The sequence below is a fragment of the Sciurus vulgaris genome, assembly GCF_902686455.1.
Source record: "Sciurus vulgaris genome assembly, chromosome: 13".
In the NCBI taxonomy this organism is placed as follows: Eukaryota; Metazoa; Chordata; class Mammalia; order Rodentia; family Sciuridae; genus Sciurus; species Sciurus vulgaris.
The window spans coordinates 61,493,335-61,624,724 of NC_136474.1; the positions used below are offsets into that span (position 1 = coordinate 61,493,335).

A 131,390-nucleotide genomic window follows, 5' to 3' on the forward strand; every position below is an offset into this window, starting at 1 on the left:
TATGATTTAAAAAGAAAGCTGGAGAGCATGCAAATGCTCTAACACACAGGGTTAGAAATAAAAGGTAAAAGTACATTTGTTTTGTATTTACATCTGTAAATATACAAATATAAAATTTACCAGATCTACCCTGTAGTGTAGCACTCTTAATTTCCAAATATACAGTCATTCAAAAACTTGAAGGGAACATTAAAAATGTTCCAGACTACTTTACTGAACATTAATGAATATTGTATTCTTGCACTATTAGAGCTAAAAATACTACTGTTTTTTAAGTTATACAGCTGAGGGAATAATAAAAGTATCATTTCATGTTTCTTTTAATCCCATAGATAGCTTTTTTATTAAAGGGATTGATTATGTTAAAAGGAGACTGATTTGACAAATAGAAATCAGTTCTAGAACCAAAACTGTTCTCTTGGTAGAGTCTCAAAATTTATAGCATTTTCATATTGATCTATTCAAAAAATTCTAAACAATGTAATCAAGGGAGTCCCTATTTCACAATCTTTTTACTGTACGATGGCAGTTGGAATGGAACTCCTACAGTGCTATCTGAAAAGTTCTCTAGGCTTTGATCTGACCCTACAAGTGGCATCCATGTTTAGTGTTAAATTACTGACCTCTAGGGAATAAGGAATCAAAAGCAGGGAGAGGCACAGAACCGATATTTGGGTTGGGGAGAAGGATGAAGATTAAGTTGGAACATTTAGTTCCTTCTATAATCAAGTCCTAACTATACCATAATAAAGTCTCAACCAACTCCTGATTAGTTCTTCCCCTTTAGGAATTAGATAGTATACAATGATTAGATACTGAAAAAAAAGAAAATAAAGAAGAACAATTAAAAATACATGAAGAAATAGAAACATGGACTTTCTCACAAGGCCCTGGATCAAAAAAATTTACAAAAAGATCGTTTGAAAATAATCACTATGTGAGCTTATTAATACACAGAGATCATTACTTTGTTTAAACTAAGTCATGTTAACTTACTAATAAAATAGTAAACAAACCAACATTTTAAACAATTTTATAAATTACTTGTCACTTCTTTTGTTAGTATCACTCTCTCAACAATATACAAAAATAACGCTACAGGACTATCCACCTAACCCGTCTCCATCTCTTACAAAGTCCTGGGCCCTGGAAAGAGACTGGTCATCAATCTTCACTGTAGATGTCCCCCGCAAAGGGCAGGTGCATGTGGCTGCCAGTGACATTGGGCAATCGAGATAAGTCTGGCAGGCTCTGGATCCGGGACCTGAGTTCTTTGCGCACCAGGGAAACTCTGGCTAACTTGCGCTTGTATTCCTGTAACATCAAACCATTTTTGTTAGTATCCAGGGATTCAAAGAGTTATCTAGCATATGCTCTGCATAAATCTGGTACTTTATTCAGTGCCAAATTTTTAAAAAATTACTCAAACACGCGTTTTAATATCCAAAGAGAGGCTTTGGAAGTACTGAATTAGGCACTCTATTGCTCTTATGAAAACCTATAATCTTTAATTGCTGTTTCACACCTGTACAAAGAAAACTAACATTGATATGCTTAACCCCTGCATATAAGATCCTCAGGTATTCTTAAGTTTGAACAAGAAAAATTACTTTTCATATATATTGTCACATATATTATATATGACATCAAATATAATAGCATCCAGGTAGGTTATGCTGCAAAGTTTTATCTTAAAAAGTCAAGCCGGACTGATGGTGCATGCCTATAATCCCAGAGGCTTGGGAGGCTGAGGCAGGAGGAGCAAGAGTTCAAATCGAGTATCAGCAATTTAGTGAAGCCTTAAGCAACTCAGTCAGACCCTGTCTCTGAATAAAATACAAAAAGGGCTGGGGATGTGGCTCAATGATTAAATGCCTGTGGGTTCAATCCCTGGTCCCAAAAAAAAAAAAAAGAAAAAGAAAAAGAAAAATCACATGTTCATTTTCACAAATGTAAGCTGAAATTTAGCACTGTTTTCAATTTTGAATGCTGGCAACAAACCACAGTAGTTATTATCATACCATGACTTTGCCTCTAATAGAAACCAGCTGCTTCATATTACATTACAGTTACTTACAGCTATCTTGAATTATTATTTACAACCACCACTGATATTATTTATTAATAAAGAAGCATATATTATTGGATAAATTTTGTAAATGTGATAGCTTTACTTCAATTTAACTTGTTTCCTTTGTAATGCTATGTATTTTATTTTACACATTTAAACACATTAACTTGAGAGGGTATCCTGGTGAGACTGGCACAAAAATAGGTAAGGACAGGAAAAGCCTACAAACAGCCCAAAGAAGCAGAAGTCTCTGGGTCCTGTTGTCCACATGTCCCTGCATTTCCAATTTTCCTGAAGGTCAAGGTGTAGTAAAAGTTAATTTAACATGGATCTACCATCTTAAGGTATCATTTATTTTCCTCTTGCTTTCCCCCCCTTCACCAGTGATACATCCTGGAACGTCGGATAGGTTTCAATATGGTAACTCAGTGTCATACAAAAAGATAAGCACCAGGCTATTTCAGTTCTGGCTGCATACTTCTCAACAGAACTTCCTGTTACACACCTATACGTCTGGTACTTTTCTTGCCGAAAACAGGCTGCTATAGTGCAGACATCTTTCTGAATCACATAAGCAAGCCTATATATATATATATATATATATATTATATGACATCAAATATAATAGCATCCAGGTAGGTTATGCTGCAAAGTTTTATCTTAAAAAGTCAAGTAGAGCGGCATATGCCAGTAGTTCCAGTGGTTTGGGAAGCTGAAGTAAGAGGATCCCTTGAGACCAGGGTCCAAGGCCAACCTGGGCAACACAGCAAGGCCCTGTCTCAAGAGAAAACTTAAATATCTTAATTATTTGATTCAAATGATATGTGGCAACTAAAAGTCACTTACTGTAAGTCCATTATACACCACACACTAAAACATGAATACATATCATCTTCAATAATCCCATGAGAAATTATCCTTCATAAGCATATGAAATAATTAACAAACTATGAACAAAAGTGGTAGTCAAATGCTTTGTTATTGTTAAACCAAGAGCAAGATTTAAATAGCTGCAGCAAACTGCTGAATGTTAAAGAACAAAGCCAAATCAAACTCTTAAAAAAGTTTTTTTTAATATATATTTTATAGTTGTAGGTGGACATAATACCTTTTTATTTATTTTTATGTGGTGCTGAGGATCAATCCCAGTGCCTCATACGTGCTAAGGCAAGCACTCTACCACTGAGTTACAGCCTCAGTCCCCCAAATGAAACTTGGTAATTATCTGACTGCGTTAACCAGGCAATAGTCCTGAAAGTTTTAAACTGCTTCAGTGGTGGTCTAAAAAAAGGCTCAAAGAATGCAGCCTGGTTTCTCGGGCAACAATTCTTACAATAATATGTACATACTACTTTGGTTCTGATGTACACTAATAATATTCCTCTTAGATCAGAACCATCACAACACCACACATGCACTCTCCTCTTTCAAAACACTTTTAGAACTGTGTTGTCATGGCAGTCTGACATGTGGCAGGTGCATGTTTAAGCATTGGAAATACACTGTTGAACAAAATGGGTGAAGTCTACTGTCTTTGCAAAACTAACATTTTAAGGGGAAGGGGCATAAAAATATATAAATATTATTTCAGATATAAATACAATGACAAAAAAATAAAATGGATCAGGTGCGGTGGCACACGCCTGTAATTCCAGCAACTAAGGAAGATGAGGTAGGAGAATCCCAAGTTCGAGGCCAGCCTCAGCAACTTAATGAGACCCTAAGCAATTCAATGAGACCCTGTTTCAAAATAAAAAATAAAAAGGGCTGGGATGTGGCTCAGTGGTTAAGCATCCCTACTTCGATTCCTAGTACCATTAGGTATTATGAAGTATATACTTCAGTGAATGTGTGTCCCAGGGTAGCTGACATCTAGATCAAGACACAGACTTTTTTAGAACCCCAGATTTCTTCATACTACATTTCCCTCCCCGACACCCCCAGTACTGGGGACTGAACCAAGTGCTCTACCACTGAGCTTTTTATTTTGAGACAGGGTCTAAGTTGCTAAGGCTGGCCTTAAACTTGCAATCCTCCTGTCTTAGCCTCTCAGTTTGCTAAGATTATAAGCATGTGTCACTGTGCCAAGTTTAGCTTTCCCAACTTTTAATCACTATGTTCCAAAGTTCAATTAGGTTAAGGGTCATCCTTTGTAATGTCTTTACAGGTCCCCTACACCATTATTTAAGATCTTTGTATCTAAGTCAGTCACTTTTCAACAAATTTGTGTTCTAATAACACCTATACAATAATAGGTTTGTCTGGGTTTTGACTCACACATTAAATATCAGCGTCAAATGTTCTCAGGCAGTACTACAGCCCTCACCTCACCTCACTCTTCTCAACTCTGACTGCTGACAAGTCACTCCACTTTTCCCTGCAGTCTTTCTCATTCAACAAGGCCCACGTCTATCCTTCACTTACTTACGGACCCTTTATGTGCCCATGTCATCACTACTATCCTAAGGCTTGTTGTCTCTCTCAGCCCTCAAGCCAGTGTTTTCAGTTCCTGCTTCACACCAAGGCTCACTTCCACTGGTGAAATCCAAGCCCCTTCACTCTTCAAATTTTAACCCACATTATTTTAATTCTGGCAAATTTTCACTTTGTCTAAAAATCCTTCCCTTGTCCCTGCCACCTTCACTTTAGGCTCCCAGCTGAAACTACCTCTGTACTGCTTAATGTTTGTCTTCTGTCCTTTTTTTCCCAAAGGCAGAAGCCTTATTTATATTGACATGATACTTCAACACTAGTGAATTAGGAGCTATGATCTGCCGTGGCTGGCACTGCAAGTGAGTCAGAGATAGCTTGTAGTCCGAATCATTAAAAAACTTCTTTATGGCTAATACTTAGTATATACCAAGTATCCAAAGCTTACATATTTTCTAAGACCTACATGAAGACTGAACAAACACTGCCACAGAAACCTTTTCTACTCTAGCTTCAAACGATGATGTGCTACTACTTGATATTTTTATTTCTAGTTTTTTTAGCTCCAGTTAATTTCTGAACTTAACTGCTACTGTTTTCAAGTTTCATATCCATAATTAGAGGGAAACATACTTTACACAAATCTGTGTTTCCTGCAGTATCCAGGAAAGAAGTGAGGCATAACAGCCCTTCTACCCACATCAATACTCCACAGTGAGTCTGAAGTCATGCCTCCTCGATACCTATGACTTGAGCGGGGACTACCTACAATCAACTTAGATACTTCCTTTATAAAACTAGGGGTGTGTATTTTAGAGTTGAGACTTAAATAATAAGGAAGCTTTAAAATTATGAAGTGCTATATAACTGTGGTTACCATTCTGGGATGGTATCAACAGGTGTACACCACCATGCCCAGTTATGGCTGCACTTTTCTTAAAGAAGCTAATAATTCTGCTCTTCTCTTTGATTTATAATAGTGAATCTTAAAAATACATGGGGAATTTTAGTGTCCAATTGAAGACTGTGGCTAATTCCAAGCAACACGCTTACTGTATTTTAGCCCCACTGGTCTACGATCCACTTCTGGAGATCACTTATTGTGGCAGAAAGAGAACTACTGTACCCAATCAGAAAGCTGAATCCTGATTCTAATGATTTAACTATGTATCTTTTATAGGAACCAAGTTTAAACAAACCCAGATTTCAAAATACTGTGGAAACCAAGTTAGATTGGTTCTAACTCACTTTCTCACTTTTCGATTGTAAAATCCATCTCTCCTGTCCAAGTGTAACAGTAAGATTAGGCTGGGCAACACCCAGTGTAAAAAAAAATATCCTAGAACTTTTTTTCGGCAGAGCAAAGTGACATCCTACCATGGAAATATTTTCCATCCCAGTGGTGGCACATGCCTATAATCACAGGTACTTGGGAAACAGGAGGATCCCAAGTTTGAGACCAGATTCAGCAAACTGGCAAAACAGTCTCAAGTGGGAAAAGGGGAAAGGCGAGGGAGGTAGTTCAGTATTAGATAGCTCTAGGGTTAAGTTCCCAGTACAGGCGTTGGGGGGGAGGGGGGCTTTTTGCCTAACAGTATTTCTTAAAAATGGAGACAATTATATATTTACCTCCACATAACACTTATTTTCATAGAATTCTATAAGTTGCATCTATATAAACATCCAAGCAATGGAATTTTTCATGCAAATCTCAACAGATGTATCCTTACTTTGAAACTGAATCATCAGTTCTGGCTACTTCAAATTTATCTATTTCATCATTCTTCTGTTTTCGACTTAACTAAATATTTGGAGAATTAAAATAACTGGGTTCTTGGGTTGAAAAAGAACAAATTAACGTTAAAGGTAAAACTAATTGTCTTCTACTCAAAGGTGCTAAGAAAACATCATCTTCAGAATGCATTATACAAGTCCTTAGGCAAATGGTAATCTTCACAATCTGGATTCCTCATTATCAGTTCTGTTGACCCCTTCATGGTTTTGTTCTTTGACATATATTTCATCATGTCCTTTGCCTCTCTTAAAGAAGTTAACATACAAGTCTTCCTTAAGCTAATGTCTTTGATTTAACTATTATTTTGACACTCATTTTTCCATCAAAATTTATTTTTGCTTCATTTTGCTTGCCTTGGGATTGATTTTCCTTGCTGGGTTAGATAAGAAAAGTTAATTGGGGTATTAGTCAAGACAAGCTCACACACACATATACACACTTTTTTAAACAAGGCTAAGGAATTACATGACATCAGGAAGTTTCCGAGACTGAAGATTAGTCAAGTCTGTTACCATCCCTAAGGGACAGAGTGCAAAGTACATAAAGATCTCAATGGTTTGCTCTGACCTTCTACACAACATGCTTAAATTTAGTTTGGTATCTAATGTTGGAATTGATGAGTTTTTTAAACAAAATACAATATATCAAATACATTCTCATTTCTTTTCAAGTTACCCAATATTTTCTGGATGGAATTGTCATTTTCTTCCTTAACTGTGGGAAAATATTACCTTTTAGTGAAAATTACTTGGTGCAAATGAAATGTCATCTACCAAACTATATTGCTTCCTTTAGTTTATTTCTGTATTATCATCATCCTCTTAACAATTCAACTACTGCAAGATTTCATTAACCTTCTAGATTGTTAACAAAAATGTTGAAAAAACAATGTTGTATCAGGTTTTCTGCAAGGAACCTGATGCTTAAGTGGCTATTGACTGAGTTTTGAAAACCAATCCACTACATTATAATGAAGGTAGATATTACAAATAAGCTTTGTATATTCCAAGATCTCATCTAGCACTGTGACTCAAACTAAATAGCTACTACATTTTCATATGCTTTCTAAATGCCAACCATTGTTTCACACTCCATTTAATCCTCACTGGTAGAGATTATTACTAACCACGTGTTACAGATGGCAAAGTTGAATCACAATAAACCACTGATAATCTTCATCCAAAGTCAATATATTTGGGAAAAAAGGGCTCAAAACAAGACAGACTGGCTTCAGGGTCCTCATACATAACCATTATGCTATCCTGCTTCTTATATTCTGGAATTATTTGGGGGTTGGGTAAATCTGTCATTAAAATATCCCTGGCATTACCATTACCAATAATGAAGGAGAGTTATAATTTTCTAATGAATAACAGCATATGGGTCTTGAGATGAATAGTTTTAAAAACAAGAGTATACTACCATCAATAAAAAAATAAGGGAAAGGGTGGGGGCCTCAGGCTAGCCCAGCCATCGATAGAAAGCATTCCAGGAAAGATGATCCCTTGACCAAATGGGCGGGGCGGGGGGGGAGGGGATTGGGCCCAGAGGCACTTCACCACTGCCCTGCTCAGATCATCAATATGCTGATATCCAGAGTGAAGCTCCAAGAGTGGAATCTGGTTTGCAACATTATTCAAAATCACTGAAACCTTTCTGCTGAACATTTATCACCATCTTCCAGAGCTCATGGTTATAATAGAATGCTGCTAGCCAAACACTGGACCTCATTTTTTTTCTCCTTGTCACTCATTCTCTTCTTCATCACCAATAGCAACAGCAAACTCACTACTTTATTCCTCCCTTTCAAACAATGACTTTTGGGGCTGGGGATATAGCTCAGTTGGTAGAGTGCTTGCCTCATAAGCACAAGGCCCTGGGTTCAAGTCCCCAGCACTGCCAAAAAAAAAAAAAAAAAAAAAAAAAAATCAAAGAATAACAATTAGATACAAAACTCAGGTTGGTGGTTTCTTTAAACACCTTTCACCACTCTTCTTGCTTGTATGGCTTGCTGAGAAGGCCACTGTAATGATCATCTTTGTTCCTCTTGGAAAAACTGTTTACCCCTTGCTTCTTTCAGAGTTGTTTTTAGTTTTCTGTACTTTGAATGTGATTTGCCTAAGTGTAATCTTAATAGGTTCTGAGTTTCCTGGATCAGTGGTTTGGTATCTGTCATTAATTTTGGAAATTCTTAAGTCACTGATAATTCAAGTATTTCTTCTCCACTCTCTCTCCTTCTGGTATTTCAAAAGCACATGTATATTATATCTTTCCAAACTGTCCCTCAATTCTTGGATGTTCTTGTGGGTTTTGTTTTGTTTTTCATGTTCTTTTTCCACTTTGCATTTCAGCTTGGCAAGTTTCCACTGACCTACCCTCAGTTTACCAATTTTCTTCCTTGACAGAGTCCAGTCCACTGAGTCATAGGCCCTCATTTGTTAGTGGTTTGTTCCCAGTATTTGCTTTTTGTTTTCTGAGCATTTCTACCTCTACACGTACATACCCATCTGTTCTCATATGGTGTCTGCTTTTTTCCATTAGAACCTTTAACTTTAAATCAATTATTTAAAATTCATGACCTGAGAATTCCAAAATTTTGCCACGTAAGTCTGGTTCTTGTGCTCATTTTGTCCCTTCAGAATGTTTTGTTTTCCCTTTTAGTGTGTTTTGTTAGTTTTTACTGAAACACAAACATGTACTAAGGTGGACAAGTTTCTTATCAGGCTTTGTTATTCTGACGAGGAGTGGAGCTGTGTTGAAGGTTTGCTGGAAATGTACACATTAGAGCTTGAAACTCACTACTTTAATAGTCCTTTCACATTAGTATTAACTGGCAGAATAGTCTTGTCACTTGTAACATCCACTGGTACCAGTTCTGTCCTCAGAAGTAAACTCAATTCCTCTTTCTGATAGCTTTTGAAGCATCTGAAGACAGATATTCATATAAATTTAAACTGTCTCCAACTTCGATCTTCCTAGATCTCTCAGCTGTTCTCCAAGGTGTTTTGTTTACACATTTCCTTGGCCACCCAGGCCCTGTGTCTGTATAAATTGTAACAAGTTAACTTATTTTGTTAATGTAGAATCTAGGGTTGAATGATGACATCTAGTTGTGATTTACCTGCTTCCAAAGCAAAAGAACTTTCCACATTCTAAACATTTAGTTCATTAGTGTAAGTTAATACTACACTAGCTACACCACAGTGCTACACCTACATATCACCAGGGTTTTCTCCCATGTAAAGATGATATGCGAGGTCCTCACTGTACTGACAAAGTTAACTTGGGGGAATCTAAACACAGGAATTTATAATGGAAATATTCAGGAAGAGAACAGAGATGACGAGAAAATGCAGTGTTTGGCAGTGATTCTCATTCAATTTGCAATGATCATGGCTCAATGGTTGGATCTCCACAAACATTAACCAATAAATGCTTCTTAGTGCTTGTTGTGACACATACTAGCAACCCCAGAAACCAGGAGGTTGAGGCAGAAGAATCCCAGTCTCAGCAACTTCGCAAGACTCTAACTTAAATAAAAAGGACTGAGGATGTGGTTCAGTGGTAGAGAGACTGAGACCCAGGGTTTAATCCCTAGTATTGCTAAAATAATAAAATAATTACAACAACAATAATAATGCACCTTAGTTGTAGGTTAAGTAAGTCAGTCATGGATGAGTTTCAGAGGCAGCCCTAATCAACTCAAGTTGATTGTTATTCTGACTAGGAGTAGAGCAGTGTTTAAGGTTTTGCTGGAAATGTTGATACTAGAAGCAAATTTGTGTGCACTCACGTCCACATTCTCTTATTCTATAATCCACCTTTCTGATGTTTCCCCAGTATTTAAAAGAATTTTAAAAACCAGGCAGTTAAGCCTGACAAGAATTCTAAGAGATATTAGTGTGGATGACTCAAGGCTCTCCTTAAATTTTTGATTGATATAACTGCTTAAGATGTTCACATCTTAGTTAACAAATCTGGTGTAAGCAATAATATCAAAATTACCAACAGTTTGGGCTTGGGATGTGGCTCAGTGGCAGACAGCTTGCCTGGCATATATAAGGCCTCTGGGTTCAACATCCAGCACCATGGAAAAATGTGTGTGTGTGTGTGAAAATACTTATACTTTAGCTCTAACGCCAAATTTATTTCAAAAGCTAGGAGGGGTTAAAAACACTAGATGGTACAGCTATCAATAATACCACTCCACCAATAAGTACACTGGTGCACTGAGGGAATTAGGCTTTAAGAAGCAATGAGGGCTTCTATTAAGCAAATATCTTCCAATATATCCTCCCTCCCATTTCTCGTATAGACCTAGTCCTTTCAATAGGTCACAAAAGTATAACTTATTTGTCCAATGCAGATAAACAGATCTTTTAAAAAGTTTCATCCTCTATGAAATTTTAAAAGTACAATAAATGCTGGTTAACTAGCATTTTAAGTTTAAAATGTATTTGTGAAAGTTGCCTTAACTTTCACAAATACATTTTGAAAGGTAAAAATACACATATGCAAACCATATAAAACTAACCAGAAAATGTGGTGGAATAAAATACATCAAAATGTTAATTAAGTTATTTTCAGAGGTTTGAGTGAACTTGTATCTTTCAAATTTTCTAAATAAGCATGTATTATGATGGGGAAATGCTTAGCAAAAAGGGGGGGCAAGGAAAGAAAATCCTTATCATTTTATAAGCTTAATTAAAACTAAAGTACTCTGCAACAAAACAGTGAAATTCAAAAGCACTGAATTTATAGGTAGAAAAAAATCTTATAAATTAGGCTTGAAATTCATATTTGAAGATGAGGAAGGAGAATGATCTTGACAGTGCACAATTTGTTCAAGTTCACATAGTAAGTCTAGAACCTGTAGCTTTTAATTCTCAGTTTACTAATTCACTCTGTATTACATATTCAAAGAAGACCAGCCAAGAAAGATATCCAAGTAGGATGCGAATTTGTGCAGAGGATGGTACAACTGATGTTTATTTCTTAAAATATATTTATAATGACTAGTTTGTTTGCTTATTTTAGTGCTTAGGATCAAACCTAGGGTCATGTGCATGCTAGGAAAGCACTCTACTGTGCAGCCACATCCCCAACATGGTTTTTGTAAAGACTAGAGAAAACACATGAAAATCTTTTCAGGAGCTTAATAGTATTTTTTCAAATGTCTCTTGAATATACTAACACTTTTGTGCCTCAGTGTTGTCATCCATAAAGTAGATATTATAGTTCCTACCTCTTTTCCTATTTTATTGCAGTATCAATAAAAATAGGAAAAGTACTTAGATTATTAAGATTAAACTGTAAAGGATTCTCTCTCCTACAATGGAATTTAAGTGAAATAGCAGAGTTTCAGACTAGATATATAGTAATTTCACCCATGTAGTGTACAGAATGGTCTCGTTGATGCAACATTGGAACATTTCATTAAAGAGGCCTAAGAATTCTGTGACTCTCAAATCTAATAAGCTACTGGAGGCTTCAAGTGCAACAGCAATTCCTGATTAAAAGCAGTGGTTTTGCTTGCTTGTTTTTATTATAAGTACAGATGCTCAACTGAAGGGGAAAGGCAATGATTTAATCAGAAAAAGGCAACAGTGTTGGAATACAGACCAAAGGAAATGTAGCAGGCCACAACAGAGCTTTTATCCTGAAACAGTCCAGTTCACTAGTACTAGACACCTGATGATGCTCTCCTTCCTGGAGATGATAAATTCTAAGACAGGCCTACATAATGAGTTGAGGGAAAATGGTCATCTGGCATATGTGAGACCAGCTGCTGGACAGGAAACACAATACTAAACTCTGGAAGATGTGAAGAAAGCACAATGATCACTTCCATATTCTTTCCTCTTTCCAGTTTTCCTTTTGTCTTTGCTTCTTTGGTTTTTGTTCCCTTGCTTTACCCAGTGTTTTACTACCAAAGGAAACTCTCTTTTAACACCTTCATCATTTACAAAAGTACTGAGTTTTTTTTTCAGCAGTTCTGCATCACCTACAAGGCATCTCTAACTGTCAAAGTTCACTTTACTACTGCATATGACATTTTTGATGTCAAATTCAGGCTTTTTACTAGCAAACATGTCAAAACTAACACAAGATGAACCCACAGGTACATTTCAGTTTTATATCGTAGAGTCTACAGACTAATGTGGGTGCTGATACTTGTGTCAAGAAACAAGAACAGAAATCAAATATGCTGGCAAATATTTAGATCCATCAGATGATCACTGGATTTAAGTTAATTGATTCTGACATCTTAAAGGAAAATGAGAATTTTATGCTTCAGAATTGGAACTCAGGATCAAAAAATTCCAGTTACAAAGGGAATTTCATGGGTTCAAAGACACTACTTCTCTTTAATATCTCATGAAAAAGTGAGAGATGATAATTGTCACAATTTTTTTTTTTTTGGTGCTGGGGATTGAACCCAGGGCCTTGTGCTTGCGAGGCAAGTACTCTACCAACTGAGCTATATCCCCAGCCCTGTCAAGTCTTTTGTCTGACAGATTTAAAGTTTACAACAAGATTGCCATGATAATCAGCATTAAAATCTCCAGTTCGATCCACTAAAAAATAAACTTTTTAAACTTGATGTTCAGTTTTTCCTAACTACTACATATTATTACTATTTAGTTGAAAGAGGACACATTATTTTAAAAATGCACTGTTTGTATTTTACGACTTACCTATGATCTTCCTAATTCTATGCCTTCAGTACTCAGTGTCCTTAAACCAATAAGTATAGCAAAGAATTCTGTAATTAAAAGAACTCTCTGGGGGCTGGTGTTGTGGCTCAGTGGTACTGTGCTCACCTAGCATGTGTGAGGCACTGGGTTCCGACCCATATTGTACTCATCTACAACTAAAAAAATTTTTTTTAAAAAACTCTCTGGGGAGGGAAAAAAATAACTAACCATCAGAGTATTTCATTGATTTTGATATACTGAAATTTGAAGAATTTATGTATATTTTTGAGACAACAGTATATACCCAGGTAGAGCACCACCTGACTATATTAAGTTCAAACTTCATCAGCATAATTCTCAGTAGTTTTTTCTCCCTAAGTTTGTTGTCTTATGAATTATCTTTCCAAAAATGCTTGGTAGTTTGTGTTGTCATCTTTAACTACAGACCACGTGGTCTTCCCCAAAACCAATTTTCCATATACAAATGACTCCCACTACTCCTGGCCCTTACCAACCTGTAGGCGAGACTACCCTTTCCATCTACTCCAAGCTCCAATATGGTTCCTCATCATTCCTAGTTGACACCAGAAAGGGTCTGTACAGGGTTAACTCTTCTGACTGTTCACAGTACAGTGTCCTCAGTGACTCTGCTTCCAGTCTCCTGCTTTCAGGTGTCTCACTTGTGACATGGAGGATCACTGTAAATGCTCCTCTTGTCTTTACGATAGTACATGCAAGGATATGGGTTCTTTCTTCAATTCAATCCATCAGTATTCCACCATCAAGGAATACTGCCTTCTCTGGGATGCCCAAAATATTCCTTCTCTTATTATAGCAGAAACATTATACATTTCATACACTGTAAATTTAATTTCATAATTTCCTATATATCAATTCTTTATTTTATCTAAACTAATCTTTATGACAATCTTCATCAATGATGTGAATAGAATTTGTTATGACAACAAAAATGTTCTTCTGGGGCTGGGGATATAGCTCTGTTGGTAGAGTGCTTGCCTTACAAGCACAAGTCACTGGGGTTCAAATCCCCAGCACCGCCAAAAAAAAAAAAAAAAAAAAAAAAAAAAAAAAAGTTCTTCTGTATCTGCACTACCCAAACTAGTCAATAGTCCATAGTCATAAGTAGCTATTTACCATCACCTGAAATGTGGCTACTTCTGTTGAGAAACTGAATTATACATCGTATTTAATATTAATTAATTAAATAAAATGTGGCTACCCATTGAACAGCACAGCCCTTTAACTCTATTAACTCTTCACATTTCACCACTCCTCATCCATTCCATCTTTCTCTCTTCCATTTCGTTTCATTATACCTATCCTTACATTTTGTATTTATATAAAAGATATGTAACATGAGACACAAGATACATTTACATACATCTTTACTATGTGGTTATTTATATAATAAATAATATACTAGGTCTTACATGTTATTATATTCTTAAATCCTATTTTCTAATAGTTATAGGAGAAAAAAACTGCTTCTCAGTCTAACATCTTAAAAAGTCAAGAATATCTGCTTTTGTTTACAAAAGACAATGAACATCTGAATCAGGCAATAAAGTAAGGCAAACACCACACTTTAATTGAATCGGGCCTCCTAACCTAATCAATCACATTCTAGAACACTGGGGAGAGGAATAGAAAACACTTTACCGACTGGACATATTTAAATGATTACTTCCAAGAAATCAGAAGAACTACCAAAATGATGAACAACAAACACTATACCTAATTTTGAAAAGAGGCAGATTCCATAAACAACGGACAAGCAGGCTTGATTCAAATAAGCCAGAATCTCAGAAAATGACTGAACATGTTTAAAGGTACTCAGAAATCCAGTTGCAATCATTGAGATACTAAAGACTATAAAGAGAAAAATAAATACTTTCTCTTTGAGGCAAAAGAAAAATATCAGACATCTGACACTAAAAAGAGAATTTCAGCTGGGTGCAGGTAGTCCCACCTACTCAGGAGGCAGAGGCAGGAAGAGGACTTGAGCCCAGAAGTTTGAGCCATCATGAACACCACAGCAAGATTCCCTCCTCTTCCTCAACTCAAAAAAAAAAAAAAAAAAGTAACCCTATCAAACAGAACATAAATTTACTGATGACAGATAAATATATATTAGCTAGAAAAAAACCTCCAAGGGCTTTTGTTTATTTGTAGCTGTAACTTCTGAGATACTATATGCTGGGAACAAATTTATGCACCCAACTTGTTCAAATCATATAAAGTAGATATATTTTATGATTTTTTCCCCTACTTTACAGACAAGGTAACTGATGTACAAAAAGATCAAAACCCACCTACTCCAGACAGAGCAAAAGCAGATATACACCAGATGGGGAGACTTTTAATTTGCTTTAGAATATAACTGGATAATTTTCCTTTTGATTCATGATTTTTTAAAAAGTTTTGCAATATTTTAAAATAACATCTGTAATCCCAGGGGCTCAGGAAGCTGAGGCAGGAGGATTGCAAGTTCAAAGCCAGCTCAGCAACTTAGCCAGACCCTAAGCAACTTAGCAAGACCCTGTCTCAAAATACAAAATAAAAAAGGCCTGGGGATGCAGCTCCATGGTTAAGTGTCTCTGTGTTCAATCCCTGGTACCAAAAAGTAAAAGAAAATAAATTGTAGAGTGCTGGAGCACTTGCCTAACTTGCAAGGCCCTGAGGGCCATACTCAGTCCCCCTTGCTCTTTCAAAGGCCTCCTAGGTGGAATTCTTTGAAAAGAGAAGTCATTGATAGGCTGTCTCTTCCTTCCTCTGAAGACAGCCTGCATTCTCCCTTGAATGTTTGTTATTTGAGATCACCCTTATTCTTTCTTGAATATGTGTTTACTTTCCTAAATAAATCTCTGTCTATGCCAGGGGGGTGGGGTGGGGGAGAGAAAGAGAAAGAGAGAAAGAAAGGAAGGAAGGCAGGCAGACAAGCCATTAAGAGCTGGGCCCCGTGGCCACACTCCTGTAATCCTACCTACTACTCAGGAGGCTGAGGCAGAAGGATGATAAGTTCTAGCCCAGTTTTGGCAACTTAGGGAGACTGTCTCAAAATAAGAAACAAAAAATGAGGGACTGGGGTTGTAGCTCAGTGGTAGAGTGCTTGCCTAGCACATGTGAGGAACTGGCTTCAATCCTTAGCACCACATAAAAATTAACAAATAAAATAAAGGTATTGTGTTCATCTACAACTAAATCAAAATATTTTTTAAAAAAAGAAATAAAAAGGGATGCAGCTCAGTGGTAGAGTGCCCCTGAGTTCAATCCCCAATCCCCAGTACCCAATAATAATAATAATGACATAAAAGAGGGAAAAATTTAAAGTGACATTCACAGAAGATAGATGAGAAAACAATATCCTGAAAGGAATGCTAGTAAAAAATAAGTTTTTTAATGTAGTGACATCAGTAGAAATAAACCTTTCAGTAGGAAAGAATTCTCCATTTTATGAAGGACATCTGTGGGGAAACTGTCATTTGGTTGATAACTCACTTTTCAGGAACACTGATCCCACGAAGGGGTCCCACAGTTGCCCGTGTAAGTCTAAACAAATCAGTACACAATGGCGCCCACTGAGAGGGCACATAAGACATGTTTTACTTGATCTTCACAACAACCTTCTGAAATGCTCACCACAGCCCCACTTTACAGATGGGACAAAGTGCAGCAAAGCCTGCTTCAGGTCACACGGGCAGGAAGGAGTATAGCCAGGACTTGATCCAGTCCTGGAGTACAAGGGCCATGCACCATGTCCTGTGGGCTCCTCCCCTGCCTCATTGCTGCTCACAACACTGGAAGAGAAGACACTGATTGCTACATGCACCCTACTGTCCCAGGGAGCCTGTCCCTCCACAGCCTTTGTTGTTGGCAAGACCCTCACAAAGCTGCCTCCCTCTCTGAAGCTGACTGGATATCACTGTGCCAGGATTCTGTTCACACAGTGGCTCATCAGTGTAGTCCAAGGTTCTTTACCCAGCGGCTCGATCACAAGAGGATGAAAACAGAAGCACAGGCCTTACTAGGCATTCTGTTGGGTCAAAGCAAGTCATAGGGCCAGACCTGACTCAGGGAAAGAGAAACAGATTCCATTTCCTTGATAGGAAAAGTGATGTGGATCTATAGGAGTCATTTGCAGACAATCTACCACTAATTTTAAATGGAAGTAACTTGTTAAATCTTACTCAGCTACAAGGTATCTTTCTGCCCCTTTCCCTTTTTCCTTGTTACTGCCTAGAATGTGGGTGTGATGACTGGAACTTCAGCAGTCATCTTCCACCCATGAAGCAACCTGGAAGATAAGAGCTGTACCCTGAGAATAGCAGAAAAACTAAGCCTAGGTTTCTGATGAAATAGAGGAGCTGTCATACCAGCTAAAGACTGCCTTCTAATGTGTTCACCCATTAGAAAAAATATAGACTTCTATCTTACTTATGCAAAGGTTATTTGGTTTTTTCATTATAAAACACAGTGGGGGGCTGGGGAGATAGCTCATTTGGTAGAGTGTTTGCCTCGCAAGCACAAGGCCCTGAGTTCAATCCCCAGCACCGCAAAATAAATAAATAAATAAAATAAAACACAGTGGGCACAAGCTCAAATGTGAACAACGAACAGAAAGAATTATACACAGAGACTACAATGTAATAGTTCCTGTTTTAAAAACTATATATAACTAACAGCACATATCCTGATTGTTAACTTCTATTAGAGCCAGGTAAAATATATTAAAGCACAAGTGACAAGTGCCTTGTCTCTGGTACTAGGAGTTAGTTCTGGGGTCTTGTGAGAAAATGTTAAAGGCTGGGGATGAAGCTTGCCTGGTATGCACGAGGCCCTGGGTTTAATCTCAAGTTACACACACACACACACACACACACACACACACATACAAAGAAAAGAAAAAAATTTAGTGCCCAGCTTTACTGACTGTATGAATTAATAGTGTTTACATTCCCTTCCTCCCTGTTTCAGCATTAACACAGTCTCCAAGTTTCTTGCCAGGTGCCATGGTGCATGCCTGTAATCCCAGTTACCAAGGAGGTTGAGGCAGCAGAATCACAAGTTCAAGACCAGCCTGGGCAACTTTGCAAGATCCTGTCTCAGAATGAAAATTTTTTAAAAATCTAGAAATGCAGCTCAGTGGTAGAGCCCCCTTGAGTCAATCACCATAACACACACACAAAAAAGAAAGGAGGGAGGGAGGAAGGAAGGGAGGGAGGGAGGGAGGAAGGAAGGAAGAGACACTTAAGAGTATCCATAATACTCTCAAATTAACAGTATTTGAGAAAAACCCTTTAATGTCTTGCAAGCAAAAGCAAGCTTGAATTTCCTGTTCCAAACGCCTTCCCTTTAGGAAGAAATAACATACAAAGTTCAAACTAGGTCATCCCATCCACCTTCTACTCTGTCTTTTGTTCAGTCAACAATCCCCCTCAAGTCACTGAGGCTCTGTTGACATGACGAATCCACCGAAAGGTAAGCTGTCTTTTCCTCCTCCTTCCACATTTTTAAAAACACTAAGTGGAATAGATAACTTTTTAAGACAAGAACAAGATGTTTGTCCACAGGTGTGCATAGGAGGACCCTAGAACTGGCAAACTGAGAATGGGAAGCACAGTGGAGAATTGTAGGGCTGACTGGGGCACACAGATGGGGGTCTGCAGTGACAAACAGCCTTCAATCTGTCAAGTACAAGACAGGGCAAAGGACAGCAGCCTTGCATAATAATTGCTTTTGAAAGTAGCTTTGTAACTTGGCTGTGTAATCGTTTCACTCATTTTTATGTAGATTTGGCAAAACTTTTGCATATATTTCAAATTATTGAGGATATTTTATAGACCCATCTATTTTAAAAACTAGCAGTTTAACTGTCTAAAAAAATAGGCACCTCTTGAATGTATTTAATATAATGACAGTACTACTATTGCTGCACTCAATTTATTGAGAGAATAATAAATCATTTATTGTGCGGTTTTCCAAACTCTTTAGTCTTAACATCTAATGATTTACACCTAATGCGTTTGTAGAGCTTCCTCTTTGAATGCTCTACAGGGTACAGAAAAACACAATACCGTGCAACTGATCTCCTATATCCATTAATTTTTGCATCTTACTATTTTATCATTTGTCCAAAGAAAACTGTTGCCTGCACGCTGCACTCGTTTCCATTCCTACCAGAAGACCCTTGAAGCACCAATGAGTAACTAGTGGGTGCTTAACCCGCGACCTCCCGACTCCAGTGATCCGCCCGAGTTCCCGCCCCTCGGGCGGACGTCCATCAAGACAGCGCTCTAGCTGCTCGCCCCCACCGAACGCTGGGATTACCTCCGGCGGTTTCATGCGGTTTCCTTTTTTACTTCCCATGCCTAGCTTCTTTCTTTTCTATTCTTTGATTTCCGTTTTCAGTCAAATTCCTCCTTCAGCATCCACTGACTTAACAGCATCCTAAAAGCGCCGGCTGTTTTCTCCCCCTCGTGCAGCTTATGGACCCACGCAGTTACTCAAAACTCTGGGGCACGGAGCCAGGCTCTGGCCGCTGCCTACCAAATAGTTCAGCCAAAGGGTCCTTAAGGGAATTATTAATGCTCAGCTCTAATTAAAAACAAAAAACACACACAAATACCCACTCTCCACCCCGTCCTCCCCCCGCCCCCCACACACCGACTCTTACCATCACTTGTTTTTACTGCTTATACTGGGAAGAGTCCTTTCAGCAGTCACCTGGCCGCAGCCCTTGACGACACAGCTTTACCCGGGCGCGTAGCCTGGATTAGGAGCGCGGCAGCTCTTCGCTTCAAACTCATTTGCCCACAGACTGCTCGCGTCCTAAGCCCAGCATGACCGAGACCCCAGTGGTGGCTGCACGGGCTGCCCTGGCTCCGTGCGCGCACCTGGGCGCGGGCTTGCTGTCCACCGCGGACCACCGCTACGCTCACCTGGATCGCCCTGGCCCGGGTGCGTGCTCACCTGGTGCTCTCCCGCGGCCACACCTGGGTCCCCTGCTCCTCCGCACCACTCTGGAGGAGCTTAGCGCTGCTGCAGCAGAGGTCCCAGACTGGGCAATCATCAGGGAGTCCCCAGCCAAGTTACCACCGTGTGCCTCGAAAGAGAGGGCTGCTGCCAGTATGTGTACCCATTTCGCGGGGCCTCTGCGTTCCGAGTGATTCTTCCCAGGCCAGTTTTCCCCTAGCAATGACCGAGGTCTCCGGGCGCTCTTCCCTTTCTTTCCCTCTGGTTGGGGAATTAGCCGCGCGGCGCGGGCGTCGGTGCGAAACACAAAACTATTTTCCCCCTGCTGGTGGTCTTTCGGGAACTGCACGTAACGGAAATAAACCCAGGAAGTTTCCTTCCCCTAGACGCTCAGGTTGGGGTCTCCCCTCCCAACATCAAAGAACTTGAAAATTTTTTCTTAATGCATTTATTTTAAGTGCCATACTAAGACTGGGAAACTCGTCTTTAGGCTTTAAACTCGTTAGAGTGAAACGTTAAGACCTCCCAGGTCACCGTTTTTTCTTTTTCTTCTTTTTTTTTATTCTTATAGAAAATTGCAAACGTTAAAGTAGGCAACAGAGTACAAAAGGGATTCAGCATTTGGTAATGGTGGACTCATCCTTCTGCAAATAACAAGTCTAAAATTTGTTTAAAAAAACCCATTTAAAAATGAAGGCATTAGGAAATTAACCAAAAGAGGCAGAAACTAGAGGAAAGACTACCCTTGAAAAGTGGACCAAAATTGTTGAGATTTGTGTGCTTTCACCCAAAAAACACCCCAATCCATAAGCAGCTCCAACTTCAGGGAGCCACAGCCTGAATGACTTGAAGGGAACAAAACTGTGTTTGTGGCTGGTAGAATAATTGGAAAGCTGGGGGTGGATAATTCTGGGAGGGAGGAATCTGTGGATATTATCAAAATATGTTATTAGTTTTCTATTATAGTATAACAAGTTAACACAAACTTAGTGCCTTACAAAATACAAATATATTTTTAACAGTTCTGGAGGTCAGGAGTCCTGCATAGACCTCATTGGCCAAAATCAAGTTGTTAACGGGCAGCATGGGCTTTCCCCACCCCTGCTCCCAGGAGACATCATTCAGTCAAATCCCACAGATTCCAAAATTCCATTGAAAAACAGGCAAATCTGTTCATTTGTGTATTATCTATAATCATCTGCTTTTGCAGAATTGAGTAGATGCAACAGAGATTATATGGCCTGAAAAGCCTAAAATTATTTACTGTCTGGCCCCTCACAGGGAAAAAATGTGCTAATTCCTACTTTAGATCATTTCAACCTAATAGATATTTATAGAACACAGCATTCACAATCTCAGAATACACACTAACTTCAACTAATATGGGACATTCACCATAATAGATCTCATGATTGGCCATAAAATCTCTCACGATACATAGATACTCCCTGACTTAGGATGGGTTTACATCCTGATAAATTCATTATAAGTTGAAAATACAATATTGTTAAAAATGCATTACTGCACTTAACCTACCAATATCATAGCCTAGCAACACAGTTTACGGTAGAGTGTTAATTGTTTAAGCTGGCATTCAACTGGTTAACTGGGAGTTACAGCTCACTGCTGGGCCTGCATCACGAGGGAGTAAGTATCACTTATTACTAGCCCAGCAAAGGATTAAAATTCAAATTTTAGGTAAGTTTGGAAGCATCTGTACTTCAAAAGATTGAATATTTACAGTACAGTGTATGTTAGCTGACCATAATGGAATTACATTATAAATCAATAAATATATCTAGAAAAGTCCAAAAATACTTGGAAATTAAATGACATGTTCTAAATGATATATGTGCCTGAGAAGAAATCACATGGGAAATTAGAAAAGATTTCAAATTGAATGATAATGAAAAGTAACATATTATGATTGTGTGTTGCAGCAATTTCAGTGTTTAGAGGGAAATTCACAGCCTTTAAAAGGTACTTTAGAAAGGAAGAGAGGTTTAAACCAATGCCTTAAGTTTCACCTTAACAGCCTAGAAAAGTAGAACAAATCAAACACAAACTAGGCAAAAGTAAGTAATAAAAAAGATCAGTGTGAACATAAATGAGATTGAAAATAGAAAATCAATAGAGGAAATTAGCAAAGCCAAATTTGGGTCTTTAAAAAGATAAAATTGATAAACCTATATAAGACTCATCAAGAAAAAAGAGAAAACAAAATTTACTGATATCAGGAATTAAGTCTATTTGTTGCCTTCTTTTTTTTTTGGTCCCTCTGCCTTCCATTTTTTACCAATCTTTTTAGATTATGTGAATCTTTTAGTATTTTTACATTAATTTTCTGTTGCAATTTTGACTATATCTCTTTATATAGGTTTTTCATGGCTTTTCTTGGGATAACATTATATATAACAGTTTCACAATTAATTAACATTTCTCCACTGCAAGTGGAAGGTGGAAATCTTAGCACCATAGAATCCCCTTTACCCTCTCCATTTATGATGTGTCTACATTTAGTTGAAAGCCCCATAAGATGATGCCGTAACTTTTTACCATTTGTTGCTTTTTCTTCATTCCTGACATTCCAGTCTTTTCTTTCCCTATCATTTCCCTTCCAACTGAAAAACTTTGCTTAACAATTCTGTTTGAACAGATTTTTTGGTGACTTATATCTCTTACTTTTCCTTCCTTCATCTGAGAATGGCTTCATTTCATCTTTATTCATGAAATATATTTTCACTGGATATGAAATTCTACTGACATCTGTTTTAGCACCTAAAAAAATGTCATGCCACTTCATTTTGACCTTTGTGGTTCCAGATGAGAATGGTGCAACCATTTAAATCATCTCTCCTCTATAGGTAATACATAGGTTCTCTCCAGTTACCTTCAGAATTTGTTCTTCATCACTAGTTTCCAGCAATATGATTGTGAAGCCTCTGGGCACAGATTTCCTTAGTTTATCCTTTGGGGGTTCACTGAGATTCTTGACTCTGTAGGTTTATGTCTTTCACCAAATTTTGGAAATTTTCTATCATTATTTCTTCAAATATTTTTTCAGCACATCAGTCTTTTTCCTCTTTCTGTTACTCTAATGACATGTGTATTAGACCTTCGGGTATTTTACTACAGGTCCTTGAGGATGTATTCATTGCTTATCACTTCTTTCTCTCTGTTATTCAGATTAGATGATTTCTATTGAGCCTATCTCCAAGTATACAGACTCTTTCCTCAGTCATGTCTATTCTGCCCCTAAGCATATTTGATGTGTTTTTTTATGTGTTGTGTTATTTTTCTGTTCTAAAATCTCCATTTGCTTCTCCTTTATATCTTCTTTTTCTTTGCTGACACTATATTTCAGTCATTTCAAGAATGTCCATGGCCACTTGTTGGAACATTTGTATAATACCTGCATAAATCTTTGCTGGATAATTCCAACATCTGTGTCAATCTCAGTGTTGGTGACTTTTGATCATCTTTTCTCATGTGAGTTGAGATTTTCCTGGTTTTTCATCTGCCTTGTAACTTTGGAGCAAGTCCTTGATATTTTTTTTTCATTTTGATATTTGAATATTTTGAAATGATGTACTAGGTCTTATTTAAATCCTAAGAGAATGTACATATTTTTATTGTAGGCAATAGACTTGTTTAGGTTCAGGTCACAAGTTCAACCTATCTTCTGATGTTTGTGATTCAAATGTCAATTCAGTTTTTAAAGATAAGATAGCCAGTTTGCAGAGTCCAAAAGGGTAACAGAGGAAAAGAGAAAGGAGTCAAAATATATAGGAAGAGATATAAAGACATAGAGATATGCAAATGATGACTTAGAGACCAGAGAGATTTGTTCAGAGATTAGGAGAAACCTAGAGACAGAGGGGCACAGAGAGATGCAGAGACTGATGGAAGGAAGGATGATATTGGCCAGGGCCAAGAACAGATGGTCCTTGACTCTCAACATTTCAATTTTATGATGATGCAGAAGTGATATGCACTCAGTAGAAACCATATTTTGATCTATGACATTTTCCTGGACAAGTATAAATGCCCTAGAGCTCTTGTGATGCTGGGCAGTGGCAGTGAGTTACAGCTCCCAGTTAGTCTCACAGTTAGGAGAGTCAACAATCTATACTCTGAAGTGTGCTGTGTGGCGAAGCTATGATGTTTTGTAGGTGAGATATAGTCAATTGCACTTTTGACTTATGATATTTTCAGGATGTAACCCCATCATAAATTGAGAAGCATCAGGATACAGAGGAGGGGAAGTTCAAAATCATCTGGTGACACAAGAACAGGACAGTGACAGGGACCAAAACAAAATTTCAGTATGTGGAGGAGTGGACAGGAAGGGAAAGAGGAGACACTGGGTATGGACAGGTGGTTTGAGAAGCTGGGTCGTGAAGTAAGTGGGGCAGAACACTGAGAGGCAACTAGATGGCTACTCTGTGTGTGCATTATAATGTGAGTCAGGGCGAACATTCTTATAAGCTGAGGAGAAAGGGATGGTCGAGAGAGAGAGAGAATGGAGACACAGAGAGCAACTAAAGAATGAGGTTCCTGGGGAAGCCAGGGAGGAGACTGGAGTCTGCAAGCACAAGTCAGGAGCAGCTTTTGCAGAGAGAACCCCCCAAACACAGAGAGAGGAAAAAAGGATGATGATGGAGGGAGGGGTAAACACCAAAGGAACCCCTTCATTGTATATTCTTTGTTAACTGGTCACCCCAAGTTCATTACAGAGGCTAACAAAGCAAAATTACCTTCTTTCATGGAGCCCCTTGCACTTATGTGGAGTCGTGTAACTCAGATTCAGTTAAGGAATCAGGGATTTCATTTGCTATAATAAAAAAGGGGAGGGGCAAAGGTTTTTGGACTTCCTTTTTTTATTTGTCGTTTTTAGATATACATGATAGTAGAGTGAATTTTGACATTTTATACATACATGGAGTACAACCCATTTCAATTAGGATCCCATTCTTCTTGTTGTACATAATGTGGAGTTACACTGGTCATATTTTCCTATTTGTGGAAAGTTATGTCTGATTCATTCCTATTCTGACCCCCTCCCTTCCCTTCATTCCTCTTTGTCTAATCCAATGAATTTCTATTCTTCCCTTCCCTTCCCTTCCCTCCCTTGTTGTGTGTTAGCATCCACATATCAGAGAGAATATTTGGCCTTTGGTGTTTTGGATTTCCTTCTTTCTGCCTGGAAAAAAGCCACCATGCTGAGGTGCAGCAGCCATCTTGGAAACATGAGGATAAAGCCACGTGCTAAGGATGTTGTAGCAGGAAGACAGAACAAGTCAATGTCCCTGGTGCGCTCCCTTGGCCTACATCTCTATTGTCTCCCCACAGATTTCTCACTGATCCCTTCTGGTAGTTTGCTGATTCTTCCTAAATGATATATACATGATGGACTCTAGTTGTCTGTGAAGCAAGAGGTGAAGCAGAAGATGGTAAGGGCATAGGGAAGGACTGAAATGACTTCAGGGGAACAGGCGGATATTTAAAATTGACAACATTTATGTGGCTGGTTTTTTTGTTTGTTTGTTTGTTTTTTTCCAGCTGTATTCTGGTTTGTCTCTACAAATCATTCAATTCCCCTCATCCTGAAAACCCTACAGACATTTGCTTCAAAATAATTCAGACATGAGGTGGGAAAGCAAAGGGGTGGAGGAGTAAAGGGAAGTACAGACAAAATAAGATGGACCATTTATCGATATTTATTGAAGCTGGGTGATGGACTCATTTCACGTTCCCACTACTTTTGCACTTAAAAATTTCCAAGATAAAAATGTGTTTTTAAGGGGGAAAATAAATGAAGTCAAAAACAAAACTACCAACTACTATGGGTAGAACATGATTCATAAGTGTATTCTCACAAAGAAAAACCTTCCAGAAGCTGAAACAGGCAGTGAGCATGTGAGTCTACACAGCTGGGTTGCGTATGCAGGCATGGACCCCCGCTCCTGAGTGTGCCCTGGGAGAGGGGTGGCCCTCTGCATCCCTGGCTCTGCTCGGGACCCTGAGCGCTTGCCGCTTCACCTCCCTCTGAGTCTACTGGACTACTGGACAAGGCCTGCACTTGGACCTGACAGAGCTGCTCTCCTCTGATGGCTTTCACAAATTGAAGTTGGTAAATGTTATGTGACAGTGAAAGTCTCAGCTAACACGTACACCAGACAAAGGCAGACTTAAATCACTGTGATCACAAAATAATTCAACCATGTACATCAAGAGCTCTGATTTCCCTGGGATGTTGGAATGGACCCTCAAAAAGTACTGGCATTTTTCCAAACCATAAAATTATTGATGAGTAATTTTTTCTACTTCTCTCCAGGCCTTTCTTTTTTTTTCCCATCAACATCAATATTTGCTACAGTAATTCCTAATTAAATACACAAGTTCATGCTTATGCATTTGTGCCTGTAATTATCTAAAGACAGCCTCAATTTTTTTAAGTCAAAATTAGTAAAAAAAAAAATCAATTTGTGGCAATGGTTCTGAGACATTTATCTTACCTCTTGAGAGAAATGGGGTGGGGGATAGCGGCTGGTGATGAGCATGGGGGACTGGGTGGGTATGTGGGTGACGGCACTGGTCCTAGGTCACCAGCCCTTCCCTGGATTTTGGGGGGCCTAAGGTTGAAAGGCAATCTCCCATCCCTTTTGTAGTCTAACCTTCATGTTCCAGGTACGTGGTGAGTTAGTGCACAAATGATAAATTATCTCGAACCACATTTAGTTATAGTTTTAGCCCCTTCTTTTTCAGATAGCTAAACTGAGGTAAAGTCCAGCTGAGGAAAATTTGTTCACTGTTACAAAGCCAGACCAGAGTCCAAGTGTGCCAGGCTGATCTTTACACTCATTCTGCCTTCTTGTTGAAATGGAAAAATAATTTCTGATTGAGAGATATTTAAAGTACAAGCTCCCTAGAGAAAGGAGACATGGTGCTGGTGAGATATAAACAGAACACTTGATGTTTAGACAGTGAGTTTAGTTAGACTCAGGTTTGGGACGCAAGGAAATGATGCAGAGAAAATTAATATTGTTGAAGCAACCTGGACTCAGAAAACACACCCTTCTGTTAAAGGCTTGTGATGTATTAGGAGATCAATGATAGGTGAATCAGGGAAGAAGAGGACCAATATGAAGATCAGGGACCTCAGACCAAAGGGAGCTGGCTTAAAAGTTAGATCAGTTGTGTGATTGAGTAACTTCTCTCTGAGTCTCAGTCCTACCAGTGGAGTAAGAATAACAACAGTATCTGCCTGCCGTTGTGAGAACTTATGCATTTAGCAAATCTTTATTGAGCCCCTTCTCTGTGCCAAGTCCTGGGCAACAGACCACATACAGAACAGCAAACAGGACACACCAAGTCCTACTGCCATTAATTCATTCTGGAAAGGTACATGTAAACAATGAATGGATAAGGTAATTTCAGATACCAAGGTTACTATGTGTTAAAAGAAAAACTTTAGACAATTTACATTTAACAGGGTTTAAGTGAGCAAAGAATGACTCACAAACCAGGCAGCCCTCAAAAGCAGAATAGGTTCAGAGAGCTTTGATTTGCAACGTGGGCTGGCAGCATTTATGGGCCAAAAATGGAAGTGATGTACAGAGACATCTTGACTAGTTACAGCTCTGGGTTTGCCTTATCTGAACTTGGGTGATCCAGTGGCCACCTGTGATTATCTGAAGTTCAACTATCATGATTGGCTGAGATTCAGCTGTTTATTAGAAAAGTATATCCATTTGTTAGACACTCAGTTAGTTTACATACTTAGTTAGGTTGTAGTTCATTACATAAGAATTCAAATACAAAAGCATCCTCAGGCCAGATTTAGTTTCATTTAACATAAGACACAAATAAAAACCAGTAGTGGAAGAGAATGACTTGGTGGGGGGGGGGAAACAACTCCTTTATTCAGATAGTCAAGGAAGGCCTCTGATAAGGACAAACAGTCATGGGAAGGATTCTCATTCAAAGCAGAGAACAGCAAAGGCCCTGGAGTAGGTTTCAACAGGATGTGTTTGAGAGACAAAAGAAAAGGTTATTGTGGCAAGAGCAGTGGGCAGGTGAGACAAGATGAAGTGTGAGGTAGAGGCTGTCACCTGTGCAGTCAGGGCCCTGGAGAGCATGACCAGGTGCTGATGTTCCAAGTGCATTAAGGAGCCTTGAGAAGTCTCTGAGCAGGAACATTCTATATCCACAAAAATCATTTACTATAGTTTTAAAGAAAGCTGTTATTCTGTTTTGTTGATAAGAAACTTGGAGAATAGGAGAGGAATCAGGAAAAGAATGTAAGAGGCACAGGCAAGAGAACAGGATGGACATGGTTGTACAGAGAAGTGGACAGTTAGTGGTTTGCTGTTGGTGGACAGCCAACAGGACTTGTGGGCAGACCAACTGCAAATCAGGAAAGAGGAAACAGCAGAGATGCTGGGGTGCTAAGAAGGAAGAAGATTGGACAGCCAGGCAGGTTGGTGAGAGAGAACAAGAGTATTCTTTGATCACATTTCGATTGAGAAAACAAGTTGTGATTTAAGTAGAGATGCTGATGGGGCGTCTGTATGTAGGAGTGTGATGCTCAGAGGAGAGAAGACTGAATGAAGGAAAGTGTGCTGGGCAACTGGCAGAGTGTGTGCATGTCCCCTCTTTTCTGCTTTATTGGTTAGTGAAACAGAACAAAGAATCTAGAAATAGATTCGACTATGTTTAAAAGGCTTTTCTACATTATGTAGTGAAATTTCACCTGTCCTGTAGGTTGTCCTGAGGATTACATGAATTAATACTTATTTAGATGCTTTTAAGAAGTACCTGGCACACATTCAGTGCTCACTGCATATTCTTTATTTCAATGCAAATGGAAAACTAGTAAGAGGTCTTTGCATAACCTGCTATCCACCTTGAAAAAAAGTCAGCTGCTCTACCGTACACTTAGGTGAAAATACACTTGATATTAATTAAAAGTGTGCATGAATAAAATCGAACCAGAAAAGTGTGAGGGGGAAAAAAATGGGAATAGCTAGTTGACTAACCCATCATAAACCATGCCTTTTTCCGCTACCCAGAAAAACTTGAGCCTGCCCCGAGCTGTCAGAGAGCAAGTAAGCGGAGGAGGAAGACAGAGCTCAGATCGAACTCTGAGCTGCAGACCTTGCCACCCTTGCCTGGTCAAGAACCTCGCAGAGGGTTCAAGAGGACCGGGTGGAGCCGAGGGAGCTGGTGCCGGGCAGGGTGGAGGCGGGCTCCGGGCTGGGCACGCCTGCGCGCCAGGCGGGACGCGAAGGAAACAGGAACCTTTAGCTGCGTGTGCTCGTTTCCGGCGGGAACTTGGACCTTGAGGCCCATGTTGATGACGCTAGAAAGCCGACGTCCAGCGTTTCCTTTTTTCGCTTGGTCTGGATGGCGAGGAAGCGGCGTTGAAGATGAGGCAGAAGCACTATCTGGAGGCTGCGGCGCGAGGCTTACTCGAGAGCTGCCCAGGCCAGGCCCGCTATCTCCTGTAGGAGAGGGACGGAGGGACGCGGGAGCGGGCGGCGAGGTGTTCCTTTGTTCCTAACGTGTGTCTCTATCTTTTACAGCTGGGCCTACAGTTCGTCACACGGTAGGGAGAACCCCGGTCTGTTGGGGGTTAGGCTCCTGTTGCCCTGCTCTCCTCGCTCTGCACAGCGCTCCGAATGATCTAAGGCTGATCGACTCACCCATCTCATTTTAAAAGCAGAACAAACCAGAAGCTTCCAAGTTTTGTGAGAAATCCACATTCCCGAGTGTGTCGTACCTTGCTTGACCTATTTATGGCATTTGACACATTTTTCAGTTTTTTCGAAATAGTTTCCGTTTTGGCTCCAGGTCATCACATTCGTCTTGTACCTTTTCCAGCACTTGGTCGATCTGCTTTGCTGATTCCTCCCAGTTCCGCAACTTCTAAATAGTGTAGTGTCCCCTGACTCAGTCCTTGGACCTTTTTTCTATCTACACTCAGATTCTTTGCTGATAGTTTTTCATCCAGTCTCATAGCTTTTAAATACCAGACCTACCAAATTCCAGCCCCAACCCCCTCCAAATTGTAGACTCACGTCAGATGCCTTCTTGACAACTTCTTTTGAATGTCTAATGTGCCTTTCAACCTTAACTGTCTAAAACCTGAGCATGACCCCCAACAAACACCTTGGTTCTTCCCATTCAGTAAGTGCTAACCTTTGAGTTATTCAGCCCCAAATCTTGGAGCCATTCTTGGACCCATTCCCTAAAAACTCTCCTTTCCCCCATCAATGGACCAGCAAATCCTGTTTGCTCTAAAAGATTCCCTAAGTCTAGCAGTGCAGTGGTGCACACCTATAATCCTAGTGGCTGGGGCAGCTGAGACAGAAGGATCACAAGTTCAAAGCCAGCCTCATCAACTTAGTGAGGTCCTAAGCAACTTAGTGAGACTCTGTCTCAAAATAAAAATTAAAAGGACTGGGGATGTGACTCAGTGGTAATGGTGCCTCTGGGTTCAATCCCCGATACCCCCCCCCCCCCCCCCCCCCCCCCCCGGGGGAAAAAAAAATCCAAGTCAAGCCAATTTGCTTCTACAAAGCATCCACTGCTTCTACACCACTCTGATCTATCACTACCTCTCCCGGATTACTGCCTGCAGCTCCCATGCATTTATACAGACTGTTCTCAAGTCAGCAGCCAGAATGGGATAAAAACGAAAGCTAGATCATGTCCCTTCCCTGCCATAAATGACTTCCCATCTCAGAATAAAACTGAATGTCCTTTAGAGAGATTATTCAGCCCTGCAGAATAGGCCCATAACCTTTTTGACCTGTTTTCTCATTTGTTCATTTGACTCCAGGATTACTAAGTCGGCCTCTGCTGGTTTGGTTTTGTTTTCTTCAAAGCCTTAGGAGCTGCCCTGTCCTCTACCTGGAACTCTTGCCTTACATACCTGCTTTGATTTCTACCTATAAATGTCACTTAATGAAGCCTTCCCTAGACTCCCTATTTAAAGTTACAACACACTGTTCTTTCCTGTCGTACCTTTTTTCCTGGCAGCACTTAACAGCTGCCTCCTTGAATTGTGGTCTTTTGTTTACTGCTGTCTCTCTCACACCCAGAACAACATCTGGCACTAAATAATCACTCAGTAAATATGAATGAATTTTACATTTGGCAGAGCAAAGTTACAGACATGTCCTTTGATCTTTTGTAATCTCTAGAACAGTGCTCAACAGTAGGTACTCAATAAGTATTGGTTGTGCCAATTTTTTTATTATTTTTTTTAGTTGTACATAGACACAATACCTTTGTTTTATTTATTTTTATGTGGTGCTGAGGATCGAACCCAGTGCCTCACACATGGTAGGCAAGCGCTCTTGCACTGAGCCACAACTCCAGTCCCCCTAATTGTTTTTAAAAAGAAAATCATACTGATTTGTTATTTTGTAAATACATTGGTGAAACATAGTCACCTTTTTTAAAAGTAGCAACAAATAATGAGGCAGGTAGAAAAAATTAGAGACCTGCCTGTCTGTTGAAAGGAGCAAATGGATAGAATTATAGGATTTTGCAAAATAGATTGTTGCCAGTTTGTGCTTTTGAAATTTTTGTATTCTGAGTTTGCTTAAAGAAAACATATTGTCTGCTCATACCAATACCTTTTCTTTTTAATATTTATAGTGTCAGCTGTCTGAGGTAACAGAATAGTCTGATTTATTGAATTGTTTCATTTGCATAATTTTAGATGACAAGAGCAATTTTGAAGAAACATGTCCATACTGTTTCCAGCTATTGGTTCTGGATAACTCTCGAGTGCGCCTCAAACCCAAGGCCAAATTGACACCCAAAATACGGAAACTTCTTAATCGAGAAGCAAGAAGTAGTACGCTCAGTTTTAAAGAAGCAAAAATAATCAAAAAGTATAAAGACTCCAAAAGTGTATTGGTAAGATTTCAGTTCCAGGATATATGAATAAACTATAATTCTTTTCTTTCACTTAAAATAATGTTAAGAATTGCCCTGACTATAACTCAGAGATTTATGGTAAGTAGTATATCTAAAATATATACATAAATTTTTTTTCAGTGATTAGTGTTTCAAGAGTACATTTGTTTATTTTCATAATTACCTCAAAACTAAACACTGTATGCTCTTAATTGTTCTCAGATCTCATTGTTGAGCAGTTATTTTCACAAATATCAGGATTTCTTGGGCAGACCAGAATGACTCCATTTGAACTGTAATTACCACTACACTATTTTTTTCAGTTAATGGTTCTTTTCTTCACACTGCTGTATTTTATGTATATACATATCAGTGTCCTTTGTTCAGTCATTTCCCCCATGTATGCCCAACAAAAGTGAGTGAATCTCGTGTTCATTAAGAGTCTGTTATATGCTTAGTACTGAGGCTATAAAATAGAATAAAACAAAATCAAATTACTTAGTTTAATAAGTGGAAGCCAGAGTCAGATATATTTTATATCCTTCATATCTCAACTATCCAGATTCATGTGGCAGGCACTGCCAGGTGTTGGACATTATGACAGCCTAGGTTTGGCTCAAGACTATAATTAGTAATAACTTGGATTGAAAATTGCCATATTTAGGAGTTTACCAGTAGTGTATTTTGTTTTGTCATAAAACTGAATATTCAAAGGGCAAGAGAGAAGAGAGAATACTGGAATAAGTAGAATTAACTATTACTCTTTGGAGAATTATATTTTTCAAAAAGCATCACTGCCACATATTTGTTAAGTGTCCCTAAATGAAAAAATAATAAATGCTTCCTTACTGTCTTCCAGTGTTTACCTTCATGAAGCTTACATTCTAATGTGGTTTAATCAGAGGTCAGCTAAAGGGTGCTAGGGGAGTTTGTTTTGCTGATTTATTTTAACCTGTATACAGGCTCTTTTGGAAAAGTATAAAGCCAAACAAACCTTTGATATGCAGAACATCTGAGATTTTCTCACCTAAACCAGTTTATATTAATTATGTTGAGGTATGGGCTGAATTCTGTGCATTTTGAGTGAGATATTTAGAAGAAAGGCATTTACCTAGAAAATGAACCATTTCTTTAAAAGTTAATCTTGAAGAGAAAGTCAGCCTCTAGAGCTAATGACAGGAATGAAGAGGTGTGAGAATATTGATAACCCGTTTGGTTTTATAAATTACTATGTATCTTTGTACAGAATTTCTGCGGATTTAAAGGGGGCACTTAAATTTTCAGTGATATTCTGCTGTGTGTTTTATTGGGGAAAGACTTTAAGTTCAACTGCAAAAAATATTAATGCCTATTGATTTACAAAGAACATTCAAGTGTTAGAATGTCATCCCTAGTCTCCTTCCTAATTCCTTCCAAACATGGTTTGTGGTGAGAAACTAGAGAGCTCATTATCTTCAAGAAAAAACAAAAAACTTTTGAAACCAGTTATGTTCAACCATTAATTTTTTGTAGAAAATTTTATAATATTAAATTTGTCTTGTCTGAGTCCTATTGCTAGATTTCAGTCTCCCAAAGGACAGCCCATGTGTTATTTATTTCTGTAGCAACCAGACGTAAGAATTCAGGGAACATGTGGTTTAGTTGGATTAAATATAAGAGAATTCATAGGATTGATGTTTCTTCTTTTTATGGTAGTTGATTACTTGTAAAACATGCAACAGAACGGTTAAACATCAGGGTAAAAGCAGAAGCTTTCTGTCAGCATTGAAGAGCAGTCATATTACTCCTACAAGCAAACTCAGCCCCAAGAGACCAAAGAGACAGACTCCAGGTTCTGCAAACTTCAGTCCTAATATGCCTGGCTCCAAAGGCAAGAGCCCAGCATTGATTGACAGGTATCTTAATTCATCAATTTGAATTGCCAGTGTTAACCCAAGTATTTCTTCTAATTTCCTCTGTTTATGCTTCTAAATATTCTGTGCAGTTCAGGCCTTGCTCCTTTTCTCCTCCGTGTGCTTTTCTTCTCTGATGTCACACATTTCTATATCTTCAACTTTCATTTCAGTGCGTATGAATTCCAAGTATCTTTCAATCTCTCCCTGGGTGTATTCTCAACTGCCTATTAAATATATCCACTCCTGCATCCTACATGTCCAAAGCAGTTAATGTCCCCACAGCTAACCATTCAGAACTGCCCATTGTTATAAGTTCCTTATTCTGTGAGTGAACATGTCCTTCTAGATATTCTTACCTAAAAAAGCAGAATAATAGACAACTTCTGTTCCCCTGGTCCTTGTAATCAGTTTGTCTATTGTAATTCCATGCTGTTTGCATCCACTCTCCTTTTCCCCCAACTGCAGCTATTCCTGATTGAGGTCCCTATTCACCTTTTGTTTATGACTACTGCCATGATTTCCTAATGGGTCTTCAGCTTCTAGTCTCAAGTCCTTCTAGTCTGATCATCTTCCTGAAGCACAGTTTTTGATTAGCAGCCTATAATACCTAACCGAAGCATATACAATGGCTTTCCTGCCCTTACTATCTGGCACCAACCTGACTGCCCATCTTATTTTGCTTATTTTGTTTAAGCTATGTGCCGGCAAAACTGAATCATTCACAGTGTACTTCCCTGCGTAAGCCTTTGCTTTTGTTCTTTCCTCTATCAGAAATCCTATGAATCCTATGAAATCTGACTCAATAGAGATTTGTTAAATAAGTCTTCGTACATGTTTTTATTTTAGTAATTCTTGACTCTTTAGTCACTAAGTTTAAATTTAATTCCATAGAAACTATGAAAAGAATTTTGGGACATTTAATTACGAAAGAGAAAAATGATGAGTCTGGGTCTTGGACATTAATGACAAAATTCAGCAAGGACTGAATTCTCTCTGCTTTAGAATTGATTTTTTTTTTTTTGGTGGGGTGGGGTACCAGGGATTGAACTCAGGGGTACTCAACCACTGAGCCACATCCCCAGTCCTATTTTGTATTTTATTTAGAGACAGGGTCTCACCAAGTTGTTTAGTACCTGGCTGTTGCTGAGGGTGTTTTTGATCCTCCTGCCTTCTCCTCGAGCCACTGGGATTACAGGTGTGCGCCACCACACCCAACCTGATTGAATTTTTTATATTGGGCTTGAAGTTTATAAAATTGGGTTAAAAATCAAATTTCAAGTCAGTTTTCACTACATTCTTGATTTAATTATTTTGATATTTGATATAGTAAGAATTCAGCAGTTTTTGCTATTGAATAAGTGTGAATGAAAGAAGTTTGATTTATTTAAAAGAACTAAGTTTGCATTTTACCTAGTACTGTAGCTGATCTTCTATATCCACTGTTCTGCATCTGCAGATTCAACCAGTAGTGGACCAAATATCAGATTTTATTCAGAAAAATTAAATTATGTCTGTACTGAAGTGTATAGACTTTTTTCCTTGTCATTGTTCCCTAAATAACACAGTGTAAATATTCTAACATAGCACTTGCCTTAGTTGGGTTAGATATTGTAAGTACTCTAGAGATGACTTAAAACTCTTTGGGAAGATATGCATAGGTTATATGCAAACACTATGCCAATAAGGACTTGAGTATCTGTGGATTGGGAATCCCATGGTGTGGTCCTGCAATCAAGCACCCTGTGGATACCAAGGAACCACTGTACTTCTTAGGTGAATATGCAGGAATGGCAAAGATACTGCACATTTACTATATAGATGGGGTATCAAAGAGGAGTCAGACTGACAAACCCCAGGTAAGGATTTAAGGGAATAGAACACAATTGGATGAAATGAAATACACTCATCCTAGATGAGGAACTGTTTATTCAATGGACATTTCTAGATGCTTTCTATGTGCCTGGCACTGTCATAAAGTAGTAGATTGCAAAATTAGTAGTATAATATCTGCCCTATGGAGCTGACAGTCTAGTGAGGAAGATACAGTGGAAAGGTACCTTCATGTTGTAGGTTGAGCTCCTTCACTTTGGAGAAATAAAGTAGTCTTGAGCTGTGACAAAGGAACAGGTTTTAAAATCCTTGCTTAGAATTTCATGAATGTTAAACTTCAGGCTCAAAGAGAACTCAGATCTGATAATGCTATACTTCTAGGCTTATCTTTCAGGTATGATAGATATTTCCACAACTGCCCTCTATACCTCCTAAATGTTGCCCGTAGCCTGATACTTCATGAGGATATGCTTTAAAAAATAGGAATGACAGCCACTGCCCTTATATAGCCATAATACAAAAGAATAGGAAATTATTCTAGTAGCAATTGTCTGTATAGGAAGTCTGTTTTGTCACTTCTCAGTATAACTTAGTTGGGTCTTGGGGTTTTTTTCTCTTTTCAGAACACCTACATCTGGACGATCAACACCCATTTGCTCTTCAAAGAGTGTGACAAAAAGAAAGAAACACTTCTCTCAACTAAAAATGTTGCTTAGTCAGAATGAATCCCAAAAGAATCCAAAGGTAGACTTCAGAAATTTCTTATCCTCTCTATGAAGTCTCTTGAACTTTGAGAAAAAGAAATTTTTCTGATACAATTTCTGAAACTAAGTTAACAATTAAAAAAAAGAAACTTTTATTTATTCTTTGAATACATGAAAATTAGGTCCAAGGGCAGACTTTCCTTGGCATCCTTCAGTGTATTAGGGAAAACATCTCATTAGAATGAATAACTAAAACATCACAGGTGGTCATTGAGAATCAAAAAATATATGAAAGGTTCTTATAAATAGTAAGGATATATGTGAACCTTGAGTGATAGTATTTTTTCCTCCTTTAGTCTTAACAGTTTTCATTATGTCATTTTCTTTCAAAATAAATTTGAGAAATTAAGGAGAGGGTCTGTCACTCATGAGGGTTTCTTCTGTATATGTGTAGCCCTATCAGAAAAGGAATCCAGTGTGTATTCTTATTTTCTCACTCATATACATAACTATGAGTAAATTCTTAACATTATTCCTATCTTGAATGCAAAAATAAGTATCTAGCACATTCTTTTTTGTAGTATTGGATTGAACCTAGAGCCTCATGCATGCTAGGCATGCTTTCTAGCACTGAGCCATACTACCAGCCCAACACTCTTGATTTAGGTGATCTACAGGGTACTGAAATTTCCATTTTACAACTTCTTTTGTTACTGTAGTAATATTTTGCCTTGAAGCGGCATTTTAATTTGCTCTAGAGATGACTCATTTCTAGGTCTGAAAACTATCAGAACATAAAGAGTAACAGTTTTGCTACCTTAAATCTTTCTGGAATGAATATATATACATACATACATATACATGTATGTATATATATACATACATAAATACATATACATCTGGAATATATACACACAGACACATATATATAATTTCATTTTTTAATGATAAAGTAGGACTGTATTCAACCTGTCTTAAGCTCTTTAGAAAAGGGAACCTTTAGCTGGGCATGGCAGCACACACCTATAATTTCAGCTACTTGGGAGGCTGAGGCAGGAGGATTCCAAGTTCAAGTCCAGCCTCAGCAACTTAGCAAGACCCTATCTCCAAGTAAAATAAATAGGACTGGGAATATAGCTCAGTGGTAAAGCACCCCTGGGTTCAGTCCCAAGTACCACAAAAATAAAAGAGAAAAGGAACTGTTACACAGTACTGTAAGTTGATATAGCCATTTGGAAAACAATATGGAAGTCCCTATAAAAACTAAAAGTAGAACTGGCTTAATGGTAGAGTGCCCACCTCTCTAAGATGTGAGAAACCTGGAGCTCAGTAGCCAGCATGCAATCCCACTTCTGGATATATATCCAAAGGAACTGAAATCTATATGTTGCAGAGATGTCTGCACTCCCATGTTTGTTACAGGTGTTATTCACAATAGTCAAAATAAGGAAATGACCCAATAGCCATCAATGAACAAATGACTTTTAAAAAACATACCTTTATTTTATTATCTATGTAGTGCTGAGTACTGAACCCAGGGCCTCACACATGTTATGCAAGTACTTTACCACTGAGCTACACCCCAGTCCAATAAATAGACTTTTTAAATGCAAAATACATAATGGAATACTATTTAGCCTTTTCGAAGCAGGATATTCTGTCATTTGCTACAACATGGATGAACCTGAAGGATTATGCTATATGAAATAAGCCAGGCATAGGGAAAAAAATCTCTTGTCATATGGATCTAAAACAGTTGAACACATAGAAAAGTAAAGAATAGAATGGTGGTTACCAGAGGCTGGGAGATAGATTGGTCAAAGAATACAAGGTTCCCGTTAGAATTAAGTTCTGGTAATACATTGCAAAGCATTGTTAATGTATGCTTCAAAATAACTGAAAGATTTTAAATATTATCACCACAAAGAAATGATAAATATGTGATATGATGCATATGTCCGTCAGCTTGATTTAATCCACAATGTACACATGTAATGAAACTCACATTGTACCTGTAGTTATATACAATTACTTGTAAGAATAAAATAATAAAATGGATGCACAAGAATGCCCTTGGTGAATCTTATAAGTTGTACTGAAAGAGAAAAATAAGTAAAAAACAAAATCTTTTGAATAAATCATTTCAATACTTTGAATAATAATGTTTCCTCTCTGCTGCTTGAAAGTTTAAAACTTCAATTTCATTTATTAGGGCCTGGCAAACTGAAAGACTAAGATTAACCAGTGGGAAATTATGCTAACAAGTACAAGCACCAAAAGAATGGTAAACTGAGACAGGTTTTCCCTTTGTATCCAGAAGCAACTGCCCCTATTACTCTTAATTGGGTTTCTGACAACTTAGGTTCTTAAAACACTGAAAAGCTGGGGAAGGATTCTGCAATGGCTATTCTTAGGAAACGTGCCTCTAACTGGTCACTATTGACCAGTTGGCACTATTTTCAAAGTTGTGAACAATCCATCAAACTCTTCATTAGACAGATAGCAAAGAAATGTTTTTCAGTTCATCTTCCAGCTGGTCAGATGGTGATGACTTCCTGGAGTTCTGATTTTATTCATAAACAAGAGACAGAAAAACCTGGTGAGAAGGCATGTACGGGGATACAGCATGAGTTGAGACAATGAATACTTAAGAGTTCTTCCCCCCACCGCAGACAGGGTCTCACTAAGTTGCCCAGGCTGGCCTCAGCATCCAAGTCACTGGCATTACAGGTGTGTAAGCAACTTAGCAAGACCCCTGTCTCAAAAAATAAAAAGGGTTAGAGCTGTGGCTCAGTGATTAAGCACCCCTTGGTTCCCAGCACTGGAAAAAAAAAAAAAAAAAAAAAAAAAAATCTTTAAAAAGATGATGAAATTAACCAAACAATATCTATACAACTATTTCTAGATATATCTGAACAAGCTAGTGGCTCTGAGTCACACAGTATCATTCAAATTAATTCAAAATTTCAGTTCTGTACATTTCCCATGAAGCATTAGAATGTATACAATTCTAAAGTTCATTGCATATTCCACTTCAATGATCTATTTATCAAAAAGACATTACAATATTTTCCATGTTTTATATTATCCCAAAAGGTGAAATAAAATCATATACACTTTGGCAATTAGAATGGCTAAACCTATGACAATATAATAATACCAAAGGCTAATGAGTCTTAGATAAAGCAGATGATGGTCCAATCCCAAACTGTATTTGTTTCTTCTTCACTTTACCACCCTCAGAAGAATAACAAAAGTTACACTAGCCAAAGAAATGAAATGAGAAAATGTGGAGGAATTTATCTGAGTGGAGAATGGGGTTTCGAAGACTTGAGACAAGGCAGATGAAAAGTATTAACTTGGCCTATCAGGAAAGGACACCATTATTACTGCTTTTATTGGACTGAGTCCTTTAGCTCCCTCTGAAGATTCCCCTTATATGTGAGAAAAAATCTACTTAAGGTAAAGTGTTGGATGCTTAGAACAGAGTGTTCATCATAATTTCCCAGAGAGATTCCCCAATCTCAGATTTTCTGATTTAGTAACCTAGGGCCCAAGAATTTGCACTTCAAAGAAATTCCCTGCTGAGGCTAACACTGCTGGTCTAACATTCTGGCTTAGATGAAATAGCTTAAAACTAAAATAGGCTTTAGTGAGTTCTAAAAATTACTTCCATTTCCACTGATTGTAAACCTTTTGAGAGCAGACATGCAGCTGAGCAGTCTTGTACACCTCAAAAGACTTAACACAAGAAGACAAAAAACAACTGGAAATGAAAGCAGGAACTTGAACAGATGTTTGTACATCCATATTCACTTCAGTATTACTCACCAAACCCAGAAGGTGGAAGCGACCCAAATATCCATTGACAGAAATAAACAAAATATGGTACACATAGACAATGAAATATTATTTGGAATTAACAAGGAAAAGTTCCGACACATGCTACAACATAGTTGAACCTTGAAGACATGTAAGGAAGTCAGTCGGTCATTTACTTACAAAAGGATGAGCCGTATTTTATGACTCCATTTGTATGCGGAACTTAGAAAAGTTAAATTTACACAGATGGAAAGTGGTTGTTGCTGGGAACTAGGGTGGTGATGTAGGGATAGGCAGTTATTTAATACAAAGTTTCAATTGAGGAAAAGGGAAAAAAGTTCTAGAGATGGATGGTGGCAATGTATGCACAACAATGTCAATGTATTTAATTGCCAGAGTACACTTGGCTAAGACAGAAAGATTGCAAATTCAAGGCCAGCCTCAGCAACTTAGCAAAGCCCTAAGCAACTTAGATTCTGTCTCAAAATAAAAAATAAAAAGGGATGTGACTCAGTGGTTAAGCATCCCTGGGTTCAATCCCCAGTACCAAAACAAACAATCAAGCAAAACAAAAGAAAAAAAAAAAAAAAACTTTGTATAACATCCTTCCACAAGCACCCATCTTTCAATGGTGCTTTGAGCTGTTCCTTTTTAATTTGAATACTTGCATAATGTTAATTTCTCTAACCGAACATGTTATGCAAAATATAGACTTGTGATAGTGGGGCTGCTGCTACCTGATATATCAATATAAGAAGCAGCATATGCTTAGGGAGAACAGGCTTGGAACTACACTCAGTTGGGTTTGAATCTCAATTCAACATTTGACTTGGTTCAGAGTCATGCAGAACTTACCCTAAGTTACCCATATGTAAAACTGGCATAATCATTCTATCACAAAACATACTGCAGTACTTAGAAGAGTTTCTGGTGCATTCTTATTTGTGTGAGCTGCTGTTTTAGTCCATTTTTTGTTTGTTTGTTTGTTTGCTGCTATGATTACAAGACCTGAGAAGAACAACTTTAGAGGAGGAAGTTTATGTTGGGGTTCACAGTTTCAGAGGTCTCAGTCCATATAACACTGGCTCCATGCCTTTGGTTTTGAGGTGAGGCAAAATATGGCAGAGTGTGGTGGAGGGAAGCAGCTGGGAACATGGCATGCAGGAAGCAAAGACAGACTACTTAAGCAGATAAAAAATGGCATGCCCCCAATTACCCACCTCTTCCAGCCACACTCAGCCTGCCTTCAATTACCACTCAATTAATCCCTCTCAGGGGATTAATTCACTGATTGGGGTAAAGTTCTCAAAACCCAATCATTTCACCTCTAAGTCTTCTTACATTTTTTGGCCCCCACCTCACATCCAAACCATAACAGCTGCCATTATTATATATTAAGTATGCTTTGTAGGGCATTGTTTCTCAAAAGACAGTCCATTAATTACAAGCATCAGAATATATGCACAGTTTGTTTTAAAATGTACATTTCTGGATCTACATTAAATCTTCTGAGAACAGAATCTCTGAATAAAAACCCACTATCACAGACAAGGAAAACTGGATAGGAATGATAAGCACCTGAATTCAGGTGAAGTGATCAGATGTCATCTAGGAAAGGAGTACCAGGGATATTATCCAGAGGACTACATCTCACGAACTTTCTAAATTAGAAGAATCAGAAAGTTTTGACTCTATAGATATATCTCCTTTTTGCAAATGCCCCAATGTCTAATAAAAGAAGTTTGGCAAACATTGTCCTAGAGAGTCCCATATATTTTTAGTAGTCTCCAACTTTGCTTTAAATTCAAGGTGTGGGAAGAAGAACTGTGCTCCAGTACCAAGTCAATCTGTTCACTTGAAAGCGTATAGTAAGCACTACTAAGCACCAGGTCACAAAAGAAGGTCTGGTTCTCTGCCCATAAGGAACCTCCTACATAGTGAACTATAAACCCATTCTTTATTACCTGGAGTTGTTTAAATATTTTAAATCATGAAGCAAGTCACAGATTTCAAAGTTGGTCCAGAGCAGCAGTTATTAGTATATGGTCCCCAAACCCAGCAGCATCAGCATCAAGTTGTTAGAAAAGTAAACTATCAGGCTTTACCTGGCTTACTGAATCGAAAGCTCTGTATGTGGCTCCCAGTCATCAATAGTCTAATAAATGCTCCAGGTGATTCTGATGCTTGCTTAAGTTTAGGAACAACTGTTCAAGTCCAACAATCTGCTTTAGCAGTTCTTTGCCATTACATCACTGAATACTTCCGGGACTTTGCTTCCCTCCTAGTCTATTAATCCCTTCCCACCACGTCCAATAAATCAGATTCACAAAAATGACCTACAAAATAAACCTTTGAAAAGAACATAAAACTTTATTAAGAACATCTTATACTGTCATCAGATACAGCCAAAGAAAAGGGGTAAACAAACAGGGAGAGTTCATCTTCCCATGTGCTACTGCCACCTCAGAACAGACTTGTGTGGATGGCTGGAATTATAGTTGGCAACAAATGCTCTGTATAAATAAACTCATCAAGTAACACAATGTTCCCTTTCTATACAGAGAAGAACTGGGTTTACACTTTAAAAAGCTTTGATATAGTGCAACAGCTATGAAACAAGACTACACCTTTAGGAGCTATTTCTTAATAGAATACAAAGCAGTTTAGTAGCTTTATGTTATTTCATATTATGTAAATTTTTAGAATTGAAAATTCCAAAAGGACCTTCTATCTTTCCCTAAAATAAGTTGATTTGTACTTTTGAGGGTTTTTTCTCTCTAAAGAGTTCTCAGAACCAGTTCAGTAACTATACTGCAAAAGATGGGTTGCTCATCTACGGTGACAACTGACAACCTAAGTTTGTTCTTTTAATTTTGCAAATCAAGATGACTGGGTCACCCCAGCTTTTGCTGATTCTGAAGGATTTCTTATAGAAAAACCCTGATTCAGAGTGCATGTGAAAGAGGTACCAAAAAAGTTGCATTTGGAATGGTTTTCCTTAAGGGAGGGCGGCTATTGAGCACAACTGATTTTCTCAGACTCCAGGTTCCCCCTACTATGAACTTTTACTTACTGCAATGATGGAAGGAGCAGAGGGAGTGCCAGGGAATCTGTTCAGACTGCCATTCCAGACAACTCTCTGCACTGTTTGTGGAGAAAAAGAGTGATGGTATCCATTCAAAGCACAGTACCCCTACTGCAAGTATGGTGACATGCTTTTCTCTTGAGGGGCCAGGCCAAACTGCACTCAGATGCATGATTTGCCTCAGGTACACAGTGGAGAAAATGCTCATGATTTAGAATTTGGTATTACAGTATCCCACCTAACCCCATTTCTTGAAAAAAATTAGCCTTCTTTTTAGGAAGGCAGACTATTCACTGCTAAGGCTTACCATGTTAACTATCATAAGGCGGAAAACATGACTAAAGCAGACTATTGTATGTGTTCAGTTAGTGAACTAACCAACAACTGAGGTTTGTGGAGGACTGGTCAAGGGGTGGGACTCAGGTTCTCGAGTACTATCACTTATCACAAATCTCATCAAGCTCTTTAAAAAAATAATGCATTTTTATCATAAATATTTAGAGCAGATACTGGCATCAAAATCAGTATCTAAGTCAGAAGTCTGTCTTAAATGGTGAAAATATTCCAACAAACTTCTAAAAGATCTCAAATCTTTCCAGGAGTACACAGTTTATAAATTAGTTTTAAATGGAAAAAATATATATTCTGAATGGATAAATCACCACTTTAGCAGATCATAAATAAGGTCAAGATATTGAAAATAAATTAACATACAAGTTCTTGCTTTCACATTAACAACAAAAAAACCTAACTTACTTGGTATACTTTCACAGCAGGTACAACCAGGTTTTGTAATGTGCATTTGTTACCTCCCCCTTTGCTCTTTCCTTCGATTCCCTATACCTAGGGACAGAGGTACACAGCACAAGCAGATACCCCAATGTGTGAGTCTGGCTGCGGCACACAATTTCCTTGCTTAAAGTGATGTTATTACAAATGCTGGTCAAGATCTATGATTAGCAATTTATCAACCATATTACATGTTAAGTACATTCATGGTTAAATGGATTAGGTTCCCAGGTGACCTTTCAATAGTAGTGTGCATAGGGAACCTAACTACTACTGTTTTTGTGAGAAAATGTGTCCTAACTACCAAAGTTGTCTAAAACACTTTGGAATGTAAGACATTTATGGATGGGACTACTTATGTGCATCTGTTTTGGAAATAGGTCAAACTGTTAAAAATCACTGTTTCCAGAACTACTGGCTATCAAAACTAAATTTTGCCTTCTCCTTCACATGTAAACTAATTTTAACTATAATCTCTAATACTGAGAAAGAAAGAGTGAAGCCATTTAGAATAGTGAGACATAATTGGCTTGTGGGATTTAAAAGATGTTTTATTGACTATCTAATTTGAATTTGCCTACAATGAGAAATGTCTAATGTAAAGCAATGGATGAGAAAAATGTTTATCCTAAGTCATTATTGAATACAAATCCACAGCTTATCAATATGATTTAAAAAGAAAGCTGGAGAGCATGCAAATGCTCTAACACACAGGGTTAGAAATAAAAGGTAAAAGTACATTTGTTTTGTATTTACATCTGTAAATATACAAATATAAAATTTACCAGATCTACCCTGTAGTGTAGCACTCTTAATTTCCAAATATACAGTCATTCAAAAACTTGAAGGGAACATTAAAAATGTTCCAGACTACTTTACTGAACATTAATGAATATTGTATTCTTGCACTATTAGAGCTAAAAATACTACTGTTTTTTAAGTTATACAGCTGAGGGAATAATAAAAGTATCATTTCATGTTTCTTTTAATCCCATAGATAGCTTTTTTATTAAAGGGATTGATTATGTTAAAAGGAGACTGATTTGACAAATAGAAATCAGTTCTAGAACCAAAACTGTTCTCTTGGTAGAGTCTCAAAATTTATAGCATTTTCATATTGATCTATTCAAAAAATTCTAAACAATGTAATCAAGGGAGTCCCTATTTCACAATCTTTTTACTGTACGATGGCAGTTGGAATGGAACTCCTACAGTGCTATCTGAAAAGTTCTCTAGGCTTTGATCTGACCCTACAAGTGGCATCCATGTTTAGTGTTAAATTACTGACCTCTAGGGAATAAGGAATCAAAAGCAGGGAGAGGCACAGAACCGATATTTGGGTTGGGGAGAAGGATGAAGATTAAGTTGGAACATTTAGTTCCTTCTATAATCAAGTCCTAACTATACCATAATAAAGTCTCAACCAACTCCTGATTAGTTCTTCCCCTTTAGGAATTAGATAGTATACAATGATTAGATACTGAAAAAAAAGAAAATAAAGAAGAACAATTAAAAATACATGAAGAAATAGAAACATGGACTTTCTCACAAGGCCCTGGATCAAAAAAATTTACAAAAAGATCGTTTGAAAATAATCACTATGTGAGCTTATTAATACACAGAGATCATTACTTTGTTTAAACTAAGTCATGTTAACTTACTAATAAAATAGTAAACAAACCAACATTTTAAACAATTTTATAAATTACTTGTCACTTCTTTTGTTAGTATCACTCTCTCAACAATATACAAAAATAACGCTACAGGACTATCCACCTAACCCGTCTCCATCTCTTACAAAGTCCTGGGCCCTGGAAAGAGACTGGTCATCAATCTTCACTGTAGATGTCCCCCGCAAAGGGCAGGTGCATGTGGCTGCCAGTGACATTGGGCAATCGAGATAAGTCTGGCAGGCTCTGGATCCGGGACCTGAGTTCTTTGCGCACCAGGGAAACTCTGGCTAACTTGCGCTTGTATTCCTGTAACATCAAACCATTTTTGTTAGTATCCAGGGATTCAAAGAGTTATCTAGCATATGCTCTGCATAAATCTGGTACTTTATTCAGTGCCAAATTTTTAAAAAATTACTCAAACACGCGTTTTAATATCCAAAGAGAGGCTTTGGAAGTACTGAATTAGGCACTCTATTGCTCTTATGAAAACCTATAATCTTTAATTGCTGTTTCACACCTGTACAAAGAAAACTAACATTGATATGCTTAACCCCTGCATATAAGATCCTCAGGTATTCTTAAGTTTGAACAAGAAAAATTACTTTTCATATATATTGTCACATATATTATATATGACATCAAATATAATAGCATCCAGGTAGGTTATGCTGCAAAGTTTTATCTTAAAAAGTCAAGCCGGACTGATGGTGCATGCCTATAATCCCAGAGGCTTGGGAGGCTGAGGCAGGAGGAGCAAGAGTTCAAATCGAGTATCAGCAATTTAGTGAAGCCTTAAGCAACTCAGTCAGACCCTGTCTCTGAATAAAATACAAAAAGGGCTGGGGATGTGGCTCAATGATTAAATGCCTGTGGGTTCAATCCCTGGTCCCAAAAAAAAAAAAAGAAAAAGAAAAAGAAAAATCACATGTTCATTTTCACAAATGTAAGCTGAAATTTAGCACTGTTTTCAATTTTGAATGCTGGCAACAAACCACAGTAGTTATTATCATACCATGACTTTGCCTCTAATAGAAACCAGCTGCTTCATATTACATTACAGTTACTTACAGCTATCTTGAATTATTATTTACAACCACCACTGATATTATTTATTAATAAAGAAGCATATATTATTGGATAAATTTTGTAAATGTGATAGCTTTACTTCAATTTAACTTGTTTCCTTTGTAATGCTATGTATTTTATTTTACACATTTAAACACATTAACTTGAGAGGGTATCCTGGTGAGACTGGCACAAAAATAGGTAAGGACAGGAAAAGCCTACAAACAGCCCAAAGAAGCAGAAGTCTCTGGGTCCTGTTGTCCACATGTCCCTGCATTTCCAATTTTCCTGAAGGTCAAGGTGTAGTAAAAGTTAATTTAACATGGATCTACCATCTTAAGGTATCATTTATTTTCCTCTTGCTTTCCCCCCCTTCACCAGTGATACATCCTGGAACGTCGGATAGGTTTCAATATGGTAACTCAGTGTCATACAAAAAGATAAGCACCAGGCTATTTCAGTTCTGGCTGCATACTTCTCAACAGAACTTCCTGTTACACACCTATACGTCTGGTACTTTTCTTGCCGAAAACAGGCTGCTATAGTGCAGACATCTTTCTGAATCACATAAGCAAGCCTATATATATATATATATATATATATATTATATGACATCAAATATAATAGCATCCAGGTAGGTTATGCTGCAAAGTTTTATCTTAAAAAGTCAAGTAGAGCGGCATATGCCAGTAGTTCCAGTGGTTTGGGAAGCTGAAGTAAGAGGATCCCTTGAGACCAGGGTCCAAGGCCAACCTGGGCAACACAGCAAGGCCCTGTCTCAAGAGAAAACTTAAATATCTTAATTATTTGATTCAAATGATATGTGGCAACTAAAAGTCACTTACTGTAAGTCCATTATACACCACACACTAAAACATGAATACATATCATCTTCAATAATCCCATGAGAAATTATCCTTCATAAGCATATGAAATAATTAACAAACTATGAACAAAAGTGGTAGTCAAATGCTTTGTTATTGTTAAACCAAGAGCAAGATTTAAATAGCTGCAGCAAACTGCTGAATGTTAAAGAACAAAGCCAAATCAAACTCTTAAAAAAGTTTTTTTTAATATATATTTTATAGTTGTAGGTGGACATAATACCTTTTTTATTTATTTTTATGTGGTGCTGAGGATCAATCCCAGTGCCTCATACGTGCTAAGGCAAGCACTCTACCACTGAGTTACAGCCTCAGTCCCCCAAATGAAACTTGGTAATTATCTGACTGCGTTAACCAGGCAATAGTCCTGAAAGTTTTAAACTGCTTCAGTGGTGGTCTAAAAAAAGGCTCAAAGAATGCAGCCTGGTTTCTCGGGCAACAATTCTTACAATAATATGTACATACTACTTTGGTTCTGATGTACACTAATAATATTCCTCTTAGATCAGAACCATCACAACACCACACATGCACTCTCCTCTTTCAAAACACTTTTAGAACTGTGTTGTCATGGCAGTCTGACATGTGGCAGGTGCATGTTTAAGCATTGGAAATACACTGTTGAACAAAATGGGTGAAGTCTACTGTCTTTGCAAAACTAACATTTTAAGGGGAAGGGGCATAAAAATATATAAATATTATTTCAGATATAAATACAATGACAAAAAAATAAAATGGATCAGGTGCGGTGGCACACGCCTGTAATTCCAGCAACTAAGGAAGATGAGGTAGGAGAATCCCAAGTTCGAGGCCAGCCTCAGCAACTTAATGAGACCCTAAGCAATTCAATGAGACCCTGTTTCAAAATAAAAAATAAAAGGGCTGGGATGTGGCTCAGTGGTTAAGCATCCCTACTTCGATTCCTAGTACCATTAGGTATTATGAAGTATATACTTCAGTGAATGTGTGTCCCAGGGTAGCTGACATCTAGATCAAGACACAGACTTTTTTAGAACCCCAGATTTCTTCATACTACATTTCCCTCCCCGACACCCCCAGTACTGGGGACTGAACCAAGTGCTCTACCACTGAGCTTTTTATTTTGAGACAGGGTCTAAGTTGCTAAGGCTGGCCTTAAACTTGCAATCCTCCTGTCTTAGCCTCTCAGTTTGCTAAGATTATAAGCATGTGTCACTGTGCCAAGTTTAGCTTTCCCAACTTTTAATCACTATGTTCCAAAGTTCAATTAGGTTAAGGGTCATCCTTTGTAATGTCTTTACAGGTCCCCTACACCATTATTTAAGATCTTTGTATCTAAGTCAGTCACTTTTCAACAAATTTGTGTTCTAATAACACCTATACAATAATAGGTTTGTCTGGGTTTTGACTCACACATTAAATATCAGCGGTCAAATGTTCTCAGGCAGTACTACAGCCCTCACCTCACCTCACTCTTCTCAACTCTGACTGCTGACAAGTCACTCCACTTTTCCCTGCAGTCTTTCTCATTCAACAAGGCCCACGTCTATCCTTCACTTACTTACGGACCCTTTATGTGCCCATGTCATCACTACTATCCTAAGGCTTGTTGTCTCTCTCAGCCCTCAAGCCAGTGTTTTCAGTTCCTGCTTCACACCAAGGCTCACTTCCACTGGTGAAATCCAAGCCCCTTCACTCTTCAAATTTTAACCCACATTATTTTAATTCTGGCAAATTTTCACTTTGTCTAAAAATCCTTCCCTTGTCCCTGCCACCTTCACTTTAGGCTCCCAGCTGAAACTACCTCTGTACTGCTTAATGTTTGTCTTCTGTCCTTTTTTTCCCAAAGGCAGAAGCCTTATTTATATTGACATGATACTTCAACACTAGTGAATTAGGAGCTATGATCTGCCGTGGCTGGCACTGCAAGTGAGTCAGAGATAGCTTGTAGTCCGAATCATTAAAAAACTTCTTTATGGCTAATACTTAGTATATACCAAGTATCCAAAGCTTACATATTTTCTAAGACCTACATGAAGACTGAACAAACACTGCCACAGAAACCTTTTCTACTCTAGCTTCAAACGATGATGTGCTACTACTTGATATTTTTATTTCTAGTTTTTTTAGCTCCAGTTAATTTCTGAACTTAACTGCTACTGTTTTCAAGTTTCATATCCATAATTAGAGGGAAACATACTTTACACAAATCTGTGTTTCCTGCAGTATCCAGGAAAGAAGTGAGGCATAACAGCCCTTCTACCCACATCAATACTCCACAGTGAGTCTGAAGTCATGCCTCCTCGATACCTATGACTTGAGCGGGGACTACCTACAATCAACTTAGATACTTCCTTTATAAAACTAGGGGTGTGTATTTTAGAGTTGAGACTTAAATAATAAGGAAGCTTTAAAATTATGAAGTGCTATATAACTGTGGTTACCATTCTGGGATGGTATCAACAGGTGTACACCACCATGCCCAGTTATGGCTGCACTTTTCTTAAAGAAGCTAATAATTCTGCTCTTCTCTTTGATTTATAATAGTGAATCTTAAAAATACATGGGGAATTTTAGTGTCCAATTGAAGACTGTGGCTAATTCCAAGCAACACGCTTACTGTATTTTAGCCCCACTGGTCTACGATCCACTTCTGGAGATCACTTATTGTGGCAGAAAGAGAACTACTGTACCCAATCAGAAAGCTGAATCCTGATTCTAATGATTTAACTATGTATCTTTTATAGGAACCAAGTTTAAACAAACCCAGATTTCAAAATACTGTGGAAACCAAGTTAGATTGGTTCTAACTCACTTTCTCACTTTTCGATTGTAAAATCCATCTCTCCTGTCCAAGTGTAACAGTAAGATTAGGCTGGGCAACACCCAGTGTAAAAAAAAATATCCTAGAACTTTTTTTCGGCAGAGCAAAGTGACATCCTACCATGGAAATATTTTCCATCCCAGTGGTGGCACATGCCTATAATCACAGGTACTTGGGAAACAGGAGGATCCCAAGTTTGAGACCAGATTCAGCAAACTGGCAAAACAGTCTCAAGTGGGAAAAGGGGAAAGGCGAGGGAGGTAGTTCAGTATTAGATAGCTCTAGGGTTAAGTTCCCAGTACAGGCGTTGGGGGGGAGGGGGGCTTTTTGCCTAACAGTATTTCTTAAAAATGGAGACAATTATATATTTACCTCCACATAACACTTATTTTCATAGAATTCTATAAGTTGCATCTATATAAACATCCAAGCAATGGAATTTTTCATGCAAATCTCAACAGATGTATCCTTACTTTGAAACTGAATCATCAGTTCTGGCTACTTCAAATTTATCTATTTCATCATTCTTCTGTTTTCGACTTAACTAAATATTTGGAGAATTAAAATAACTGGGTTCTTGGGTTGAAAAAGAACAAATTAACGTTAAAGGTAAAACTAATTGTCTTCTACTCAAAGGTGCTAAGAAAACATCATCTTCAGAATGCATTATACAAGTCCTTAGGCAAATGGTAATCTTCACAATCTGGATTCCTCATTATCAGTTCTGTTGACCCCTTCATGGTTTTGTTCTTTGACATATATTTCATCATGTCCTTTGCCTCTCTTAAAGAAGTTAACATACAAGTCTTCCTTAAGCTAATGTCTTTGATTTAACTATTATTTTGACACTCATTTTTCCATCAAAATTTATTTTTGCTTCATTTTGCTTGCCTTGGGATTGATTTTCCTTGCTGGGTTAGATAAGAAAAGTTAATTGGGGTATTAGTCAAGACAAGCTCACACACACATATACACACTTTTTTAAACAAGGCTAAGGAATTACATGACATCAGGAAGTTTCCGAGACTGAAGATTAGTCAAGTCTGTTACCATCCCTAAGGGACAGAGTGCAAAGTACATAAAGATCTCAATGGTTTGCTCTGACCTTCTACACAACATGCTTAAATTTAGTTTGGTATCTAATGTTGGAATTGATGAGTTTTTTAAACAAAATACAATATATCAAATACATTCTCATTTCTTTTCAAGTTACCCAATATTTTCTGGATGGAATTGTCATTTTCTTCCTTAACTGTGGGAAAATATTACCTTTTAGTGAAAATTACTTGGTGCAAATGAAATGTCATCTACCAAACTATATTGCTTCCTTTAGTTTATTTCTGTATTATCATCATCCTCTTAACAATTCAACTACTGCAAGATTTCATTAACCTTCTAGATTGTTAACAAAAATGTTGAAAAAACAATGTTGTATCAGGTTTTCTGCAAGGAACCTGATGCTTAAGTGGCTATTGACTGAGTTTTGAAAACCAATCCACTACATTATAATGAAGGTAGATATTACAAATAAGCTTTGTATATTCCAAGATCTCATCTAGCACTGTGACTCAAACTAAATAGCTACTACATTTTCATATGCTTTCTAAATGCCAACCATTGTTTCACACTCCATTTAATCCTCACTGGTAGAGATTATTACTAACCACGTGTTACAGATGGCAAAGTTGAATCACAATAAACCACTGATAATCTTCATCCAAAGTCAATATATTTGGGAAAAAAGGGCTCAAAACAAGACAGACTGGCTTCAGGGTCCTCATACATAACCATTATGCTATCCTGCTTCTTATATTCTGGAATTATTTGGGGGTTGGGTAAATCTGTCATTAAAATATCCCTGGCATTACCATTACCAATAATGAAGGAGAGTTATAATTTTCTAATGAATAACAGCATATGGGTCTTGAGATGAATAGTTTTAAAAACAAGAGTATACTACCATCAATAAAAAATAAGGGAAAGGGTGGGGGCCTCAGGCTAGCCCAGCCATCGATAGAAAGCATTCCAGGAAAGATGATCCCTTGACCAAATGGGCGGGGCGGGGGGGGGAGGGGATTGGGCCCAGAGGCACTTCACCACTGCCCTGCTCAGATCATCAATATGCTGATATCCAGAGTGAAGCTCCAAGAGTGGAATCTGGTTTGCAACATTATTCAAAATCACTGAAACCTTTCTGCTGAACATTTATCACCATCTTCCAGAGCTCATGGTTATAATAGAATGCTGCTAGCCAAACACTGGACCTCATTTTTTTCTCCTTGTCACTCATTCTCTTCTTCATCACCAATAGCAACAGCAAACTCACTACTTTATTCCTCCCTTTCAAACAATGACTTTTGGGGCTGGGGATATAGCTCAGTTGGTAGAGTGCTTGCCTCATAAGCACAAGGCCCTGGGTTCAAGTCCCCAGCACTGCCAAAAAAAAAAAAAAAAAAAAAAAAAATCAAAGAATAACAATTAGATACAAAACTCAGGTTGGTGGTTTCTTTAAACACCTTTCACCACTCTTCTTGCTTGTATGGCTTGCTGAGAAGGCCACTGTAATGATCATCTTTGTTCCTCTTGGAAAAACTGTTTACCCCTTGCTTCTTTCAGAGTTGTTTTTAGTTTTCTGTACTTTGAATGTGATTTGCCTAAGTGTAATCTTAATAGGTTCTGAGTTTCCTGGATCAGTGGTTTGGTATCTGTCATTAATTTTGGAAATTCTTAAGTCACTGATAATTCAAGTATTTCTTCTCCACTCTCTCTCCTTCTGGTATTTCAAAAGCACATGTATATTATATCTTTCCAAACTGTCCCTCAATTCTTGGATGTTCTTGTGGGTTTTGTTTTGTTTTTCATGTTCTTTTTCCACTTTGCATTTCAGCTTGGCAAGTTTCCACTGACCTACCCTCAGTTTACCAATTTTCTTCCTTGACAGAGTCCAGTCCACTGAGTCATAGGCCCTCATTTGTTAGTGGTTTGTTCCCAGTATTTGCTTTTTGTTTTCTGAGCATTTCTACCTCTACACGTACATACCCATCTGTTCTCATATGGTGTCTGCTTTTTTCCATTAGAACCTTTAACTTTAAATCAATTATTTAAAATTCATGACCTGAGAATTCCAAAATTTTGCCACGTAAGTCTGGTTCTTGTGCTCATTTTGTCCCTTCAGAATGTTTTGTTTTCCCTTTTAGTGTGTTTTGTTAGTTTTTACTGAAACACAAACATGTACTAAGGTGGACAAGTTTCTTATCAGGCTTTGTTATTCTGACGAGGAGTGGAGCTGTGTTGAAGGTTTGCTGGAAATGTACACATTAGAGCTTGAAACTCACTACTTTAATAGTCCTTTCACATTAGTATTAACTGGCAGAATAGTCTTGTCACTTGTAACATCCACTGGTACCAGTTCTGTCCTCAGAAGTAAACTCAATTCCTCTTTTCTGATAGCTTTTGAAGCATCTGAAGACAGATATTCATATAAATTTAAACTGTCTCCAACTTCGATCTTCCTAGATCTCTCAGCTGTTCTCCAAGGTGTTTTGTTTACACATTTCCTTGGCCACCCAGGCCCTGTGTCTGTATAAATTGTAACAAGTTAACTTATTTTGTTAATGTAGAATCTAGGGTTGAATGATGACATCTAGTTGTGATTTACCTGCTTCCAAAGCAAAAGAACTTTCCACATTCTAAACATTTAGTTCATTAGTGTAAGTTAATACTACACTAGCTACACCACAGTGCTACACCTACATATCACCAGGGTTTTCTCCCATGTAAAGATGATATGCGAGGTCCTCACTGTACTGACAAAGTTAACTTGGGGGAATCTAAACACAGGAATTTATAATGGAAATATTCAGGAAGAGAACAGAGATGACGAGAAAATGCAGTGTTTGGCAGTGATTCTCATTCAATTTGCAATGATCATGGCTCAATGGTTGGATCTCCACAAACATTAACCAATAAATGCTTCTTAGTGCTTGTTGTGACACATACTAGCAACCCCAGAAACCAGGAGGTTGAGGCAGAAGAATCCCAGTCTCAGCAACTTCGCAAGACTCTAACTTAAATAAAAAGGACTGAGGATGTGGTTCAGTGGTAGAGAGACTGAGACCCAGGGTTTAATCCCTAGTATTGCTAAAATAATAAAATAATTACAACAACAATAATAATGCACCTTAGTTGTAGGTTAAGTAAGTCAGTCATGGATGAGTTTCAGAGGCAGCCCTAATCAACTCAAGTTGATTGTTATTCTGACTAGGAGTAGAGCAGTGTTTAAGGTTTTGCTGGAAATGTTGATACTAGAAGCAAATTTGTGTGCACTCACGTCCACATTCTCTTATTCTATAATCCACCTTTCTGATGTTTCCCCAGTATTTAAAAGAATTTTAAAAACCAGGCAGTTAAGCCTGACAAGAATTCTAAGAGATATTAGTGTGGATGACTCAAGGCTCTCCTTAAATTTTTGATTGATATAACTGCTTAAGATGTTCACATCTTAGTTAACAAATCTGGTGTAAGCAATAATATCAAAATTACCAACAGTTTGGGCTTGGGATGTGGCTCAGTGGCAGACAGCTTGCCTGGCATATATAAGGCTCTGGGTTCAACATCCAGCACCATGGAAAAATGTGTGTGTGTGTGTGAAAATACTTATACTTTAGCTCTAACGCCAAATTTATTTCAAAAGCTAGGAGGGGTTAAAAACACTAGATGGTACAGCTATCAATAATACCACTCCACCAATAAGTACACTGGTGCACTGAGGGAATTAGGCTTTAAGAAGCAATGAGGGCTTCTATTAAGCAAATATCTTCCAATATATCCTCCCTCCCATTTCTCGTATAGACCTAGTCCTTTCAATAGGTCACAAAAGTATAACTTATTTGTCCAATGCAGATAAACAGATCTTTTAAAAAGTTTCATCCTCTATGAAATTTTAAAAGTACAATAAATGCTGGTTAACTAGCATTTTAAGTTTAAAATGTATTTGTGAAAGTTGCCTTAACTTTCACAAATACATTTTGAAAGGTAAAAATACACATATGCAACCATATAAAACTAACCAGAAAATGTGGTGGAATAAAATACATCAAAATGTTAATTAAGTTATTTTCAGAGGTTTGAGTGAACTTGTATCTTTCAAATTTTCTAAATAAGCATGTATTATGATGGGGAAATGCTTAGCAAAAAGGGGGGGCAAGGAAAGAAAATCCTTATCATTTTATAAGCTTAATTAAAACTAAAGTACTCTGCAACAAAACAGTGAAATTCAAAAGCACTGAATTTATAGGTAGAAAAAAATCTTATAAATTAGGCTTGAAATTCATATTTGAAGATGAGGAAGGAGAATGATCTTGACAGTGCACAATTTGTTCAAGTTCACATAGTAAGTCTAGAACCTGTAGCTTTTAATTCTCAGTTTACTAATTCACTCTGTATTACATATTCAAAGAAGACCAGCCAAGAAAGATATCCAAGTAGGATGCGAATTTGTGCAGAGGATGGTACAACTGATGTTTATTTCTTAAAATATATTTATAATGACTAGTTTGTTTGCTTATTTTAGTGCTTAGGATCAAACCTAGGGTCATGTGCATGCTAGGAAAGCACTCTACTGTGCAGCCACATCCCCAACATGGTTTTTGTAAAGACTAGAGAAAACACATGAAAATCTTTTCAGGAGCTTAATAGTATTTTTTCAAATGTCTCTTGAATATACTAACACTTTTGTGCCTCAGTGTTGTCATCCATAAAGTAGATATTATAGTTCCTACCTCTTTTCCTATTTTATTGCAGTATCAATAAAAATAGGAAAAGTACTTAGATTATTAAGATTAAACTGTAAAGGATTCTCTCTCCTACAATGGAATTTAAGTGAAATAGCAGAGTTTCAGACTAGATATATAGTAATTTTCACCCATGTAGTGTACAGAATGGTCTCGTTGATGCAACATTGGAACATTTCATTAAAGAGGCCTAAGAATTCTGTGACTCTCAAATCTAATAAGCTACTGGAGGCTTCAAGTGCAACAGCAATTCCTGATTAAAAGCAGTGGTTTTGCTTGCTTGTTTTTTATTATAAGTACAGATGCTCAACTGAAGGGGAAAGGCAATGATTTAATCAGAAAAAGGCAACAGTGTTGGAATACAGACCAAAGGAAATGTAGCAGGCCACAACAGAGCTTTTATCCTGAAACAGTCCAGTTCACTAGTACTAGACACCATGATGATGCTCTCCTTCCTGGAGATGATAAATTCTAAGACAGGCCTACATAATGAGTTGAGGGAAAATGGTCATCTGGCATATGTGAGACCAGCTGCTGGACAGGAAACACAATACTAAACTCTGGAAGATGTGAAGAAAGCACAATGATCACTTCCATATTCTTTCCTCTTTCCAGTTTTCCTTTTGTCTTTGCTTCTTTGGTTTTTGTTCCCTTGCTTTACCCAGTGTTTTACTACCAAAGGAAACTCTCTTTTAACACCTTCATCATTTACAAAAGTACTGAGTTTTTTTTTCAGCAGTTCTGCATCACCTACAAGGCATCTCTAACTGTCAAAGTTCACTTTACTACTGCATATGACATTTTTGATGTCAAATTCAGGCTTTTACTAGCAAACATGTCAAAACTAACACAAGATGAACCCACAGGTACATTTCAGTTTTATATCGTAGAGTCTACAGACTAATGTGGGTGCTGATACTTGTGTCAAGAAACAAGAACAGAAATCAAATATGCTGGCAAATATTTAGATCCATCAGATGATCACTGGATTTAAGTTAATTGATTCTGACATCTTAAAGGAAAATGAGAATTTTATGCTTCAGAATTGGAACTCAGGATCAAAAAATTCCAGTTACAAAGGGAATTTCATGGGTTCAAAGACACTACTTCTCTTTAATATCTCATGAAAAAGTGAGAGATGATAATTGTCACAATTTTTTTTTTTTTGGTGCTGGGGATTGAACCCAGGGCCTTGTGCTTGCGAGGCAAGTACTCTACCAACTGAGCTATATCCCCAGCCCTGTCAAGTCTTTTGTCTGACAGATTTAAAGTTTACAACAAGATTGCCATGATAATCAGCATTAAAATCTCCAGTTCGATCCACTAAAAAATAAACTTTTTAAACTTGATGTTCAGTTTTTCCTAACTACTACATATTATTACTATTTAGTTGAAAGAGGACACATTATTTTAAAAATGCACTGTTTGTATTTTACGACTTACCTATGATCTTCCTAATTCTATGCCTTCAGTACTCAGTGTCTTAAACCAATAAGTATAGCAAAGAATTCTGTAATTAAAAGAACTCTCTGGGGGCTGGTGTTGTGGCTCAGTGGTACTGTGCTCACCTAGCATGTGTGAGGCACTGGGTTCGACCCATATTGTACTCATCTACAACTAAAAAAATTTTTTTTTAAAAAACTCTCTGGGGAGGGAAAAAAATAACTAACCATCAGAGTATTTCATTGATTTTGATATACTGAAATTTGAAGAATTTATGTATATTTTTGAGACAACAGTATATACCCAGGTAGAGCACCACCTGACTATATTAAGTTCAAACTTCATCAGCATAATTCTCAGTAGTTTTTTCTCCCTAAGTTTGTTGTCTTATGAATTATCTTTCCAAAAATGCTTGGTAGTTTGTGTTGTCATCTTTATTTAACTACAGACCACGTGGTCTTCCCCAACAACCAATTTTCCATATACAAATGACTCCCACTACTCCTGGCCCTTACCAACCTGTAGGCGAGACTACCCTTTCCATCTACTCCAAGCTCCAATATGGTTCCTCATCATTCCTAGTTGACACCAGAAAGGGTCTGTACAGGGTTAACTCTTCTGACTGTTCACAGTACAGTGTCCTCAGTGACTCTGCTCTTCCAGTCTCCTGCTTTCAGGTGTCTCACTTGTGACATGGAGGATCACTGTAAATGCTCCTCTTGTCTTTACGATAGTACATGCAAGGATATGGGTTCTTTCTTCAATTCAATCCATCAGTATTCCACCATCAAGGAATACTGCCTTCTCTGGGATGCCCAAAATATTCCTTCTCTTATTATAGCAGAAACATTATACATTTCATACACTGTAAATTTAATTTCATAATTTCCTATATATCAATTCTTTATTTTATCTAAACTAATCTTTATGACAATCTTCATCAATGATGTGAATAGAATTTGTTATGACAACAAAAATGTTCTTCTGGGGCTGGGGATATAGCTCTGTTGGTAGAGTGCTTGCCTTACAAGCACAAGTCACTGGGGTTCAAATCCCCAGCACCGCCAAAAAAAAAAAAAAAAAAAAAAAAAAAAAAAAGTTCTTCTGTATCTGCACTACCCAAACTAGTCAATAGTCCATAGTCATAAGTAGCTATTTACCATCACCTGAAATGTGGCTACTTCTGTTGAGAAACTGAATTATACATCGTATTTAATATTAATTAATTAAATAAAATGTGGCTACCCATTGAACAGCACAGCCCTTTAACTCTATTAACTCTTCACATTTCACCACTCCTCATCCATTCCATCTTTCTCTCTTCCATTTCGTTTCATTATACCTATCCTTACATTTTGTATTTATATAAAAGATATGTAACATGAGACACAAGATACATTTACATACATCTTTACTATGTGGTTATTTAATATAATAAATACAATATACTAGGTCTTACATGTTTATTATATTCTTAAATCCTATTTTCTAATAGTTATAGGAGAAAAAAACTGCTTCTCAGTCTAACATCTTAAAAAGTCAAGAATATCTGCTTTTGTTTACAAAAGACAATGAACATCTGAATCAGGCAATAAAGTAAGGCAAACACCACACTTTAATTGAATCCGGGCCTCCTAACCTAATCAATCACATTCTAGAACACTGGGGGAGAGGAATAGAAAACACTTTACCGACTGGACATATTTAAATGATTACTTCCAAGAAATCAGAAGAACTACCAAAATGATGAACAACAAACACTATACCTAATTTTGAAAAGAGGCAGATTCCATAAACAACGGACAAGCAGGCTTGATTCAAATAAGCCAGAATCTCAGAAAATGACTGAACATGTTTAAAGGTACTCAGAAATCCAGTTGCAATCATTGAGATACTAAAGACTATAAAGAGAAAAATAAATACTTTCTCTTTGAGGCAAAAGAAAAATATCAGACATCTGACACTAAAAAGAGAATTTCAGCTGGGTGCAGGTAGTCCCACCTACTCAGGAGGCAGAGGCAGGAAGAGGACTTGAGCCCAGAAGTTTGAGCCATCATGAACACCACAGCAAGATTCCCTCCTCTTCCTCAACTCAAAAAAAAAAAAAAAAAAGTAACCCTATCAAACAGAACATAAATTTACTGATGACAGATAAATATATATTAGCTAGAAAAAAACCTCCCAAGGGCTTTTGTTTATTTGTAGCTGTAACTTCTGAGATACTATATGCTGGGAACAAATTTATGCACCCAACTTGTTCAAATCATATAAAGTAGATATATTTTATGATTTTTTTCCCCTACTTTACAGACAAGGTAACTGATGTACAAAAAGATCAAACGCTTTGTCCAATGCCACAGGGCAAGTAAGCAGAGAAACAGAATTACAACAGACAACCCTATTCCAGAGTCCCCACCCTTCAAACAAAGTTGAACTGCCTCTCCAAGTGTTTACTGATTTAAGTAAGACCAAAGTCAACCAAGGAAACTTTCAAACCATGTGCTTCTGTTACTGGCCTTATCTCTTTATCATGCATAAATATAACTTTTGTTCACAACTAAAACTTAGAATATATCCATAAGAAATTTGCAGAAGAAATAAAGAGAGTTAAACAAAAAATTGACAGATGTCAAGTGTAAAAAAAAAAAAAAAAAAAACTACAAGCTAAAAATACTAGCTCAACATGTTTTTTAAAAAAGATACATATTTCTTAATCACATAAGATGCTAAATAGTAACTCTAAGATTAACAATGGCAGATGTTTAAAAAAAAAAAAAAAGAGGTTTGGAGTTACACGAGCAAAAAATCTCAAATGCTACACTGCCAAAACTATGTATATACCACAAAATCTTGGAGTCTAAAAGTAAGTAGTAGTTTCTATTCAGCAAAAACAAATGCCAAAAACTGTGTTACAGTATGAAATTTATTTACTAGAACTTATTTGGATCTTGGATATTTTTTTTTTTTTTTTTTTTTTTTTTTTTTTTTTTTTTGCGGTACTGGGGATCGAACTCAGGGCCTTGTGCTTATGAGGCAAGCACTCTACCAGCTGAGCTATCTCCCCAGCACCTGGATATTCTTTAAAGAATAAAAATGTAAAGATTCATGATATATTTGACTATGATTGATTTACTTGGCTTACTGAAATTATCCTTAGAATTTTTCTCAGAGGACATTACTTCTACCAAATATGTTTTAGAATATTCTTTAATTTCTAAACTGAGTTCATTGGTAGCAAACCAAAAGCATAAGAAACACATGAACAAAGAAGTATATAATCCTGTTTATAGAATATACAGTATCTAATTATACGGTATTTTACATTTACATTAAATAGGTATGAATTCTTCAGTAGATTTTGCCAAACCCTGAAGGCGCACATATTTTACAATCATTACAAACATTACTTATGCCTGCCAACCGTCCTTCGACTTCAAAAAAAAAAAGATTTTTTTGGTACTGGGACTAAACCCAGGGGTGCATTACTACTGAGCTAGGTTCCCAGTTCCTTTTACTTTTTGAGATGGAGTCTCACAAAGTTGCTGAGGCTGTCCTTGAACTTGCAATTTTCCTGCCTAAGCCTCCCAAATTGCTGGATATACAAGCATGAGTCACTTCACCTGGCTCTCTGAATCATCTTTAAAAGAAAACCTTTTTTAAAAGGGCCCAGCATGGTGGCGCATGCCTATAATCCCAGTAACTTGGGAAGTTCAGACAGGAAGATCACAAGTGAGAGACCAATCTCAGCAAGTTAGTGAGTCTTTCTCAAAAAAAAAGAAAACAAACAAACAAACAAAAGACAACCTGGACCCTCTGTAGCTCCGGAAGAGGATTGGGAAAGATCCAGTGAATATGACTGAAGAGGTATTTCACAGTGTGGTTAGTGTACTGGCAAGAATAAAAGCATGGTTCCTCTCAGGTGTGGGCTGTTTCCATGCACGCACTAACATCTCTTGACTCCTGATTCCTTCTCTACTATGCCTGAGTTAGATATAGTGAACTAGATAAATAAAAGTGAAAAGAAATCGTTTTCTTCAACCGAGACCTACAAAACTCTGACAAAACAATCTCTAACACTATGCCCAAAATTAGACAAGCAGAGATCTCATGCTATAAGGAAAAATACACAGAATAAAAACAGCATTAAAAACGACAAATAGGGGCTGGGGAGATAGCTCAGTCGGTACAGTGTTTGCCTTGTAAGCACAAGGCCCTGGGTTCGATCCCCAGCACCCAAAAAAAAAAAAAAAAAGACAAATGAAACAGGAAATAAAGGATAGTAGGAAAAAATTTAAAAATGAGAAATGTGGATAAAAACCTCAGACCATTCAATACACACATCAGGAATGTAATGGAAAACTAGTAAAGAGAGGCAAAAATAAAAGGCAACTTAGGCCTAATGAAAGGGCACCTCAAATATCAAGCAAAATTAACGAAAGACCAATAACCTGGAAAAGTGCTAGTCAAAGTTTTAAATACATAGAATTAAAAAAAAACTACAATATCTAAGCCAAAAATAATATTCTTATAAGAATTTATGTAAGCAGTAGGTGAGAGTTTCTATTTCCACATCCCCTTGTCATTATGGAGGATCTCACTTTGTATTCTTACCTCATAGCTGACTCAACCATAAAAACCATTATCTCTTTATTGCTCTACATTTCACTTGTTTCTTCTCCTACAAATTTATTTACAAACTACCAGAAATAAGCAAAACTTAGCTAGCAAGTGATTCAGAGCAGTGTTTTTCAATAGCAAAAAACTGGAAGTAACATAAATGTCAAACGGTGATTTAAAGCAATGTTTTTCAACAGCAAGAAACTGGAAGAAAAACAAATGCTCAATAACAGTAACAGGTAGTGAGTTAAAGAAATACTATTTCTGTAAAACAGAATACAACTAAGGCATTAAAATGAGACTGATAATAGGGCTGGGGTGTAGTTCAGTGTTAGAGTGCTTGCTTAGAATTTGCAAGGCCCTAGATTCAATCTCCAGCCTAAGAAAAACAAAAAACAGACTGATAATTCTATGAAAATATTCAAAGTAAATGTGCAGAAAAAGTCATGTATACTATAATTCTATTCCTCCAAATCTTGTCAAAGATTGAAGTAGTATGTGCATCCTAATCAAAGGGTAAATTTTGATAAACAAATACTACTCTTCAAATTAAAAAAAAAAAAACAAAACACTTCACTGCTATTGCCTTCTATGTTTCGGGCTTTCCTGCCTGGCATATAAAGGTATTCTAACATTTCCATCCATAAAAGTGAGCAGGCCCAGAGGGCAATTACAACTAAAATTCCACTCTCTTATGTACTACAGTGTAAAAGAAAGAACACTGGCTTAATGATTTTGTGTATAGCTCCAGTTCTTCCAGTGGGTGGCACTGTTATTCTGTACAAATTCAGTACTTAAATACTGCTGAATACTGTTCACTTATTACTCATTCCTGAATAATGCTATTGTTACTCTTTTGGAAGGGGAAAAATGGGGACAAATAGCAACATTAATTTTAACATTTCAAAATATCTATTTTTCTTTCAAAATGCTCACCTGAAAGTTCAGAATCTGAGAACATTCCTGGAGGGAACACAAAAAGTCAACACACTCACTGACATTGTCCCTGAAGAGTAGGAAGGGTGATCAGCAAAGATCTGAAGTTATGATACCAATGTTTTAAGGACAAATGGAGCATTTCTGAAACAAGCTGTGCCCATTGAATATCAGCATTCACTGAAAAGAACTGCCCTTTTTTAACCAAAAACTTTTCTGTAACTCAAGTTCATCTACATGCCTCAGAATTCCTTGAGCAAGATTTCTGGAGTGAGCTGTTGACATTCTCCTTTTTAAATTATGTTCGGATAGATACATGAGTCTACTTAAACTGGAAAAGATGTGTGTAAAAATTAGTAAGATATTTATTGTTCATTGTAAATGTATGTTATGATTTGGATGATGTAAATAAAAATGCCCAAAATCTTAAAAAAATAAATAAATAAATGCCCACCTGAAGTTCTTTCTAGATACTGCCTTGAACACACAGCCCACTTTTTTTTTTTTTTTTTGAAGTACAGTAAGTAGTTCCCTCTTATCCAGAGCTAAATTTTCACTTTCTGTGGTTCAGTTACCTTTAGTCACTGTTCCAAAATTAGTACTACTGCATAGTGAGGAGTTAAGATATTTGAGAGGGAAAGAAACCAATCCACCTAATGCTTGTTACTGTATATTGTTATAATTATTGTTTTATTGTTGCTTTTAATCCCTTACTGTGTCTAATTTGTAAGTTAAATTTTATCATAGCTATGTATGTTTAGAGGGAAAAAAAACATAGTATTTATAGAATTTGATGCCATCAGCAAAACCAGGCATACACTGGGTGTCTTGGGTAATATCAGCCACAGGTAAGGGGAGGAGACTGAACTGGACCATATATATACTAAAACAACTCAAAAATTAATTAGCCAGGGCTGGAGATGAAGTTCAGTGATAGCTTGCCTAGCAAAATCAAGGTCCTGAGTTGGAGCCCAAGTATGAAAGAAAGAAACAAAGAAAAAGAGAGAGAGAGAGAAAGAGAGAAGAGAGAGACAGAGAGAGACAGAGGGAGGGAGGGAAGGAAGGCAGGAAGGAAGGCAGGAAGGCAGGAAGGCAGGAAGGCAGGAAGGAAGGAAGGAAGGAAGGAAGGAAGGAAGGAAGGAAGGAAGGAAGGAAGGAAGGAAGGAGAAAGAAAGAATCAATTATGCTGGGTATAATTCTATCCCAAAACCTCAAGTATTTCCAATCATTTTTATTAATTAAATTCCCAATTACAAAATAAGTTACAATTTAAATATAAATATTATATACCTCTTACAGTTTACATTTCTAGTGTCATCCATTTATCTATCACTGGAAGGTCTGATTTTACTTATTCATTCAACATACACTCTAAATGACTACCAGGAAAAAGGCACTGCTCTAAGCACTGAGGTTACATGCTGATGACAGTTACATATGATAACTACACAAAGCTTTAAATTTTCAAATAATGATAAGTACCACAAAGAAAAAACAATGCAATACAGTTGGGGAGAGGGTAGAAGCAAAAGAAAGGGATAGAAGACCTTCTGAAGAGGTGACATAGGACCATGCACCTGAATAAAGAATAGAACCATTTACCTGAATAAAGAAGGAACTAGCTAGCTAACAAAAACTCAAAAAGCGCATTTCAGCCTCTGTTAGAAATTAACAAAGCAAAATCCTGGTAAGAGAACATGCTTCACCAGCTTTAAAAACAAAATATAATCCAGCAAGATGAAAACGAAGTTACAGGCTCATGACTAGTGATCTCATAGGTCATGTAAGAATTCAAGACAACATCCAAAAATGTGGATTGGGGTTGTAGCTCAATGGTAGAGCACTTTCCTAGCATGTGTGAGGCACTGGGTTCAATCCTCAGCACCAAGCACCATATATAATATAATAAAGGTATTATGTCCATCTACAACTAAAAATATTTTTTTAAAAATCAAAAAATGTGATGGGACACATTGGAGAGTTTTAAACAGGTGTAATGGGGCCTGGTTTCTTCTTAAAAGAGCCGTCTGGCTGAAGTCCCATAGGAAGGTTTTAGAGAGATCAGAATGATCAGCTATTAACAATGCAGGCAATATATGTATGACAACCAGTTAGGGGTGGTATGGCAGGAGGTATGAAACACAAAATTCTAGCTGTGTTTACTAAGACATAAAAAGTCTCACTACATGACAGATGGAAATATTCATCTGCTCCTTCCCAAAATGCCAACAAAGTAGTAAAACAATTTAAACAGGCAGAAACCCACAAAGACAGAAAAGGTATGCCGTAAAGGAATGTCAAAAAACTTTGAAGACTGAAAAAAACTGCAACACAAAATGAACAAAAATAATGCAATTCATCCAGAGGAATTCTGGACTGGCTCAGAATTTTGAAGTTACAAGCCTCCTTGAAATGTAATGTTAAGTTTTAAGGTGCACAATAAGGACTAACTGAAACTATTTAAATGACTCTGTTAAAACCTTTATCCCATAGAACTAAAAGATGAAAGACAAGAAACTGAGCAAAAGATCTCCATTCAGGGACTCAACTCACAGATGTTAAGAGATAGAGTACTATTCAGAAAATAGATGCCCTCTGTCATCTACCTGGCAAATCTGAGGCATTTCTCTCTGGAGAAAATGAATGGCCTAGGAAAGAAGACCTACAGATAATAAAACCAACTAGAACCTTACTGAAAATCAGATTGGTAACCAATATCTAGTTTTTAACATGGATCAGTAATTTCATCTTTAGAAATTTATCACAAGAAATAATCAGATGTGAGCAAGAACGTTAACTAAAGAGATTTTCCCTGAAATGCTGTTTATAATACCAAAGCAATGGCAACAATCATAAAGAACAGAGTACTTAAATAGTCATATATCCATACATTAAAAAGGAAAACAATGACACAGTAAAATGCATATATTAAATCAAAGGAATAAATAAATAATAAATGAAGCCAATATCCAGGGCTGTCTTTGTGCTCATATAGCTTTTCCCCCTATAATTAAAACAGACTACTTGCATAGTCAATAAAAATGGCTAAAGATTACACAGTTCCTGAAGTAACTGCATATATAATGAAAAATTTTAGACCTTAAAAACATATAACACATGTAGACATTAGTAACATTTCTCTTAAAAAACCCACAACTCCTTCTTATCAAATTACTTCAAATTACTCCATTTTCTCCATATCCTTATCTTCATATCTCCGTATCCTTACCACTGTATCTTTGAATAACATGTCATCTGATAAATAACCAAACGTGGTCATTTAAAATATTACGTATAAAGGCAAAACAGTGAAAATGAGAAAAAAAGAATAAAAATTCATAATCACAATAATCAGTCAAAATTATAAATGAACAATATTAGCAAGTAACAAAAATCAAAATCTGTGCATATGAAGGTAAAATAAATGCGCAAGTAGAAAGAGACTACATTACTAAGTATGTGTATACATAAGAATTAAGTATGACAATGACATTTAACAATAGTAAAAGACAATAATTATTAATCAATAAATAATGAAGGAACATTATCACTATCAATTTGTTAGATCCCTTTTATATCAGAACCTGAACAAAAATTCCAATGGAATTATTTTTAAAAACAAAATTAAAATAGCAGAATATTTTTAGAGTTATGAACTGAGAAGGCCATCTTAATAACCCCCCCCCCCCAAAAAAAAGTGTTCTAAAAGGATAGAGAATTGCAGGAGAAATAAAATGGCTAATATTTTTAGAATATATTCAATCTGAGTGGAAAAAAATTTTCCACTGTTTATCAGATAAACACAAAGTAGAAAGGTTACCACTCAGTGTGGGTAAGGTTATGTAGAAAAAAATGCACCCATACTGTAAGTTTATAATTCATATGGAAAATTTAAAGAGGCAGAACCTGATTTTGCTCAGTGGTAGAGTACTTGCTTATCAGGCATGAGACTCCAAGTTTGATCACTAGCAGTTTGTGTGTGGGTGTGTGCATGCTTGCGTACATAGACACGTACACATACACACACAGCAGAACCTTTTGGAGAGCTTGATTACACTATCAACATTTACACACACATCCCCTTTGACCCATCTATACAGCACTCTAATGAGTCCTGCATATATACAATTATGTAAACCTGTATTACCACATGTTCTCTGTCGTCCTACCTACAATGCACAAAACACTGTAATAATAAATGCAAATAACTTAATGGAGGCAATCTTACATCAGAAGAGGGACAGGCTTGAATAAACAATATTCATACAAAGAATACTATGCAGATATTTTCTTTCATAACAAGTTAAATAAACAATTATTTACGTAACACTTTCAACTTCTGAATGGTGAAATATGACTGATTCATATAGCAATCCATGAAAGACTGTAAATGTAAACAAAATTTATTGAATTCATCCTAATAATTATATGCTTATTAACCAAAGTTAACAGTTTCAAAAGCAATGACTATTGATTTTCAAAAAAATTTTAAATTTCCAAGTATTTTCATTCATTACAAATGCTTTAATAGTGGCTTCCTTTAGAAATATAGAAATATTAAACAGCCAACTCATAAATTGACACTTTAAGTTTATGTTCCACTTAAAAAAGAAAGAAAATGTAATGACATATCAATACCTAATCACAGTTAATGTTCAAAGATGCATGAGAACTGTCAACTATGTGACATCACAGCTGATATGGAAAATATAAATCTTCACCTCTCAGTTTCAACTTCAAAAAACAATGCCAACTGCTTAGTACAAAGAAAGTCTAAATTGTCTCAAATCATTTTCAAGTTCCCTGACAAAGGAAATGTTTATTTCTAAATTATGATTTATAAAGAGATTTACAAATGCTGAATTACTTCCAAGTTTATATAGAAAGTTAATTTCTTTACTTGTAAAAAAAAAAAATTTTGAACATAATCAAGGTAGTTTCTTCATAACATGATAAAATCCAGTCATGCTGAATAACAACAAAAGTGCCTACGACACTTTATTTCAAGACAGTTATTAACTCTGAGGAGAATGAAATCAGAAAGAATAGGGCTTTAGCTTTTGCTGTAGTCTTATACTGTTTTAAGTAAAAACAGGAAGCAAAAAATTTCCTTTTGATTAAGTACACTGACTCCAGAGGCAGATACCCTGGGTTCTAACAATTTACTAGCTTTCTGCAACCATGGGTAAGCTACTTTATTTCACTGTGCCTCAATTCCATGTTTATGAAATGTGGATAATATTATACCTGCTATACAGGAATAAATGAGTTGATTATACTAAATGCATATAATAGCATACCTGACACATGGTAAATGTTATTGTTATTATTATCAGTCTCACCACTATGACTATTAACTATGAACTCTTGCTATAATGCACTGAGGAAAGAGTGAGCTGTTGGGGGAGGGGGAATCTGCCATATTTTCTACACTTTCAAACATAAATTCCTTTTTTTAGGTACCAGGCATTGAACCCAGGGATGCTTAACCACTGAGCCACATCCCCAGCCCTTTTTTATATTTATTAGAGACAGGGTCTCTCTCACTAAGTTGCTTAGGGCCTTGCCAAGTTGCTGATGCTGGCTTTGAACTTGCAATCCTCCTGTCTCAGATTCCCAAGCAGGTGCAGAAATTCCATTTTTGAAACCAGTGATAAATGGTCAACATTCTAAGTGAGAAAGCAGTACAAAAGTTTCGATCTTCAATTTTCAAAAACATGAGACAATACAGGCTTTGGAGTTTGATATTTATTTTTAGCAGGAAGAATATGCTAATGGTGAAGACATCGTTAGAAGATACGCCCATGTCCAATATCTGCAACAGAAGCTCAATAGAAGTTAAAGAAATGATACCAAAAAAACTAAAGACAAAAACTGTATATTACTTACCCTCAATTCTGCAGACAATAAAACAAGTAACAATATATTTAAAATTGAACTTCTACCACAAGATCAAAGACTGACAAGTATTAAACTCATCTTTTTAAAAATTCCATCTTTTCCTTTCCACGTAGAAGTGAGCAATTTTTCAAGGGCAAATCATAGTGCCAATAATCAGTGTGTTTTATGTGACCAGAGGAGGAGCAAATTGAAGAGATTGTGCTAAATTAAAACCTGAGAGTTTTGGGTGGAAGTAACAGCTAACAAATGGCAAGCCAGTCCAAGCACCTTTTGGGCCTAATTAGAGACTGATGAACCCACAACTAAATTACAATAAATAAAAGCAACCTAACAGAGGCAGTATCATGCCATATCCACAAACTTACAGTGAACTACCTGCAAATAAAGGGACCCAGATAAATTAGAAATTCTCTTACATATTAGAATAAGAAACTGGTACAGCAATAAACAATTTAAACAACTTGTCAACTGAAGGATTTAAAAAAAAAAAAAAAACTAAATCTAGCTCATCTATCCTTGATAATGCCTCACAGAAAATATGGAACTATTTCTTTTTACCACCTCCTGCACCCCTAAACTTCTCATCGACAGAACCAATCACTACCTATAAGAGCAATCACTTTCTAACTAACAGTGTTTATGGGTCAGGATGGTAAGAATATGTTAAGCATCAGAATCAGAGGTGGAACAAGGGACTAATTTTTTTTTTATTTTGAAACAGGATCTCACTATGTTTCCCAGGCTGGTCTCGAATTCATGGCCTCAAAGAGATCCTCCCATCTCAACCTCCTAAGTAGCTGAACTACAGGCACATACCAGCAAACTATGATCAACTTACAAGGGATTAATTTGAAGACTTAATAGTATAGCTAAAAGACAGCATGTACTCAGAATAAGAATTTAATAAATCTAACCGCAATTTATTGCAGGTAAAATTTCATGCCTATTGTTATTTTTCTATTATTTTTGTGCTTGAAGATAAAGATATAAGTTGATAACATTAATACTACTGCATGGAATCTCACACAAATAATTTTCAAACGCAATGAATTCTGTTAATCTAAATTTCAAAGTTTACTTAAGCAGGTTGATTTGGTTAAGGTAGAAGGATATCCATCGATGCTGAAAAAGATACTTGGGTCACCCACTGCCTAAAAGATCTATCCCCAAAATGTAAGGTGTGCAGGTACTCAGATATGTTAAAATTCCTACCCCAAAGTATATGAAACAAATAAGCACTAAAAATAAAAAGGTTACGCACTTCCAATTTATGCTCTTTCTCTGCAAGGGCTTCCTTTTGACAACGAAGAAAATCTGCTAACATTCGAGTGAGTTGCTTCCTATCATCTATTTCTGCCGCCAATCTGCCATTGTAATCTGCCAGCAACATACAAGCATCCTCTACCATTTTAGAAAGCCTTTCTCCAGATTCTTTATCTAAGAAAAGCACAGGATAATAAAATTATTACACAACAAAAACAATGACCTATTTGTTCCCACACCCACCTCCTAAAAAAGTTCTGGATCACATTTTCTTCTTACCTGTTATTTTATCTAGCAGGGATACTTCTTGGACTTCAACAGGCAAAGAAGCTATCCTCTGATGAACTGCTGCATCACCTGAAGCTGCATTTTCTAGATCTTGTAATGCTCTAACGAGATCTAGAGTCTAAAAAGTTACACAACTTCAGAACCAAAATAAATCAATCTTAATAGAAAAGACTTGAATCTTTTTTTCATATCCTTAATCCTTATAAGTTACCTACTAACACAAAGTTTACAATATAAATTGCTTTTGCAGACAACCCCATCTCTTTTGTATACTAAGCTACACTGTGTTAGGTATTGAAAATGTAAATGAGACAAGGGCCTTCCCTAGACCTTGAGGAGCTCACAGTTCAGGAGTGGAGACAGATAATATAAAAATACTTATCTGATTATTTAAAAAACTAGGTAAATGACTGATTTATACATATGGCAGATATTTCAGTGGTAAAAGGGTCTGGGCTATAACTTCAACCTAAAGAATACAAGTTTTATGTATAATATATCCATTATTTTATCACTGCATATTATATTATCACTGCAAAGATTTTCAAATTTTAAATTAAATTGGATATTGAGAAAAGGGGGACACCAATCATTTAATACAATACAGAAAAGTCTCTCAGACTCTATTTCTAAATGCTGTAAGTAAATCATAAAAGAAATGTTATTTGGTATTGTGTTCAAATACAGTATCTTCAACTATCCTATGGTTTGTTAATAAGACCATTAAAGTATTTAAAAATTCCATGTATCTAATGACTAATATTTCCATGCTTATTAGCCAGGAAACAAATTATTTTATTACCTTTAGTAGTACTATTTTCATACAACTATAATTAGGAGAAAAGGGCAATTAGAATATTTTAGTTGCACTATTCTCATACTAGTTATAATTAAAAGGAAAGGGTGATTCTTTGTTAATGGCTTTACCTTTCATAATGTAATATATTCCAAAGAAAAAGTTCATAATGTAACTTATTCCAAAGAAAAATAATTTTCATTTTTACTAGTCTCTCTCCCCATCCCATCTTTTCTGTCTTTCTTAGTTTCTAAGACTAGATTCAGAGACACTAAGACATTACACATACTTTTAAAAACAGACTGTAACTAATTCTGTGTCTTTATCAGGCTCACATCTAGCTGGTGCAGCAGCACTTGTCTACAGTCTTAGCTACTAAGGAAACTAAGGAAGGAGGATTGCTCGAGCCTAGTTCAGGACCAGCCTGAGCAACACAGCCCTTGTCTCATTTACATCTTGAAAAACATAAAAATAAAAAATGACATTGACAGCAAATTACTAATGTTTCTTATTCTTATTTAAAAGCTAGCACCGAGATCTAGTACATAAGAAATAATCAAACATATTAAGAATAAATGAGGGGCTGGGGTTATAGCTCTGTGGTAGAGTGCTTGCCTCACATGTGTGAGGCACTGGGTTTGAACCTCAGCACCACATAAAAATAAATAAATACATAAAGATATTGTGTTCATCTACAACTAAAAAAATTTTTTTAAAAGAATGAATGAACCTGATAAGAAATACACCAATCTAAGTTGTGTTTCAAGTCCAAAATTATAAGACAAATAATATCATATCCCGTCTACAATGAAAATGTTCCTAAGAACAATGCCAATTATTTGTTTCTCAAGGACCTCAAGTGATATAAAATATTACATTTTAATCAATCTTAGAAAATTTTTAAATTTTCTAGAGTTCTAAGAAAAAATATGGCTTTATAAATTTGGGGGGTGGTGAGGTTCCAGGGATTGAACCCCAGAGTGCTAAACCCCTGAACCACAACCCCAGTCCTTTTTACTTTTTATTTTGAGACAGGGTCTCAGTTACTTAGGCCCTCAATAAGTAGCTGAGACTGGCCTCGAACTTGTGATCCTCTTGCCTCAACCTCCTGAGTCACTGGAATTACAGGTGTGAGTCACCGTACCTGGCAGGTAGCTTTATGATCCTGACAGTGCCTGCATGCTTAAACTATAACCCAATCTCACACATGCACATTTCTTTCTACATGAGTTAGATTCTAAGTTCCAAATGTTAGATCAAAGATTAAATATGAATCCCTAGTTGTCTAAAACATTAGTCTTAGAATAAGAATTCTACTAGAGGAGAATGAAATGAGCTAAACTAGATGTGCAAAGGGATTTTTAGCCATTCTACAATGTCCTCAAATAGTGACAAAATATCTGGTCACTGAGAATTAAGCTGAACACCTCTGAAGTCATCATTAGAAAACAAATAGTAGTAGCATTTCATACAAGTAGTAGAGAAGAGAAAGATGGTTACTCAAAAATACTCAAGTACAACTGCGGTTATGTTTCATCAGGGCAAGTGAGAGAGGGTTAGATTCTACATAGAACTGAGCAAAACACTATTCGTGGAATCATAATGGAGCTCTTAGCACAAAATGATTTTGTCATGAATTATTACCAGAGAAAAATATGCATCTTAGTGCTTGGTTGGTCCAAATGTCATTGTTCTTACTACTTTTCTATTCCAGTTCTGTTTCATGATGACCAGTGATCTTCAGCATTCCTCATTCCTGACACTGAACCAATAGGTAGCTTGGCTCAGATTCTGGCTAAGAGCCTTGGTCTGATTTTTCTTCCTCCTTAATTCCAAGACTGATATAAATCCACAGTGCTAAGCGATTATTTTTATCTTTCTTTCAAGCCCCTTTCATGAGGGAAAGAGCTCTTCCCAACTTCTGGTTTCATACAGTAAGTCTGGGTTCAATCCTCTAACTCCCCTAAAGTACTGACAGTTCTGTTACCCAATAGTATATCAATAGTTCGCACCCCATGTCTACTAGGCGGCAAAGAAATGAGCTCAGCAGAAAACAGGCTCTGGCTCACACAATGAGTTGTGCTTCTGTATTATTTCTAGCCCTTAAAGATATTTTCCTTGTTTTAAGAAAACAGCTAACTTCATTTTCTCCTTTGAAATTTTATCTGTCCTTCATATATGTTTTAAACAGAAGAATGAATCTTAAAGACTCAATGTCCACTTAATTTAAAGTTCAAAATTCAATTTAAAGTTCAAAGTTTCTAAAATTCATCTATTGGTTAAGCAATGCTATGCTGTACCATCCTGGAGGACTTAAGGTATTAACATAGTGATTTGAATTTATCTTGTTTTTCCATAGACTTGCATTTTGATATATAGTTTTATAGAACTATATGAATAAATACTTGTCATTCTAACATTCTTTTCTTTCAAAAAGAGTTTCACACATTATAAGAGCAATGTCCATCTCTAAGAATGCAATTCTTAAGAATTTTTAAATCCTACAACAAAACATGCTTCTCACACTTTATTTTTAAATAAATTGTTTAAGTGGTGAATATCTCACCATACTTAATCATACTTAACAACTTGAAATCCTCTTTATTTTTTTCATATTGGAGATTGAACTCAAGAGAAACATCCTCAGCCCTATTTTGTATTTTATTTAGAGACAGGGTCTCACTGAGTTGCTTAGAACCTCAATTTTTGCTGGGGCTGGCTTTGAACTTGCAATCCTGCCTCAGCCTTCCAAAATGCTGGGATTACAGGCATGTGCCATTACACCCAGTTAAAATCCTATTTTTTTTAATTAAAAAAAAAAAAAAAAAATCAGAAGAAGAAAAAGAAATCCTCTATTGAAAATAATTTCTATGAAAAAGATATAATATGCAACATCTTACAAACATAAGCAATTTGTTAAATAGAAAATAAAAGATATTCATGTAGTTTCCCTCTTGTACCCAGAAACAATGAATTCACAAGGTTAGTGATCATATAAAGTAAATATAACTTTTATCAGCAAAAATCTTTTACCTGTGGTGGTTCACTTGGAGATCCTAGAGAGGAACAGTTTTCATTTTCATCCACCTTTATTTGTTCATAAGTTCTCTTCCTAGGCTTCTTATCACCATCTAAATGGAAAGAATATTTAAATTTTAACAAAAGATTACATTGTAATGAAGAGAACATGATAAGAGATTAAGATTATATACTCACACAGAGCTTGCTTCAGTTGTTCTAATACATCATTTTCATATACAGATCTTTCTTCCCAAATAGATAACACTCTTCCAAGGTGCTTCTTACAACTTTCATCAGTTTCACTGAAGAAAAAAAATAAAAATATTAACAGTAAAAATACATACTGCTATGGAAAACATAAGGGTAATTTTAAATACAATCAAATACTCAACCCTAGAAAAAACTACTTAGATGTTTACTGAACATCACTATGTGGCCAGCAATTCAGGGATGATGCAGTCAAGACATATGGCTTCCTTTAAGAGCTTATGAACATAATATTAAGCAAAAAAAATTACAAAAAGTATACAAGTTTTAGGACTAGCTACTAGGAGTTTACAAAGAATCTTATAACCTAAAGGGGGCTGAATGTGAGACTAAGGGGAGATATCCAATAGGTGACTTTAATTTACTCAACAAATAATTACTGATCAAGGTAGTATCTTTGGCATAGGGATCAAATGGAGCCTTAGAGCAGCTATTATTTATAAGTGCTATAGAAGAGAACAAGGTACTAAGAACAGCAAAGAGATCTTCCCAATTTAAGAGAGACCAGAAGAGTACCTGAGGAAATGACATCTAATCTAAGATATGAAGACTGGATGTATAGGGAAATGAGAAATAGATTACTTTTATCCATTTGGAAGTAACCCTTCATCACAACTACTAATGATTAAGCCCCTGCTATCTTTTTCCTGAATTTCTGTAACATTCTCACTAATCTCCTAGCCTGTATTCCTTCACTCTACAAAATTAAATCAGATCCTATTGTTCTCAATCCTTCAAGCACAAACAATCATACCAAGAATAAAACCAAAATCCTTGCCCTAGGCCACAAAGCCCACATGCTCTGCTTCCTGACAACCTCTCAGTTCACATTCCCCAATACTTTCTCCCACACATCTCCTTGCTGATCCTCAAACATGCCCAGTATAAATAGTTGTCTATTTTTGCCAAGTATTCTCTGCCTAGAAGCCTTTCCTCCTAGACAAATGGCTTATTTCACCTTCTTTTTTAGTCTCTGTTCAAACAGCCATCTCCCCAAATTATCTCATCCTATGACTAGATATCCTCATACTCTTTTCCAGCTTTATGTCTCTTTAGAGCATTTGTCATCTGGCATTATAATATATATTCACTTATCTGTGTAGCTATTACTGTTTATTTATTTATTTATTTCAGTTTACTCTGAAATGTAAGCTCCACTAGAACAAAACTTGGTCTTGTTTCCTATTGTATCTTCAGGGCCTAGCACATAGTAGGCAGTCAATAAACATTTTATTGAATTCTAGGGAAAGGAAACATATCCAAAAGCCTTAAGGTAAAAAGAACTTAGGAAAGGTTCAGTTAGAGTGTATCTGTTAGAAATAAGACTGGAGTCTGAAGGTAGGCAGTGCCATGAGGGAACATCTTAAGTGCTTAGACTTGATCTCAAAGGCAAGGGAATGTAACACTAGCTTTGCAACAAGGGGATCCCCAAGGGGAATTAAAAAATACTAGAGGCTATTATAAGCAGACAGAAAAGACATTACAGCAAGTAAAAGGAAAAGAAAGCAACTGAGGTAACGTATATGATATGGGATATGGAGAGTAAAGGAGAAAGAAGAATCAGACATAATAAGTTTAATAACAATGAGTTTGAAATATTTAAGATGCATCCAAGTACAAATATAAACAGACAACTGGACATACAGGTCCAGAACAGAAAAAAAATCTAGACTGCAGAATATGATTGTACATCATTGGGGTATAGATAATAAATATATGCAGTGTACAAATCACCAAGAGGGCAAGTGAAGAACATGGCCCCAGAAGGCAGTGTAGGACTTAGCTGTAAGAAACACCAACATTTAAAAAGAAGGTAGAAGGCAACATCTAAACTGGAAGGGAAATAATATCTATTTGGAAAGCAACATATAGCAGCATTTGACACTGTCATGTTTTTAAAATGTGTCTACTATGACTAAAACTGCATGGCCTAAAGTAAGCAGATTTTCACCCTTATGTGGATCAACACCAATCACCACCACTCAACAGTGAATTCTATAATTTAGATAAACTTAATAGTTGACTTCAATGTTTGCCTGGTAATCTACCATATACCTGCATATAATGTTTAGAAATAAGTATTTAAAAGACTATAAGACAAAATATAGACTTTCATCTTCAGAACCACCTATAGCAAAATAGATTTATGATTTTCTTAAATACTTTATTTCCAAAGCATTTAAAAATGTTAAGATACACACTCAAATGCCTGAAAATCTTAGAATCATTAAAAGTGACATGAGGAAAAGGAATAATAAGTGTATCCAGAAATGTTAATTACAAGACCACTAGTTTTATAAGCACACAAATTTTCAATTCAATACCTTCATTCATTCTCAATGAAGTTCATTCAAATATAGCAGTTACTTTTGTTCTGTTAAAGAAAAGCTATAATTTAAGTACTCCAAAGTCTGCCTTAGCAAGAACTGAAATTTCCTTCACAGTAAGCATTTAGCACATTTACAAATGCCAGTTAGAAGTCTTTTCCTATGAAAGCTTCAAAGAAATGTTGTTTTTTATTGTAATGATTTAAGACAAATTTTAACGAAAGGAAATATTGTCCACATTTAAAACAGATTACCTAATACCCCCCAAAATTGTCATACCTTGAAACATGCTTAAAAGCCTCCACTATGACTGGTGCAAAATCTTTTGTAAACTCCGGTCCCTTCCTTTTGCTGTTCTGAATGACATCATTGGCTAGGTAGAGAAAAGTAAGCTTCCTGTTGGGTTTTGCTGAAAAATTAAAAGAAAAAAAATTTATCTACTTAGATGAACTTTTAACTTAGACAAACTTCATCAATTCCATAATTAAGCAGTTTGAGAACCACATAAATTCACTAACCTTCAAGTATCATGTTCAACCCTAGCTTCTCATTTTACTACCAAACTTATCAAGTCACTGCTGCTAACCTCACCAGGTTGACTAGAGCTTCTGAAGATCAATCATGTGATGAAAAAAAGAGAACCTAAGAAGCAAAGATAGATCAATGATAGATCTTTTCATGTCCTTGCAGTTTTACTAAGGCATCCAAAACTACTTAACACATTTGATTCCTGATCTTATCATCATTCCCAAACTAGTTTTATGCACTGAAATTTCTTTTTAAATACCTTTATTTCATTTTTACATGGTGCTGAGGATTGAACCCAGTGCCTCACTCATTCTAGTCAAGCATTCTACCACTGAGCCACAACCCCAGCCCCTGTACACAGAAATTCTTATGTCTGTATATAAATGCATCTCTGTGACTGCATCCTGTATTTAATTGTATTAAAACCATTACCAACCAGATGAAAGAGAGCCATTTAAAATAAGATGGTTACTGGTCATGTTATTAAGATGGAACCCTAAATCTTAAATTGAATTTAGAACTGTTTTAATAGTCATGTTGATTCACAATCACTATTAACTCATTGTGAAACAATAGAATATAAAATATAAAATAGGCTACAAGAAGTATCATTTCAATAAATTACATGTTTTTTATTGATGCAATAAATATTTGCCAAGCTAACAGGCTGAATGTTAGGAAGACTGAAAAGTTTAGATATTTCCCTCTTTGGATTACATGAACTTAATAACCAAATTTGTCTTGCCGAAATAGTCCTTTACTCACTAAATTACATGGACATAGTCATCCAAAGGAAACACAAAATTCAGCAACTGTGGGTCATAGTACATTTTTATTGGTTACAATGTTATTAAGTAGCAAAGTAGTCTTAGCTGTAGATGGACACAATAGCTTTATTTATTTATTTTTATGTGGTGCTGAGGATTGAACCCAGTGCCTCAGACATGCCTGGCAAACGCTCTACCACTGAGCCACAGCCCCAGCCCCACAGAGTAGTTCTGAACATGACTCAAACAAGATTCATACACAGGTGGGCTGGGGGTGTGTTTCAGGGGTAGAGCACTTATCTAGTGTGTGAGGCCCTGGTTTCAAATCCTACTAACATGTATACACACCAAAAAAAGTCATATGTATAAGGAAAAGTTAATGCTTAATGTAAATTTATACTGACTATATTCATATTACAGTTTTACTAGAATTAAACTTGAACCATTCATGGTAGTACATTTATACTGAGAAGGAAAAAAGACCTTGTGACAACCACAGCACAATGGTATAGAGAACCTATGTCAAGATCAATTATCCAGTATTCTATTCATGGGGCTAGCTGATCAGACTGCACTTACTAGATTAAGTATTTAATTTATAAATTAAAGCCTTCAATATGTTGAAAAGTCACTTTAGAGTTCACATCTTTCATGAGGGAAAACCAGAAACCAAACCTTCTCACAATAAACAATATATTATAAGAGACAACTAATCAGAATTTACAAAACCTGTGTCAAGCTGCTGTATAAGCTGATTTGCTTGTCTAAAGTTGTTGCCCACCTCTTTTCATGCTTTTAAAATTCACTGAATGGCATAAAGATAAGGAAGAAATGGCAATAATACAGAACAGCTTCTGGTTTTTTCTGGTCTCTTATCTAGTTATATAACCACCAACTATAAATGGTTAAAAAGATATCAGGATCCTTTCCCATGAAAAGAATTATACCGTCAACTGTCCCAGTATTCAACCCTGTCACTTTTTTACCTACCCCTACCCTCTCAATACCACCAAGAAAATGCTGGTATTATTCAATTCCAGTTTGTACCTTCTTAGCATCAAATTTGTTTAGAAACTCTAATTTTTTTAATCGAATTGTGAGACTGCCTGCAGTACTTTTGAATGGGTACCTAAACCAATGGGCTCCTTTTCCTAGCAGTGATAACATTTATTCAACTTCTACTATAGACTACATACTACCCTAAACAATTTGCATGTATTCTCTAATTTAATCCGAATAATGTAAGGAACCATTATTATCCTCATTTGACTTTGGAGCAAACAAAGTTATTATTTGCCAACAATAAAAGAGTCAGCAAAGGAATAGCCAGGATTTGAATTAATCAACTTGACTAGCCCTCTGTCATAAATGAAAGAGATTACTTTCTGAAATGATTAAGCAGCAACTCAAATCAATGTTTTAGAATGTTAACAGCATTACTCAAAATAGCCAAAAAAGTCGGGGGGGGGGGGGGGGGGACCACAATCCAAGTGTCTACAGATAAGCAAATGTTATATACATTCAACAGAAATTATTTAGCCTTAAAAAGGAAATGCTTGCATGTGCTACAACATGGATAAACCTTGAGAATATTATGCCAAGGGAAATAACCCAGTCATGAAAAGATAAATACTGTCCAGTTCTCTTTACATGAGGTACCTAGAGGAGTCAAATCCATAGGGCAGTTTCTGGGGTTTGAAGGTGGGGGAAATTGTTTAAATTGGGAAGTTACTGTTTAATGGACAAGAGTTTCGGTTTTGCAAAATGAAGAACTCTGGAAACTAACTGCACAATATAAATGTTACTTCATACTACTGAACGGTTAAATTGTTAAGATGGTAAATTTTATATTATGCCTATTTTACTACAAAATTTAGAATTCTAAAAGATTCATGAATAACTAATTTCTCAAAAATAATTCAGAAGTGCCTCTACAATGCATACTAAAATAAAAATTAATAAGATTTCAAAATATATTTCCAAACATATCCCAAAGGACACATTCTATACTAGAATTACGGATTCCCTAATGGGATCCAAATACCAACATATCTGGTGTTATTTCTTTGAGGCACTCAGGCTAAATATGAGAAAACTCCAAAATTTGTGGCCTTACTCAAATTTTCAAGGGGATGTGGGGGACAGAATACTTCCATTTAAAATTACTTAGAAGGCTGGGGAGATAGCTCAGTCGGTAGAGTGCTTGCCTTGCAAGCACAAGGCCTTGAGTTCAATCCCCAGCACCCAAAAAAAACAAAACAAAAAAAAATTACTTAGAGCAGGGCTGGGGTTCGATTCTCAGCACCACATAAAAATGAATAAATAAAATAAAGGTACTGTGTCCATCTACAACTAAAAAATTTTTAAATTTAAAATTACATAGAGCAAATAATTAATGGAAATAATCATAAGAATGCTGTAAATGATCAAAAATGATTTATGAAAAGAATTCTGGTTGGTTAATTTTTAAAATAACAAAACCATAAATTATTATTAAGGCAAGGTACAAGTCAACAAAAAGGCAATAATTCCTTCAAGAAATCACTCTGCTGGTAACAGAATATAAGGTTAAACGAGGGGTCTGAGTGAGTCAATTCCTGTATTTTTGTTGTTCACAGGGTTTTTTCCAAAGATACCTGTTTTGTAAATCTTCCATTCAATTCAAATAATATTTATTCAATTTTTGTATGTGCCAGGGACTGTATTAGTCACAGATCAAAATTAATCTTTCCTTGTCAATGAGGAGTTTGCAAGTTCTAAAATGACAGATGACAGGTCTCATGACTAAAATGCTAGTTAGGGGCTGAGGTTGCAGTTCAGTGGTAGAACGCTTGCCAAGCCTGTGTGAGGCACTGGGTTAAATTCTCAGCACCACATATAAATAAATAAAATAAAGGTCCGTCAACAACCTAAAAAAAAAAGCTAGTTCTCTTTCTTCTTTTATTTCATCTCTCTACAAATAAATCACAATATGAAAGCAATCTTAAATATTATATGCCATTGTGTATGCATACTGATATATTTGTATGAATGAAGTACAAGACAAGCTGGGAACAGTGGCCCACATCTGTAATCCCAGATACTCTGAAATTTAGGCAGGAGAATCTAAAGTTCAAAGTCAGCCTGGGCAAAACAAGCAAGACCCTGTCACAAAATATTGAAAAAAAAAAAAAAACTAAAGTCTGGGGATATAGCTCAATGGTAGAGTGTAGCCCTGGGTTGAATCCAATCATCAGGGGAAGTCAAGTAAGTACCACTTAATATTTATATTACAAAGCACTATTTTATAACCCACCTCCCTAAACTAAATCTTAACACTCCCCTAAGTGCCAAGTATAACCTCTCACCTCCAGACCTTGTATATCAACAGATACACACAAATACACACAATCTTGTGCCACTGATATATGGTAACTTTACATTGCCTAAAAAGCTGAGCATATTCCCCACAAGGACCTAGTATCTTAAGTTCAGTTCACTGTACAAGTAACAGTTATATCTCACAAATATTTCAAATAAAAGAAAGATCAAACTATTAAGTGTTGAGAAGAAACCAGTATGCACTATTAGATAATATGAAACAAACTTGGGCAATGAAAAAACTAAAGAAATATCATCTGATTTCACTAACTCATAATCAGTTCATAATCTGATTTTATTTGGTCACACTTAGAAAGTAGGAGGAACACTACTTATTTTCTTAAATTGTAAAGATCACATACCTACTCATTTTATTATGGTGCACAACATCAAAGTGTAAACTAACACCCATGCTTTTATGAAGATTAAATTTAAAACCACAGTAAGTGACAATGTTCACAAATACAACAAATAGCTAAAAATCTCACTGTTCTCTATAAGCAAAAGAACCATCTTTCCAAGGGAAGCTTCTACACAGAAAACAGTAAGAAATGGAATGAGCAAATATACAAACACACACACACACACACACACACACCCATGGAATGAATGAGCATTACTATAAGTCTTACAGAAGAAAATCAGGAGAAAAGCCATTATCTTGAAACAAAAATCCATTATAAAGATTTATTAACAACTGTGAGGGCTGGGGACAGGGATAACTTGGTGGCAAAATAAGGCATTTGCCTAGCATATGGACAGCCTCATTTATTTTCCTGGTACATGGAATTGCTATAGACAAGAATGAGGTCACAGTAGGTACACAGTACGATTTAAATATGAGGTGTTCCCCAAAAGTTCATGTGTGAGACAATGTTAAGAATGTTCAGAGGTGAAATGATTATACTATGAAAGCTGTAACCTAATCAGTCCATGCTAGTGTGAATGGATTGACAGGATGGTAATCATAGGCAGGTGGGGCATGGTTGAAGGAGGTGGGCCACTGTGCACAAGCCTTGAAAGAACTGTTCTTCCTGTAGCCCCTCCACCCAACTCTGCTTCCCAAACCCACCATGAGCTGAGCATCATTCCTCTTCTGGGCTCATCTGCCATAATGTGCTGCCTCAACTTGGGTCCAAAGCAACAGAGGTGAAGGTCTATAGATTCTGAAACTGTGAGCCCCAAATAAATTTTTCCTCCTTTAAGCTATTCTTGTTGGATATTTTGGTCACAGAGATGAAAAAGCTGACTAAATCATTACATATTAAATCATCAAATGTTGTGTAATTCAATTGAGTTGGGTGAAACCACAAACACATAACGAAAGAATATTTATAAATGATCAAGGTCTCATGCCATGTATTTACTCAACAAATAATTATTTAGTACCTATCTTACTCACCAACACTGCATCAGGTACTAAGTATAAAAGAAGACTCACAGTCAGGTTCATAAAAGTCTTTTTAAACTCGAAGTATAAAAGAGCAACAGGATACTCACAAAAAGAATTATTCCAGGCAGAAGCTCTAGTACATGATCAAATCAGCATACTTGTTCATTATATATGAGGGTAATGGAGTAAAAAGCCAGGAATAAAACAGGGGATCTTAAATTAAATACCAAGCTAATAAGCTTAAATTTCATTTTGTAAACAAACAAACAAAAAGTACTGAAGTTTTAGAGGTTTCCAGGGGGTAAGGGGGATGCAGAAGAACACCTTCAGGTACATCAGGAAAGTTCAAGTAAGTAAGACTGAATACTGAGAAAGACCAGGAAAAGAGAGAATTCAAAAGTAGAGTTGTGATAACAAGAATTTTGCCCTTTATATTCCTATATAGCTCCTCCTTGCCAACATCTAATCACCCCTTAATCATTCCTTTGCTTTTTAAGGAAGTGGGGCTTATGTCAAAGAAAAGTTCTATTCACTGACAGTAAATTTCTATTTTACAAAATCTTGAATTGGAATTTCTCATTTTTGCACTTCTACTCTAGTTCTCATTCAGAGAATGAATCAGAGATGTTACTAAATTTTAAGTGGAAAAAAAAAGATTTGCATATTAGAACTTAACATAGAAAGCTGCCACAAAAGCTGAGTAAAATTCAAGTGAGACATGAACAAAGGTCTTCTGAATAATAAAGTATCAGAACAATCAATCAAACAAAAAAGCCTGTTTCAAACTGGATTATCTCCTAGATTTCCCAAATATCACCTCTACCATTTCCATTTTAACAATCTTTTTCTTAATTATGTTTTTCTTAATAATGCCCAGTTATCTCTTTTGAAAACAAGGAATTATATAGCCTACCTTCAATTTTACTAGATCCTCTCCCAAGTAAACCCTGATTCTTTAGTTCTAGAAAGCCTGGAGAGAGATCTAATTCAGTCCTTCAACCCTTAAAAGATAACTTAATATTCTAAGAATTCGTCTTAAAATTGTAGTACAATAAATTGAAATTAAAAATAAATTTTCATAAAAACAAAATTTTTCTATCTTTTCTTTAATCTTTTTTTTTTTAAGTACAAGGGATTGAACCCAGAGGTGCTTAACCACTGAGCCACATCCCCAGCCCTTTTTTATTTATTTAAAAAAATTTTTTTTTTCTAGATGGACACAATATCTTCATTTTATTTAATTACTTTTATGTGGTGCTGAGGATCAAACCCAGTGCCTCGCATGTGCTAGGCAAGCACTCTACCACTGAGCTACAACCCCAGTCCCTCATTTTTTATTTTTAGAGAGGAACTTACTAAGTTGCTGAGGCTGGCTCTGAATTTGTGACCCTCTTGCCTCAGCCTTCGGAGTCACTGGTAGAAATGAACATTTTCTGAGGCACAAAAAAAAAAAAAGGTCTGGAGGTTACAGTTGTAACTCAGTGGTACAGCACTTGCCCAGCATGTGTGAGGCACTGGGTTTGATCCTCAGCACCACATTAAAAAATATAATTATATAAATAAAATAAAGGTATCAAGTCCATCTACAGTTAAAAAAAACAAACAGATCTCCACTGTGTATGTAAATGTACTTGGATCCTGAGAATGTATTCTCTCAAACTGTTTCCAAACCTGTAAGTTATAACAACTTCAAGATTTTTTTCCTTTTGCCCTGTGGCACTGTGGAGAAGACAAAACGTGTTCATCGTCATGGCTGGAGAGGTGGTTGGAAGGCAGCAACTGCTCTGACTTATTTTCTTTGCCACAGAAAATACATAATCAACAGATGATTCCTAAGTGGAGTCTATCTGTCCCAGACAGGACAAAGAGTTCAGACACACACAGCTGGCTGCTTTGCAAAAGATGAGGTGGGGTGAAAAATAGATAAAGCTAACGTACTCCTGTATTGCTGCCTGTATTACCAAGATTTTGGGCACCCATCCCTTGGAAAAAAGATTATGTATTATGTCTCTTCTTGCTTAAAAATTTTTCAAATTTTCTATTGTTCTTCAGGTAACATTTTAAATCCTTAATGTGAGTCAAAGGTCCTACAACATCTATAGGACCAGGTAACATTTTAAATCTTTAATATAGTCAAAGGTCCTACAAGATATGTCTCCTACAACTTTCCAAACTCCCACCATCCTTCACACCTCAGTTAAATTAGGTTCCTTTAGTTTTCCCTGACAACTCAGCCCACAGGCAGACTTGATATGCTTTCATAGCACTCCACACTGCTTACAGCACACTCAGCCAAACAATAATTGTTTATATTAATGTAGAACTTCTCAATTAAACTAAGTCAGATTGAAAGCAACAATACTGATCTTAATTTATGTATTATAAATGTACACTGACATATTATGTATTAAAATGGTTTCATGGCTGGTATTTGCTTTAAATAACAGCATGTTATTTTAAATAAGCAGGGTAAGGATGACTTAGATAGATGAAATGAAAATGATAAAATGTCAACAATGCTGAAGTGGGTGTTGGGTTCATGGAAGTTCAATATCTTGTTGTCTTTAAAGTATATAAAAAGTTACTAGCTGCACATGGTGGCACATAATACCTGCTACTCAGGAGGTTGAGGAAGGAGGATCAAAAGTGAAAAGTTAGGGGGGTCAGAGGGGTTAGCGTTAGGGTTAGGGTTAGGTTTAGGGTTAGGGTTAGGGATAAGGAGGGTGGTAAGAATGGAGGAAGGAAGGACTGTATAGAGGGAAAAGAGGGGTGGGAGGGGTGGGGGGGAGAAAAAAAAATAACAGAATGAATCAAACAACATTGCCCTATGGAAATTTATGATTACACAAATGGTATGCCTTGACTCTATGTACAAATAGAGAAACAACATGTATCCCATTTGTTTATAATAAAAAAAAAAAAAAAAAAGTGAAAAGTTAGCCTTAGCAACTTAGTGAGACCTGTCTCAAAATTTTAGGGGAGGGGTATAGCTTGGTGGCAGAGCATCCCTGACTCCAATTCCCAATATTGGATGGGGAAAAAAAAAAAAACCTTAATTAATAAAACTAAAAGTTAAGCAGATAGAAATGGTAAAATATCCTTTCATTTCCATCACCTGGTCACAAATAATTATGGGTTAACAATTTGCACTTCACAGCCAACATATTTTGTATTCATAAACATACATTACCAAATTCTTTTCCAATTTTCATTCCCTTTAATTGCTACTAGATCACAGGATATACAGGTCATTTCAAGTCTTTAATACTTTCCAACTTTGTGAAGCTGAGCAAATAATTCTACAGGACTATAAAAGGTAGAGATGATAAAAAATATACAGTTTAAATTTTGACAGATGTTGGCAAGTTACCCACCAAAAGCCTGCTGGAACTCCTACCACGCAAAAAAATGTTCATTTCTCCACATCATCATCAACAACATCAACACATTATTATTTAATTTTTTTGCCAATCTTGTGCAAATAAATGATTTTTATTTGCAATATTTCTCCATTATATGAATTGTGTGTTCACATCACGCTGCCCATTTTCAACTGTCTGCTCTTCTTATTAATTTATAAGATCACTTTATATATTATGTAGATATGAGCTTTTTTCTGCTTTAGGTATTACAACTTTTTCCTCTGAATCTGCTACTTAAAACTGAAATTTGATAATTTCCATATTCAGAAATGTTATAATTTTCTGTATTCGAATCTATTTCCTGCATGAATCCTGGCCTGTATCTTATTTAGGAACTCATTTGACAATCCAAGATAAGACAAAATTATATAATATTTCATGCTTTTCATCATACTTTCACAATTGATATTTTTCAATGTTGTATCTAATTCAACAGGAGTTAGATTTTTTTTTTTTTTTTTTTTTTTTTGCAGTACTGGGGATCGAACTCAGGGCCTTGTGCTTGTGAGGCAAGCACTCTACCAGCTGAGCTATCTCCCCAGCCCCAGGAGTTAGATTTATATATGGTATTATATAGGTATCTAACAATCATTTATTAATATTCTATTCCTTCTCCCATGGATTTGAAATGCCTAATTTACCACAGAAAAATAAAGCACATAAAACTGCTAAGTAAAAACACATTACAAAGCGGTATAGGCTTACACAAATTAAGTCTCCTCCAAAAATCTCTAGTCTGCTCCACATATATAATTCTGTACCAATGTCATGTTATTATAATTAAAATGACATTACAGTATGTCCAATCCCTAAAAAGGTACACAGTACCTCCATTATTAGTTTTCCTTCAAAATTATCTTAACTCTTCATCCAAGTTTACTTTTCCCAAAGATCTTTAGAATTAGCTTTGAACTTCTGGTTAAAAAAACAAGCAAAAACAAGTTCCTTACAGATGTCTATGGGTTTACAGATTAGTGTGGAGATCACTGACCTCTTTGTAATGAAATTTTACTTATCAATATTTCATGTGTTTACCGTTCTAAATTTTACCCCAAAAAAAAGTACATTTAAAATCAATAAAATAGTGAAAATTGGTGTTGGCCACAGTTCCATTACATTAAAACTGTAGCCGGGAACAGTGGCACATGCCTGTAATCCCAGCAACTCAGGAGGCTAAGGTAGAAGGATCACAAGTTGGAGACCAGCCTCAGCTTAGTGAGACCCTAAGCAACTTAGTGAGACCCCGTCTCAAATTTAAAAATAAAAAAGGGCTGGGGGATAGTTCAGTGGTTAAGCGCCCTTGGGTTCAATCCCTGGCACCAAAAACATTAACTAATTTAAAAAATAAACTCATTAAAAATAGTATACAACATGGTCACCAAGAATCCTGCAATAGCAAGAAAAAGAAAATACTAGTAAAAAAGTACTAGTCTAAGAGTTCCAAATAATGTGTTCCAATTCTAATACAAAGATCAATCTATAGGAGATGTCTAGAAGGTGAAGCAGACATACTCTTCCCTATTCCTGCTGTTAAGTATAACTACAAATCCTGAACATCATATATAAAATAAATCAAAGAAGAGAGAAAACAACAGGCTGTTAGGGACCTTCAGATCCAAGGAACATGAGGCGTAAGATCCTGGGTTTTCTTTATACATCCCAGATCTGGTGTTAAAAGACTCAAAACTGTAATAAGTGCTAACGAAATTCCAAAAGTTTTGGTTAGTTCCCTAACCAAAGAACCAAAGAAAGGGAAGCCAGGCAAGAGAAGAAAATTTTTGGACAACCAATTTACTCCAACCAAACACCATAGCTTGGTGAGGAGGGGACACACACACAAACCTATGGCCACACCCACACACCATCAAACACTAAATGAGAAGTCTATACTTCCACCCTGGCAAGACTACTGCATAAAGCTTCCTATTCCTACCAGGGTGACATCAGAGAAAGCAGGGAGGCTGGATTTTCATCCCTGGCCCCTCAGATGTAACGACGAACTGCCCCACTAGGTTTGTGTCAAAGGAGACTTAGTAAAACACGCATGATTCTCGTAATGGTACACCAGTATTGGGGCCACACACTCTTTCCCTTCGCTCCTTGGTATTCATAGAGGTCTAATGGAGAATCAGAATTCCCATTTGGGCACAATAGCACCTGCCTGATGGGGCAATGTCAAACACACCCTACTAAAACAAGACTAAATAAAATCCATAATTTCACAACATCCAATAAAAATCTGTAAATCATTTTTTTAATCATTTATCATATCAAGAGCCAGGAAGGTCTCTAACTGAATGAAAAAAGACAATCAAGAGATGCCAATACTAAGCAGTCAGAAATGTTAGAATTATCTGACAAAGACTTTAATGCAGCTATCAAATAAATGCTTCCAATTATGAAAATGTTAAAAATACAACATCAAAATCTGTGGGACACAGGTGAAGTAGTGCTGAGAGAGAAGATACAACATTAAATGTATTCATTAGAAAAGATGAACAGACTCGAACCAATAATTCAAGTTCCACTTTAGTGAAGGAGGAAATAAAGCAACAAAAACTCAAGCAAATAAAACCAAAGAAATATAAAGGTAAGAGAAGAGATCAACTGAGATGAAAACAGAAAAAAATATGTAAAATAAAGAGTCAGTTCTTTGAATGAAAAAACCAATACAACAAAGACGAGAGTGACAAATGAAAAAGAAGGAATGATCAATGTCAGGAATGAAACAGAGTATTGCTACAGACATCAAAAGGATAGTGAAGGAATACTATAAACAACTAAAGAAACACTTTAGCAAAGTGGACCCCTTCCTCAAACAAAACACAAGCTACCACACTCAATTCAATATAAAATAATTTGAATATTACAACAATTAGAGAAAACAAATTTACAAATTTAAACTCCTAAAAGAGAAATCTCCAGGTCCAGATAGTTTCCAAACAAAGAATTATACCAAATGTTTAAAGAATTTTTTAAATTTCTCTTCAATTTCTTCCAGAAAACAGAAGAGGGAACACACTCCAATTCATTTTATTAATTTCTAATCTGATATCAAAAACAGATATAATACTAAAAAAAGGGAAACTACAGACCAACAGTCCTCATGAACACAGATGCAAATATCCTTGCAAACATTAGTAAATGAAATTCAGTAATTTATATGCTGAATTATACAAGAGACAAGTGAAATTCATTCCAGAGATGGGAAGTTGGCTCAAGATTAACACAACAGGCAATGTAATCAGAAATAATCTCTCATATTAACATACTAAAGAAGAAAAAATTGCCCAATTCTATCAACTGATGCAGAAGAAACTTCTAAGAAAATTCGACAAGCACTCATGATAAAATCTATTGGATTTCTTCACCTTGATAATGAACAAATAAAAAATTCTTCAGTTAAACTTTTAATCCAATGGTGAAAGACTGTATGCATTCTCCCTAAGATCAGAAACAATCTCTCAGCATTCTTATTCAATGCAGTACTGAAAATTCCAATAAGTAGAATAAGGAAAGAAAAAATGAAAGACATAGAAGTCAGAAATAAAACTATCTCTATTTGCAGATGACATACTTAATTATCTATAAAGAAAATTCTGCCAGGCACGGTGGTACACATCTGCAATTCCAGCAGCTCCAGAGACTGAGATTCTCCAGAGGAAGATCACGAATCCAAAGCCAGTCTCAGCAAAAGCAAGGTGCTAAGCAACTCAGTGAGATCCTGTCTCTAAATAAAATACAAAATGGGTCTGGGGATGTGGTTCAGTGGTCAAGTGCCCCTGAGTTCAATTCCCAGTACCAAAAAAAAAAAAAAAAAAAGGAAAATTCTAAGGAATCTATGAAAAAATTCCTCAAAAAAGTAAAAGTATACAATTATATGATTCAGCAATTCCACTTCTGAGTATACTCTTTAAGGAAGTGAAAGCAGGGACTCATAGAGATATCTGTACACCCACAGAAGCATTACATAATAAATGTAATTAGCAAAGTCACAACAATGTTCAAAATTTAGTTGTATTTGAATATATTAGAAATGAACATGTAAATAAGCAAAATTAAAAATACAATACCATTTTAAAGTGGTTAAAAAATTGAAATACGTCAAAGTTTAACAAAACATGTACAGGACTTGTATCTGAGACCTACAAAATGCTGACAAAAAGCATCAAAGAAAATCTGAACAAATAGAGATGTATACCAGTTTCATGGATTCAAAGGCTCAACACATTAAGGATGTCAATTCTCCCTAAAATGATATATAGGATTAATGTAAATCTTATCAAAATTCTAGTAGAATGTTTTCTTACAGGTATAGACAAGATTACTCTAAAATGTATATACAAAGGCAAAGGAAGTAGAACAGGTTTTTGTTGTTGTTTTGGGGTGGGAGGGGTAACCAGAGACTGAACCCTGAGATGCTTAGCCACTGAGCCATATCCCTCAGCCCTTTTTATTTTATATTTTGAGACAGGATCTCACTAAGTTGCTTAGGGCCTTGCTAAGTTGTTGAGGCTGGTTTTGAACTTGCAATCCTCCTGCCTCATCCTCCCTGAGTCACCGGGATTACAGGTGTGCACCACTGCACCCAGAAAGGAACTAGAATAACTAAAACAATTCTTAAAAACAATATAGTAAGAAATATCTGCCTGATTTTAGGACTTCTTCTACAGCAAGACTGTGTGATACTGGCAGGAGAGACACATAAGTCAATAGTATAGAACATAGAATCCAGATAGGAACCTAAACAAATATATCCAGGCTATTTCTAACAAAGGTGCAAAAGCAATTCAATGAAGAAAAAAATAGCTTTTGCAGCAAATGGTGCTGGAGCAAATGAATGTTCATAGACAAATAATAAGAAAAAAATAAACCCCAACCTAAATTTCATACTATTCAAAAATTAATTCATAATAAATTAAAGTTCTAAAAATTAAGAACCAAAAGAATAAGATCCACAGAAAATAAGCAGAAATTTTCAAGATACTAGATATGACAATGATTTCTTGGCTAGGCTACCTAAAACACAGACAACAACAACAATAAAAAGATAAATTGGATTTTGACAAAATCAAAGCTTTAATATGAAAAGCATTATCAACAAGTGGAAAGAAAACCCACAGAATGGGAGGAAACCATATATGATTTGCATATCATAGATCTTCTGAAAGATTCATAGCCAGAATATATTTTTAAACTACAACTCAACAAAAAACTCAATTCAAAAATGGGCAAAGGACTTCAATAGACATTCCTCCAGGCTGGGTATGGTGGCACATCCCTGTAATCCCAGCACCTTGGGAGGCTGAGGCAGGAGGATCACCAGTTTAAAGACTGCCTCAGCAACTCAGTGTGACCCTGTCTCTAAATAAAATACAAAACAGGGCTGGGGATGTGGCTCAGTGGTTTAGTGTCCCTGAGTTCAATCCTCAGTACCAAAAAAAGAAGAGGGAAAAAAAAAAAAAGGACATCTCTCCAAAGAAGATATACAAATAGCCAATAAATACATGAAACAATGCACTCAACACCACTAGTCATTAGGGAAACACAAATTAAAACCAGAAACAGACACCACTTCATGTGCATACAGTATAGAAACTGTATTTCTACAGTTTGAATGTTTTAAGTATCCTCCAAGGCTTCATATATTGAAATGTAATCCCCACTGTGAGTTATAAAGAGGGTGGAAACTTAAAAGATTAGGTCATTGGGAGGTCATTAGGATGGAGCATCCTTGGCTGAATCCTGGTAGCTTTTTAAGAAAAAGGAGACCAGAAAACACATTCATTTATTCATACACACACACACACACACACACACACACACACACACACACACACACCCTTCTCTGACTCCTGTCATGTGATACTCCGCATCACCTCAAGACTGCCAATTTCAAAAGGCATAAACCAGATACAGTCCCTTGAACCTGCACTTCCAGAACTATGAGCCAAAATAAACCTCTTTTCTTATCCAGTCTGTGGTCCTATTACTAACAACAGAAAACGGACTAATACAACTACTAACAAGGGGAAAAAAACAAAAAATAAAATAAGTATCAGCAAGATTATAGAGAAATAGGAACCCTGGTGCATTGCTAGTTGGAATGTAAACTGGCACAGCCACTATGGAAAATAGTATGACAATTTCTCAAAAAAGTAAAAGCAGGGCTGGGGATATAGCTCAGTTGGTAGAGTGCCTGCCTTGTAAGCACAAGGCCCTGGGTTCAATCCCCAGCACCACAAAAAAAAAAGTAAAAGCATACAATTACCATATGATTCAGCGATTCTACTTTTGAGTGTACTCTTCAGATAACAAGGACTCATACAGACACCTGTACAACCACAGAAGCATGACTCATAATACTCCAAAAGTAAAAAACAACCCAAGTGTCCAAGATAAATGAAATGTTATATATACATGCAATGGAATATTATTCAACCTTAAAAAGCAAAGAAATTCTGGCACATGCCGCAATTGGGATGAACTTTGAGGACATTTTGTAAAGTTAAGTCAGTTAAAAGAAAAAAAAAATTTTTAATTCCTTTTATATGAGATAACTAGAGCAGCTGAATTCAGCAGGGAGAACGGGGAAAGTTACTATAGATGTTTTCATGTGGGACAAATATTAAAGCTCTGGAGATGGACAGTGATGGCAGCAAAACTGATTAATGGACTTAATGCCACTGAGTTAGACATTAAGAAATGATTAAGTTGGGCACAACAGTATATACGTGTAATCAATTACTCAAATGTCTATTGTATACTAGCTCTGAAAAAATAAAGTAATAGATTTAGCCCTCCAGTAATAAGAAACATAGAATCATTAAAAAACAATGTGATAAATTGTATAATAATAGCAGTAAAAAGAACTAGGGAGAAGGGTGTGGTGGTGCATTCCTGTAATCCCAGCCACCCAGGAGGCTGAAGCAGGACAACTGCAAATCTGAGATCAATCCAGCAACTTAGTGAGGCTCTAAGAAACTTAGCAAGAAATTAGAGAAATGCAAATCAAAACTATACTTAGATTCCAACTCACTCCAGTCAAAATGCCAATTACCAAGAATACAAGCAACAAAAAATGTTGGCAAGGATGTAGGGGAAAAGGTACACTCATACGTTGCCGGTGGGACTGAAAATTGGTGCAAACACTCTGGAAAGCACTATAGATATTCCTAAGAAAACTTGGAATGGAACCACCATTTGACCCAGTTATCCCACTCCTCAGCATATTCCTAAAGGACTTAAAATCAGCATACTATAGTGACACAGCCACATCAATGTTTATGGCAGCTCAATTCACAATAACTAAAATATGGAACCAACCTAAGTGCCCTTCAACAGACGAATGGATAAAGAATCAGTGGTATATGTACACATGTACTATACTCAGTCTTAAAGAATAAAAGTATGGCATTTGCCCATAAATGGATGGAACTGGAGAGTATTATACTAAGCAAAATAAGCCAATCCCAAAGAACCAAAGACTGAATGTTTTCTCTGATATGCGGATGCTATTTCACACTAAGGCAATAAGGGGTGGAGGAGAAGAAAAGATGTTATTTTGGACTAGACAGTGGGGAGTGAAGGAAGAGGGGAGGGCATTGGGGTAGGAATGATAGTAGAAAGAACTAGACATTATTACCCTAGTGCATATATGATTACATATTCTGTGTAACTTTACCTCATGTACAACAAGATGAGAAGTTATACACCATTTATGTATGATGTGTCAAAATGCATTCTACTATCATGTATAACTAATTAGAACAAAATTTTCAAATATTTTTAAAAAAGAAACTTAGCAAGACCATTTCTCAAAATAAAAACAATACAAATAAAAATAGCCAGGAATATGGCTCACTGGTTATACACCCCTGGGTTCAATCCTTAGTATTAAAAAAATAATCGAAAAGCATAAAACATATCCCTACTCTGAAAGAATACACAAAGAGAAAAGAAACAAGCAAAATAAAAGAACTAGAGAGATGAGATCATGTTTTTAATAAGGGAAAAAAATCATATGCTGTGGTTGCTAAGATCTACAGTAAGAACAAATCTACCTATTAAATTGTAAAGAAGGAAAAAGAAACTCATGGTAGTTTTGCTGTCAAACCTCAAACTTCAAGTTTCCACCACAGTGCATGACAAGCACTTAGTTAAGGTGAAAAATGTGTTAAATTTGAGTATATTGTATATAGGAAAAAATAGCATATATAGGTTTTAGCATTATCTGTAGCTTCAGGCATCCACGTAGGTGTTGGAAGGTATCCCCTGTGGACAAGAGGAGGTTACTGTAATAGCTGAAAACTCCAAAACTTGAGGAAAGACATCAGTCTACAAATCTAAGAAGATAAATGACTTCAAACAGGATAAACTCAAAGAGACCCACACTGAATGACTTCCCCCATTTCTCCCATACTGGATACTGAACCCAGGAGCACTCTACAACTGAGCTACATACATCCCCAGCCCTTTTTATTTTTTATTTTGGGATGAGGTCTCACTGAGTTGCCAGACTCACCTGGAACAAGGCAATCCTGCCTCAGACTCCCGTGTCACTGGGATTACAGGCATACATGCACCACCAACCCAGCTCCCAAGTGAGAAGCACTATAATCAAACCATCAAAAGAAAGACAGAGGATCTTGAAAACAGTAAGAAAGAAGTGATTGTCCTGTACTGTACAGCCTTGATGAAATGAAAAGCCAATTTCTCAGAAACTATGGCACCCAAAAAACAGTGAGAAAGCATATTTAGAGTACTCAAAGGAAAAACAAAACAAAAAACAACCTGTAAACCAAGAATTTTGTATGGGCAAAACTATCCTTCAAATCTGAAGGAGAAATAAAATATTTCAGGACAGACAAAACCTGAGTAAGTTCATCACTAGTAGACCTGATCTACAAGAAATGCTAAAGGGAACCTTCAGGCTGGAGTGGAAAAAAACACTAGAAAACAAAGTAGTAGGAGATCCAAGATGGCGGCCTAGGGGGAGGCTGCGTTCCTTGTCGCTCCATAACGCTGGATTCAAGCAGAGGATATCTGTTTCTCGGTAAGGCAGTTTTTGTTGCTTATCGATCCCTGGTGTTTACCCATTTGTCTGCTGTGATGACCTGCAGTCTGCCAGCATAACGACGCCTTTTTTGAGAGCAGATTGCTCACTGTCAGGCGTCTATCATCCACCATTTGCCTGCCTCTCGCCTGTCCATCGCCTGCCTTCCTCCTATCCATCATCCAACGCTCGAGGTTCACCTCCAATCGTCCGACAACACTCAGCAAACTGATCACCAACCTCCAGTGGAGCACCAGCTGCCTGCTGCTGCCTGGAAGTTCACTGTTACAGAACCTGCAGGTTTGATTACACATGGCTGCTGCCCTTTGGAGACAACAGCCAGGTACCACAGGATCCCTGGCCGGACTGACTGAGCCCCATCTCCAGGATCCCTCAGCCCGACTGATCACTCCCTGCCTCTGGGGCCCTCATATCGACTGCTCCCTGCCACCAGGACCCCCCGACCAACTGACTGCGCCCTATCACCGGAACCCCAGACAGACTGATTACACCGGGCCTCCAGGATCCTGCAACCACACCAAACACACGGAACCTCCAGGACGCCTGCCGGACCAACTGCATCCCGTCCACCCCTGAGCTGCAGCTCCCCATTTGACAACACATTTCGAAGCCAGAGCAGCCATCTTGGATAATCCTGGAAGCCATAGCTCCGATCTTTGGATGGGGCAAATCCCATCCTGAGACGCCTGTTGGAAGCTTGAAGCTCATTGTCAGGTACTTCTCATGCATCAGGCTACTGAACACTGGGAGGTTTCATTAGTATATGACTGCTATACAGTAGATTTTCTTTTTTCTCCTTTTTTAAAAAAATTTAAGTTTTTATTTCTTTACTTTTCTTGCTCTCTTTTCCTTTTATTTACCTGTTCCCTCAGAGTCTCTTTCTTCCTTTTCTGCATGCTAACATCTGATTTCTTCTGATTACACTCTCACCCTTTCTATTTTCTAGAACTTCTATATATTCTTTTCTTATCCCATTAACAGCCACATTCTACATCCCTCTGCATCCTCTTTGTCTTCCATTAGAAACTGCAGACCTTATTGCAAACCTGTTTGTTTTACCGAAGATAATATTTCAACTCACTTTGTTTATTATGACAATTTTGTTATTGTCCCCATAGGGGCTATTTGGTCTAGGATTGCACAGTGTCTGATTTGGGCACTGCTAATATTGATCTCCCCTTAAAGAAAGGGTTTTGGAAACCTATAGGGCCACTATAAGCCTATAGGGGGAAATCTGCAATACCCCAGATCTGCAATGTTAGAGGGGAAGATACATGAACAACATGAAAAAACAAGGGAAGAAAATGATCTAAACAAATCTAGATTCTATAGTAATAGACAGTATGTTAGAAGAAATGTCAGAAAAGGACTTCAGATTATACATGATTAAGATGATTCGCAAAAAAAAAAAAAAAAAAAAAAGATGATTTGCGAAGCAAAGGATGAGATAAGAGAGCAAATGCAGGCAATGAATGATAATACCAATAAGCAGTTGAAAGAGCACCTGCAGGAAGCAAAAGATCATTTCAACAAAGAGATAGAGATTCTCAAAAAAAAACAAACGAAATCCTTGAAATGAAGGAGACCATAAACCAAATAAAAAACTCAATGGAAAGCATCACCAAAAGACTAGACCACTTGGAAGGCAGAACCTCAGACAATGAAGACAAAATATTTAATCTTGAAAATAAAGTTGCCCAGAGAAGATAGTATGAAATCATGAACAGAATCTCCAAGAACTATAGGACATCATGAAAAGACCAAATTTAAGAATTATTGGGATTGAGGAAGGCACAGAGATACAAACCAAAGGAATGAACAACCTATTCAATGAAATAATATCAAAAAATTTCCCAAACCTGAAGAATGAAATGGAAAATCAAATACAAGAGGCTTACAGAACACCAAATGCACAGAATCACAACAGATCCACACCAAGGCACATTATAATGAAAATGCCTAACATTCAAAATAAAGATAGGATTTTGAAGGTCGCAAGAAAAAAGCATCAGATTACATATAGGGGGACACCAATATGGATAGCAGCCGACTTCTCAACCCAGACTCTAAAAGCTAGAAGGGCCTGGAACAACATATTTCAAGCTCTGAAAGAACATGGTTGCCAACCAAGAATCCTATACTCAGCAAAACTAACCTTCAGATTTGAAGATGAAATAAAATCTTTCCATGATAAACAAAAGTTAAAAGAATTTACAAATAGAAAGCCTGCACTACAGAATGTTCTCAACAAAATATTCCATGAGGAGGAAATGAAAAACAACAATGGAGGTCAGCAAAGGGAGGAACTACCTTAGAGAAAAAACACTCAAAGGAGAAACCAAGTCGACTTAAAAACCAAAAATAAGCCAAATGACTGGGAATACAAATTATTTCTCAATAATAACCTTGAATGTGAATGGCCTAAACTCCTCAATCAAAAGACATAGACTGGCAGAATGGATTCAAAAGAAAGACCCAACAATATGCTGCCTGCAAGAGACTCATCTCATAGAAAAAGACATCCACAGACTAAAGGTGAAAGGATGGGAAAAAACCTACCACGCACATGGACTCGGTAAAAAAGCGGGGGTTTCCATCCTTATATCAGATAAAGTGGACTTCAAGCCAAAGTTAGTCAGAAGGGATAAAGAAGGACATTTCATACTGCTTAAGGGAACCATAAACCAGGAAGACATAACTATAGTAAATGTTTATGCCCCAAACAATGGTGCATCCCCGTACATCAAACAAATCCTTCTCAAGAATCACACAGACCACAACACAATAATTCTGGGCGACTTTAACCCACCGCTGCCACCACTAGATAGATCTTCCAAACAAAACCCAACCAAAGAAACCATAGAACTCAATAACACAATCAATAACCTAGACTTAATAGACATATATAGAATATTCCATCCATCAATGAGCGTATACACTTTCTTCTCAGCAGCACATGGAACCTTCTCGAAAATAGACCATATGTTATGCCACAAAGCAGCCCTTAGGAAATGCAAAAAAGTAGAGACACTGCCTTGTGTTCTATCAGATCATAATGGACCGAGAGGAGAAATCAATGACAAAGTAAAAAAAGGAAATTACTCCAACATTTGGAGACTAAATAATATGCTATTGAATGAAATATGGATAACAAAAAACATCAGGGAGGAGATTAAAAAATTCTTAGAGGTCAATGAGAATGATGATACAACATATCAAAATCTCTGGGACACTATGAAAACGGTTCTAAGAGGAAAATTCATTGCATGGAGCGCATTCCAGAAAAGAATGAAAAGTCAACAATTAAATGACCTAACATTACAGCTCAAAGCCCTAGAAGAAGAAGAACAGAATAACAGCAAAAGTAGTAGAAGACAGGAAATATATAAATCAGAGCTGAAATCAATGAAACTGAAACAAAAGAAACTATTCAAAAAATTGACAAAACAAAAAGTTGGTTCTTTGAGAAAGTAAACAAAATAGATAAACCCTTAGCCACACTAACAAAGAGAAGGAGAGAGAAGACTCAAATTACTAAAATACATGATGCAAAAGGAAATATCACAACAGACACCACTGAGATACAGAACATAATGAGAAGCTACTTTGAAAATCTGTATTCCAACAAAATAGAAAGTACCGAAGACATTGACAAATTTCTAAAGACATATGCTCCTCCCAAACTGAACCAGGAGGACATACACGATTTAAACAGATCAATATCAAGCAATGAAATAGAAGAAGCCATTAAAAATCTACCATCCAAGAAAAGCCCAGGACCAGACGGATTCTCAGACGAGTTCTATAAGACCTTCAAAGAAGAACTCATTCCAATACTTCTCAAAGTATTCCAGGAAATAGAAAAGGAGGGTACCCTACCGAACTCATTCTATGAAGCTAATATCACCCTCATACCCAAACCAGGAAAAGACACATCAAGGAAAGAAAATTTTAGACCAATATCCTTAATTCATATAGATGCAAAGATCCTTAACAAAATATTGGCAAACTGTATCCTAAAACATATTAAGAAAATTGTGCACCACGATTAAGTAGGGTTCATCCCTGGAATGCAAGGATGGTTCAACATTCGTAAATCAATAAACGTAATCCATCATGTCAATAGACTTAAGGATAAGAATCAAATGGTTATTTCAATGACACAGAAAAAGCATTTGACAAAATACAATACCCCTTCATGCTCAAAACACTAGAAAAAATAGGGATAGTAGGAACATACCTGAACATTGTAAAGGCTATTTATGCTAAGCCCATGGCCAACATCATTCTTAATGGAGAAAAGCTGAAACCATTCCCTTTAAAAACGGGAACAAGACAGGGATGTCCTCTTTCACCACTTCTATTCAACATTGTCCTCGAAACTCTAGCCAGAGCAATTAGACAGACTAAAGAAATTAAAGGGATACGAATAGGAAAAGAGGAACTTAAGCTGTCACTATTTGCGGATGACATGATTCTATATTTAGAGGATCCAAAAACCTCCTCCAGAAAACTTCTAGACCTCATCAATGAATTCAGCAAAACAGCAGGCTATAAAATCAACATGCATAAATCTACAGCATTTTTATATGCAAGCGACGAAACAGCTGAAAGGGAAATGAGGAAAACAACTCCATTTGCAATAGCTTCAAAAAAAATAAAATACTTGGGCATCTATCTAATCAAAGAGGTAAAAGATCTCTACGATGAAAACTACAAAACACTGAAGAAAGAAATTAAGGAAGACCTTAGAAGATGGAAAGCTCTCCCATGTTCTTGGATAGGCAGAATTAATACTGTCAAAATGGCCATACTACCAAAAGTGCTATACAGATTCAATGCAATTCCAATTAAAATCCCAATGATGTACCTTACAGAAATAGAGCAAGCAATCATGAAATTCATCTGAAAGAATAAGAAACCCAGAAGAGCTAAAGCAATCCTTAGCAGGAAGAATGAAACAGGGGGTATCACAATACCAGAACTTCAACTATACTACAAAGCAATAGAAACAAAAACAGCATGGTATTGGCACCAAAAATAGACAGGTAGGTCAGTGGTACAGAATAGAGGACACGGACACAAACCCAAATAAATACAATTTTCTCATACTAGAGAAAGGTGCCAAAAATTTGCAATGGAGAAAAGAGACTCCTCAACAAATGGTGCTGGGAAAACTGGAAATCCATATGCAACAGAATGAAACTAAACCCCTATCTCTCACCATGCACAAAATTCAACTCACAATGGATCAAGGACCTTGAAATCAGACCAGAGACCCTGCATCTTATAGAAGAAAAAGTAGGTCCAAATCTTCACCTTGTTGGCTTAGGATCAGACTCCCATAGCACAAGAAATAAAAGCAAGAATCAACAACTGGGAGAGATTCAAACTAAATAGCTTTCTCTCAGCAAAGGAAACTATCAGCAATGCGAAAAGAGAGCCTACAGAGTGGGAGAAAATCTTTGCCACTCATACTTCAGATAGAGCACTAATTTCCAGAATATATAAAGAACTCAAAAAACTCTACACCAAGAATACAAATAACACAATCAACAAATGGGCTAAGGAAATGAACAGACACTTCTCAGAAGAAGTTCTACAAGCAATCAACAAACATATGAAAAAATGTTCACCATCTTTAGTAATAAGAGAAATGCAAATCAAAACTACACTAAGATTCCATCTCACCCCAATTAGAATGGCGATTATCAAGAATACAAGCAACAATAGGTGTTGGAGAGGATGTGGGGAAAAAGGTACACTCATACATTGCTGGTGGAGCTGCAAATTAGTGCAGCCACTCTGGAAAGCAATGTGGAGATTCCTCAGAAAACTTGGAATGGACCTACAATTTGACCCAGATATCCCACTCCTGGGCCTATACCCAAAGGACTTAAAATCAGCATACTACAGAGATACAGCCACATCAATATTCATAGCTGCTCAATTCACAATAGCCAGACTGTGGAACCAACCTAGATGCCCTTCAATTGATGAATGGATAAAGAAACTGTGGTATATATACAATGGAATATTACTCAGCCATAAACAATAATAAAATTATGGCATTTGCAGGCAAATGGATGAAACTGGAGAATATCATGCTAAGCGAGATAAGCCAATCTAAAAAATCCAAAAGACGAATGAGCTCACTGATAAACGGATGATGACACGTAACGGGGTGGGAGGGGGGCAAGAATGGAGGAAGGAGGGATTGCATTGAGGGAAAAGAGAGGTGGGAGGGTTGGGGGGGAAGGAAAAAAATAACGGAATGAATCAAACATCATTACTCTATGTAAATGTATGAATATGAAAATGGTATGGTGTTACTCCATGTACAAACAGAAACAACATGTATCCCATTTGTTTACAATAAAAAATACATAAATAAATAAATAAAACAAAGTAGTAAGAAATAATGAACACCAGTAAAGATAATTATATAAGTAAATACAAAAGTCAATATTTTTGTGGTTTGTTTTGTAAAACCTTGTTTTGTATGTGATTTAAAAACCAAATGCATAAAGCAATTTACAAGTTTATTGATTAAACACAACATAAAAAGATGTAATTTGTGACAATAAGCATGTAACGGAGGGACAAAACCATATAGGAACAAGAGTTTTTGAAAATAAATTGGTTATCAGTTCAAATTAGGCTGCTATAAATTTAGGATGTTAAGTGGAATTTTTAAAAAGAACCCCACTTCAAAAAATAAGACTAGGGATCATGGATGGGCAAATAATTCCTCGGAGGAGAGAATGCAAAGCAGCAGGAGTTGTCACTAGAGCCTGGAGACAAGGAGAAAGAGGAGAGACAAAAAGCTGGAAGAGTATATAAAAGTACATAGATACGAAGGAATAGAGGTGGGCCGGAATCTAGAATGGGTGTGCCACAACTGATTTTCTGAACAGGAAAATTCTGAATTTCTTTTTAAGTCACTTTATGTAAAGACAAAAGGAGACCAACATCCCGTGTAAAGATGATTTTAATTATCGTGTTTAGAAGGAAAAAATAAGGTTTTCCAGGCCATATCCAAATGCAAAAGGGGAAGTCATTGGGTATATGGTCCAGCTCCAGGAATTTTTTGTAGATCCAGAGCAGAACTGGAATGACGATACAAGGACAATGCACACCATCGTCCCAGGCTTAAGCTCCTAAACGTGGCTTGTCTTGTATCCTCACGTGGCAGAGAACAGAAAGAGGAAGCAAGTTTTCTACCATCTCTTCTTAAAAGGACATTAATCCCATTCATGAGGTCTCCACCCTAATGACAGAATTATAGCCCAAACACCCCACCTTCAAACACCAACACTTAGGCTTCAACATGAATTTTTTTTTGGTGATGGTTGGTGGCAGGCAAAAACATTCAGCCCATGGATCTTTGCCTGGTTTGGGATAGTCTTTCTTTTCTTTCTTTATATAAATTTTGCCCAACTTTCAAGGTTCTTCAAAGACCACACTGCCTCCAGAAAGCCTTCTACAAGGACTCTTGTTCATCAACCAGTTTTGAATACTTGGGATTAATACCCTTTGCTACACAGTTTAGAGGTTAATGGTGTTTATGTCTCTGTTGCTGTTTTGGGTAATTTTCCAACTAAATTCCCACATTCCCAGCTAATATTTATTAAGAATTTATTGGGCTAGGTGCAGTGGCATGCACCTGTAGTCTTTCAACTACTCTGAAAGCTGAGGCAGGAGAATTGCTTGAATTCACAAGTTTGAAACAAACCTGGGTAATATAGTAAGACTCCATCTCAAAACAAAACAAAACAAAACAAAACAAAAATCACTATTATGAAGAGATCCAAGATGGTAGACTAGAGGGAGACTGCATTCCTTGTCACTTTGTAACTCAGGATTCAAACAGGAAATACTGTTTCTCTGCTAGTCAGTCTTGGATGCTTACCCATCCCCTGCTGTTTACCCTATTCATCCACCGCAATCACCGGCCATCTGCCAGCATATCACCTGCTTTTTGAGTGCGGATCCCTCGCTGACTACCACCTATCATCTGCCATTTGCCAGTTTGCCTGCCTCTTGCCTGCCCATCAACCACCACCCGACGTCTACCCTTTGATTGTCTGCATTAGCCTGCAGACTGCCTGCAGACCGCCAGTGGATCGCCTGCTGCCTGCTGTTTCCTGGAAGTCCACTGTCACAGTACCTGCAGGTTTGGTTACATGTGGCTGCTGTCATTTTGGGACAACAGCCAGGGCCTGCAGGTTTGCTGCCATGGCTGCTGCCATCTCAGGGTGTGACCACCTTGGTCTGGGGATCCAGGCCAGGGCCTGGAGATATACTGGGATACCTGCAGGTCTGGTTGCACCTGAGGTCTTTCTGTTCAGTGTGGTAGTGGCTGCCATCTGGCTGCCTCTTTGCAGGGTTGCTCCTTTCTGTGAGTGCATCCCTGTTGGTCTCTCTGCTAGTAGAAAGGGCATTGAGATCTTTGGACTGCAGCAAGACAAGGCCTGGGGAAGCTGAAGCCCAGGTCCATCAGATTGCAGCTGAGTTTATGTGGTCCAGTCTGGGTCTGGCAAGTCTATGGAAAGCCGGAGACTAGGGACAGTTTCCTGGGAAGAGCACAGGTTGAAGAAACTGGGGAGAACTGGGCTCTCTCCAGGTCAGTGAGTCCTGAAGTGTGCAAGGATGGGAGGGGCCAGCTACAATGGGTGGGAAGACTGTAAGAGGGTGTGAGGGCATCTTGCTGTCAGCTCACCCACCCAACAGGTCCAGCACCAACTGAACTGGAGCTAACATCAAACTTCAGACAACCTCACCTATTGGTGGAAAAGGGAAGCTGAGAAAATTTTTGAAAGCCAACAGAAGCAATCATTCAATTTTCCATTGAGACTTTCCTCCTTTTTTTTTTTTCTTTTTTCACCCTCTCATACCTCTACCATCTTTGAATCCAAATATTTTCATGCATCAGTTTATTGAGGAATGGGATGTCTGAATAATATATGACAGTTTTGTTGTGTATTCTTATATTTTTACTTTTAAAAAAAAATCGGGGGAAGGGGTTGTGGCTCAGTGGTAGAGTGCTTGCCTGGCAATTGTGAGGCACTGGGTTTGATTCTCCACACCACATATGAATAGATGAATAAACGTCTATCAACATCTAAAAAATAAAAGAAAAAAAGAAAAAAAGTACATAGATACATAAAAGTACAAGGTTTTTAATATCATTCTTGATATTAAGTTGAAACTCACATAATAAAATTAAAGTAATACAATTCAAGGAATTTAGTACATTTGTAAGGTTGTATAACCATCACCTCTATCTAGTTCTAGAACACGTTCAGCACTTCCAAAGAAGACCCCATCACATCCATTAATCAGTCACTCCCCACTTGCCTCCTTTATCCTCTGGCAACCAATTTCTATCATACAGATTTATCTATTCTAGTTATTTCACATAAATGTAATCATATGACATGTGATCTTTTGTGTCTAGATTCTTTTGCTTTGCATGTTTTTAAGGTTCATCCACACTGCAGCATGTATCAGTACTTTGTTCCTTTTTTGGTTGAATAATATTCCACTGTATGGATATACCACCTTTGCTTATCCATTCATCTGTCACTGGACATTCATGTCCATAACAGAGAAAGGAATCCTAAGTCATCAACAAACTGATGGTATAAAATAGAAACAATGCCATCTGAACCATCAAATTAGAAACACATACAGTTGACTTAATGATTAAATGTTAATAAATGTTAGGAGTTCAGATTATTTTTACTCAGCTATTACTCAGGATTCTCCATTGAAACAGGGCCAATATGATGTCTGTACACAGACAGAGATAGAGATTTACTGTAATGAACTGGTTCATGGGACTTCGGAGGCTGATGAATCCCAAGATCTGCAGTTGACAAATGAGAAACCCAAGAGAGCAAACAGTGCAGATGAGTTCAACCCCAAAGACTTAAGAACCAGAAGTGTTAGTCTAAAGGCTATAAACTGGGCCCATGATAATAAGCAGTTGGTATTTCAGATCAAGCAGGAAAGAAACAATGACCCAGCTTCAAGGCAGTAGGGCATGACTTTTCTCTTATTCACTGGACAGTCAACCTTTTTGTTCTATTCAGGTCTTCAATTGACTGGATAAGCCCACTTACATTATGGAGGTAGCTACTTCACTCAATCTACATTCAAATGTTAATTTTATCCAGAAACACCTTCAGACACATCCAAAATATCTGACCGAATGTCTTGGGTACCTTGTAGCCCAGTCAAGATGACCCATATCGGGGCTGGGGAAATAGCTCAGTCGGTAGAGTGCTTGCCTTGTAAGCACAAGGCCCTGGGTTCGATCCCCAGCACCCAAAAAAAAAAAAAAAAAGGATGACCCATATCAACCATTACATGTATTATAATATTTTCTAATACTGTATTAAGAAAACTAAATTTCAGGGCTGGGGATATAGCTCAGTTGGTAGAGTGCTTGCCTCGCAAGCACAAGGCCCTGGGTTCAATCCCCAGTACCGCAAAAAAAAAATAAAGAAAGAAAAAGAAAACTAAATTTCTTTGTAGTTTGGCAAAAATAGAATCCTTGGCTACCCAAACAAATGTAATTTGTTCCAAAGAATAATCTATAAAATAGAACACAGTATAACTTATGATTTGAGCAAATGATGGAGAAAGATAACCTTTAGGATTAAATGCCTAAGGTTTTTTTTAAGCCATGCTCTTTGAAAAATAATAATGTGCCTTGAATCAAACCAAAATATGCCATCACAAATACTGACCAATTCAGACCACTTTTCTAATTAAAAAAAAAAAAAAAAATTCTTCAACTTTAAGGTTTTTTTGGAATGTAACTTAAGGGATTAACACTTTCCTCTTAGTAGAGGAATCAAGAACCAAATAAGATTCATGTTATGGTTTAGCTCTATTGTGCCCCCCAGAAGTTCATGTGTGAGACGAGATCATTCAGAGGTGAAATGATGGGATTATGAGACCTTCATCTATCAGTGTATTGATCCACCTGAACAGATTAACTGGGCGGCAAGTAGGTTGTGGTTAGGGGAGATGGGTCACTGGGTCATGCCCCTGTCCTTGTCAGTGGAGAGCTCTTTGCTTCCTAAATATCATATCCTGGAGAACTTTCCTCTGCCCCACCCTTTCACCACAATGTTCTGCCTCACCTGTACCAGAGCTATGGAGTTGGCCATCTATGAACTGAGACCTCTAAAATTATGAACACCAAATAAGCTTTCCTCTCTAAAAATTGTGCTTGTCAGGTTCCCTGGTCACAGTGGTGAAAAAATTGACAAAACAGATGTATATAACACAAAGTTGGATGATTATTTAAAACTTAACTGTGCATACAATTACCTAATCAAACATGAGTATAGTTTAAAAACTATACCTGAAAAATCCAAGCATTTACAATATCATGGTAAACTTTTTCAGTTTCTCATTATAGAGAGAAAGGACTAAAGAAAAGCTCTAAGAAAGACAGCAAGACTAACCGGCACCTGATAGCAGCCATGAGTCATCCCATAACCCAAAAACCAGGGTGCAGTGGCACAAGCCTGTTATACCAACAACTCAGGGGATATAAGTTCAAGAACAGCCAAGCAATTCACCAAGGCCCTAAGTAACTTATTAAGAACCTATCTCAACATAAAAAAAATAAAAAGAACTGAGGATATAGCTCAATGGTAGAGTGCCCCTGAGTTCAATTCCCAGTACCAAAAACAAAAAGCAAAACAAACAAAAAAATGACTAAAAAAGACTACATGACAAGGAAGTAAAGAAATAAACAATTCATCATTATTATCACCTTAAAGCATTCTGAAGAACAGATTACAATATCCTAAACCATTTGAAGTTCCTTCCACACATTAAAAAAACTAAAGGTTTAACTAAAATTTATACTGTAAAACCTTGCTACAAAAATGATTTCTGAATTAAAATGTTCTACATAAAATGTCAAATGTAAATACACATTCAAATGATTAAAGCACCAGCAAACACTATGTCTATATTCTTTGTGCAGTTCCTAGCAAATTCTACTCATACTTCAAAACTTAAAAAAAGGAAGCCTTCCCAGTGTCTCTAAAGTAAGCCAGATGTCCAACCGTATTTTTCCTTTGTATTACTGTACTGTTACTTATTTAATAGTCTACTTCCCTGGTTGGTATATAAGCTTCATGAAGATAGCTGTGTCTTTTTATCTGCTGAATCATTATTAGTCTATTAACAGAGGAAGGAGCTCAATAATTATTTTCTGAATAAAGGAAACCAACAGAGGAGAGGTCTACTTGTCCATTTTGAATAAAAATTCATTTTGTAAAAAAAAACAAAATTAAACAGCCATATTGTTTGTTTTATGTACAAACACACCTTTACTTTTATTAGAAATTCAAGGTAATTTGCTTAGCCAATAGCAAAATGATATCAAGTCTTTTTTAATTTTGTTATAGATAAGTAAAGTTAAAGAAAATTACATTTTTAGGTCAAAGGGAAATTTCATAAATTCACTAAGATTTGAGGGGAATCAACAGTTGAAAGGGAACACGACTATTCAAGGAAAAGCATAATATTCTAGGCTCCTAATCTTATCAACAATTTACAGGAAATGATCTAGTTCTTAACAAATAGTCTGTGGATCCCTGGGGGTCCTCAAGTCTATTTCAAGGGGTCTCTGACATCAGAACTTCTTTCACAGTTATGCTAAGTTATCATTTGTCTTTTTTTTACTCTTGTTCTCTCATACACAGAGTGGTGTTTTCCAGAGGTCATATGATGTGTGACTGGATGCAGAAACATGCGTGAGAATCCAACTGTTTTCCATTAAGACATTATAAAGATATGCAGGGGTTAAGTATAACTCAGTAGAGGAGTGCATGCTTACCACTGCAGGAGGCCCTGGACCAGCATCATAAACACAAAAAGATTTTTAAGAATGTAAAACAATCTCTCCTTTCTCTATTTTTTTTTAGAAAATATAATTATTTTTTATTCAAAATGTTATTTTATGTTAACCTAAAATCGATTTAGTTTTGTCATTTTTAGTAAGTTAATTAAGTATTTAAATGTTTTAATTTCTAGTGTAGTAACTGCCAATAGATTTAATCTACATAAAAAAACAAAAAACAAAAAAACCCTGAAATGCTCAATAGCTACCCCCACCCGAGTACTGGGAATTGAATCCAGGTTCTGATTCATGCTAGGCAAGCTCTCTAACACTGAACTACAGCCCCAGCCCTTTTTACTTTATTTTGAGGCAGGGTCCCAGAAGGTTTCCCAGGCTGGCCTTAACTTGTGATCCTGCCTCAGCCTCTCAAATAGCTGAGATTACAGGTGTGCCCTGCCACACTGAACTCCACAATAATTTTTAAAAGTAGAGGAATCCTCAAACCTGAAAGACTCAGAAATTCCTAGACTGTGAAAATTTCTATGAGATAACCAATTTGATTTTTTTCAATGAATAAATTTAAAATGAAAAAGAGAAACCACAGATGTAAACGGATTTAAGGAATATGGTAATCAATTGTAATAAGGAAGCTTTACTTGGATCCTGAATCAAACAAATGGCTAAAAATAAGAAAAAGAACAAGATAACCAAGAGAACAAATACAGTTTGAATATTTGATATTTTAAGTAACTTTTTTCAGATGTTAACACTAAAACTGTTGAAGCTGGGCAATGACTACAATGGGAATTTATACCTGTTTGACATCTTTTATAATGATTTATCTTGTTTTAATCAGCCTACTAGCTGATAATTTAAACCTGCCATCAAAATGCTGCAAAAATCACTTTATACTACAGATCTAGTTACTGGAAAGGAATGTGAAAAATCTATGAAAAGGAAAATGAAACAATGTTAAGTAACCAGAATATAATTTGACAATTATCTTCAAAGATGCAGAAAATATGATTAAGTTCATAGTTAGTTTGAAAACATCAAATCCTTTTAAGTATAAAACTTAGAAAATATAAACACTGTCTACTTGTTCAGTTCTAACTCTAAAAGAGATAGAAGTAACATTATCAAACAATATAGAAGCCACAGAATTGTCAACTCAGAATCCTTCGGTTTCAATGACTTATATTACTATGTTTTTAAAGCAAATGAAAAATGTTCTTTAACTTTCTACTTTTCTAAACCAAATAAAACAGAGCAGTTAAAAATATACAGTACACAAGAACCTGCATCTAACCTACAACCTTATTAGTGAAAATGAATTCAACAAATACCCAAAAACTTTCATCAAATGTAGTCTGTTGGGGGGCTGGGTTTGTAGCACAGTGGTAGAGTGCTTGCCTATTATGCGTGATACACTGGGCTCGATTCTCAGCACTGCATATAAATAAAAATAAATAAAATAAATAAATAAAGGTCTGTTGACAACTAAAAAAATATTAAAAAAAAAAGTAGTCTATTGGGGCTAAGAAAGCTAAAAACTGAAACAGGAAAACAACACAAAGAAACCCACCATCTAATATGACACACACCCTCAGTCTACAGGCAGCATGAAGAGGTAGTTTCCTAGTACACAATCAGTATGTGATTGCCATTATCATTGTGCTACAGGAGACTCCAATTCTGAAGTTGACAAGTAAAACTGCAGGGAGCGGGAGGACACAAAGGTACCCAGCAAAGGTAGTCGTATGTCAAGGAAAGGAAACTCCTGGCAGACTAACCCAGACCAACATAAGAACTGCAGCAGCAGCAGGTTCACCACTACTATCTTCACCATCGCCACTCTCTTCCTAAAGCATCTATTTATATGCCTTATTCTGTTCTAATTATGAAGTACTTAAAACAGATGGAAACATCCTTAAATCCAGTTAACAGCACATTTATCATTTTCCCATGTTTATACCCCTTTCTAACTTTTTGCGATACTGGGATTTAATTCAGGGCTTCACATGATAGGCAAGCACACTATCACTACAAAGTAAATTCTTGACTTTTCAAAATTTACAGTTACATCCCTTTTTATTTCTATTTTGAGATAGGGTCTTTGTAAATTGCCCAGACTGGGCTTGAATTTGTGATCCTCTTTCCTCAATCTCCAAAGTAACTGGGAGAGGTACTACTGTGTTGGGCTTGTACCTATATATGTTTTAAAACATATGGAACATTAGTTAGCACAAATCCCATTCCATTTCCTCTCTTACTATGGTAACTACTATCTTGGAATATAGTGTTAACCACTGCTATTCATGATTTAATTATATTTACATGTATGTGTAAGCAAAAAAAAGAGTATCATTTTGCATGTTTTTAAACTTTACCAAATAGCATACTGGTCTATACTGTTTTCTTACCTCAAGATTTTGTTTGTTGTTTCTTAATTCAGTCCTTTCATGCAGCTCTAGTTCATTTATAAAAACTGTTGGACAATATTATATTGTATGAATTTTAAAAAGTAATTACCCATTCTCTAATAGAATGTTCAAATTATTTCCATTTTTGTTACGAAGCTGCAATAAAACAATTCTGTAGCATGTACTCATTTTTAGGATATATTCCTAGAAAGAGAACTGCTAAGTTAAAGGGTACCTTCAACTTCATTGGAGGTTATTAAACTGACCTCCAGAATTATTTTACCTTTTCACATTTCCACCAAACAGTGTGGTGTTATTGTTTCTCACTGGGTGTGGTGGCCCACAACTGTAATCCCAGCATCTCAGGAGGCTGAGGCAGGAGGATCTCAAATTCAAGTTTGGGGCCTGCCTGGGCAACTAAGTGAGGCCTTGTCTCAAAATAAAAAGGGCTGGGGATGTGGCTCTGTGGTAAAGCAACTCTGGGTTCGATTCCTAATACCAAATAAATAAATAAAAGTTACTGTTTCTCTTCATCCTCAGCAATTCTTGTTACTGTCATTCTTTTCAATTTTGCCTAACTGATAAACATAAAGTGATACCTTGCTGGTTTATTTTTTATTACTAAGTATCATTTGTTGGCATTCAGGTTTCCTCTTGTGAAAAGTCCATAAACAGTACTGTCATTTTTCTATTAATTTCTAACAGTTCTTAATGTAGCCTGGGTATCAAACCTTTATTGGTTATTCGTGTTTCTACATGCTTTCCCCACCCCCAACCCCCAAAAGGATAAACCTGGTGCTGATTTTGAAATCTAGTAGTGTAGAAACAAAGTCAATTCCTGACTTCTCAAAGTTCACAGCCACTTTGAAGACCTTTATATCAATGTTCTCAAACATTTTTGTCCACTCATAGGTGAATCACTCCTTCAAAGTCAATACACATATACTTCTACATAAACTGAGAAACAGGGCTGTAACTCAATTTCTTCTAAGGGATGACATTTCCTTAACCACAGTAAATATACAAGACAAGCACAGTCTGTCTCCATTCTATACAGTTATCACCATATTTTGGCTTTCACAAGGGCCACTTAGTAGCGATCTATTTTGATTAATAAGTTTATTAAAACCCTTCACACTTTAATAATCACCATATCCATCAAGATGTCTAAAACAATAAGAGGGCCCACTCAACCCGATGAATTAGGAATAAAGATACAAACTCAGACTAAGCAAGTGGAAATGGGGAATTTTTTCTTTCCGTTCACACTAACATAATCCGTTTTCACAAAGGTGCTCTGCATAAGTGAAATGATTTTGGATATTTTATCGAGACTGAGGTTCAAAAAAGTTCACTTTATTTACAGGAACGCTATCAAATGTTCTGCAAAACAAAAACACTGTACTATAGGCATATAATCATAAAGCAAAACCGGCCTTTAGATCCCTAGCTCTAACTCCTTCATTTTCAGGTGAGGAATCTACAAGATAGAGGTTAAAAGAAATGTACCAATTCAGAGCCTCTAAAAATCCACAAAGTCGGGGCTCTTTCCACTGCATCACGCGTCTTCTTATTTTAGACTCCCAGTTCTAAAACTGATCTCTCATTAATTTTACAAGACTAGGTTGATATGTCCTAGACACTATGGAAATAATTCCCAATATTTTCCTTTCCATTTCCCTATCTATTCCCTCCCCATCCTCTATTATAACTTCGGGGGAGGGGGGGAATATCGAATGCTTGAGTTTCTGGCCCTAGCTGGGTGCAGAGTTTCAAGCTCCTGCTGCTGTACCTGCGTTAAATTAGTCGAATTTATAAAAGTATTATTCACTTCTTTATTCAATAAATAGGTACTAAGCGCCGACTTCGCAGGAAGCACGATGCATGTTGCTCCTCCAAGCTCACGGACCACAGCGCGAGGGTACGAAGACGTCTCTCCCGACGCTGGGGAGTCGGCGGGCCCCGGGGGCCTCTAGGGAGCCAGCCGAGAACCGGGGGAGGGGGACATGATCCCCGGGGCGCCAGGAAACCCGCCAAGTGGAGGGCCAGCAGCCGAGAGGCGCAAGAGACTCACCTTTCCGCAGCTCCCGCTCCCACACGGTGACGATGGGCCGCGAGTGCTTGCGGTGGTGGATGAGCCACAGGGACAAGGTCTGCACGCTCTGCTGCGAGTTGCTCAACTCCGACAGCTTCTTCTCCAGCGCCGCCTCAGAGAAAGCGGACATCCCTCCAAAACCGCGTTCACGCCGTCCCACGCGGTGGGGCCAAGGGGAGGAGAGTTTCGCCGCGCTCGTCGCGGCCTCGCCCCCTCACCCCACCCTTCCCCACGCCCTCACCACCGACGCCGCTACATCCAAGTCCCTCCGCAAACCAGCAAGATGGCGTCCGGCCGGCAGTGACGTCACGGCCTGCCCACCCCGCCCCTCCCGCTACTAGCCCTGGGAAGGAGGCGCAGCCGAGAGGCGGGACCACCGGGCGGAAGGGGTAGGGCCGAAGCTAGTTCCTGGGAAGTGGGCGGGGACAGCATTAAACGCAGGGTTTGTGTTGGTCGGGCCTAGAATCCTTTTGGGAAACGCTGTCTCTGCAAAATAAGCTGTTATTATAGATAACTACATGGGTGGGCATATTGATTTAAATTGGTGCAGTCACCTTGGAAGACTATTTGCATGATTATTACATTGAAAACTACTCCATTATCTCAGCTACTCAGGAGGCTGAGGCAGGAGTATCACAAACTCAAGGTTAGTCCACGCATCTTAGGGAGATCCCGTCTTAAAATTTTAAAGGGCTGGCAATGTAACCAGATGATAGAGCGCTTGGCTAGCATGCTGAGACCTTGGGTTTAATCCTCATTGTAGGAAAAAAAAAACATATAAGCCACACTGGTGGCATGTGCCTATGTCCCAGTCACTCAAAGACAGCCTGGGAAACACAGTAGGACCATGTTAAAAAAAAAAGGGGGGGGGGGGGGGGGTGCAAATATACCAGTAAGGGGCTGGGAGTGTAGCTCAGTGATACAGCATGCTTTCCTTGTGTGAGGCCCTGGAATCAATCCCCAGAAACAAAAATTAATAAATAAATAACAATCCACTAGTCAGTCTGTGGGAATTTTAAGGTCTAAGCCAGATGCTAGGGACAATCTTTCAAGGGGTCCCTGTGGTTTGACACTGGTTTGACTGATTTTTCTTCCCCAGACTCAGCCATTGCCTACTCCCCACACAGAGTTACCCATCATACATGTGAGCTCTGCCTTTCATGACTACTACTTGTCCCTGTGTGCTGAACACTATTGTCAACACCAAATTTCTTGAAATCCAGAAGCCAGGCAACATAAAGTCTTTGTGTCCTTGACTTTGCTCATCCCTGTTTCTGGGACTACCTGCCTATTTCTACAGATTATTCCTATTCCCAGGGGAGACTACAAAAAACAAAGCCCCCTTATACCTCCAGAAGCACATGGTCATGATTCTCCTGGCATTTTTCTTGTACTCTGAACGATCGAGTAGCTCCTGGATGTTTTAACTACATCGAAACAGTCATGAGCTCTTTGTAGGTGTGTGTGTGTGTGTGTGTGTGTGTGTGTGTGTGAAAAACACACAATCAGATATCCTGATCACACACATGGAGATGGAAGCCATACTTCTGCATAAGACTCTGAGAAAGAAATGGCTCTAGGCTAACCCGAAGTCCTCCTCTCCCTCAGATAGCTGGACCCATACTTCTGCACCTCATCTTCAGCCTCAGCAACATAATTTCTTTCTCAGCTGCTCTGTATCAGATTCCAGACCCAGAATTATATAAGAAGAAACAAGATTCAGAAAATAAACTAAAATATAAATAAATAACATGCACTTCTGTGGAAATTCACTAATTGCTATCAATGCTAGAGAAACATCAGTATGTTTGCACCGGAGTCATATGCTAGGTGTTTGATCCAACATAGTACTAGTGAAAAGTTGGGACAGTCACAACAGATAAATGGATAAACATGACACAATGACACATCCATGTTGCAGAGTACACATAGCAGTCTAAAAGATGAATAAATTTCAGATATGATAGATTTGCTTTTTTAAAACTTGCATAAACAAAAGTACAATATAACATTTGTTTTAAGTACTTTATATGAATTCACAAGTATCTGAATGACAAATGGTCTGGAGAATACATTAACACATTAATAGTGGTCCCAGGGAGAGGATCAAATGGAACCATTAAACACACACTCTCTCTCTCTCTCTATATATATATATATTTTTTTTTTTTTCTTTTTTGGTACAGGGGATTGAACCCAGGGTGCTTTACTATCCAACTACATCCTCAGTCCTTTCTGGTTTTTTATTTTGAAACAGGGTCTCCCTAAGTTGTAGAGGCTGGCCTTGAACCTGCAATCCTCCTCCCTCAGCTCCTAAGTCGCTGGGACTACAGGCTATATTTTCATTTTTTTATGATAATAATATGTTCATGTATTACTCGTACAGCTAAATTTAATTTCAGGGTGCTGGGATGGTAACTCAGTGGTACAGCATGTACTTTGCATGTACAAGGGCCTAAATCCAATCCTCAGCAATACAAAAAATAATTAATTTTCAGAAATCTTATCATTAACCCATCACATTTTGGCTTGATATTCGCCTTAACTATGGTAATTCACAAAGGATACCAAAAAGTGAACATTGTCACAATCTAAATATCAATACAAGAAACTTTCGGAAAGATAGTTAGAAACCACAGAAATTCCTAAACCAGCTTTTGAGAAGTACTGTTCAAGAACTTTGCACCAAGCACTCATCAATATGTTTATTCATCAGTTTGGTTACAAGTATAGTTTATCTTGCCCATTTTTCATGACAATAACTTGAAGTTCAAAGAGAAGAGGTGAACTAAATCTCCTTTCTTCTTCTCTCACTCCAATGAGTGAGACTCCTTCTCACTTCCTTCTCCTCATGTCCATTCCTGGGTCATCCTACACTTTCCCCACTGTACCTCCCTGCTTATCCAGTACACTTAACCTAGATTTGAAACAACACAGCTTGAGTTTAACCTCCCTATCTTCGGAGACCTAAAAAAATCTTTAACACTGTTCCCTTCCGTGAGCCCTGCAGTCACCAAAATTGCTACTTACCATCTCCCAATTTATGTCTTCACCTGTGATTTCAACTCTTCCACTGTCTTCCTGTATCAGTTGTACCTGAACTTTAAAACCACCTTAAATTCCCACCCAATCCAATGCATGTAAGATTCTCTTCCTGAGACCTTAGAAGATGGAAAGATCTCCCATGTTCTTGGATAGGCAGAATTAATATTGTCAAAATGGCCATACTACCAAAAGTGCTATACAGATTCAATGCAATTCCAATTAAAACCCCAATGATGTACCTTACAGAAATAGAGCAAGCAATCATGAAATTCATCTGGAAGAATAAGAAACCCAGAAGAGCTAAAGCAATCCTTAGCAGGAAGAATGAAGCAGGGGGTATCGCAATACCAGAACTTCAACTATACTACAAAGCAATAGTAACAAAAACGGCATGGTATTGGCACCAAAATAGACAGGTAGATCAATGGTACAGAATAGAGGACACGGACACAAACCCAAATAAATACAATTTTCTCATACTAGACAAAGGTGCCAAAAATATGCAATGGAGAAAAGATAGCCTCTTCAACAAATGGTGCTGGGAAAACTGGAAATCCATATGCAACAGAATGAAACTAAACCCCTATCTCTCACCATGCACAAAATTCAACTCACAATGGATCAAGGACCTCAAAATCAGACCAGAGACCTTGCATCTTATAGAACAAAAAGTAGGTCGAAATCTTCACCTCGTTGGCTTAGGATCAGACTTCCTTAACAGGACTCCCATAGCACAAGAAATAAAAGCAAGAATCAACAACTGGGAGAGATCCAAACTAAATAGCTTTCTCTCAGCAAAGGAAACTATCAGCAATGCAAAAGAGAGCCTACAGAGTGGGAGAAAATCTTTGCCACTCATACTTCAGATAGAGCACTAATTTCCAGAATATATAAAGAACTCAAAAAACTCTACACCAAGAATACAAATAACACAATCAACAAATGGGCTAAGGATATGAACAGACGCTTCACAGAAGAAGATGTACAGCCAACCAACGAACATATGAAAAAATGTTCACCATCTTTAGTAATAAGAGAAATGCAAATCAAAACTACACTAAGATTCCATCTCACCCCAATTAGAATGGCGATTATCAAGAATACAAGCAACAATAGGTGTTGGAGAGGATGTGGGGAAAAAGGTACACTCATACATTGCTGGTGGAGCTGCAAATTAGTGCAGCCACTCTGGAAAGCAATGTGGAGATTCCTCAGAAAACTTGGAATGGAACCACCATTTGACCCAGCTATCCCACTTCTCGGCCTATACCCAAAGGACTTAAAATCAGCATACTACAGAGATACAGCCACATCAATGTTTATAACTGCTCAATTCACAATAGCCAGACTGTGGAACCAACCTAGACATCCTTCAATTGATGAATGGAAAAAGAAACTGTGGTATATATATATATATACAATGGAATATTACTCAGCTATAAAGAATAATAAAATTATGGCATTTGCAGGTAAATGGATGAAATTGGAGAATATCATGCTAAGTGAGATAAGCCAATCTCAAAAATCCAAAAGGTGAATGATCTCACTGATAAGCGAATGATGACACATAGTGGGGGGTGGGAGGGGGGTCAAGAATGGAAGAAGAAAGGACTGTATAGAGGGAAAAGAGGGGTGGGAGGGGTGAGGGGGAAGGAAAAAAATAACAGAATGAATCAAACATCATTACCCTATGTAAATGTATGATTATGCAAATGGTATGCTGTTACTCCATGTACAAACAGAAACAACATGTATCCCATTTGTTTACAATAAAAATAAATTTAAAAAAAAGTAAAAAAAAAGATTCTCTTCCTGTATTGTTCACTGATTTGTATTCCACAATTTGCATTTAAGCTACTCATCTATGCTATTTATAATTGAGTATATATTCTCCCCCCACTCCCAGCTACATTTTACTCTCAGTGACTCAATCGAAGCACCAACTCTTAGGTCTTCCTTGGTTTGCAGTCTGACTTGGCTCTGAACTCCCACAGTATTTTCTGCTTCAGTTTGTTAGATCTATACTTACCAACATTGTTCCTGATTGCTGTGTTTTCAAATGTCTATTATAACCGTTTTCAATACTTATGATTAATTTTCATATCTCATCTTCAAATTAAAAAGAAGATAAGATTATCTTTATTCACAAAGGATATAACCTTATTTCATATCTTTAGTGACTCAGGAGACTGAGGCAGGAAAATCACAAGTTTGAAACCAGTCCTAGCAACTTAGCAAGCTCTGTCTCAAAATAAAATAAAAAGGACTGTTGATGTGATTCAGTGATAGAGTCTCTGAGTTCAGCCCCAAATACTCTCCCTGTTACACACAAAGATATATTAATCTTAAACAATCCACACAAAAAATTAGAGCTAATAAACAAATTCAACAAAGTTGTAGGTTATAAGATCAACACACAATATGCACTAGCAACAAATTTTGAAAATGTAATTAGAAAACAATCTCATTTATAAAAACATCAAAAATAATAAAATACTGAGGAATAAATTTAATCAAGGAGGTGCATCACATGTATGGAGAAAACTACAAAACACTGGTGAAGACTGGAAATATACCTCCATGGTAGAGTACTTGTCTAGCATGTGCAAAGCCCCACATCAAAAAAAAAAAAAAAAAAAAAAAAAAGGAAAGAAAAGAAAGAAATTGTAAACCTAAATAAGTAGAAAGATACCCAATGATTATGGATTGGAGGACTTAATGTTGTTAAAATGGCGATTCTGCCCAAAGCCTTCTTCAGATTCAGTGCAGTAGTACATTCTCAATTTCCAATGGTCCTTTATGATGAAATGGAAAAAACTGATACCAAAATTCATATGGAATTACATTGAACCTCAAATAACCTCAAACAAACTTGAAAAAGATACACAAAGTTGAAGAACTCACTTTTTATTATTATTAATTTTTTGTACCAGATATTGAACCCAGGGGAACTCAACCACGGAGCCAGCCCATTTTACGTTTTATTTTGAGACAAGGTGTCGTTAAGTTGCTTACTTGTTTAGGGCCTTGCTCGGTTGCTGAGGCTGGCTTTGAACTCGCGATCTTCCTGCCTCAGCCTCTGGAGCCACTGGGATTACAGGTGTTTGCCATCTCACCCAGCAGGACTCCCATGTTCTGATCTCAAAACTTACTTCAAGACTATTTTCAGTGTGCTATATTATTCAGTCATAAAAAAGAATTAAAGAATAACATCCTGTGGGATAGATGAATCTGAAAATCATTATGCTAAGTAAAAGAAGTCATACACAAAAGATTGCATATTTTGATTCCATTTATATAAAATATCCAGAATAGGCTAATTCAGAAACGGAAAGTGATTGCCATAGTGACGGGGAGAACAGGGAGTGACTGCTTAATGGGAGTTTCTTTGGGGGGAGTGATAAAAATATTTCAGAACTAGATAGAAGTGACAACTGCAAAGTATTGTGGATACAGTGAACACCTGTGACATGTACACTTTAAAATGGTTAATTCTGGGGCTGGGGTTGTGGTTCAGTGGTAGAGCACTTGCCTAGCATGTATGAGGCCCTGGGTTCAACCCTCCTCAGCACCACATAAAAATAAATATATAAAATAAAGGTATTGTGTCCATCTACAACTAAAAAAATTTTTTTTAATTAAGAATAAAAAATGGTTAATTCTGTTATGTGAGTTTTACTGCATACAAAAGAAGAGAAGGAGGAAGAGGGAAAAGAAGAGAAGAAGGAGAAAAAGGAAAAGAATAAAAGGAGGAGGAAGAAGGTGGCAGCTAACAGGAATGATAAGTTTATTTTACAGTCTGCAAAATATGTATTTATTTGGAGGGTGCTGGGGATTGAACTCAGGGCCTCACATATGCTAAGTACATGCTCTATTACTGAACTACACCCCTAGTCGCATTCTCTAAATTTTAATTAACTCAAAATTATTATGAGAGCTCTTATGTTCCCCAAATTTAGGATAAAAAGTTGTTTAAAAGCTGAGAGTGGTGGCACACACCTGTAATGCCAGCAGCTCAGGAGACTGAGACAGGAGGATCGCAAGTCCGAAGCCAGCCTCAGCAATTTAGCAAGACCTTGCCTCAAAAAAAAAATAAAAAGGACTGGGGATGTGACTCAGTGATAAATCCCCCCTGGGGTAAATCCCTAGTACCAAAAACAAAAACAAAAACCAAACAAACAAAAAACACAACCTGACAAGCTAAAAAATTTCAGTCTTTCTAAATTAAGGAATGTTTAAGTATATTAATATACAAGTATTTCAAAGATGCTGTACTTCTTAGATTAAAAGAAGCATATAAATGTTGATATACAAAAAATGTACAATAATATCCTACAGAAAATGTCCCTTACAGGTGTCCTTGTCTAAATATCCTTGTCAATTGATGAGCTGGATCATACATATTATGAACTAAATTAAAGGGCTTGGATTTTTAAAATAATCTTCCTATGCATGTTAATGTTCTCAAAATAACCATAATATAGTCTTCAATAGACTACCTTACTCTGTCTACTCTGATAAAGCTGGTAAACATTATCAATTAGGGAAAGCAGTTAAGTCTTTTTAAAAATTTTTTTATTTGTTCTTTTTAGTTATACATGACAGTAGAATGTATTTTGACACATCATATATACATGGAGTATAACTTTTCATTTTTGTGGTTGTATATGACGTGGAATTACACTGGTGGTGTATTCATATATGAACATTGGAAAGTTATGTCCAATTCATTCTACTGTCTTCTCTATTCCCATCCCTTCTCTTTTCCCTTCAATCCCCTTTGTCTAATCCAAAGTACTTCTATTCTTCCCTTCCTGCACACCCCCCGCATTGTGAGTCAGCATCCGCATATCAGAGAGAACATTTGGCCTTTGGATTTTGGGGATTGGCTTATTTCACTTAGCGTGATTGTTTCCAGTTCCATCCATTTACAGCAAATGCCATAATTTCATTCTTCTTTAAGGCTGAGTACTATTCCATTGTGTATATATACCACGTTTTCTTTATCCATTTATCTGTTGAAGGATACCAAGGCTGGTTCCCTAGCTTAGCCAGTTTAGTTTTATCACCAGTTCACCAGCAGATATGAACTGCCACTGCCCTTGTCATCCACCTAATTAGATTCTCCATGATTTTAGACAGGGAGTTTTTAGGTTCTGGAGAAGATTAAAGAATAACCTTAATGGAAAGGACATTAACTAAAATGGCATAATCTTATAGAGTGTTGATATAACATTAGCTTTTCAAGGTAGAACATATGCTGTCTTAAAAGAAAAATGTTATAATTACATCCTTACAAATTTCTCTGGACTTTTTAATGCTACTAAAAAGGTTCCAGGAAACAAATAAATCAGGGAATTAGGTATTCTGACTGATACCCTAATCTATGCAAATATAGCCATTATTATATCAGATGATTTAACAGCTCATTTTTCAACAAAAAGACTATGAAGTGGCTAGGGAGATAGCTCAGTCGGTACAGTGCTTGCCTTGTAAGCACAAGGCCCTGGGTTCGATCCCCAGCACCCAAAAAAAAAAAAAAAAAAGACTATGAAGTACTGACTTTAATTAAGCAACAGAGAGTGTTCACTACACAACCTTCTTTGTTTCTCTCTCTCTTTTTTCTACACAACTTTCTGACCAGTGGACTTTTTTTTTTTTTTTAATGATGCTGGGGATTGAACCCAGGGCCCTGTGCATGCAAGACAAGCACTCTACCAATTGAGCTATATCCCCAGCTCTGGACTCTTGGCAATGAATTAGAATTTCACAGAATAATATGTCCTGCAGGCTGCCCTTAAGTAAAATGGGGAACTGCAAGTAAAAAGTTGCTGACAGCTAGGCTTTAATGTTCGTAACAACATATTCTCAGAGGATATAAACAATAATTAGAGAAGCCCATTCTGCGACTGCAGTGGAGAAAGACAGTCAAGGCCACCCTAAAACCATAAGATTATTAATATAGTACAAATGACTGCAGTGCATTTACAAATCTCTAGACCTACCTTAACCCTATGGCCCTCTACATAAAAATTACCAAAGCTTTACCCAAACACCAAATTACCCCTGCTTCTGACTGCATCAATCTAGAACTCATGCCACCATCCCTATAATCTCCTTAGAGCCCCTCAAAACAATCTCAAATCTTATAATAAAGGCTTCGCTATTTACTCTTTTACTTTTTTTTTTTTTTTCTTTTTCTTTCTTTCTTTGAACCCAGGGGCACTCACCCTCACCCTCACATCCCCAGTCCTTTTTAATTTTTTTTTAAATTTTGAGACAGGGTCTCACTAAGTTGCTTCAGCCTCGCTGAGGCTGGCTTTGAACTTGAAATCCTCCTTCCTAAGCCTCCTGAGCCACTGGGATTACAGGCGTGTGCCACTGTGCCTTTTTATTTTTTATTGTAAGACATAGTCTCACTAAATTGCCAAGGCTAGCCTTGAATTTACAATCCTCCTGCCTCAGCCTTCGAAGTAGCTGGGATTATAGGGGTGTGCCACCATACCTACAATTTCCTTTTACAAATTGGTTTGAACCAATAGATGATAGAGGATAAACAAAATGAAGTATATACATCTAATGGAAAATTATTTAGTTGATAGATGTTACAACATGGGTGAACTTCAAAAACAGGGTAAGTGAAATAATCCAGCCTCAAAAGGACAAATATACACTTACATAAGGTAACTACAGTAGGCAAATTCTTTGGGATAGAAAGTGGATAGAGGTCACCAAGGGAAGGGAGGGAATAGAAAGTTATTCAATGGGTAGAAAGTTTCTGTGTGGGATGATAAAAAAGTTCTGCAAGTAGATAGTGATAATGGTTGTGATTGCATTTGCTGTTACCAAGTTGCACACTTTAAAGTAATTAAAATGATAAATTTTATGTTATTTATATCCTACTACAAAAAATCCCTGATTTCCATTTTTATTATAGAAAATTTCTAGAATATACAAAAGTTAAAAGTACATGAAAGACTGGGGGACCCCCAGATCAGTGACAGAGTGTTTGCCCAGCATGCACAAGGCTGTAAGTTTGAGCCCCCAGCACTGGGAAAACACACACACACACACACACACACAACAATGACTCTTTCTGTACGCATCACCATTTCAACAACTATCAACTCCTGGCCAAACTTTTCTACATGATTCTCCTACTGGATTATTTTGCAGCAAATTTCAGATGCTGTATCATTCCATCTGTCATTCAGAGTTTTAAATACATAATAAATTAAACTTTTTTTTTTTTTTTTTTTTTTTTGTGCTAGGGGATTGAACCCAGGGGCACTTTACCACTGAACTACATCACCAATCCTTCTTATGTTTTATTTTGAGACAGTCTTGTTACCAGAAGTTTGGTCCTTATCCCCAATGCCAATCCAATAATGAGGACATTATTCTTGAGAAAAAGGAAAAAAGAAACTTGATTGCTTTGCTAGTAAAGAAGAAACACAGGGAACCCCTGTCCCAGAGTCTGTGATTCTGACCATCAGGGGGAGCAGAGGGCTTTTAAAGAGGTGACTCAAAAGTTATATTCCAGGTGGACCCTGTCAGGGGTCATAATTCAAATACAGCCTTGAGAGAGAGCGATTTCTTAGGTCTTCTGGCGTCATCCCTGAAGTCTGAATTACTTCATTCCTGTGGTATGTATGCTCAAGGACAGATAACTTGCCCTAGGACAGGAAGAAGAAGGGTAATCTTGCTTCACCCAAGGTTAGGGAAGGGGAGAGGGAAAAGAGAAAGAAAGCAAGCAAGCAAAAGGTCGGGTTTAAAATAAGCCGCAGTGACAAAGCAGCAAAGTTAAGTTCAAAGCATGAAGTGGAGCCCTGTTCCGGTCTCACTAAATTGCTTAAGGCCTCTCTAAATTGCCAAGTCTGGCCTCAAACTTGCAATTCTCTTGCCTCAGTCTCCCAAATCTCTAGAATTACAGAAGTAAGCTATTCACTGTGCCTGGCTTTAAGCAGTTTTTTTTTGTTTTTTTTTTTTTTGTTTTTTTGTTTTTTTGTTTTTTTTTTCAAAGTATTTGTTTTTTTCATTTAAAACCCAGCTCAAATATCGCCTCCTCTGTAAAACCTTTCCCCAGTTGGGCACAGTGGTGCATGCCTATAATCCCAGGGGCTCAGGAGGCTGAGGCAGGAGGATTGCAAATTCAAAGCCAGCCTTGGAAATTTAGTGAGTCCCTAAGCAACCTGTCTCAAAATAAAAAATTAAAAAAAAAAAAAAAGGTGGGGCTGGGGATGTGGCTCAGAGGTTAAGCACCCTTGGATTCAATCCTCTGCACCAAAAACAACAACAACAACAACAAAACAAAACAAAAAACAAAAACTTTCCCCATTACCCCCAGAATCATCATGACCTACTCCTTATGCATCTGTGACTCTTTTCCTCCCTCTTAACAGGGTTTCTCAAACATTGACTGGCATGATTGTTATTTTGATGCAGATATGTGATATTTTGATGTGTGCTATGGTTCGAATATGTCCCTCAAATGTTCATTTGTTGGAAATTCAACCCCCAAATTCATATGTTAATGGCATTTGGAGGTGGGGCCTTTGGAGGGTAATTAGTATTATGAAGGAATCCATATTATTATTGTCCCTTTTTAAGAAGAGAAAGTGAGACCTGGGTGTGCATGCTTGCTCTGTTTTACCATTTCGTGCCCTCTGCCATGTTAGGATGCAGCAAGAAAGCCTTCATTATATGCCAAGCAGATGGTGGCACAATGCTCTTGAACTTCCCATCCTCCTGTACCTTGAACCAAATAAACTTCTATTATTTATACAGTACCCAATTTCAGGTGTTTTATTGTAGCAACAGAAAATGAACTGAGTAGGAGGTTGTCTTGTGTATTCTAGGATGCTTAGCACCATCCTGCCTTCTACTGACTAGAGGTGAGCAGCAAACTACTCCCCCTCCATGGTGACAATCTAAAAATATCTCCAGGCCTTGCCAAAGGTCCCATGGAGGTAGTGTGTTCATCGCCCCCAGTGAAAATGACTTAAAACTGCCCTAATGAATTGTACTGCAGATGTTTGTTTCCATATCTGTCTCTGTTTCTAAGGTCTGAAAGGATTAGGACATCTATTCTTTCATCTTAGTGTAGCCGGTGTCTGGTTCTTGCTGGGAACGTCATAGGAAGCAGATAGAAGGTCAGCGAGTTTTGGCAAATCTTCGCAGATCATCACAGAAATCTCTGACCAGCCTTTCATGTGCTTAATCACTTCTACAATATCACAAATCATTATCCCTCCAACCTCTGTTAAAAAGTCAAGTCACTGAAACTCATCTCCCCACGGGGAGGGGGGTGGTGGGGGGGGGGGCTCCTTTTGTCACAGTTCTTTTGGTCGTAAAGCTGCTCGCTCTGTGACTTTATATGTTCCATCTCCACCCTCTAAATGCTTAGAAAATAAGCCTAACTCATTGGGTGAGGATGTAGCTCCATGGCAGTGCTCTTAGCTAGCATGTGCAAGGCCCTGAGTTCAATCCCGAGGACTGCTCCCCTCCCCCCAATAATGAGCCTAACTTTACTTCTGCACAACAACCCTAAGATACTTGAAAACCACTATTATACTCAGTCATTCAATTGTTTACCAAAGTTGTATTTGAAAAAGAGAAAGCAACCCCTGACGAGGAGAGCTGGCCTGGCTCTCTCAGCTTACCCTCTGTGATATTAGGGGATGATATGACATTCACAGATATGCCATGGTATTTTCCTGATGAGAATGCTTTCCTAGAACACCCACAGCAGACAAGCCCACTCTATGATCTTGAAAGTGTTACATGAACAAAACAAAAACAAAACCACTTCATAAGTCTTATCTAGGCACATGAATACACAAAACAAGGCGAGTATGTAAATCATGAAATTACCAAAATGTCCTTCTACCCTCTGGTATAACTGCTGCTTCTTTCTTCTTCCCTCATTCTGACGTAGCAGCAAAGGAGAGGTAGTCAGTAAATGATCCGGTTGGAAAGATGAGGGCTGATTATCAAAGAAAAGGAAATGGGTTGCTAACACCTTCAACTGGACTGCGCTGCTCAACCAGTTGCTAACACCAGAGATGAAATTTACCAACTCAGGCGATTACCCCCCTGGGCTGCTCCTTCCTGCCCTTAGGCACATATGCTGAGAGAAAAGAGAAGGTGGAGGAAGGGAAAATCTGGGATCTATAAAAAGGCAAGACACACCCACTCCTGGGCACCCTGCCCTGGGCCCCCTTCTCTCTGCAGAAGTCTGCTATCTCTGTTCTCTTCCTTTCTTTCTTTTTAGGAGTCTTAATGTACTGTTGTATTTAGTCTGTAAAACCTTAACTAAAATATTTTAGTCAGGTTGTATTTTTAAGATTTGTTCTAATTAATTATACATGTCAGTGGAACACATTCTGACACATCATACATAAATGGAATATCTTCTCATTCTTCTGGTTGTATAACATGTAGGATCACACCAGCGGTATGGTCGTATATGCACACAGGGTATTAATATCTGATTCATTTTGCTATCCTTCCTACTCCCATATTCCCTCCCCTCCCTTCACTTTCCTCTGCCTAATCTTCCCTAGTGCCCACTGCCCCTTATTGTGAATTAGCATCCACATATCAGATAGAACATTCAACCTTTGGCGTTTTGGGATTGACTTATTTCACTTAGTATGATAGTCTCTAGTTCCATCCATTCACCAGCAAATGCCATAGTTTCATTTTTCTTTAAGGCTGAGTAATATTCCATTGTTTTATATACCATCTTTTCTTTATCCATTCATCTGTTGAAGGGCACCTAAGTTGGTTCCATAGTTTAGCTATTGTGAGTTGAACTGTTATAAACATTGATGTGGCTGCATCACTGTAGTATGCTGATTTTAAGTCCTTTGGGTATAGACCAAGGAGTAGGATAGCTGGGTCAAATGGTGGTTCCATTTTAAGTTTTCTTAGGAATTTCCATACTACTTTTCATTGTGGTTGCACCAATTTGCATTTCCACCAGCAATGTATGAGTGTTCCTTTTCCCCTACATCATTGCCAACATTTTTTGTTGCTTGTATTCTTGACAATTGCCATTCTGACTAGAGTGACATGAAATCTTAGAGTAGTTTTGATCTGCATATCTCTAATTGCTAAAGATGTTGAACATTTTTCATATATTTGTTGATTGATTGTATTTCTTTTTTTTTCGTTTTTTATTTATTGTAAACAAATGGGATACATGTTGTTTCTCTGTTTGTACATGGCATAAAGGCATACCATTTGTGTAATCATAAATTTACATAGGGTAATGTTGTTTGATTCATTCTGTTATTTTTTCCCTTCCCCCCACCCCTCCCACCCCTCTTTCCTTCTATACAGAGCTTCCTTCCTCCATACTTGCCCCCCTCCCTAACCCTAACTCTAACCCTAACACTAACCCTTCCCTCCCTCCATTATGTGTCATCATCCACTTATTAGCGATATCATTCTTCCTTTGGCTTTTTGAGATTGGCTTATCTCACTTAGCATGATATTCTCCAATTTCATCCATTTGCCTGCAAATGCCATAATTTTATCATTCTTTATGGCTGAGTAATATTCCATTGTATATATATACCACAGCTTCTTTATCCACTCATCAATTGAAGGGCATCTAGGTTGGTTCCACAGTCTGGCTATTGTGAATTGAGCAGCTATGAACATTGATGTGGCTGTATCTCTGTAGTATGCTGATTTTAAGTCCTTTGGGTATAGGCCCAGGAGTGGGATAGCTGGGTCAAATGGAGGGTCCATTCCAAGTTTTCTAAGGAATCTCCACACTGCTTTCCAGAGTGGCTGCACTAATTTGCAGTCCCACCAGCAATGTATGAGTGTACCTTTCTCCCCACACCCTCCCCAACACCTGTTGTTGCTCGTATTCTTGATAATCGCCATTCTAATTGGGGTGAGATGGAATCTTAGGGTGGTTTTGATTTGCATTTCTCTTATTACTAGAGATGTTGAGCATTTTTCCATATGTTTGTTGATTGCTTGTAGATCTTCTGTGAAGTGTCTATTCATTTTCTTAGCCCATTTGTCGACTGGATTATTTGAATTCTTGGAGTAGAGTTTTTTGAGTTCTTTATAGATTCTGGAGATTAGTGCTCTATCTGAAGTATGATTGGCAAAGATATTCTCCCACTCTGTAGGCTCTTTCTTCGCATTGCTGATAGTTTCCTTTGCTGAGAGAAAGCTTTTTAGTTTGAATCTATCCCAGTTATTGATTCTTGCTTTTATTTCTTGTGCTATGGGAGTCCTGTTAAGGAAGTTTGGTCCTAAGCTGACATGTTGAAGAGCTGGACCTACTTTTCCTTCTATAATCTGCAGGGTCTCTGGTCTGATTCCGAGGTCCTTAATCCATTTTGAGTTTAGTTTCGTGCATGGTGAGAGATAGGGGTTTAGTTTCATTCTGTTGCATATGGATTTCCAATTCTCCCAGCACCATTTGTTGAAGAGGCTATCTTTTCTCCATTGCATATTTTTGGCCCCTTTGTCTAGTATGAGAAAATTGTATTTATTTGGGTTTGTGTCCGTGTCCTCTATTCTGTACCATTGATCTACCTTTCTATTTTGGTACCAATACCATGCCGTTTTTGTTACTATTGCTTTGTAATAGAGTTGAAGATCTGGTATTGCGATACCCCCTGCTTCGCTCTTTCTACTGAGGATTGCTTTAGCTATTCTGGGTTTCTTATTCTTCCAGATGAATTTCATGATTGCTTGCTCTATTTCTGTAAGGTACGTCATTGGGATTTTAATTGGAATTGCATTGAATCTGTATAGCACTTTAGGTAGTATGGCCATTTTGACAATATTAATTCTTCCTATCCAAGAACATGGAAGATCTTTCCATCTTCTAAGGTGTTCTTTAATTTCTTTCTTTAGTGTTCTGTAGTTCTCATTGTAGAGGTCTTCACCTCTTTTGTGAGATTGATTCCCAAGTATTTTATTTTTTTCGAGGCTATTGTGAATGGGGTAGTTTTCCTAATTTCTCTTTCTGAAGATTCATCACTTATGTATAAAAATGTATTGGATTTATGAGCATTGATCTTGTAACCTGCTACTTCACTGAATTCACTTATGAGTTCTAAGAGTTTTCTGGTGGAATTTCCAGGTTCCTCTAAATATATAATCATGTCATCAGCGAACAGGGATAGTTTGAGTTCTTCTTTTCCAATTCGTATCCCTTTAATTTCTTTGGTTTGTCTAATTGCTCTGGCCAGAGTCTCAAGAACGATGTTGAATAGAAGTGGTGAAAGAGGGCATCCCTGCCTTGTTCCAGTTTTTAGGGGGAATGCTTTCAGTTTTTTTCTCCATTTAGAATGATATTAGCCATGGGCTTAGCATAAATGGCCTTTACAATGTTAAAGAATGTTCCCACTATCCCTATTTTTTCTAGTGTTTTGAGCATGAAGGGGTGCTGTATTTTATCAAATGCTTTTTCTGCATCTATTGAAATAATCATGTGATTCTTGACTTTAAGTCTATTGATATGGTGAATGACATTTATTGATTTCCTGATGTTGAACCAACCTTGCATCCCTGGGATGAAACCCACTTGATCATGGTGCACTATCTTTTTAATATGTTTTTGTATGCGATTTGCTAAAATTTTGTTGAGAATTTTTGCATCGATGTTCATTAAGGATATTGGTCTGAAATTTTCTTTCCTTGATGAGTCTCTGTCTGGTTTAGGTATCAGTGTGATATTGGCTTCATAGAATGAGTTTGGGAGGGTTCCCTCCTCTTCTATTTTATGGAATACTTTGAGAAGTATTGGAATGAGCTCTTCTTTAAAGGTTTTGTAGAACTCGGCTGAGCACCCATCTGGTCCCGGACTTTTCTTTGTTGGTAGGCTTTTGATGACTTCTTCTATTTCAGTACTTGAAATTGGTCTATTTAAATTGTGTATGTCCTCCTCGTTCAGTTTAGGCAATTCATATGTCTCTAGAAACCTGTTGATGTCTTCGAGGTTTTCTGTTTTGTTGGAGTATAGATTTTCAAAATAGCTTCTAATTATGTTTTGTATTTCAATCCTGTCTGTTGTGATATTTCCTTGTTCATTCCGAATTTTAGTGATTTGGGTTTTCTCTTTGTTAGTGTGGCTAAAGGTTTATCAATTTTGTTTATTTTTTTGAAGAACCAGCTATTTATTTTGTCAATTTTTTGTATTGTTTCTTTTGTTTCAATTTCATTGATTTCAGCTCTGAGTTTAACTATTTCCTGTCTTCTACTACTTTTGGTGCTGGTCTGTTCTTCTTTTTCTAGGGCTTTGAGCTGTAGTGTTAGGTCGTTTATTTGTTGAGTTTTACTTCTTTTATTAAATGCGCTCCATGAAATAAATTTCCCTCCAAGTACTGCTTTCATAGTGTCCCAGAGATTTTGATATGATGTTTCTTTGTTCTCATTTACCTCTAAGAATTTTTTAATTTCCTTCCTAATATCTTCTGTTATCCATTCATCATATAATAGCATATTGTTTAATCTCCAGATGTTGGAATAGTTTCTGTGTTTTACTCTTTCATTTATTTCTAACTTCAATCCATTATGATCTGATAAAATACATGGTAGTGCCTCTACCTTCTTGTATTTGCTAACATTAGCTTTGTGGCATAATATATGGTCTATTTTAGAGAAGGATCCATGTGCTGCTGAGAAGAAAGTGTATTCGTTCTTGGTTGGATGGTATATTCTATAAATGTCCGTTAAGTCTAAATTATTGATTGTGTTATTGAGATCTATGGTTTCTTTGTTCAATTTTTGTCTGGAAGATCTGTCCAATGGTGAGAGAGGCGTGTTAAAATCACCTAGTATTATTGTGTTTGGTCTATTTGGTTTCTGAAATTGAGAAGAATTTGTTTGACATACATGGATGAGCCACTGTTTGGAGCATAGATGTTTATGATTGTTATATCTTGCTGATTTATGCTTCCCTTAAGCAGTATGAAACGACCTTCTTTATCCCTTCTGACTAACTTTGGCTTGAAGTCCACATTATCTGAAATGAGGATGGATACTCCAGCTTTTTTGCTGAGTCCATGTGCATGGTATGTTTTTCCCCATCCTTTCACTTTTAGTCTATGGGTATCTTTTTCTATGAGGTGAGTCTCTTGCAGGCAACATATTGTTGGATCTTTCTTTTTAATCCAATCTGCCAGTCTATGTCTTTTGATTGATGAATTCAGGCCATTAACATTCAGGGTTATTATTGAGATATGATTTGGTTTCCCGGTCATTTGGTTCATTTTTTAAATTTTATTTATTTATTTGTTTGACACA

General features: G+C 37.0%; 2 protein-coding genes across 3 annotated transcripts; one reads left to right on the forward strand and one right to left on the reverse strand.

Moving 5' to 3' along the window:
* The first annotated feature begins 29,330 nt into the window (after nt 1–29,330).
* On the forward strand, nt 29,331–36,764 carry LOC306642673 (UPF0711 protein C18orf21 homolog). Its single transcript, XM_079108410.1, is given in 6 exon segments — nt 29,331–29,401; nt 29,403–29,495; nt 29,575–29,597; nt 31,722–31,921; nt 33,617–33,816; nt 36,270–36,764. Coding segments are annotated over 6 exon segments (732 nt in total). The 5' UTR covers nt 29,331–29,339; the 3' UTR covers nt 36,424–36,764.
* A 5,754-nt stretch (nt 36,765–42,518) lies between these two features.
* Nucleotides 42,519–113,347, reverse strand: RPRD1A (regulation of nuclear pre-mRNA domain containing 1A). 2 transcript variants are annotated; one of them, XM_079108591.1, is made up of 7 exons: nt 113,040–113,342; nt 77,402–77,531; nt 74,724–74,830; nt 74,541–74,638; nt 70,703–70,829; nt 70,422–70,597; nt 42,519–46,025 (listed from the first exon to the last, which is right to left on the reverse strand). In XM_079108591.1, the coding sequence occupies exons 1-7, from the start codon at nt 113,188–113,190 to the stop codon at nt 45,876–45,878; spliced, it is 939 nt and encodes a 312-aa protein (XP_078964717.1). In that variant the 5' UTR covers nt 113,191–113,342; the 3' UTR covers nt 42,519–45,875. The 2 variants fall into 2 exon arrangements, with proteins under 2 accessions (XP_078964717.1, XP_078964718.1); XM_079108592.1 differs by lacking the exon at nt 42,519–46,025 and adding an exon at nt 68,454–69,074 and having other exon boundaries at nt 113,040–113,347.
* Between the last annotated feature and the right edge of the window lie 18,043 nt (nt 113,348–131,390).

Bases quoted from the DNA above. Each gene is read 5' to 3' on its own strand.
- RPRD1A (XM_079108592.1), bottom strand. From the start codon at position 113,190: ATGTCCGCTTTCTCTGAGGCGGCGCTGGAGAAGAAGCTGTCGGAGTTG. The intron at 74,639-74,723 runs GTGAGTATATAA...CTTTCCATTTAG, and splicing joins ACAACTGAAGCAAGCTCTGT to ATGGTGATAAGAAGCCTAGG. The intron at 69,075-70,421 runs GTGCGTAACCTT...CTTCTGTTGCAG, and splicing joins AGAAAGAGCATAAATTGGAA to ATATTGGACATGGGCGTATC.